Source organism: Oreochromis niloticus, unplaced genomic scaffold (genome assembly GCF_001858045.2).
Source record: "Oreochromis niloticus isolate F11D_XX unplaced genomic scaffold, O_niloticus_UMD_NMBU tig00002964_pilon, whole genome shotgun sequence".
NCBI classification, from domain to species: Eukaryota; Metazoa; Chordata; class Actinopteri; order Cichliformes; family Cichlidae; genus Oreochromis; species Oreochromis niloticus.
Window position 1 is genome coordinate 114,062 of NW_020327749.1, and position 144,179 is coordinate 258,240.

General features: G+C 41.3%; 2 protein-coding genes and 2 long non-coding RNA genes across 10 annotated transcripts; 2 read left to right on the forward strand and 2 right to left on the reverse strand.

Annotated features, from left to right (window-relative positions):
- Nucleotides 1-39,934: 39,934 nt before the first annotated feature.
- On the forward strand, nt 39,935-43,021 carry LOC109199974 (uncharacterized). Of its 2 annotated transcripts, none has more exons than XM_019355340.1 (2): nt 39,935-40,350; nt 41,377-43,021. In XM_019355340.1, exon 2 carries the CDS (start codon nt 41,787-41,789, stop codon nt 42,453-42,455), a length of 669 nt encoding a protein of 222 aa, XP_019210885.1. In that variant the 5' UTR covers nt 39,935-40,350; nt 41,377-41,786; the 3' UTR covers nt 42,456-43,021. The 2 variants fall into 2 exon arrangements, with proteins under 2 accessions (XP_019210885.1, XP_019210886.1); XM_019355341.2 differs by having other exon boundaries at nt 42,181-43,021.
- A 5,730-nt stretch (nt 43,022-48,751) lies between these two features.
- LOC109199975 (uncharacterized) lies at nt 48,752-51,877 on the forward strand. Its single transcript, XR_002060210.2, has 3 exons — nt 48,752-49,474; nt 49,563-49,698; nt 51,731-51,877. It is a non-coding gene; the product is annotated as an uncharacterized LOC109199975 (long non-coding RNA).
- Nucleotides 51,878-64,748: 12,871 nt separating this feature from the next.
- Nucleotides 64,749-68,975, reverse strand: LOC109199972 (uncharacterized). Its single transcript, XR_002060208.2, has 4 exons — nt 68,745-68,975; nt 67,507-67,569; nt 65,933-66,030; nt 64,749-64,986 (listed from the first exon to the last, which is right to left on the reverse strand). It is a non-coding gene; the product is annotated as an uncharacterized LOC109199972 (long non-coding RNA).
- Nucleotides 68,976-113,630: 44,655 nt separating this feature from the next.
- LOC100708134 (CMP-N-acetylneuraminate-beta-galactosamide-alpha-2,3-sialyltransferase 1-like) lies at nt 113,631-142,402 on the reverse strand. Of its 6 annotated transcripts, XM_019355338.1 has the most exons (8): nt 142,319-142,402; nt 135,873-135,915; nt 135,633-135,766; nt 127,159-127,355; nt 126,782-126,949; nt 126,200-126,245; nt 114,817-114,936; nt 113,631-114,251 (listed from the first exon to the last, which is right to left on the reverse strand). In XM_019355338.1, the coding sequence occupies exons 3-8, from the start codon at nt 135,678-135,680 to the stop codon at nt 114,084-114,086; spliced, it is 747 nt and encodes a 248-aa protein (XP_019210883.1). In that variant the 5' UTR covers nt 135,681-135,766; nt 135,873-135,915; nt 142,319-142,402; the 3' UTR covers nt 113,631-114,083. The 6 variants fall into 6 exon arrangements, with proteins under 6 accessions (XP_019210883.1, XP_019210880.1, XP_019210879.1 ...); XM_019355335.1 differs by having other exon boundaries at nt 127,159-127,292; nt 135,633-135,915; XM_019355334.1 differs by having other exon boundaries at nt 135,633-135,915.
- Nucleotides 142,403-144,179: the final 1,777 nt, after the last annotated feature.

Genomic DNA, 144,179 nt, shown 5'->3' on the forward strand with positions numbered 1-144,179 from the left:
ATCCAGAATTGATTTCAAAATCCTGCTCCTCACATACAAGGTCTTAAATAATCAGGCCCCATCTTATCTTAATGACCTTGTAGTACCATATCACCCTATTAGAGCACTTCGCTCTTGCACTGCAGGCCTACTTGTTGTTCCTAGAGTATTTAAAAGTAGAATGGGAGGCAGAGCCTTCAGTTTTCAGGCCCCTCTTCTGTGGAACCAACTTCCAGTTTGGAGTCGGGAGACAGACACTATCTCTACTTTCAAGATTAGGCTTAAAACTTTCCTTTTTGCTAAAGCATATAGTTAGGGCTGGACCAGGTGACCCTGAATCCTCCCTTAGTTATGCTGCAATAGACGTAGGCTGCCGGGGATTCCCATGATGCATTGAGTTTTTCCCTTCCAGTCACCTTTCTCACTCACTATGTGCTAATAGACCTCTCTGCATCGAATCATATCTGTTATTAATCTCTGTCTCTCTTCCACAGCATGTCTTTCATCCTGTTTTCCTTCTTTCACCCCAACCGGTCGCAGCAGATGGCCGCCCCTCCCTGAGCCTGGTTCTGCCGGAGGTTTCTTCCTGTTAAAAGGGAGTTTTTCCTTCCCACTGTCGCCAAAGTGCTTGCTCATAGGGGGTCATATGATTGTTGGGTTTTTCTCTGTATTTATTATTGTGCTATCTACTGTACAATATAAAGCGCCTTGAGGCGACTTTTGTTGTGATTTGGCGCTATATAAATAAAATTGAATTGAATTGAATTGAGTATAGAGTGTTGGGAGAAGGTACACAGCTGAAGTATATTGTAGTTGAAACCTGGACAAAAAATGGAAGTAGTAAATTTTTATAACCCATGTAAAAGACTGTCATCGGAAGTAATGGAAGAACTTGGGGAGCACTTAGGAGGGAAAGTAATTTGGTGTGGGGATTTCAATGCTCATAGCACACTACGGGGAGATTACAATGACAAAAATGGAGCAGTAATTGAGGAATTAATGGATGTTAAAAACTTGGTGTGCCTAAATGATGGCAGGTAGTTAAAGAGACAATGGTGGGAAGTGACCTTTATCCGGTACAGACTGAGATAGACCTGGATATAGAGAGGTATGATACAGGGGGTGCGCACAAATGGTGTTTTGGATCTGCAGATTGGAAGACGTGAATGTGTTAGTGATTTTGAGATGCAGCAAACTGATATGAATGTTAATGTTGATGATCTAAATTCATCGGTGTGTGATGGAATTCTGGTAGCAGCAAACCATACTATAAAACTGAAAGGAGTCAGAAACAGGAAATACCCTGGTGGATAAAGGAGTGTGATGCAGCAATTAGGTGCGGGAATAAATCTTTTAGGATGTTAAAAAAGAAATCAGACTTATCAGATTTTGTTGAATATAAAAAAATCACAAGGTATTGTGAGAAGAACCATTAAAACTGCAAAGAGGGACAGTTGGAGGAGCTTTTGTAATTCTGTGGGGAGAGAGACAGACATTGGTAAGGTGTGGTCAAAGATCAGAAGGATGAATGGCATTACAAGTAAATATGGGTTTCCAGTATTAAGTGATGGGGAAATCACCACAGTGAAAAAAGGACCGATATGACGGCAAAACATTTGTTAAAATCCCTAGCTCAAGTAATATTAGTGTAGAATGTCAAATGAGAAGAGAAATTACACTAGCAGAGAACAGGGAGATACTGCAGCAAGTTGACAACACAAATGATTCATTGAATATGCCATTTACAAAGACAGAATTGAACTGGTCACTTAGAAAAATGAACCTTTCAGCACCTGAGAAGGATCAGATTTGGTACACAATGATAAGTCACTTGCGAGACTCAGCCAAAGACATTTTATTAGAACTATATAATAGAGTTTGGGAGGGAGGGAAGTTGCCACAATGCTGGAAGGAGGCAATAATAACACCGATATGTAAACCAGGGAAGGATGATGCAAAACCAGGAAACTACAGACCAATAGCTTTAACATTCAACCTCTGCAAAATAATGGAGAGAATGATAAATGAAAGATTAGTGTTCTATGTAGAAAATAAAGGTTATTTGGCTCAGTATCAGAGTAGTTTTAAAAGAGGGAGAGGAAAATGGATCCAGCTTAATGTATAGAACATGAGATAAGGAAGGCACAAGTGAATAAAGAGAGTGTGCTGGTGTTTTTTTTATATATATATGTGGAGGGAAGGTCTATTAATTAAAATGTGGGAAATTGGTAGAAATATACACACACACACACACACACACACACACACACACACACACATATATGTATATGTAAAGCCAGTCCATTGATAAATGAAATCAACATTCTTTTAACTAATTTTTGATTTCTCACCAATTAGAATAGAATGGTGTATTCTCTGTAGCAGAGCGGCCTTTGCTCTTGTTACTGGACCTTGGGGAGACACTGTTTTTCCAGAAAGACCTTTAAGATATCAAGACAAAGGTTAAGTTCAAACTGTCAATGTCAAAAAGAAACATAGCTGGAACATTTGCTGTACCCAGAAGTGAAAGCATCAGTAATTATGGTACAAATGCCAACACTGGAATTTTCCTGGTCTTTCCTGTTTTGTTTTGTTTCTCTTTTATTCATATGCATGATCTCACAAAGACTCTTCTGACACCTGCCCCTTAACTAAAACTGAAACAATTACCTTCCAGTAAATTTGATTAATGCTTGTCCATGTTAGAACTTACTGCTCTCAGAAATTGTAACTGTCAGCAGATCAAAACATCTGTGCAACTTCCTTGTGGGAAAGGAACGCACACAGGTGAATTGTGCAAGAACATTTGTTTGCATGTGGTGAAATTGTACATTGCAAATGTACTCATGGACATCAACCCTATTATATTATCTTCTAGGTTGCCTGGAGGACTCTGTTGGTGTCCTGTTGTGTGGTGGAAATACTAGATAATACTTATAATGTCTTTTAAATCGAATTTACACTGGAATACAAGATTAACATGTCAGGTTTAAACGGGAGATGAAGAAATACATTAACTAGTACACTAAGTATATTTAAGTACTGCATAATTTAAAGTAGCATGTAATTTCATGGACATTCTGTGAAAACAACAATTTCCCCATCTGGCATAGTAACACATGGGAATTACACCTTTAGTTATAGGCCATTCATAAAATGTTACCAAACATGATTATCCCTTGGACCCAAGCAGGCACCCTCTATACTCACAGACTGTCAAAGTACAACTCTGGGTTAACAGAGCTGCAAACCAAACACGATATATTCTTGGTCAATCAAACATAGCTGAACAGCACTTGCACCTGTGCTGTAATTTTGCACTGCTGGCAGCTGACTCTGGACTCATCTGCATCCTAATTCTCCTTGACCTTACAGCAGCTTTTGACACTATCTCCCACTGCATCTTTCTTCACAAATTAGCATCTATTGGCATCAATGGTACAGTACTTGCCTGGTTTACCTGTTATCTTTCTGGCTGCTCACTGATTGTTCAATTACTCCCTCACAGATCAGTATCTATTCCAGTTAATTCTGGTGTACACCAAGGCTCTCTCCTGGGTTCTTTACTTTTTATCATCTATCTCCTACCCCTGGGTTATATTTTCAGGAAGCCTAACATCCAGTTTCACTGCTACGCAGATGACACCCAGCTCTACCTATCCTCCAAACCTACAGCTACTCTCCCACCCACATCAATTTCTGACTGTTTAAGTGAAATCAACGTCTGGTTCACTCACAACTTTCTTAAACTTATTGGCAATAAAACAGAATTCATTTTAATAGGCACCAGATCAAAACTGACTAAAGTCCCAACCAGAAGTCTTTCATTATCCATCGAATACTCTGTTGTGACACCCTCCCCTCAGGTTAAGAGTCTTGGTGTCATCCTCGATAGCACTCTGGCCTTCACAGCACATATAAATAATATCACTCAGTCTTCCTACTTTCATCTCCGTAATATTAACATATATAAGATGTAAGGGCAGTGGCCAAAACTCAGAGATGGTCCTAGTGTTTCACTGCGATGCTCTGCCCACATTGCAATGTGTTTATTAAACCCACTTCAAATCAAGCTCACTGGGTGTGTTGCAGGTTATTGTTAAATTTTCCACAACTTCTGCATGAACCTGTATAAAACATCTTGGTATGGTGAAGTATTAAGAGTTCTTTGAAATGAAAACCCCTCACCATAATCCACTCTTAAGCACTCGTCCATCAGATTGCCATATCAATGACTCACAATCAACTTTTCAGTTAAAAACTATGTTCATTAATAACTTAGTCACCATTGCACTTTGGCTGAATTCTTTTCCCCCATTGGCAGAAATCCTAAACTCATCCAGAACATAAAAGTTTGCCTACTTTCAGTGCCAACATAAACACAGAATATAAAAGCCAACCTGTCACCTTGACAGGCATTCATTAAGTAAATAATAGACATTCACAAAACAAGCACGCTTGTTTTCCTTTCTTTTTTCTTTTTCTTTACTTGTTTGATTGTATAATGCTAGAGACACACGTATGTCAACCAGGTGACAATATCTACTGGAATCTCTACAGATAAGACTTTTGTAAGTTGCCTTGCAAAATGGATAGTTTCTTTTTTTGAAGTAAGTGTTGAAGTTAGACAAAAACACCATCAGTTGGATCTAAATGTCACGTCTTTTGTGTCTGTTGTAAACATAGTTACTGATCAATTAATACACATTAACCCAATTTAGAAACTGTCAGTTTGCACACAAAGAAGAATGTTTTCATATCTGATTTTCTTTGGACTATCTGAATGTGTAACTGCCTCAAACCATGCATGCACATACAGGATGAAGGCTTGACTGTCTAAAAGAATTCCAAACCCTGTTGAAACATCCCATGAGAGAGACTACACCAAAGTTTACAAATGCCTGTAGACACAAATTGAAAGTTTGAAATTTGGATTAATTCAAGTTTAAATGAAATTCAGTTCAGTTTTATTTATACAGTGCCAAATCATAAAAAACAACAATGACTACAACTGCCTCAAATCACTTTATACTGTTAGGTAAAGACTCAACAGTAATACAGAGGAAACCCCAAGGGTCATATGGCCCTTATTAGCAAGTGCTTTGGAAACAGTGAGAAGGAAAAACTCCAATTTAACAGGAAGAAACCTTCATTAAACTAGGCTAATCGAGGTGCACCCACAGGACATATTGTGGAAGAGAGGCAAACATTTGTAATAACTTAGTATAACTAATGTGTATATATATATATTGAGAAGGGATATTTTACTGTTATTTTATCATTGCATCAGAATCATATAATAACCATGGCATTAAAGCATTTATTGAAGCTATTGACATTACATTAACGTTTGTATTACAGTGATTGTTATAACCTCATGTTAATCTTCTATTTACAGGTGTTGGTATAATCATATAATCTTTCATTGCAGGTGTAACCATGATCATCTTTATACATATTGCCGCTTGGTGCTTATTATGGAGTTGTGCTCACGTCAGTAAGGGTTAAAAGCTACAGTCAGCGGGATGTCTGGCTGATCTATTGAGGGAAGTGACGTAGAGCGTAGAAGGCCGCACATGCTTACAAAACACATATACCATGTTATTCATCATGATCCTTTATTCATTTATATTCTTTTATTAAGCTTTGAATAGTGGCATTTGATTAGAACATTTATTCAACAGACTACAGGTATGGTTTCAGTTAGGTTATTGCACACATGAAGAGTTGGCCTCTGTCCTTATAGACAGAGTGAAGGCTGAGGTCGAGGCACACACACACACACACAAGCAGTAGTTAAACTCATGTGTAGGGGAGAGTTCAAATATTTAAATAACAATCTGCAAAGCCTTGTAGCTGTTTGATTATGCTTGCAGGAGAGACTGTTTGTTCCAGGGGATAAGCAGAGTTAGAAGATTACTGGGAAGGATCTGGCCTCGGGAAGAAGAAGATGTTCTTTTAATGTGTTAAAAGTTGTGAACATTGATTGTATTGTACCTACTTTACGCATGAGGGGGCGTTCCAATACCCTGATTTTCATAAAAACTATTGTTGTGTGGTTTTCGGAGAGAGATCTGGTGCTGTCTGCGTACAGTGTCCCATCTCCCACACGTGTGCATTAAAATCATCGTTTGACTTGACCCGGCCGGACCAGTGTTGTTATTTTGGTTTTCCTCCTGTATCCATCCCCAATATTTTGAACCCGTGACAATATATATATATATATATATATATATATATATATATATATATATATATATATATATGTATATGTAAAGCCAGTCCATGGATAAATTAAATTAACATTCTTTTAACTGATTTTTGATTTCTCACTAGTTAGAATAGAATGGTGTATTCTCTGTAGCAGAGCGGCCTTTGCTCTTGTTACTGGATCTTGGGGAGACACTGTTTTTCCAGAAAGACCTTTAAGATATCAAGACAAAGGTTAAGTTCAAACTGTCAATGTCAAAAAGAAACATAGCTGGAACATTTGCTGTACCCAGAAGTGAAAGCATCAGTAATTATGGTACAAATGCCAACACTGGATTTTTCCTGGTCTTTCCTGTTTTGTTTTGTTTCTCTTTTATTCATATGCATGATCTCACAAAGACTCTTCTGACACCTGCCCCTTAACTAAAACTGAAACAATTACCTTCCAGTAAATTTGATTAATGCTTGTCCTTGTTAGAACTTACTGCTCTCAGAAATTGTAACTGTCAGCAGATCAAAACATCTGTGCAACTTCCTTGTGGGAAAGGAACGCACACAGGTGAATTGTGCAAGAACATTTGTTTGCATGTGGTGAAATTGTACATTGCAAATGTACTCATGGACATCAACCCTATTATATTATCTTCTAGGTTGCCTGGAGGACTCTGTTGGTGTCCTGTTGTGTGGTGGAAATACTAGATAATACTTATAATGTCTTTTAAATCGAATTTACACTGGAATACAAGATTAACATGTCAGGTTTAAACGGGAGATGAAGAAATACATTAACTAGTACACTAAGTATATTTAAGTACTGCATAATTTAAAGTAGCATGTAATTTCATGGACATTCTGTGAAAACAACAATTTCCCCATCTGGCATAGTAACACATGGGAATTACACCTTTAGTTATAGGCCATTCATAAAATGTTACCAAACATGATTATCCCTTGGACCCAAGCAGGCACCCTCTATACTCACAGACTGTCAAAGTACAACTCTGGGTTAACAGAGCTGCAAACCAAACACGATATATTCTTGGTCAATCAAACATAGCTGAACAGCACTTGCACCTGTGCTGTAATTTTGCACTGCTGGCAGCTGACTCTGGACTCATCTGCATCCTAATTCTCCTTGACCTTACAGCAGCTTTTGACACTATCTCCCACTGCATCTTTCTTCACAAATTAGCATCTATTGGCATCAATGGTACAGTACTTGCCTGGTTTACCTGTTATCTTTCTGGCTGCTCACTGATTGTTCAATTACTCCCTCACAGATCAGTATCTATTCCAGTTAATTCTGGTGTACACCAAGGCTCTCTCCTGGGTTCTTTACTTTTTATCATCTATCTCCTACCCCTGGGTTATATTTTCAGGAAGCCTAACATCCAGTTTCACTGCTACGCAGATGACACCCAGCTCTACCTATCCTCCAAACCTACAGCTACTCTCCCACCCACATCAATTTCTGACTGTTTAAGTGAAATCAACGTCTGGTTCACTCACAACTTTCTTAAACTTATTGGCAATAAAACAGAATTCATTTTAATAGGCACCAGATCAAAACTGACTAAAGTCCCAACCAGAAGTCTTTCATTATCCATCGAATACTCTGTTGTGACACCCTCCCCTCAGGTTAAGAGTCTTGGTGTCATCCTCGATAGCACTCTGGCCTTCACAGCACATATAAATAATATCACTCAGTCTTCCTACTTTCATCTCCGTAATATTAACATATATAAGATGTAAGGGCAGTGGCCAAAACTCAGAGATGGTCCTAGTGTTTCACTGCGATGCTCTGCCCACATTGCAATGTGTTTATTAAACCCACTTCAAATCAAGCTCACTGGGTGTGTTGCAGGTTATTGTTAAATTTTCCACAACTTCTGCATGAACCTGTATAAAACATCTTGGTATGGTGAAGTATTAAGAGTTCTTTGAAATGAAAACCCCTCACCATAATCCACTCTTAAGCACTCGTCCATCAGATTGCCATATCAATGACTCACAATCAACTTTTCAGTTAAAAACTATGTTCATTAATAACTTAGTCACCATTGCACTTTGGCTGAATTCTTTTCCCCCATTGGCAGAAATCCTAAACTCATCCAGAACATAAAAGTTTGCCTACTTTCAGTGCCAACATAAACACAGAATATAAAGCCAACCTGTCACCTTGACAGGCATTCATTAAGTAAATAATAGACATTCACAAAACAAGCACGCTTGTTTTCCTTTCTTTTTTCTTTTTCTTTACTTGTTTGATTGTATAATGCTAGAGACACACGTATGTCAACCAGGTGACAATATCTACTGGAATCTCTACAGATAAGACTTTTGTAAGTTGCCTTGCAAAATGGATAGTTTCTTTTTTTGAAGTAAGTGTTGAAGTTAGACAAAAACACCATCAGTTGGATCTAAATGTCACGTCTTTTGTGTCTGTTGTAAACATAGTTACTGATCAATTAATACACATTAACCCAATTTAGAAACTGTCAGTTTGCACACAAAGAAGAATGTTTTCATATCTGATTTTCTTTGGACTATCTGAATGTGTAACTGCCTCAAACCATGCATCCACATACAGGATGAAGGCTTGACTGTCTAAAAGAATTCCAAACCCTGTTGAAACATCCCATGAGAGAGACTACACCAAAGTTTACAAATGCCTGTAGACACAAATTGAAAGTTTGAAATTTGGATTAATTCAAGTTTAAATGAAATTCAGTTCAGTTTTATTTATACAGTGCCAAATCATAAAAAACAACAATGACTACAACTGCCTCAAATCACTTTATACTGTTAGGTAAAGACTCAACAGTAATACAGAGGAAACCCCAAGGGTCATATGGCCCTTATTAGCAAGTGCTTTGGAAACAGTGAGAAGGAAAAACTCCAATTTAACAGGAAGAAACCTTCATTAAACTAGGCTAATCGAGGTGCACCCACAGGACATATTGTGGAAGAGAGGCAAACATTTGTAATAACTTAGTATAACTAATGTGTATATATATATATTGAGAAGGGATATTTTACTGTTATTTTATCATTGCATCAGAATCATATAATAACCATGGCATTAAAGCATTTATTGAAGCTATTGACATTACATTAACGTTTGTATTACAGTGATTGTTATAACCTCATGTTAATCTTCTATTTACAGGTGTTGGTATAATCATATAATCTTTCATTGCAGGTGTAACCATGATCATCTTTATACATATTGCCGCTTGGTGCTTATTATGGAGTTGTGCTCACGTCAGTAAGGGTTAAAAGCTACAGTCAGCGGGATGTCTGGCTGATCTATTGAGGGAAGTGACGTAGAGCGTAGAAGGCCGCACATGCTTACAAAACACATATACCATGTTATTCATCATGATCCTTTATTCATTTATATTCTTTTATTAAGCTTTGAATAGTGGCATTTGATTAGAACATTTATTCAACAGACTACAGGTATGGTTTCAGTTAGGTTATTGCACACATGAAGAGTTGGCCTCTGTCCTTATAGACAGAGTGAAGGCTGAGGTCGAGGCACACACACACACACACAAGCAGTAGTTAAACTCATGTGTAGGGGAGAGTTCAAATATTTAAATAACAATCTGCAAAGCCTTGTAGCTGTTTGATTATGCTTGCAGGAGAGACTGTTTGTTCCAGGGGATAAGCAGAGTTAGAAGATTACTGGGAAGGATCTGGCCTCGGGAAGAAGAAGATGTTCTTTTAATGTGTTAAAAGTTGTCAACATTGATTGTATTGTACCTACTTTACGCATGAGGGGGCGTTCCAATACCCTGATTTTCATAAAAACTATTGTTGTGTGGTTTTCGGAGAGAGATCTGGTGCTGTCTGCGTACAGTGTCCCATCTCCCACACGTGTGCATTAAAATCATCGTTTGACTTGACCCGGCCGGACCACTGTTGTTATTTTGGTTTTCCTCCTGTATCCATCCCCAATATTTTGAACCCGTGACAATATATATATATATATATATATATATATATATATATATGTAAAGCCAGTCCATGGATAAATTAAATTAACATTCTTTTAACTGATTTTTGATTTCTCACTAATTAGAATAGAATGGTGTATTCTCTGTAGCAGAGCGGCCTTTGCTCTTGTTACTGGATCTTGGGGAGACACTGTTTTTCCAGAAAGACCTTTAAGATATCAAGACAAAGGTTAAGTTCAAACTGTCAATGTCAAAAAGAAACATAGCTGGAACATTTGCTGTACCCAGAAGTGAAAGCATCAGTAATTATGGTACAAATGCCAACACTGGATTTTTCCTGGTCTTTCCTGTTTTGTTTTGTTTCTCTTTTATTCATATGCATGATCTCACAAAGACTCTTCTGACACCTGCCCTTAACTAAAACTGAAACAATTACCTTCCAGTAAATTTGATTAATGCTTGTCCTTGTTAGAACTTACTGCTCTCAGAAATTGTAACTGTCAGCAGATCAAAACATCTGTGCAACTTCCTTGTGGGAAAGGAACGCACACAGGTGAATTGTGCAAGAACATTTGTTTGCATGTGGTGAAATTGTACATTGCAAATGTACTCATGGACATCAACCCTATTATATTATCTTCTAGGTTGCCTGGAGGACTCTGTTGGTGTCCTGTTGTGTGGTGGAAATACTAGATAATACTTATAATGTCTTTTAAATCGAATTTACACTGGAATACAAGATTAACATGTCAGGTTTAAACGGGAGATGAAGAAATACATTAACTAGTACACTAAGTATATTTAAGTACTGCATAATTTAAAGTAGCATGTAATTTCATGGACATTCTGTGAAAACAACAATTTCCCCATCTGGCATAGTAACACATGGGAATTACACCTTTAGTTATAGGCCATTCATAAAATGTTACCAAACATGATTATCCCTTGGACCCAAGCAGGCACCCTCTATACTCACAGACTGTCAAAGTACAACTCTGGGTTAACAGAGCTGCAAACCAAACACGATATATTCTTGGTCAATCAAACATAGCTGAACAGCACTTGCACCTGTGCTGTAATTTTGCACTGCTGGCAGCTGACTCTGGACTCATCTGCATCCTAATTCTCCTTGACCTTACAGCAGCTTTTGACACTATCTCCCACTGCATCTTTCTTCACAAATTAGCATCTATTGGCATCAATGGTACAGTACTTGCCTGGTTTACCTGTTATCTTTCTGGCTGCTCACTGATTGTTCAATTACTCCCTCACAGATCAGTATCTATTCCAGTTAATTCTGGTGTACACCAAGGCTCTCTCCTGGGTTCTTTACTTTTTATCATCTATCTCCTACCCCTGGGTTATATTTTCAGGAAGCCTAACATCCAGTTTCACTGCTACGCAGATGACACCCAGCTCTACCTATCCTCCAAACCTACAGCTACTCTCCCACCCACATCAATTTCTGACTGTTTAAGTGAAATCAACGTCTGGTTCACTCACAACTTTCTTAAACTTATTGGCAATAAAACAGAATTCATTTTAATAGGCACCAGATCAAAACTGACTAAAGTCCCAACCAGAAGTCTTTCATTATCCATCGAATACTCTGTTGTGACACCCTCCCCTCAGGTTAAGAGTCTTGGTGTCATCCTCGATAGCACTCTGGCCTTCACAGCACATATAAATAATATCACTCAGTCTTCCTACTTTCATCTCCGTAATATTAACATATATAAGATGTAAGGGCAGTGGCCAAAACTCAGAGATGGTCCTAGTGTTTCACTGCGATGCTCTGCCCACATTGCAATGTGTTTATTAAACCCACTTCAAATCAAGCTCACTGGGTGTGTTGCAGGTTATTGTTAAATTTTCCACAACTTCTGCATGAACCTGTATAAAACGTCTTGGTATGGTGAAGTATTAAGAGTTCTTTGAAATGAAAACCCCTCACCATAATCCACTCTTAAGCACTCGTCCATCAGATTGCCATATCAATGACTCACAATCAACTTTTCAGTTAAAAACTATGTTCATTAATAACTTAGTCACCATTGCACTTTGGCTGAATTCTTTTCCCCCATTGGCAGAAATCCTAAACTCATCCAGAACATAAAAGTTTGCCTACTTTCAGTGCCAACATAAACACAGAATATAAAAGCCAACCTGTCACCTTGACAGGCATTCATTAAGTAAATAATAGACATTCACAAAACAAGCACGCTTGTTTTCCTTTCTTTTTTCTTTTTCTTTACTTGTTTGATTGTATAATGCTAGAGACACACGTATGTCAACCAGGTGACAATATCTACTGGAATCTCTACAGATAAGACTTTTGTAAGTTGCCTTGCAAAGTGGATAGTTTCTTTTTTTGAAGTAAGTGTTGAAGTTAGACAAAAACACAATCAATTGGATCTAAATGTCACGTCTTTTGTGTCTGTTGTAAACATAGTTACTGATCAATTAATACACATTAACCCAATTTAGAAACTGTCAGTTTGCACACAAAGAAGAATGTTTTCATATCTGATTTTCTTTGGACTATCACAACTGCCTCAGACCTTGCATGCACATACAGGATGAAGGCTTGACTGTCTAAAAGAATTCCAAACCCTGTTGAAACATCCCATGAGAGAGACTACACCAAAGTTTACAAATGCCTGTAGACACAAATTGAAAGTTTGAAATTTGGATTAATTCAATTTTAAATGAAATTCAGTTCAGTTTTATTTATACAGTGCCAAATCATAAAAAACAACAATGACTACAACTGCCTCAAATCACTTTATACTGTTAGGTAAAGACTCAACAGTAATACAGAGGAAACCCCAAGGGTCATATGGCCCCTATTAGCAAGTGCTTTGGAAACAGTGAGAAGGAAAAACTCCAATTTAACAGGAAGAAACCTTCATTAAACTAGGCTAATCGAGGTGCACCCAAAGGACATATTGTGGAAGAGAGGCAAACATTTGTAATAACTTAGTATAACTAATGTACACACACATATATATATATATGTATATATATATATATATATAGAGAGAGAGAGAGACACACACTATATGTTTTTGTACATATATATATATATATATATATATATAGCACAGAGGCACTAATCATGGCAGCACAAGAAGAAGCTCTGAGTACACGATCTATAGAGGCTGGGGTCTATCACACCAGGCAAGACCCCAGGTGCAGGCTGTGTAAAGATGCCCCTGAGACAATACAGCACATAACAGCAGGGTGCAAGATGCTAGCAGGCAGGGCATACATGGAGCGCCATAACCAAGTGGCCGGCATAGTATACAGAAACATCTGTGCCGAGTATGGCCTGGAAGCTCCCAGGTCAAAATGGGAGACGCCCCCAAGGGTGGTGGAGAATGACTGGGCTAAGATCCTGTGGGACTTCCAGATACAGACAGACAAAATGGTGGTGGCTAGCCAACCGGGCATAGTGGTGGCAGATAAACAGAAGAAGACTGCCGTAGTGATCGATGTAGCGGTTCTGAATGACAGCAACATCAGGAAGAAGGAACACGAGAAGCTCGAGAAATACCAAGCGCTCAGAGAAGAGCTCGAGAGGATGTGGAGGGTGAAGGTGACGGTGGTCACAGTGGTAATCGGAGCACTAGGTGCAGTGACTCCCAAGCTATGTGAGTGGCTCCAGCAGATCCCGGGAACAATATCGGAGATCTCTCTCCAGAAGAGCCCAGTCCTAGGAACAGCTTAGACACTGCGCAGGACCCTCAAGCTCCCAGGCCTCTGGTAGAGGACCCAAGCTTGAAGGATAAAACCTCACGGACTCGCGCTTTGTCACCGTCTGCATCCTTTATTTATACAAGCCTACGTGTGTACAAAGTCACTCAGAGCTGCGGGTTTTTCAATTTTCTACATCTGTATGTTCTCATAAAACAGGAAGCGGTTAGTAGCTGAATAAGTTCATCATCACAAGAGTTATTAGGTGAAAAGTCACGTAGACATGTGGTTTGCTTAGTGATCCAAAAAAGAGCACATTTCATGTAGCTGATCACATCATGTACAATTTTCTTTTAACAATATATATATGTATATATATATGTATATATATATATATATATATATGTATATATATACCAATATTTTTCAATACACATGTCCATATTTATGTTTCCAGATTGTTTGTATAGTGCACTTTCTATACTGTACTCTTTGTACAGTTTTTATTTTTGCTTTGTTTACTCAGATCCAAGGCAGGCTAAACCTCTGTGTTACAACCTTCAGAAATTCCTGCTGTATCGATACAAAAGACACATTCACAATATATGGGTACGCAAGTCTGTTTTATTTCAAAGTGTTTCAAACTTTACAGCGTTTGCAGACCTAGTGTCCATCATCCCTGCATTTGGCACAGGTGAATTTGTGACATGTTGCACAGGTAAACAGGCCACTTCTAAGCACTGAAGTGGAGAATACCTCTCGCTGTGCAGTGTCTTTTGCAAGTTGAGGAAGTTCAAGCCGGAGTTCACCGTGCCCAGTAATGTTGTTTTGCGCTGCAGCAGTCCGTGCGACAGTGAAGTAAAGAAATTGTCCATTGTGATGTTTCTCCCATCATCCAAAAACGGCTCCATCAATTTCATGACCACTCTCTCTGCCAGCCTCTCTCCCTTCGGACGACTGGGGTCCTTTCCCAAGTAAGGAGATGCGTTGCAGACAAATCTGGTCTCCAAATCCGTGGCAATCCAAAACTTGCTTCCAAATCTCTCTGGCTTGGTTGCGATATACTGTGTGAATGGACAACTAACCTTGGTAGGGAACGTTTATCTATGGTCATGTGTTCTCCTGGAGTCAAACTCTTAGCACAGTTCTTGTTGAAGCATGTCCAGATGTCGGAGATCGCCGCAAATTTGTCTGTTTTCACCAGTTCTACCCACGTGTCCTTGTCATCAAATCGAAGGTGTGGCATAATTGAAATGAATCTATCTCGGGGCATTTTCTCTTTGATTACTGGCACCAGAAATCCTACTGACCAGCAATCCACAATGGCACCGACGGGACACATGATTGCTCTAACAAACAGAATTGAAATGAATGCCATCAGTTCAACAATTGACAAATTCCAGTCCCGCTCTGTTCTGCGGGCTTGATGCTATAAAAGCCTTACACACATAAATCAGAATGCAAGAAAAACTGCTGCCCATCTAAGTGTGAGGAAGAAACTGAACTCAATTCAATTCAATTCAATTCAATTTTATTTATATAGCGCCAAATCACAACAAAAGTCGCCTCAAGGCGCTTCATAGGCACAGAGAAAAACCCAACAATCATATGACCCCCTATGTGCAAGCACTTTGGCAACAGTGGGAAGGAAAAACTCCCTTTTAACAGGAAGGAAGTTATCCGGCAGAACCAGGTTCAGGTAGGGGCGGCCATCTGCTGCGACCGGTTGGGGTGATAGAAGGAAAACGGGATGAAAGACATGCTGTGGAAGAGAGACAGAGGTTAATAACAGATATGATTCAATGCAGAGAGGTCTATTAACACATAGTGAGTGAGAAAGGTGACTGGAAAGGAAAAACTCAATGTATCATGGGAATCCAGCATATTGAAGCATAACTAAGGGAGGATTCAGGGTCACCTGGTCCAGCCCTAACTATATGCTTTAGCAAAAAGGAATGTTTAAACCTAATCTTGAAAACAGAGATAGTGTCTGTCTCCTGAATCCAAACTGGAAGCTGGCTCCACAGAAGAGGGGCCTGAAAACTGAAGGCTCTCCCTCCCATTCTACTTTTAAATACTCTAGGAACAACAAGTAAGCCTGCAGTGCGAGAGTGAAGTTCTCTAATAGGGTGATATGGTACTACAAGGTCATTAAGATAAGATGGGCCCTGATTATTTAAGACCTTGTATGTGAGGAGCAGGATTTGAATTCAATTCTGGATTTAACAGGAAGCCAACGAAGGGAAGCCAAAACAGGAAAAATATGCTCTCGCTTTCTAGTACCTGTCAGTACTCTTGCTGCAGCATTTTGGATTAGCTGAAGACTTTTCAGTGAGTTTTTAGAACATCCTGATAATAATGACTTACAGTAGTCCAGCCTGGAAGTAATAAATGCATGAACTAGTTTTTCAGCATCACTAAGAGACAGGATATTTCTAACTTTAGAGATGTTGCGCAAGTGGAAGAAAGCAGTCTTACATATTTGTTTAATATGTGCATTGAAGGACATGTCCTGGTCAAAAATGTCTCCAAGGTTCCTCACAGTGTTACTGGAGGCCAAGGTAATGCCATCCAGAGTAAGAATCTGGTTAGATACCATATTTCTAAGATTTTCAGGGCCGAGTACAATAACCTCAGTTTTATCTGAATTAAGAAGCAGAAAGTTAGCGGCCATCAGGTCTTTATGTGTTTAAGACATTCCTGCACTTTAACTAATTGGTGTGTGTTACCTGGCTTCATGGATAGATAGAGCTGCGTGTCATCTGCATAGCAGTGAAAATTTCTGCTATGTCTTCTAATGATGCTGCCTAGGGGGTTCCGTTACCTGTTTTGCCTGCCTGATAGTTCATTTTCCCCGAGTATAGTTAGTCTTCTGTTTGGTCTGTTTTGAGTTCACCGTTGCCTCAGTGAGTCCTGCATTTTTGGTCCTTCCTCTCTGCCTGCCTGCACAAAGCCATGACAGAATGACACAACCACAAAATGGACTCAGAGGAGTCACACTTTCCCTCAGAGGAGGAATGGTTACATCAGCTGTGGAATTACTAGAGATGGCACGATACCACTTTTTTTATGTCCGATACTGATACCGATATCTGCATTCTTTACAGACTGAAGGCGATCCAGAGCTGATTTGTTGAGACACGTAAAAAGACCGTTACAATAATCCAAACGAGAAGAGATAAAAGCATGAATAATCATCTCAAGTTCTGTCTTTGACACCAGTAGTCTGAGTTTAGAAATGTTTCTTAAATGATAAAAACAGTTCCGGACAAGTTGTTTAGAGTGTTTCTCAAGAGACATTGAACTGTCAAATATAACACCTAAGTTTCTGAGACTCGACTGAAATGAAGGGTCTAAAAAACTGATATGCTGCTGAATTTCTGAGAGCATGTGATCAGGTGCAATAATCAAGGTTTCTGTTTTATCTGCATTTAACTGGAGGAAATTGTCATTTAACCATTGTTTGATTTCTGACAGACAATTATTTAAACAAGACAATTTATAAAACTCAGAAGCTTTGAAAGAACAGTATAACTGAATGTCATCAGCATAGAGATGATAAGAAATATTACTGTAACGTTTGATAATTTGGCCTAGAGGGAGTATATACAGCAAAAAGAGAATAGGACCTAAAACAGATCCTTGAGGTACCCCAGAAGGCAGAACTGACGTTTCAGACAACACATGATTAATACAGACAGTAAAGGATCTCTCAGACAGATACGACATAAACCATTTTAAAACAACACCAGTAATCCCGAACAAGTCCTTCAGCCTATTTATCATGATGCTGTGATCAACAGTATCAAAAGCAGAGCTGAGATCCAACAGAACCAGAACGGTGTACTCTCCAGAGTCTGCTGCCATCAAAATGTCACTAGATACTTTAAGCAAAGCGGTTTCAGTTGAGTGCAATTTGCAGAAACCAGACTGGAAAATGTCCAGAACATTGTTCTTCTCCAAAAAGTTGTTAAGTTGTTCTGCAACTGTTTTTTCTAAGATCTTTGACACCAATGGTAATTTTGATATTGGCCTGTAACTGCTTGGAAGAGATGGGTCCAAATTTGGTTTCTTTAATGTTGGTTCAACAATAGCTTGTTTAAAATAGCTGGGAACTGAGCCAGTATAAAGAGAAGTATTAATTATTTCCAGAATACAGGGGCCAATAGAGTCAAACACACTAATGAAAAATGATGAAGTACATCAAGGTGTACTTCCTCCAGGTAATAGTTACTATATACAGTAATGGACTTCTATACATTTTACATCAGATTAAAACTTTGGGTGTAAGATTCAGATAATTATTTATTAAAAGCTAGACATTTTAAATGAGAATAAGAAAGAAAAGTATGTCTTTGTGCCCCCTTTTCCCTGTTAATGCCCTATCAGCCCCCCTGGCTAAACTTTGCTAGATCCGCCCCTGCACAGTTACCAGCCATCAGGTACGTAGAAAAGGATCCTGGTCTAGAAAGTAATACTAAATAAATTCTAACAACAGCTTATCAAGCTTAAACGTGCTGCTGTTGTTCAGCCGCTGGTTTCCTCTTTCTGGTGAAAAGTGGGCCAAAAACAAGGAGAGAGATGGACTCGCGACAGAAAAGCCGATCAGCTGATCATTAATCAGTTTCACGATTGAAGTAGCAGCAGGAGAGGGAGGGAGAGAGAATGAGAGGCAGTCATATGCTTAATGTGGGAATGCTTTACAAACATTAAGAGATGAACTTACACACTTGCTTTACTTCTCTCTGGGATAACTTTCTCGGAGATGAAATGCTGGATTGCTAGCGAGGCTACAAATACACACAGCCACTCTATCACATGAGCACACTGCTCCAACGTGCTACGGTTATGAGCCGAGTTACGCCGTGTTACAAGTTTTGTGAGGTGCTTTTTTGATATTTAATGGATCGGATTACATTTTTTATTTCTCTCCGATATCCGATCCAGTAATTTACGTCAGTATCGGACCGATACCGATACGTAACCAATCGGATCGGTCCATCTCTAGGAATTCCCACATAGCAAGACGACATTGAATCTATGTTGATTTTTCATCCGAACCGTCGTATATGGTCGGGGTTGAAATGCCAATGTTGTAACAACATTGAAATACTGTGGTAAACCGACGGTCTTACTATAGAGACGTTGTAACGATGTTGATTCACCGTTGTTTTTTTGTCATTGATATTTGATCTATTTATAGTCGACCAAGTGACAACAACAACGTCGAGAAAACGTCTATTTATAGTTGACGATCATTCGGCTCCGGTCACCATCAAAAACCATCGATTTGTAGTTGAGCATTAAATTGCATTGCAACTGATCGGGTATAAAGTACCAGAGAAAGTAGATTTATTGTTCATTTGTTATCAATGACTTGGTCTAGTTCACCAGCTTTAAAAAATCGTGTCTACGTGCAATTTATGTATAGTTGACCGAAATTTAAGCAGCGATCACTTGGACTATTGCGCAGCACCCCTCTCACATTGGTACATCCCCCCAGGTATTCATTGTCTTCTACAGTAGAGCGGGACATTTGATTTACTCTCAGCGGAATTGACCGGAGAAGGCATCAGGTCATCCACTGCACTGGCCTGCACCACGATTAGTATAAGGTAAGAATGAATGATTTTTTTTTCCTACTTGTTATTTCCATGTTTGCATTTGAATAACAGTGAAAAACTCGTTAATGTTGTACATTAACGAGTTTTTTTTACTGTTATTTACGTTGCTCCCACAAAATGTGGGAGCCCGAAATTGTGTCTACTTCTTACAATCCGGCAAAAAATTCTAAATCTGTGATATATGATTGATAAACGTAAAGTTAACTGTATAAACGTGTTCAATGACTTTGTTACTTTTGATGATTGGAGAGCACTCGCTTCAATTCGCACACAAAAACTTTAGACTCAGTTTGAATGCTCATGCAGCATGCCCACGTGACTGTACGTTGCACGCGTACATGACTTTCCGTTTGTGCCTTGAATAATGAATAAGGCTACATCCACACGTACCAGCGTATTTTTGAAACCGCTGATTTTTCTATGCGTTTGCACCTTTTGTCCACACGTAATGTATGTCTGGCCGTACATTGTGTTTGTATTTCCAGGCACATTTCACGAAGCAGAACGCAGTCTTCAGAGATATCCACGTGAACGCTGTGATACGTCTGACCTTCAGTCCGAAGAAGAAACCCAGACCAGTCTTAAAAGAAAGCACAAGTAAAACCTTTTTATTCACAAACATATCTTTGATTGTTAAGAATTTATGATCTTGTCTTTTATACATATCTGTGGTGCATGCATACTGCAATATCACCACATAATATAGTCCAAAAAGTGGAAGTTTGTAAACTTTTTAAAAATGCAAAGCCGTGTACACTTGTGCACTTCAAAAATTCATTGTATACTGTACCTTCTTGCACGTCTCTGTTTCCTGTGTGTGTTGTTAGAAATCAAACTAACTTTAGGAAACAATATGCCAAAAGCATATTTACAATTACTTAAGACCGTTTTTAATTTCTTTTCTATAGACCAAATCCCCTGTACACATATACGGACTCAGAGGATGAGCAGCCTACAAAAAAACGGTTTCCCCAGGCCCCTCGAGTGAAAATACCAGGTAATAAAATACTGTCTAGTGTCTGTGTACATATCTGTGTCTGACACGAGGAAACTTTTTTGACAAGTTGTCTGTATTCTTAAATACTTAAAAAAATTATCTTTTTCTAAACAGCCCTCATCACTCCGCAGTCTGCCCCCCAGCCCACTGATAGCAACCATCATAATGCCCCACCCAGCTTCCGGCACCTTTCGCCACTCCGGCACAAACCGACACAGCTTTGCGATCTCGCCAGCATGCAGAGTCTGATGTCTTCCCTATAGATGGTATGCTTTTAAAAAAGCTTTAAAGCTGCATCACAATTTCATTGTACTCTTATCTAAAAAAACCCCAATTTATACTCCTGAATGTCATCTTGTTGTGATTTTTTTTTTCTGCAGATTCCAGAGACTCTGTGAGGCCACTATTACAAGGCAAGTTTGAAAATCTTGGAATTTCACAGTTTACATGGTATAACAAATATATGTGACAGGCAAAAACTAGTAAACACTTTTAGCAGTTACAAGAACTAACAAATGAATATCCAACAAAAGGGAATAGAAATACATTGTACTGCCAATACTTTGGTTTATTCGTTGTATGACTTGAAAATCAGGCTTTAGGGAAAACTAAATGACATGTTTCTATCATCAATTACATGAAGTAAACACACAAGCACTTGCATACACATTTAAGACATGAGACACGCTAATTCCATCTCATAAAATGTGTCTATAGGTGAGACGCTTTGCGTTGATTGGTGCTGCTGGACCACACTGGAGGTGCCAGTCCGCCGTGTAATGGTTTATGCCATTACAAAGGAGCTGGCCTCTGTACTCAACTGGGCAGGGGAAAAAAAACCAAGGACCAGACAAAGCAAAAAAGGGCATTTAAAGAGACAGCGCTGTGCAGATGCATATTTGGTAAGTTTTAACATTTATTGTAGTTTTATGAGCCTAAAGTGAACAATAAAGGGATCAATTGATGTGCTGGGTGCGTTTCACATTTCCTATGTCTGTTTTTTGCTATATTACTTTGTCTTTCTTAATAACAAGACTTTCATGTCCGGTTAATCTGGAGATGGAGTCTTTGGTCTTCGGCTTGTTTTGTCCTCGGGTTGTACACTTTGTACAGCCCGAGGACCCCATGTTTTCTTTTTTTTTTAAAGGATACACGGCACACCATGCTAAGACATATCACATTTTCAGCTTATAGCTCTTTGGGAATCAAATGCGGCAGTTTGCTGATTTCCGCCTGGTGACTTTCATGTTTATCAGCCTAGGAGTTTACATACTTTCTCCCTGCTGAAGACAATTAACAAGAGCTTATTCATGTGCTCTAATTCCCTTTTTTTTGTCTTTGTTTTTTTGTGTGTGTGTCTATTTTTGTCCTAGATGGCCTGGCGCAGCAGGTAGGGGCGAACTCTATGTCTGAGTTGGTCTTTGCTCAAGCAGTCCAGAAATGGCTCAGATATGCTCCAGATCGTACGGGTGGCACGCAGGACGCACATCATCCATCCCCATCCCGGAGTAAATAATAAAAAGTGACGTGAAACATAGAAATGTAAATAGGAAACTTTGTCTTTTAATAAAGTATTTTGCAAATGATACATGTCTATTGACCTTTTTTGTTTTTTTTCAATAAAAAGCAACTGTGCGAAAGAGGTGGAAAATCAATACCATAGCTCAACAGTGTTTCAATATCAGAATCTTTCAATGTCAACAGTGTTAGAAAATATAACGTCGAATCAATGTCAGGTTTCAACATTGATTCAACATCAAAACCTGACGTTGTTTCAACGTTAAAAATGGGTGCAAGAGTGATGTTGGGTCAACGTCACACTTCAACGTTGCTTCAATGACGTCGCCTGATATTGACTCAACATTGTTTCAATGTTTCCTTGCTATCTGGGTTACTACTGGAGGATAATCCATGCTGCAGAGATTGGCGGGTCGTCCCCTCCAAAGACAAAGAGGAGTTGAAAAGGGTGCAGAGAGAGCTGAGGGGACTGAAAAGGAATGGGAAGGATAGCTACAGGCAAAAGATGGAGAACCAGCTTCAGCAAAACAACGTTGGTGAAGTCTGGAGAGGCCTCAGAACCATCTCAGGCCACAAACATCAGAACTCTCTGCCTGGGAGGGATGTGAGGTGGGCAAATGAACTGAACCATTTCTTCAACAGATTTGATTCAGCCATGAGGCAGTCTCCAACATCGGCTGCTGACTCACCCACCCCCACTGCTGCTGTTCCACCTCTTACACCTCAGACACTTCACACCTCCTCTATTCACCCTGCTCACGCCTCCCCACCCCCCAAAACAGCATCCAACACACACTCAACACAAGGCTCCAGCCTGTCTCTCTCAACCACCCAGGTTAGGAGGGAACTGAGGAGGATTAAAGCCAAGAAGGCAGCAGGCCCAGATGGCATCAGCTCGAGGGTCATCAGGTCCTGCGCAGACCAACTGTGTGGGGTGATGGAGCACCTCTTCAACCTGAGCCTGAGGCTGGGTAGAGTCCCACTGCTCTGGAAAACCTCCTGTTTTGTACCAGTGCCAAAGACTTCACGCCCCAAGGACCTCAACAGCTACAGGCCGGTGGCTCTGACATCCCACCTGATGAAGACCCTGGAGCGGTTGGTCCTGGCTCAGCTTCGGCGCCTGGTGAGCTCATCACTGGACCCACTTCAGTTTGCCTACCAGCCTGGCATTGGAGCGGATGATGCCATCATTCACCTCCTACATCGTTCCCTCGCTCACCTGGAGACCGCTGGAAGCACTGTGAGAATCATGTTCTTTGATTTCTCCAGTGCCTTCAACACTATTCTTCCCTCGGTTCTGAAGGACAAGCTGGAGAACTCTGGAGTGGACCATCACCTCACTACCTAGATTTTGGACTACCTCAACGACCGACCACAGTATGTGAGGACCCAGGGCTGTGTGTCAGACAGGATTATCTGCAGTACGGGGGCCTCGCAGGGAACGGTTCTGGCTCCGTTCCTCTTCACCATCTACACTGCACACTTCTCCCACAATTCCACCCAGTGCTTCCTGGAGAAGTTCTCTGATGACTCTGCAATAGTCGGCCTCATCACTGATGGGGACGACAAGGAGTACAGAGGACTGACTCAAGACTTTGTGGACTGGTGCCAGCTGAACTACCTCCAGATCAATGCCAGTAAAACCAAGAAGCTGGTGGTAGACTTCCGCAGGCACAAGCATTCTCCACTGCAACCACTGAACATCCAAGGTATGGACATTGAGGCTGTGGACAGCTACAGGTACCTTGGTGTTCATCTGAACAACAAACTGGACTGGACTCATAACTCAGACGCCCTCTACAGGAAAGGGCAGAGCAGGCTGTACCTGCTGCGGAGACTCAGGTTGTTTGGAGTGGAGGGCCCACTCCTGAAGACCTTCTATGACTCTGTGGTGGCCTCTGCCATCTTTTATGGTGTACGTATGGGCGGCAGCATCTCTGCTGGGGACAGGAAGAGACTGAACAGGCTGATACGAAGGGCCAGCTCTGTTCTAGGATGCCCTCTGGACCCAGTGGAGGTGGTGAGTGACAGGAGAATGGCGGCTAAGCTGTCATCACTGTTGGACAACATCTCCCACCCCATGCAGGAGACTCTGACAGCACTGAGCAGCTCCTTCAGTGGCAGGCTGCGGCACCCACGGTGTGGGACGGAAAGATTTCGCAGGTCTTTCCTCCCCACTGCTGTCAGACTCCACAACAAAGACTTTAACTGATCAAACACACACATCCACACATGTGCAATAACACTAGGTGCAATAATCTTTTCTGGCATTGTTGTATTTTTACTCAGTTGTATATAGCATTTGTATTCTATTTTTATCTTATTGTATATTTTATTCTATTTTATTCTACTGTATATAGTATTTTATTTTATTCTATTCTGTACAGTTGTGTACTGTATTTATTCTTATTGTATTCTAATTTTTGCTTCATAACTTTTGCACTGTCCACTTCCTGCTGTGACAAAACAAATTTCCCACGTGTGGTACTAATACAGGTTATCTTATCTTATCTTATCTTTATCCCCAGAGTGGGATTAAGGAGGTCTTCAAAGTATCCCTTCCCCCGCCTGACAATTTTCCCAGTCGAAGTCAGCAGCACTCCACCTGCACTATACATAGTGCAGGTAGAAGACCGTTTACTTCTCCTGATTCGCCTGACGTTTTGTCAGAATCTCTTCGAGGCAGTCCAAAAGGCCTCTCCGAACTCCTCCCACACCCGAGTTTTGCTTCAGCCACCGCCTGTGCCGCATTCTTCTTGGGTTGTTCGTACCTGTCTCTGGAGTCCCACAGGCTAACAGGCAAAGCCCGGTAGGACGCCTTCTTCAGCTTGGTGACTCCCCTGAACTCTGGTGTCCACCATTTGGTTCGGGGGATACCACCATGACAGGCAACAACTACCTTGCAGCTGCAGCTCAGTGCTGCAGCTTCGGCAATGGAAATGCTGAAAATGGTCCATTAGGACTCGGCTAGGCGTTCCCAGCACACCCTCATTATACATTTAGGTGCGCCAGGTCTGTCCAGCGCCCTTTCCCCGCCACCTGATCCAACTCACCACCAGGTGGTGATCAGTTGACAGCTCAGCCCCCTCTTTAACCGATTGTCCAAAACATATAGCCTCTGGTGGTACGATTACAAAATTGATCATTGACCTGTGGCCTAGTGTCCTGGTGCAACGTGCACTTATGGACACTCTTATGTTCGAACATGGTGTTTGTTATGGCGAAACTGTGGCTGCACAGAAGTCCAATAACAAAACACCGCTTGGGTTCAGATCCTAGAGGCCACTTCTCTGAGTCATGCCCTTCCAGGTCTCGCTGTCATTGCCCATGTGAGCATTGAATAATCAGCAACAAGCTCATTATAAACTGGGTGTGTGTCTCTTCTGCGTGAGTGTCACAGTTCACTCAATAGACTTTCCACAGTACGAAGCACAGGTCCCCAACAACCATTTCTAACACTTGTTCAAAGGCTGAGCGTAGTGTGAAATTTCTCATGGGGGGCATTACTGGAGCCAACGGGACCACATTGTTCAGTGCTGCACAGCAGAGTGTGGTAGGCCAGCTGCAACATAAAAAAAAACAACAAAAAAACACACCATGGCACTTTGAACTTCTTCACACACATCCCCCTGGACTTTCGGACGGTTTATTTTAAGGACTTTTTACAGACTCTATACATCCAACGAACAGGAAGGGAAGTGGGTGTGGGCGGTTGGATCTATTTTTCCTGCTCAATGGTTGTTGCAATTTGTTAACAAAGTCTATGAAGTAGCAAATGAATGTTGCCATTGGTAATTGAGTTTGTGGTTCATTTTGAACGTGAACTTTGTACATTTAGAAGGGTGCACCCAGGGAAGGATTTTTTGAAAAAGTGATTACTGTGATTGTACCACAGGGTTGTCACTGAGAAAATACTGGTACCACATTAGGAGCAAAAAAAAACGACACGCAGCTCACTGGCTGCAACCGGTAACATGGCTTTATGGCACCAGAGCTCAAGTTTCTCTTGCCTTAAATACCTTTAATTGCTGATGGGAGTCAGTTGTACAAAAGAAAAAGTTGGCACCTAAGACAGGAGAGATGACAGGACATGCCCACACAGGCAACTTCAGTAGAAGGCCCTGTCTTCTCGAAGTCTGGAGAAAGTTGAATGCAAATAAGACATTATACTCCTGCTACCCTGCCACACATAACTGCTATTCTAGGACTGACTTTTTTCTAATTTCAGCATTTCTTATCCATAAAATTAAATATTGTTTTTATGATAGTATTTTAATTTCAGACCAATCCTCCTCTGTCCTTAATTTACTTTGATTCTGAGTTTGTTTCGGACAGACCACGATGGCGTTTTGCTGTAAAATGGTTTGAAAATTCTACTTTTGTAGACTTTATTAATACCCAGATCGATGTATACTTTGATACTAACACCTCAGAAACAAGTTCTTCTTTTAGGTGGGAAGTCTTTAAAGCCTTTATACGTGGACAAATAATAAGTTCACCACCACTAAATCAAAGCATATTAATCAAACAATTAAAGAGCTTGAGACCAAAATTAAACTTCTGGAAATCCAAGTTTTTGTTTATAAGTCTATATGCTCTGAACAAGAATGACTCCTCTGTAGGGCTCAATACAACGAAATTACTGCAGAAAAAGCATCAGAAAGCTTGAAGAAAGTTAAACAGGCCTTTTACCATCAAGGGGAGAAACCTGGGAGGCTATTAGCCTGGCATCTTAAACAACTGCAAACAGAAAGGGCAATTAATTCAATTAGGAATATTCAAGATGAATTAGTAGTACAACCACAGGAAATTAATACAGTCTTTAGGCAACTTTATTTAAGTTTATACAGTTCTGAATGCCGAATATAGGTCATTTACAGGCTACCTTTCTAAATGATCTTGAGTTTCCTTCTATTACGGATGACCTTTGGCTTACTCTTGATGCTAATTCAACAGTTAAAGAAATTCAGGAGGCAGTTGACATTTTGAAATCAGGGAAAGCTGCTGGGCCTGCTGGGCTGCCTATGGATTTTTATTAAAAACATCAATATAAACTCTTAAAACCGCTGCTAGATATGTATTCTGAATCCTTTGAAAATGGTCTGCTTCCACCTTCTCTAAGAGCTGCTTTGATTACAGTAATCCCTAAATCTGTAAAACCCAGAGATGCTTGTCAGTCCTATCGACCAATCTCTTTACTGAATGCGGACATGAAAATTCTTACCAAGATTTTGGCCCTGCGATTGGAGAAACGTCTCCCATTAGTGATTAATACAGATCAGAATGGTTTTGTTAAAGGAAGACAAGGCTCTCAATATGTGAGGAGATTAATAAATGTCCTCTACAAAAACAGAGACGCTTGTGATACTACAGTTCTATCGCTAGATGCTGAGTTGATTGGCCTTACTTATTTGATGTATTGGCTCGATTTGGATGTGGTAATAAGTTTGTAAATGGGTAAAACTTCTTTACTCCCAGCACACTGCTGAAATTCTCACTAATAATATCTCCCTCGCCTTTAATATCTCTCGGGGAACTGTCAAGGGTGCCCTCTATCACCACTTCTCTTTACAATGGCCATAGAACCATTTGCTATGGCTGTCAGAAAGCACGTAGATATTACTGGTATTGAACTGGGCAACCAAGACAAGCGGATGGCACTTTATGTTGATGACGTTGTGCTCTTCTTGAAACAACTAGGTAGATCAATTCCAACTTTATTAAGCATAATTAGCTCCTTTGGACGCTTTTCTGGATACAAAGTAAACAACTCGAAATCCTCTTTTATTTTGCTTAATGAAATGGAGCAAGCTAATTATCCCAGCTCTCCTCGGACATTTAAACCATCGGAATGCTTGACTTACTTGGGAATTCCTATAGTACCAGATGTTAACAAGATAGCCGAGGTTAACTATGACCCTACTGTTCAATCTATTACTGAATCAATAGATAGGTGGGCACACCTACCGATATCAACTATAGGGCGGATTAATATTGTGAAGATGAGTGTACTCCCTAAATTCCTCTACTTCTTTCAGAATATCCCTATACTGGTACCTGTAGATCTCTTTCTTAAATTAAACAAAATTATTACCAATTTTAGTTGGCAAAATTGGCGACACCAGCTTTGGTTAACTCTACTATATCTGCCATTTGACAGGGATCCCAACTTTCAGTGGTACTACTGGGCTGCACAATTGCACATGGTGCTGTACTGTTTTTCATCTGATCCACCTCCGGCATGGGTTTACATGGAATCGTTCTTACTCAATTCAGAACTACCTTTGTATGGCACAAAGTACATGATGTTTTGGGGAGTAAGGAAACCCCTATCTCGTTTTAGTCTAATTCAGGGAAATTAATATTTTAAACCTGGTTTGATCGATACAGGATTTCGAATTTGGACTAGGTAAGGGCTGAATAAGATAGAAGACCTTTTTCTGTGATGGTGTAATGATGTCATTTGAACAGCTGAGAGTTAAATTTAACTTACCTAAAACACATTTCTTTAAATATTTACAAGTAAGAAGCTTTGTGGCTAAAATGTATGATTTCAAATGGAATACTAACAAATTGACATATCTTGGAGGCATCATACCAAAGGATTTGACGGAAATTTATAATTTAAATTATAATGCCATCACACAAAATATAACAGTGGACTTGGGAAGATGGGCACCTTTGACAATTGGTCTGTATGGTAGAATAGAAATTGTGAAAATGAATGTTTTACCCCGTTTGTTGTTTCTTGTTCAATTCCCGCGAATTGAAATTCCCAGAAAACAATTTAATGAGTGGAAAAGAATGATTTCACAATTTATTTGGCAGAGTAAAAAACCCAGGGTACGACTTAAAATGCTACAGTTGCCAAAAGACTAAGGTGGATTATCCTTACCCAGCCTGGAGGACTATTACAATGCGGCACAGCTTCAGTATTTGGTTAGACTATGTGATAACAGATATGACACAAAATGGAAAGATTTGGAACTTGCTCAATTGGATATACCTCTACAGTCTTTACTGGGTGATATAAGTCTACAGAAAAAACGCGTGTAAATTGCATGAGTGCACCAAAGTAGCCTTAAATACATGGGCTAAACAAAGTAAAAAATTCAATTTAGAAAGGAAAATGCGAATACTAAGGTGGGTAGGATATGATACAGATTTCACACCAGCACATTTGGATGGGGTGTTTAGAGAATGGACTTGGAAGGGTATTACAGCATACTGTAAAATCTCAACCAAAACAGACATGGGCAGCTTCTTACAACTCAGTGAAACTTATGGATGAAATAAAACAGACTTTTACAGATATTTACAATTGAGACACCATTTTAATAAAAATATTAAAGTTGCAAGGGAGGACTGTGAGGAGGGAGGGCTCATTGATATGTTTGTCGACACATATAAAGGTAAAGTACATAAAATTTGATCTCGAAAGTGTACTCATGTTTACAATCATACAGGACCCTCTCCACCCAGTATGTTAAGAACAGATGGGAGAATGAAGCAGATATTACACTTACGTATGAAGATTGGTTGAATATTTGTAAAATAAACATAACTACCTCTAGCTCCCCTCTTTGGAGGGAATTTTCCTGGAAGAACAGTATGAGATTTTTCATTACACCTAAGTATAAATCACTTCAGAATGGCAAACCTGAATCCGGTAACTGCTGGAGGCAATGTGGTAAGACTATGGCTGGCCACTACCATATATTCTGGGATTGCCCAGCTATTAAAGCTTATTGGGCTGAAATACTAATGAGGATAAAAAAAGTAATGGGCTTTGAGATTGAGTTTTGCTTTACTACAATATATTTGGGAAATGTACCAGTTGAGATGAATATGAAAGACAAATACCTTTTTAAAATATTCCTGGCAGCAGGTAAAAAAGCAATAACTAGAAGATGGCTGGACAAGGACCCACCAACGTTTGGAGAGTGGTCAGCCATAGTAAAAGAGATTTGTGAAATGGAAAAGATGACCTTTTCTTTAAGACTCTGTAAAGACAAATTTCAAAGATATTGGTCAAAATGGTTTTTGAGTATGGAAAAGGGTTGTGAATAATGTAGGGAAATGATCTTATTCATTACCTTCCCATTCTGTTTTCATTTAACCTGATTTTCCGGTGCTTGACTGGTCTTAATACTTTATGATGCTGAACGGACACTTGTATAGACATGTACAAAAATATGTCAAAGGGTATACATGCGTGAGTATGCATGCGTGCACAGGTAGATATGTATTATGTATGTATATTTAGATGTGTATGTAGACACTTGAAGGTGTGTGTGAGTATGGACATAGACGTAGGTATGGGGGTGTATACAAACAAGCAAGATGCACGGTGTGTCTCCAAGTGGAAAAACTACTTTTTAGTAACTTCCAATAGCCCTGGGTGAACCCCTCCCCTCCATTTTTTTTGTTTATTTATCTTACTTATTTATATTATTATTATTGTTATTATTTCTACTTCTACTTATTTTGTTTAGCTTTTTCCTTTGCCGTGTCTGTGTAAATGTTAATGTTCCTGTTCCTAAAAATAAATAAAAATAAAGTTAAAAAAAAAAGCTTTGTGGCAACTTCAAAAAATAACAATTTGACCCTACCTGACTTATAACTAATAGAAAAGGCGGTTTCTGACTATCCTTACACCAAGCGGCAGATCTCATATCTGTACGATATGTTTATTTCCAATTCTACTGAATCCTCCGCTGGTCCGGATGAACGTGTTGAAGAATGATATAGGAAGAGATATATCTTTAGAAGAGTGGAAATCAGTGTGCTTAAAAGCTCATACTCAAACAAACACAAGATTGCAGCTTTTACAGGTTAATTGGTCCATGCAAACTTATCTAACCCCTGTTAAGCTACATTCATTTGATAATAATTATATCCCAGATACATGTGTGAAATATGGTATAGAAAAGGGAACTCTTTTCCACTGCTTATGGAAATGTTAGGAGATACAGAAGTTTTGGAAGGAGGTAACCTTAGCAATAAATAGCGTAGTAAATATATCTCTAAACCCAGACCCCAAATTGTTTTTATTGGGACTTTATCCACCAACTCCTACAATTCGAAAAGAGATCAGGACCCTCATTAATATGTGCTTCTTGCATGCTAAACGCCTAATTGCATTGTATTGGAGAAAAATTGATAGACCGAAAGTGGGGCATTGGTTACGGGACATGTCCTTACTTCTGGCTATGGAAAAGATAACCCATATTTTGAAAGGGAAGAAGGAGCTGTTTGAAACTGTCTGCAAACCGTTTATATTATACCTGGAAGGAGTGGACCTTTCACAAGTGTTGGTGGAATTGAGGGAACCCGGAATCACATAATTTGGAGAGACTGTTACGGTATAAATATATATTCTTAATGCTTATTTTCTGTTTATATTGTTTTATAGAGCCCAGTGTAAGAAAACGCCCTTGTGAGTTAGAATGTCGGCCAAAAGTCACAGAGTAGACTGGACGTCTTGTGCAAAAAGCAGGAAGTATAGAAAAAGCGGAACTAAGTTAGCTGTGTCTGTGTGTGTGACGTGCAGCAGAACTATATAACCATGCTGGGTTTTAATGCTTTCAGACTTGAGCGTGTGTGTTCGTGTGTTCGGGTCTCCATTTCCAGAAATGTAAAATAAAGATTATTCTATGAGCTTGACCACTCTAAGTCCAGTCTTTCTCTGTCGCCAAAAGAATTCAAAAGAACAGAATGTAATAAGACATAACAAGATAGAGGGATATAACCATGAGCGATATGGTGGAATGACACCATATCGGGGGGAGTTCTTTTTTCTCCTCGTCTTTCCTCATGTTGTGTTTTCTATGGTTTCGGTTTGGGTCACTACTCGTGTGGTCGACCAGCCAGTGCTACCTAGCCTGACCTGTCTACCCAATGTGATGTTTGTGTATTGTATGTATGGTTGGCAAGGTATCATCTGTCTTAATTGCCTCTTGGGGATAAATAAAGTTTTTTTCACTTTGACTTTGACTTGACTTATACATCGGGAAACCAAACAACCTCTGGTGAAGAGGATGGTACAACACAGAAGAGCCACCTCGTCAGACCAGGACTCTGCAGTCTTTTTACACCTACAGGCGAGGGGACACTCTTTCAATGAGAGAGTTAGGCTGGTTTGAGCGTGGAGTCAAGGAGGCCATTTATGTGAAAAGGGGAAGACCATATCTGAATTGAGGAGGGGGCCTAAGGGTACATCTTATGCCATCTTACAATGGTGTGATTGTAGCCATTCCCCAACTCTCTGTGAACGGTACTCATGGCCATTGATCAGTGGGCTTTAACCATTGGCTTTGATCAGTGTTTGTTAATCAATGGCCATGAGAATTTGCATAAGCAGGATAAAGGAACTGACCTCCCAGCCCATTGTTCCTTCAGTGGACTGGTTTCAGTCATTATGCAAATGTACTGTTTATAAGATTGGGGAAACCTGCAGTCAGATGAGACTGATAAAGTCACTTGGATGAGTGATAAAACGTTTCTTGCACTGAAAATGCTACATCCAGATGAACAGAATTAACTTTTGGAGATGCACCCAAAATATTTCATAGTTCAGCAATACTGATCAATCTAATAAACGTAAACGTACACCATCCTTCCCATTCTGGTATTTTAAAGAGTACTTAGCAGAAATATTAAGTAACCTAACTAATAGGGTTGCCAACTCCTGGCAAAAAAAAAAAAAAAAAAAAAAAAAAAAAATAGGGTACCAGTCACCACTCTCCACACTGTAAAATGTAATTCTAGATGTTTATTTCAACATATTATTCTATATCAGCTTGACGATAGATGACTGAAGTTGTTGTTATAACATAGAATTACAAGTTAAAAACGTCCCAATTACACCAAAAAAAGCTAACTTGAAAACTCATGTCCAGCTAAATCAGCAACTTATGTGAACTTGACAATGTGGGTAAGTTGAGCACAGCAGGATTCAAAACTGTCCCACGTGACTGCTATCGAGGTGCATCATGGGGAATTGGTGGTTAACGACATGCTCACTTTACTTGGACGTTTTCTAATCGTCTTCTTGGGAACATGCTTTCAAGGTGAGTAACATTTGTTATAACTATAAGGAAAGAGAGCTACAAAAGGTGGAACATGTTTTGAATTTACGGCATCATGTGTGTTTTTCTCTTTTACCGAAATGTTTGCTTTAGCTAATGTAACTTTAGCCGACAAGGTCCAGCTTGTGTGTCATGACCAAACTTGACCTAATAAACTGACATATGGCCTTTTTTATGGGTTTAATGTGGCACTGACCAAATCACAAGTATTGTGCTGCTACCTTTAAGGTTGTGCACTCAACCACTGTTGCGATATTAGCAAGCTAACTCAGCTAATTAATAAAGCTTATTTCATATTGTCTCTGTACTTGTAAATTTCTTTCAAGTTCACAGGCTGTTGTATTTTGGTGGAAGTTCATTTTGGCAATATTTCCAATAACTGACTGGGTTCAAAAAGAACTTTTTGGCAGGACTCCGATGCTTGTTGTCATCTGTTTACCCCTATGTAATCACTTAAGTTGTTATTAACTGCTGCATGCTAAGCTGCAAGAGTGCACTGAGAATTGAGAAAAAATATGGTCTACAAACCAGCATTATATTAGTTTTTATCAGATAGTCCTCCAGTGTGTTTATTTTTTGCTTTAATTATATTGTGCAGTTATTTGTTACCCTGAAATGCTTTATGCTTAACAACAGCTCACTATTTTAACTTATTTTTGAACTCTTGTGATCAGTATGACTAGATTGTGTGAGTTTCCATACTAAAAGAGCTGTAGTGATAAAATAATTGGCATAAGAGACAATGATTTTTGGCATGGTATACTGCAGAAGTTGTTTTGTCTTTTTTTTGCATAATTTACCTTTTAATTAAACTGCATTCCTTGTATTGTAACAAAACTAACATTGTTTATATGTCAGAAAATTAGCAAACATGAATAAATGGCGAAAACAATATAATTATAACATATATTTTTATTTTACTTATTTTAGGTCTGTGAAGCCAAACTTGATGCTGGGGATTTATTTTTGTCAGTGGAGTCAAATGGTAAGTTACAATTTGTGCATTTTGTCATACACCACAGATTTGTTAGGTGTAGGCTGTGTGCAGGCAGGAGTGGTGGTAAGGAGGACCCAAAGTGCAGACTCTCGGAGGCAAAAAGGTGAACTCAAAAACAGCTTTAATGCTGAACTCAAAGTAACAAACTTCCAAAGTGCAAAATAAACTCAGGCAAGCAGACAGAAACACACAGCATAGTAAACGGTAGAACGCGACAGAGAGCACAGGAAAACACAGGGCTTAAATACGCAGAGGGAGTAATCAGGGAATGGGCAACAGGAGGGAAACACAGCTGGGGCAAATCAGGACTAACGAGACAAAGAAGCGTAAACTGAACACACTGAGAAAAGACAGAGACCTTCAAAGTAAAACAGGAAACACAACACAGACTGAACTTACAGACACAGACTGACTGGACACGGGGATATAGCAACTAAGGATACACAGAGACGCGAACTAGACAAGGGGATACAGCTGACAGGGGAGACAGAGCAACTAGAGACGACAGAGACATAAACCATAAGACAGAACTCAAAGAAACCAAAGACTAGAAATTATAAATAATATAACAAACTCAAAAACCCTGGGTCAACGACCCAGGCCTCCTAACAAGATTATATTGTAACTTAATAGCTCTGTAGAACAAATGATCAAATCAAATCAAATCACTTTTATTGTCATGTCACATGTGCAGGTACACTGGTACAGTACATGCGAGTGAAATTCTTGTGTGCGACCTTCACAAGCAACAGAGTTGTGCAAAACAACAATTCTGACGGCTAAAGAACCAAATGGGACAGGCAAAAAAAAAAAAAAAAAAGAGTTGTGCAAAAATACAATAACGTAAAACAAGCAAAATATAAGAATGGCTAAATCTGAAAGTAATAAATATATGTACAATATATAAGAGTATATGCATTACTGGATGTGTATACTAAATATGTTTTTCTACGTGTGTGTGTGTGTGTGTATGTATACATATTTTACAAATTAAATAGAGTAAACAATAAAATAAAATATATAAAATATACAGAGGTTGGTAGTTGGACATGTGCAAAACAGTGGCATTAATGTACAGTGTGGAGTGCATAATGTTGAAGTTCAAGTAGTGAAGGTGAGGTGTCTATGACGTGTTCAGCAGTCTGATGGCCTGGTGGAAAAAGCTGTCTCTCAGTCTGCTGGTACGGGACCGGATACTGCAGAACCTCCTTCCCGATGGAAGTAGTCTGAACAGTTTATGGCTGGGGTGACTGGAGTCCTTGATGATCCTCCCCGCTTTCCTCAGGCACCGCTTCCTGTAGATGTCTTGGAGGGAGGGAAGCTCACCTCCAATTATCCGTTCAGAGCACCGCACTACTCTCTGGAGAGCTTTGCGGTTGTAAGCGGTGCTGTTGCCATACCAGGTGGTGATGCATCCAATGAGGATGCTCTCAATGGCACAGCGATAGAAGGTCCTGAGGATGCGGGGGCTCATGCCAAATCTTTTCAGTCTCCTGAGAAAGAAGAGGCGCTGCTGCGCCTTCTTCACTGTTTTGTTTATGTTTCCTGACCATGTAAGATCCTCAGCCAGATGTACACCAAGGAAGCGGAAGCTGCTCACTCTCTCCACAGCAGCGCCGTTGATGGTGATGGGGGTGTGTACTTCTCTGCACCTCCGGAAGTCCACTATCAACTCCTTTGTCTTTGTGACGTTGAGGGTGAGATGGTTGTCTTGACACCAGTGGGTCAGGGCGCTGACCTCCTCCCTGTAGGCCGTCTCATCACCGTTGGTGATAAGACCCACCACTGTAGTGTCGTCCGCGAACTTCACAATGATGTTGAAGTTGCTAGTGGCTGTGCAGTCATAGGTGTAGAGTGAGTACAGGAGAGGGCTCAGTACACACCCCTGTGGAGCACCAGTGTTCAGTGTGATGGGGGATGAGGTGGTGCTGCCCAGTCTGACCACTTGGCGTCTGTCAGACAGGAAGCTAAGGATCCAGCTGCAGAGGGAGCTACTCAGTCCTAGATCCTGCAGTTTCCTGTCGGGAACGATGGCATTGAATGCTGAGCTGTAATCTACAAACAGCATTCTCACATACGTGTCTCTCTTCTCCAGGTGTGACAGGGCAGCATGGAGTGTCAGGGCTATGGCATCATCAGTGGACCTGTTGTGGCGGTATGCGAACTGTAGGGGGTCCAGTGAGTCGGGTAGTGAAGAGCAAACGAAGTCCCTGACCAGCTTCTCGAAGCATTTGCTCACGATGGGGGTCAGGGCTACAGGTCGCCAGTCGTTCAATGAGGAGATGGTGGAGGATTTGGGTACAGGGACGATGGTGGCCATTTTGAAGCAGGCTGGGACTACAGACAGAGAGAGGGAAAGGTTGAAGATGTGTGTTAACACTCCAGCCAGCTGAGCCGCGCATGACTTGAGGACGCGGCCGGGAATCCCGTCCGGACCAGTAGCTTTGCGTGTGTTCACCCTCCTGAAGCCCTTCCGCACATCCTCTTCAGACACAGTGTGCGCACTGACGTCATCCGCGGTGCGCACACTGTCCGGTCTCCTGGTGTTCGCTGTATCGAATCTAGCGTAGAATACGTTTAGATCCTCACACAGAGAGGCCGTGGTCTGCGGTGTGCTGGTTTTCCCTCTAAAGTCTGCGATCGTGTTTAGTCCCTGCCACATACTCCGAGGGTTGTCAAACTGTTGCTCCACTCTGTCCCTGTACTCACGTTTGGCTGCTTTGATCGTCTTCCGGGGTTGGTAATGTGCATGTTTGTAGTCCGATGTGTTTGCGGAGGCAAAAGTGGTGCTCCGTGCCACCAGTTCTGTGCGAACATCTCTGTTAATCCAGGGTTTTTGATTTGGGAAGGATTTAACTGTTCTGGATGGGACGACATCTTCCATGCATTTCCTGATAAATCCGCAGACTGAGTCTGTGTACTCATCAATGTCATTAGCAGCCACGTGAAACATTTCCCACTCCGCGTGATCAAAACAGTCCCGCAGCGTAGACTCCGACTGGTCCGACCAACGGTGCACCGCCCTCAGGGTTGGAGCTTCCTGTTTCAGCTTCTGCCTGTAGGCGGGCAGGAGCAGGATGGAGCGGTGATCTGATTGGCTGAATGGGGCGCGGGGGAGGGCTTTGTACGCATCCCGGAAAGAGGTGTAGCAGTGGTCAAGAAGCCGGTCTCCACGAGTGTTGAAATGGATGTGTTGGTGGAGTTTTGGTGAAACTTTCTTCAGGTTTCCTTTGTTAAAGTCCCCGGTCGTGATAAACGCCGCCTCTGGGTGTGCGGTTTCCTCACTGCTGATCGTGCTGCACAGTTCCCTGAGTGCTCGGTCAGTGTTGGCTTGTGGGGGAATGTAAACAGCCGTAATAATCACTGCTGTAAATTCCCTCGGTAGCCAGAATGGCCGGCACTTAATCATCAGGTACTCCAGGTCCGGTGAGCAGAAGGATTTGACCGGGTGCACGTTCGCATAATCACACCAGCTGTTGTTGATCATGAAACACACACCACCACCTCTGCTTTTCCCAGTAAGATCCTGTGACCTGTCCGCGCGGTGCACAGAGAACCCCGGTAGTTGTATTGCGGAGTCCGGTACCTTGTCCGATAGCCAGGTTTCTGTGAGGCAGATCACGCAGCAGTCCCGCATCTCTCGCTGGAATGAGATCCGTGCCCGAAGCTCGCACAGCTTGTTCTCCAGAGACTGCACATTAGCCAGTAATAAACTGGGTAACGGTGGTCTGTTAGTGTGCCGTCTCAGTCGAACCAGAACGCCAGATCTTCTCCCTCTGTGTCGGCGTTTGCGGCCTCCAGGGCCAGAGAACAAAGGCATCTCAGGTAAGATGAATGGGGGGTCTGCAAACGGAGGGTCCGTGTTGCAAAACCTGAACTCCGGAAAGTGATGAGAAAGTCCATCTTTTATGTCCAGTAAGGTTTGTTGGTCTTACACAAGGAGACATGTGCTACTCGTGAAAAAATAAAGGAAAAGTAAAATTAAACACAAAAAACATCTGTTGCTTGGCGGAGCTCACGACGAGGCTGCCATACTCGGCGCCATCTTGCTTGTTGCTGATATAAAGATTGTAGTGTCAGGGTACTTCTTAAGAAGTAATATTGCACTATTGATGATCGCATGCAGGTGGCATAAACTAAATATTCAGATGTGCTACCAACAAATGATTCATTAACAAAAGCAATGGAGCAGACTGTTTAGGTTCTTGTGGTTGTAATAACATCCATAACTGCAGGTTTGTCATTAATTTATTTTCACAGGTCTAGATGATCACATCTGACTTTGTCATTTAAGTGAGGTGGACTTGCAAACTTCGCACTCTTTTGGGTAAATTGCTGTCCACTACATATACACAGAATGTGCACAGTATTTCAGATCTAAAAAGGGAGTATGTAATGGACTTGCTGGCTTTAATGTAAAAAGCCTGTTGTGTAACTTTAATGAGGCAGTTGGACTAAAACAGTATTGCTCATCAAGGTAAACATCTGAGGAATGAGGAAATTGTTACTTGCCCTTTTACTCAGTGTTCATTTAATCGCACGTTTACTAAAGTTTTACATCACATAAGTCATTTTCACAATCATTCTACTTTAAAAGATTTCAAGACAGAGCTTATTGTTCTCTGAACTTCCTTGTTCGCTGAACGGCAGGTAAAGTGCATCTTTTTGTTTGTTTGCTTTTGTGTGTCTGTGTTTTAATCTTCACCCAAACTGGGCTCAAGACCAAGTTCAAATTTATTGTTTCACAGGGAGCAACCTTTGAGTTTTGATGGATTGTGAGCCTGATGAGCTACGTCACTGATTTTTCTGTTTCTCAGATGACTAAGATGGCACAATAAATGGTGAATGTTGGGTGCTCATGAGTAATAGTCTTCTCATGTTCTTAAAACAAACTTTCTGCCTGAAATGATCAGATACACTTTAATGGAATCTGTGGGTTTTTATTTTTTTTTCTGTAAACAACAGAAAATTAATTTAAAGGAATGTAGATATTTAAACCTGAGATCTAAGATAAACCTAACAGGTAGTTTTGCTGAAATGAATGTTAGAAAGCTAAAAAAAAAAAACAACAAAAAAAAAAACTTAAGATGTTCAATACACATTTTTCTTTACATCCAGTCAACTCTGATAATTAAAATGAAACTGATTTACAAGTTCACTCAGCTACCTCAAGGAGCTCAGTTAATTAATAAACTTAAATCAACTTAGCTAACAGATTATGTTAGTTAAGCTAAAATAGATTCCTAAGTTAAAAGAACTACTAAAGTATTTGAATTAACTAAAAAACCCAAGTCAACTGAACTAGGACAAGAGTTTAAACAATAGATTATTTTAATTTAGCTGAAAGGGTTTTCACAAGTAAAAATGACAATTAAAGGAGTTGAACTGACTAACAAATCTCAGTCAACTAAACTAAGACGAAGGTTTAGACAACGTGATTTTTCATCAACATTTGGTTGTGTTACAAGAACAAACTCTATTTCTTGACTTAACTTAAAATTTTAAGGCAGCCCTTTACCTGATATTTTTAAGTTGAAACAACAAGTTATATTTTACAGTGCACCCCTTAATGCTTAGTTGATTTAACTGACTTTAATTTAATGCATGTGTAAAAAAATTGCACAGAAATCAATAATTTCAATAATTAAATAGATTAAATAGAGGTGCTGGGTTGTTGACCCACCGTTTTGTGTTTAATATGATTATTGTCTTCTGTTCTAGTTTATTCTGATTTTAGTATCCATCCCCCCTTGTGCCCTGTCCGTGTCCCTGAGTTCGTGTTGTGGATTTCCTGTTTTATTTTGAAGGTCTATGTCTGTTGTCACTGCGTTCAGCTTGTATCCTTCGGTCGTCTTGTGTATTAGGATCAGTTGTGCTTCCCACCTGTGTGTCATTACCTGGTCTCCTTCTGCATACCCACCCATATAGTGGGTGTCGGTATGCGTTCCTTGTCGGCTCGTCTGCGTTTCATGGTGTTTTGGTACTCTGGTCTGCGTCTCTCTGCCCTTCAACCCATTTTGTCATTATTATCAGGTTTTCAGGTTTGCTATTAGTTTGACCAGTTTAGGTTTCTTCAGTTATTTGTCATGCCTCATTGCCTGTTCTGTCACTCCACCACTTTGTAAATAAACGTCACTCATATCATCAGTCTATTGCATGCATTTTGGGTCCTCATTCTCACAACACCTCACGGCTCGCCTCGGCAGCTGTAACATGAGGAATTGCTAGGAAGGCGTTTCCCCACACCTGACCCACATGAAGACTGAAAAGAAAGAAAGTAAGTATGAACAAATGACTTAATCTGTAAAATAATAAAATTTCAAGAAACATGTAAGTGAGTATTTGCCTTATTTTGCAGAGTGTTTGATTTGCTGGCAACAGAACGCTTACACAAACAAACCCGGGACAGTGAGTGCAGCAATGTTACTTGACGAATAGTAAATCATAGCAAATAAATAGAAACCGAGTAATGTGCAAAATGTGCAAACAAAAAAAAAGGTCAAAACAAAGGGGACAACTGCTCATCCACTTTTTCACATGCTGTATGATTTTCTTTAAATGACTCTTATCTGTTTTATATAATTAATAACGTGAGTCAATTTCTAAATGTATTATTGTGTTTATTTTTATTATGAGATAATTACTGTTGAGTTGATAGCTAAATTGAGTCTTATTTTGTATTTGATTAATTTCTTGTCAAGTATTAATGCTGAGTTTTTTTAAAACTCATTCCTGAGTTGTATTTTGACATTGTTGATCTCATCTTTTATTAGATTAGTAGAATGTGTATATTTTTAAATTAATTACGAGCTGGGTTGAATAGCTATGATGTTGCTTGCTTTAAATGAAGACCATTAAGTTTGCAGTTTTATTTCAAAATTAAAATAAAATAGAAATCTGCAGTTTCGGGAAAAGAAAAAGCATTCTTTTGTCTTTTTCAAAGTAGAGATTGATTGGCAAATTCTTAGTAATTAGTAAGTTGAATTTCATTTCCAGTCCCAAACAATAGGAGAAAAAAATGTAAGTAGACCTGGAAGCATTGTAGTCCTTATTCCTAGAAGAAAAACAAAATTACATAACACAACATAAAAACTTAACAGTAAAAAGGGATCATAATTTTAACATAAACAATAAATAGAGAATTTAAATAAAGGTGTAATGGTGGGCATTTTAAGAAATGCCAATTACCAGATACTGGATGGTATAGAAGATAAGAAAGCAAGATCTGCAATGGAAAAGAAATTAAACAAGAGATGGGATAAGTGGAATAAAAGAAGGCTATGTATTATCTTGTCTTGGGGAGACCAATGCCCAGGAGTGCAACCATATTCCAAATAAAGAAACAAGCTAATGAAGAATACGAGCAAATACACTCAGAATGGAAGGAAGGAGGGAAGAACTCAGGAGCCTCCAAGAGGAAGGAAACGGACAAAAACGACACTACGAGATGATATGTGCTATTGGATCCTAAGAGAAAAAGGAAGACAAGTAAGAGTTCAAGTGAGAGGTAAGTGACGGAAGTGAGAGGAGGTAAGTGACGGGAAAAGGTAGAATTTAACAAAGTTTCTTTAAACTTCAGTATTGCCAAATAAATGAATCAGTTGTCATATAACTAACAACATCTGTTCTATCATCTCTAACACCCTGGAGGACAACGGGGAGAGTTTAGACGCTCTCCAAGATTACATCGACTGGTGCTTCCAAGATTTAATAATGAAGAAGGCCCAGAGTGCATCTTCCCCGGCCAAAATTGAGACACCGTCATCGAAGAGATATCGCCCGGCAGACTCCCCCAGCACAACATCGCCTGCCGGAAAAGACATTGCAGACATGGAATCAATCGACAAGCGATTGTCCAGTTTCGATGCGAGGCTGTCCCTGGTGGAGATTTTACACCGGGAATTTAAATCTCTGAGAGAATCTCTGGAGTTCAGCCAACAGCAGGTGGAAACACTTGCTGCTGAAAATGCCACCCTATGGGAGTCGGTCAAATCTCTCACCGATAACGTGACCCAGTTAAACATAGAAAATAAAAAAATAAAAGAGTCCGTTATCGATCTACAAGCCCGTAGCATGCGAGACAACCTTGTGTTTTCTGGTATTCCAGAATCTGCCAGAGAAGACGTGGAGGCAACGGTGAAAATCTTCATTAAAATCCACCTGAAGCTGCTGGAGGACACCGTAAAGAGTGCATCGCTTGGGGGCCGCGAGGTCGCCGACCGGAAGACCACGTCCAATTGTGGCCAAATTCGGCCAATTCAAACAGAAGGAACAGGTGAAGAGTCACGGCAGGGAGCTGAAAGGAACGGACTTCAGCGTGAACGACCAGTTCCCCAAAGAGATCCTGGAACGACGCAAGGTCCTGTTCCCAATTCGACGTAGCTTCATCCAGAGAGGCTCCCGCGCTGTCATCGCCGTGGACCGGCTCTACGTGGACGGACAGCTCTACCGCGACCCCGGCACCACTCAGTGGTTATATTGACTGCACTCCAGATAAGAACCCACTACACTCTTTTCTTATTCATTCACACTCTCTCCTTTAACATGTGTTTAACCTAGTAATATCAGTATGATGTCATAGCAGATATAACACGGTCACCCTCCGTCATTGCTTTAATTGGAATGTTTCCGTTTCTTTTCTCTTTTTTTTGGCTCACCATTCTCCTGGTTTCTTTCTTTCTCTTTTCTTTCACTGCTGTGATCACCTACTTCCCCACTCACCTACAAACAACACCCTCTATTTCTGCATATTCACACACCACGATCACCCAAACACATGCGCTCAACGGCAGCACACTTACAACAACCTCACAGCGCACACAGTCTTATAGGACACACACGCAAGCCACGCTTGTTCATATTAGTTAATATACACACACATAGTCAGACTTATGGAGCCTCTAACCACACATTTTGTTTTCTCTTTCTATTTACAGGGAGTGCAGAATTATTAGGCAAGTTGTATTTTTGAGGAATAATTTTATTATTGAACAACAACCATGTTCTCAATGAACCCAAAAAACTCATTAATATCAAAGCTGAATGTTTTTGGAAGTAGTTTTTAGTTTGTTTTTAGTTTTAGCTATTTTAGGGAGACATCTGTGTGTGCAGGTGACTATTACTGTGCATAATTATTAGGCAACTTAACAAAAAACAAATATATACCCATTTCAATTATTTATTTTTACCAGTGAAACCAATATAACATCTCCACATTCACAAATATACATTTCTGACATTCAAAAACAAAACAAAAACAAATCAGCGACCAATATAGCCACCTTTCTTTGCAAGGACACTCACAAGCCTGCCATCCATGGATTCTGTCAGTGTTTTGATCTGTTCACCATCAACATTGCGTGCAGCAGCAACCACAGCCTCCCAGACACTGTTCAGAGAGGTGTACTGTTTTCCCTCCTTGTAAATCTCACATTTGATGATGGACCACAGGTTCTCAATGGGGTTCAGATCAGGTGAACAAGAAGGCCATGTCATTAGTTTTTCTTCTTTTATACCCTTTCTTGCCAGCCACGCTGTGGAGTACTTGGACGCGTGTGATGGAGCATTGTCCTGCATGAAAATCATGTTTTTCTTGAAGGATGCAGACTTCTTCCTGTACCACTGCTTGAAGAAGGTGTCTTCCAGAAACTGGCAGTAGGACCAGGAGTTGAGCTTGACTCCATCCTCAACCCGAAAAGGCCCCACAAGCTCATCTTTGATGATACCAGCCCAAACCAGTACTCCACCTCCACCTTGCTGGCGTCTGAGTCGGACTGCAGCTCTCTGCCCTTTACCAATCCAGCCACGGGCCCATCCATCTGGCCCATCAAGACTCACTCTCATTATATCAGTCCATAAAACCTTAGAAAAATCAGTCTTGAGATATTTCTTGGCCCAGTCTTGACGTTTCAGCTTGTGTGTCTTGTTCAGTGGTGGTCGTCTTTCAGCCTTTCTTACCTTGGCCATGTCTCTGAGTATTGCACACCTTGTGCTTTTGGGCACTCCAGTGATGTTGCAGCTCTGAAATATGGCCAAACTGGTGGCAAGTGGCATCTTGGCAGCTGCACGCTTGACTTTTCTCAGTTCATGGGCAGTTATTTTGCACCTTGGTTTTTCCACACGCTTCTTGCGACCCTGTTGACTATTTTGAATGAAACGCTTGATTGTTCGATGATCACGCTTCAGAAGCTTTGCAATTTTAAGACTGCTGCATCCCTCTGCAAGATAGCTCACTATTTTGGACTTTTCTGAGCCTGTCAAGTCCTTCTTTTGACCCATTTTGCCAAAGGAAAGGAAGTTGCCTAATAATTATGCACACCTGATATAGGGTGTTGATGTCATTAGACCACACCCCTTCTCATTACAGAGATGCACATCACCTAATATGCTTAATTGGTAGTGGGCTTTCGAGCCTATACAGCTTGGAGTAAGACAACATGCATGAAGAGGATGATGTGGACAAAATACTCATTTGCCTAATAATTCTGCACTCCCTGTATGTATCACTTTTACATAAGTAGATTTAAGGGATAACTATTGCCAAAACGCAACCTGGGCTGTTTTTTTTTTTTTTTACTGTATCGATTTTGATGTGCTCAAATTTATGCCCCGCCCCCCTAGTATTCCCATTCACTGGCTATTGACCACAAAACAAAATCACGGTCAATCTCAAAAACGGCTCGTTTGTCGTAATTATGCTTATAGATATATGTTTGTCTCGTTTACAGTTAAAAAAAAAACAAAAAACAGCCAAGGTTGCATTTTGACAATAGCTATCCTTTAAGAACTGTATATTTTACACTTAAGAAATCATTTATCATTAGATCTGTTTTTGGCAGCACGTTTTGTTCATTTCTGTGCATTTTGCTCAAGCACTGATCAAACTTTGTCCATTTTTTGCTGCAGAGGGGATCCTGCCAGTCCAAAGTGAACTCCTGATGGACATTGAAGTACTCCTGCAGAGCTTGTATCTTCGACACCATGCGCATTAGAAACTCCACTGAGTCCTTTCCTTCAACAAGGCAGGACCCAGTGACTCATTACTGTTGATAGGTCAGGGGCAGGTAATATTTTGTTTCATGTTTATTCATTCCTCCATGGATTACCAGCCATATATATGGACACATGCTGTATTCTCAAGATCTATGCTGTTTTGTAGGAATAGAGAAAATGATATGTTTAGTCTGTTTTCAGATGGTATGTCAAATTTTCTCATTGTTTATCAGTAATATTCACTACCTTGGTTATATATGAGCATCTTTAGATTTTTCTATATTTAGCGGTTGCAAATGTAAAATGTACGGTAAACCATTTATGTTCCTCATATTGTACTGTATTTTTAGCGGTAAAATACCGGCAGCTGTGGTTGCCAGGAATTTACCGTAAAATGTATCTGGTCAAAATAAAATGCTGTAATTTGTTATACAATTTCACTGTGTTTTTTACTGTCAAAGGTTTTAATAAGGTTTAACATATTTCTGTTATTTTTACAGTTATTTACAATAATAGGGTCTATCCTATTACTGTTAAATTAACAACAAATTACTTTTCTCATCCTGGCTGGGGATTTCAATCATGCAGACTTAAAGTGCGTGTTTCCAAAAATACAACAACACATAGACTTTCCAACAAGGGGAAATAACACACTGGACCTTGTTTACACCACCCGGAGAGGAGCTTACAAAGCTTTTCCCCTCCCCCACCTCGGCGCCTCAGACCATATCACTGTCATGCTAATCACAATCCTGTGTTGTAACAGAAAAGTTAAGGTGAAGAAAAAAAAAAACTAGATGTAAACAGCGGGATTTTTTCTTGTTGACTTGTTGCATATGAAACAAACACTGAGGTAGTGCCAGTGTATAAGGTGTTTACTTCTCCCATGTGCAAACAAACGTGTGTAATTAACTTTAAACCTTTGTTGTTTAAATATTCTAATGCCTGCCTACAGACCGCTCGTTAAAGTCTCCAAACCGGTTCGTAAGCAGATACAAGTGTGGCCAGAAGGGTCTTCAGAGGCTTTACAGGACTGTTTTACCATCACAGACTGGAACATGTTTAAGCAGGCTGCCACCTATAACAACACCACTGACCTCCAGGAGTACGCAGAGACTGTTACTGCCTACATCAACAAGTGTATTGAGGATGTAACAGTCACAAAAACCATAACTGTCCGGGCAAATCAAAAACCATGGATGACAGGAGAGGTCTACAGGCTGCTGAAAGCTCGGAATGTTGCCTTCAGAGAAGGAGACGAGGCGAGCCTGAGGACAGCTAGGGCCAACCTTTCCCGTGGCATCAGAGAGGCTAAGAGACAGTACTCCAGGAAAATATCTCATCACTTCAAAGACAGCAGAGACTCACGGAGCCTGTGGCGGGGCATTCAGACCATCACAGATTACAAGCCCCCACCACAGACCTGTGATAGCACTACCCCCCTGCTGAACGAGCTGAACACTTTCTTTGCTCGCTTTGAAGTCCAAAACAGCACCACTGCACAGAAGACCCCACCCCCTCCTGGCGACCAGGTGTTGACTCTGTCCCCGGACAGCGTGAGGAGATCCCTCAGCAGGATCAATGCACGTAAAGCTCCGGGTCCTGACAACATTCCTGGTCGTGTACTGAGAGACTGTGTGGTGGAACTCACTGATGTCTTCACAGACATCTTCAATATATCACTTATCCAGGCTGTCGTCCCCACATGTTTTAAAGCCACCACAATCATTCCGGTTCCAAAAAAGTCATCTCCCTCCTGCTTTAATGACTACCGTCCGGTTGCACTCACTCCCATCCTGATGAAGTGCTTCGAACGACTAGTCATGCAACACATCAAGACTGTCCTGCCCCCCTCCCTGGATCCCTTCCAGTTTGCGTATCGGCCCAACCGCTCAACCGATGATGCTATCTCCACTGCTCTCCACTCAGCACTCACACACCTGGACAAAAAAGACTCATATGTTCGAATGCTGTTCATTGATTTCAGTTCAGCATTCAACACTATAATCCCCCAACAGCTCACTCAAAAACTGGTCCAGTTGGGGCTCAACACCTCTCTGTGCAACTGGCTGTTGGATTTCCTCACCGGAAGACCTCAAGCAGTACGGGTCGGCAGTAATACATCCAGCACCATCATTTTAAACACAGGGGCCCCGCAGGGATGTGTGCTGAGCCCCCTCCTCTTCACTCTGCTGACCCATGACTGTACTCCATCATACAGCTCCAACCTCTTCATCAAGTTTGCGGACGACACAACGGTGGTGGGTCTCATTAGCAACAGGGATGAGACCAACTACAGAAGTGAGGTGAGACGCCTGGCCACGTGGTGTGTTGACAACAATCTCTCTCTGAATGTGGAGAAGACGAAGGAGATTGTTGTGGACTTCAGGAGAATGCACACCCAACATGCTCCTCTGACCATTGACGGAGCGTCTGTGGAGAGAGTGAGCAGCACTAAGTTCTTGGGTGTGCACATCACAGAGGATCTCTCCTGGACGTACAACACCACAGCACTGGCCAAGAAATCACAGCAGCGTCTCTTCTTTCTCCGCAAACTAAGAAGAGCAGGAGCACCAGCCCCCATCATGTACACTTTCTACAGAGGCACCATAGAGAGCATCCTGTTGAGCTGCATCACTGTGTGGTTTGGAGCCTGCAATGCGTCCTGTCATAGAACCCTCCAACGCATAGTGAGAGCTGCAGAGAGGATCATTGGTGTCTCTCTCCCCTCCCTCCAGGACATTTACAGCACCCGTCTCACTAAAAAAGCCCTTTGCATAGCGGCTGATCCCACGCACCCAATGCAAAGCTTCTTCAAGCTGCTGCCGTCAGAGAGGCGACTGAGGAGTCTCCAAGCCAGGACCAGCAGACTGAAGGACAGCTTCATCCATCAGGCTGTCAGGAAGCTTAACTCCCTCCCGATTCTGCCCCCTCTCCCCTCTCTCCTCCACGGTCTCACTGAACTCTGTCACACACACACACACACACACACACTCTCTGACTCACTCACTGGCCTGCACCAGTTATTAGCCACCTGTGGAGCATTGGACTGCCATTACCTCATAAGACTTTGTTCTGTTACACTACCTCCTACCGTACATTACCAAATCTCCATTTGCACTATTTGCCTATTTGCACTACCCTGCCTGGTCTACACTGAATGTCATCTACCGTTACCGTTACCTGAATATTGTATATTGTATATTGTATAGCTTGTACTGTATTTATTCAAATTTTACTTTTTAATTATTTTACTTGCATTTTTAATCTCTCTCTTATATTTAAATGTTCATTGCTACTTCTTCTAGGGTTTGAGAGTAACGGAATTTCTATTCTCTGTATGTCCTGTACATATGGCAGAATTGACAAATAAAGTTGACTTTGACTTTGACTTTGACTGTAAATATTATTATATTATAACTTTTTTTTTTCACTGCAAATATCCGTAAAAAGCTATGGAAAGTTGCATTTTTTACATTAAATTGCTGTATAATTGACAAATATATTTGTTTTTTTCTATCATGATTTTGGTAAAATAATATGTTGACTTACCTTAAAATTTAGGGTTACAAAACCAGTATACCGTATTGTCTTTTACAGATCCCACATTTTTTTCACGGTATATTCCTGGCAACCACAGCTGCCGGTATTTTACCGTAAATTTGACAGTTTTTTTTTTACAGTGCAGGCCCGTGCCGCTGCAGCCGTGGCAGGCTGGCGGAGCTGCAGTGCCACCACCACTGGACACGTGGCAGGCCACCACAACCATTTCGCCGCTGCTGCCTGACCCATGGCTGCCTGCCGGTGCTGCAACGCCGCCACCACTGGGCCTGTGGTTGGCCACCTGAACTTTCTCACTGTTGGACTTGTGTCGGGCCGCCAACATCACCGCCTGCCGGCTTGGCCAACTGGACTGTTTCAAACCCCCGCCAGGAGCGCGGCCAGGTATTTGAACTATTAAACTGGGACTTGTTTTTTGTTTTTTGGCTGGAGTGTTTCTGGCCCTCCATCCTGTACCTCCCACCACCCGACCCGGGTTGGTTGGCCTTGCTGCTGGTTTTGTTTTCGGGTTGTTGTTGTTTTTTTGGGGCCTCAGGAGCCAGCCCTTAGAGGGGGGGTACTGTCATGGCCTGGGTCTGGTGACCCAGAGCTCATGTATTACTTGTATATGTTTTTCCGTATGTTATGTTTTTGGTGGTTTTCTCTCCCTTTGTCCTTTCTCCCTGTGTTCTCCCGGATGTTTTGGGGTCGCTGAGGGGACTGCGACCCGGAAGTGTTCCCGCACTGGAGGCTGCCGCACCTGCCGCTCATTAGCCTTCCCCAGCTGCAGCTGATAGCCTCATGAGGAGCGTCTTATTTAAGAAGGTGGCGGAGCTCCAGTTGACGCGGGATTATACTAAGTCGAACCTGTAAAGTATCTCCGTTGATTAGTGTGTTTGTGAACAGCTTTGCTACTAAAGGCTGCCTGCTGAGCTGTGTCTGTTTTTGTGTCACCAGGAGTCAGGAACGTTGTCACAAGGGGAATCATGGAGTGGAATCGGGTTTTAGGAGTTGTCACCTTTTCACTGTTATGGACACGTGCACTGTGTGGGCTTCATAGAGGAATCGACACAGGAGTCACAGTGCTGGAATTGTATGTAGTTGTTGTTTCTGTCCACTTACCATAAATAAATCCACTGTCCTTCACTAGAGTCTCGCGTTTGGGCCCTACTTTCTCTGCAACTCCACGGTCTGCCGTCGCAGCCCGTGACACAGAGGATCAAAATGAATTGAAGTGTATGCAAGTGTTGTATATGAAACACATGGCTGATAACTGTTCTGAGGTTGTGTTTCCTAAAGCACCGAACTCGACGACACCGCCTGTTTTCCTCCCAAAGGATGGTAACTGTACATGTTTGATGCGGAGCCATATCGATTCATTAAAATCCTTTTAAATGCACAATGCAGTAACTCCAGCAACACTTAAGGGAAGATGAACAACTTTAATACATTGCCCATGCAAGAATAATTTAACTGATAAAATTAGAATAAAAACATAAAAAATAACAAAAGGGTTAAGTTCACAAAAACTCATTGATAGAAAAATCCTCATTCATACCTCTGGGGTGCAGACTCTTAAAACGAATATCCAAAATGCTTCTCTTTTTCCCGGATAAAATTAATATTACCACCTCTTTGGTTTAGTTAATGGCTTCAATGCCTAGAAAAAAGAATGGTGAATTTGGATGTTCGAGTTTTAAATCGCCAGAATCTCAGGTTTAACCCCACAAAACTATTTCAACAATAATAATGGATTGGATTTCATATAGCGCTTTTCAAGGCACCCAAAGCGCTTTACAATGCCACTATTCATTCACTCTCACATTCATACACTGGTGGAGGCAAGCTACTGTTGTAGCCACAGCTGCCCTGGGGCAGACTGACAGAGGCGAGGCTGCCATATCGCGCCATCGGCCCCTCTGGCCAACACCAGTAGGCGGTAGGGTAAAGTGTCTTGCCCAAGGACACAACGACCAGGACAGAGAGCCCGGGCATCGAACCGGGGATCGAACCGGCGACCTTCCGGTTGCAGATACGCTTCCCAACCCCCCTGAGCCAGGGTCGCCCCACAACAACCACCAAAAAGATAAATTAGCAAACGAGAGCAGGTAAATGGATTTCGTAAAAAGACTTGAACACAAAGCGCGGATCCGACGCTTCAGAATGAGTAAGATGGTGGCTATCTAACCCAACAGCACGTACACGGAAAGCTGTGGCTGAAAGTTGACAGCTCATCGTGCTTTGTGTTTACGTCTATTTTTTTGCACTACATTTTCAAGCTGCAGGTTTCATCACTCTCCAACCAAAATTGCCTGAATCATCAGCAAAAAAAAGATCCAAACTAAGCTTCACATTTCGCTTCACATAAACATCGTCATGAATGCCCTCTAACTTATGCTGGTTTGCTTCCACTGCGATAAAATGACACTTTTCCTGCAGAGTTCTCTCTCCCTCTCTCTGTGTACTGTTTTTTTTAATGACTTCTAACAAGAATGCCTCATTTCTGCTGTTCAAAACTGAAGAAATGTAAACTATTTAAAATTACGAAAAAATACAAAACACTGCACAATAAAACCTCTGTAACTTTGCTCTGCTTCACTTAAACAGCATAAGGTAATGCTCAAATGTTGAGGTTTTCTTCCACTTTTTTTTCTACTGCAGAATATTTTTTAGGTTATCTGCTATAAAAAGCCAGGCCAGGAAAATCTCCTTCATGTTTTTCTGTTTTATCCTCAATTACTGTGACAGGAAGGCATCTGCTGTGATGCATACTGTCAGGTCTGACGGTGCCCCGACCGGCGCCCTGTGTGTATGTGTGTGTTTGTTCTCCTCTCTCTCACTCTGTTTCTCTCTCCGGCTCCGCTACAATTGTTACGCGGTTGCGTAGCAACGGGAGATCTCCGACCCGGAAGTGCTGCCACTCTGAGCTGTCCCACCTGCGACTGATTCCTTGCCAGCTGCTGCCAATCATCCACCATCGTTGGCAGAGCTATTTAATGGTGTGGCTGAGTGACAGACAGCGCTGGAGTATTGCACCAAGCCTTGTAGTGACTCGAGCTCAGCGAGTATAAAACAAGTGTTTGATAGCGGAGGAAGGCTAATCGCGTCTGTTTGCCTTTTCCCAGGAAACGAACGACACGGAGAGATGGAAGGAGAGACGTCACTAGTTCACGAGAGCTGTGTGGACACACGAGGGGAGCACTGAAGGGACTTTGCACTGTGGATAACTGTGGATTGGCTTCACTGTAAATAAAGACACTGTTCAACTTTAACGAGAGGTCCGCGTCTGGGTTCACTAACTCACCACCCTTAACACATACACCTCTGATGAAGTCTCACAAGTGTCAGTACTGAAAAAATGATCAGTATTATAATATTTCTGACTGTTCAAGCCAAAATTTCCCAAATCAAATCAATTAGAATCAAAATGAATAGAATCGAATCGGGACCATGTGAATCGGAAACAAATCGATTCTAGAAATCAGTGACATATCCAGCCCTTGTCAAATTCCTCTGAATTTCTGCCACCAAGGGCACATGCATTTTTGATTGGTGGAGGAGAGAAACTGTTGAATTCCCTGCCCAGTACCAGGTCAGGTATTGGTGGAGGAGAAAGATGTTGAATTCCCTGCCCAGTACCAGGTCAGGTATTCGGGTTTGAATCAATTGTATCCATGGTGTGGATGAGGTCCATCCTGAGTTCCTGAAGGCTCTGTACGTTTTAGGGCTGTCTTGGTTGACACACCTCTACAATGTTGCATGGATATCAGGGGCAGTACCCCTGGACTGGCAGAGCGGATATTCGAGGGTGCATGGGAGTTTTGCTGAAACAGTCTACATGTGATTTGTGGACTCGGAGAAGGCATTCGACCGTGTCCCTCAGGGTGTCCTGTGGGAGGAGCTGCAGGGGTATAGGGTGTCTGCCGTCCATTCGGTTTGCATTGCTGGCAATAAGTCGGACACGTTTCCAGTGGGTGATGGGCTCCTCCAGGGCTGCCCTTTGTCACCAATTCTGTTCATAATTTTTATGGACAGGATTTTAAGGCGCAGCCAAGTGACACAGGGCTTTCACTTCGGTGGCCTCAGAATCTCGTCTCTGCTTTTCGCAGCACTCACTGGAACGGTTCGCTGCCGAGTGTGAAGCAGCGGGAATGAGGCTCAGCACCTCCAAATCTGAGGCCATGGTTCTCAGCCGGAAAAGGGTGGAGTGCCCACTCCGGGTCGGGGATGAGTTCCTGCCCCAAGTGGAGAAGTTCAAGCATCTCGGGGTCTTGTTCGCGAATGATGGGAGAAGGGAGCCAGAGATCGACAGATGAATTGGTGCTGCGGCCGCAGTGATGCGGACGCTCCACCGGTCCGTCGTGGTGAAGAGGGAGCTGAGTGTAAAAGCAAAACTCTCAATTTACCGGTCGATCTACGTCCCTACCCTAACCTTTGGTCACGAGCTGTGGGTAGTGACCGAAAGAACGAGATCGCGGATACAAGCGGCGGAAATGAGCTTCCTCCGAAGGGTGGCTGGCCTCTCCCTTAGAGATAGTGTGGGGCTCAGAGTAGGGCCGCTGCTCCTCCGCATCGAAAGGAGCCAGTTGAGGTGGTTAGGGCATCTGACAAGGATGCCTCCTGGGCGCCTCCTGGGAGAGGTGTTCCGGGCATGTTCCTCTGAACGGAGGCCCCAGGGCAAACCCAGGACACACTGGAGAGATTATATATCTCGGCTGGCCTGGGAACGCTTTGGTGTTCCCATCCATCCATCCATTCGCTTCCGCTTATCCTTTTCAGGGTCGCGGGGGGCGCTGGAGCCTATCCCAGCTGTCATAGGGCGAGAGGCGGGGTACGCCCTGGACAGGTCGCCAGTCTGTCGCAGGGCTAACATACAGGGACAGACAACCATTCGCACTCACATTCACTCGCACATTTACACCTAGTGGCAATTTGGATTATCCAATTAACCTATCCCCACAAGCTGCATGTCTTTGGACGGTGGGAGGAAGCCGGAGTACCCGGAGAGAACCCACGCAAACACGGGGAGAACATGCAAACTCCACACAGAAAGACCCCGGCCTGATGGTGGAATTGAACTCAGGACCTTCTTGCTGTGCGGCAACAGTGCTAACCACCGTGCCACCGTGCTGCCCGCTTTGGTGTTCCCCTGACATTAAAGTCACTTATAGCACTTATAACTTAAAATGTCTGTGTTCGTTTTGTTCTCATGAGGGGGCAGGTTGACAGTCTGGAAGATGACCAAGTAACTGACTGAATGGGGATGACAGCTGATTTAGCACTGATTTGACTTGTGGAAGCTAGCCATAATAATCTATCTTCTTGTCACAATACAAAAACTTTACAGCCCAATTCAGGGTAATTGTTGGAGTCACATTGTTAAATATTGTCATTGTGTTACTTAAATTTGTAAGTCTTAGTTCAAGCAGCATGATGAAAGAGATTTTGAAAAGAAAAGTGTCTGGAATTCTGTAAATTGCTTGAAGATGTTTCACCTCTCATCCGAGAAGCTTCTTCAGTTCTAAGGTCAAATGGTGGACGCATCTTGTTAGGGAAGATGCTTCAGCATTTAGGGGGAAGTTTGGGTGTTTTTTGTTTTTTATGTTGTACTGTTGTACTGTACACTGACTTTGTTTTTTCTGTGTTTTTCATCGGTCAGCTTTGGTTTTTTTCAATCTATGTTCTAACATGGTATCGCAATTAAATATTAATAATCAACAAGCAGGTCACTCGTTAAAGTTCTGTAGCTGGAATTGTAAAGGTCTGAACCAACCTATTAAAAGGAGCAAGGTCTTCCACCATTTGCAATTTTTGGGCGCCCAGGTTGTGTTTTTACAAGAAACACACTGAGAGGAGTAGGAATATTTTACTGCTATTATTTGCTGCTATTTTTATAATCATCATTAACATTTCAGTATTAATAGTGATGTTGCATTTAGATGCATTCAGATGTTCAAATATATGGTTATAGTCTTTATTACAGGTCCAAGAAGAACCACCTTAAACGGTTGAGTTGAATCTATAATTTTAAATGTTTTTAATGCTTCTATGATCTCAGTGTTTCTGTGTAGAGGGCAGAGGCAGGAAGTTATAGGCTTTTGAAGTTGCAGGCTTTTGCAGAAGTGAAACTGAAAGCAAAGAGAGCATTTAAGGGCGAGACACACATACAGACACATATAGTACGAGAGGTCATGACACGTACGCAGTACACAGCATGCACGCGCCCTCGCACGTGCACGCACACACAAATTAGAGAGACTCATTTAGTAGGCAAGAGTTGAAATACGTTTTGCTATGGCTGCAAAGTCGAGGCGTACGTGGTAGTCTGTTACAGGAAGTGCACCTGATGTTCCAGGAAGATAAGCCTGGGCAGGATGGAGACAGGAAGCATCTGCCGTTGACCCGAAGAAGATGTTCTGTTTTAGACTATGTTAAGAGTCATTGTGGTTTTGGAGTGACGTATGCTTTGTTTAAATCTGCCTAGCAACAGAAAAGGGGGCTGTACTATCTTAACCCTATAAAACCGTTGTTTGAATATGGTAAAGCAGTTCAATACTGATTGGGTTGTTGGACTCACACATGTGTTCATTAAAATGTCGTCTAATTGCACACTGGACCGGATCTGTGATTATTTATGGATTCCTCTCTCAACATTGAACCCTAACAACACCTAAAAATTTCAGATCATTTTAGACTTCGTAAGGGGTGGGTGGGCCAACTCTATCATTCTACATTTAAATCCAAAGCTCGTGGTGCTGCTATTTTAATACACAAATCAGTGCCATTTGTTTCTTCTAATGTTATAGCGGACCAGAATGGCAGATTCATTATTGTAAGTGGTAGTATTTTGAACACTAAATTTATTTTTGCCAACGTCTATGCTCCCAGTTGGGATGATCCAAATTTTTTCAGCACTTTTTTCACTAAAATTCCTGACTTGTCTTCCCACTATTTGGTTCTTGGTGGCGATTTTAATTGTTGGCTCGAGCCGCTGGATCGATCCTCAAATAAGCCTGGTAGGCAATCCAAGTCTTCCAAAATTATTAATATGTTCCTTGAAGAATTTTCTGTTATTGATGCCTGGCGTTTTCTCAATCCCACACGTAGAGAGTACACCTTTTTCTCCCCTGTTCATCATACATACACTCGTATTGATTACTTTCTACTGAACAGTCGACTTACTTCACAGATTCACTCTTGCTCTCATAGTGCTATTGTCATTTCAGACCATGCTCCGTTGACTCTAAATTTAGCAGTGGCCCAAAGTTCTCCACCAGCTCCATGGCGTTTGAACACACGCTTGCTGTCAGACGATAAATTCATCACATTTGTGAATTCCAAGATAGACTTATTTATAGAGACAAACATTACACCAGGAATATCACCCTCCATTTTGTGGGAAACGTTTAAGGCTTTTATCAGGGGACATATTATATCTTATGCTGGTTTTGAGGCAAATCAAATAAAAGCAAAGTTTGCTGAGCTCATAATACGCATATCGCAATTAGATGAGTTGAATGCTGTCTGCCCAGCACCAGAGGTCTATAATGACAGGCTGTTTTTGCAGACTGAATTTGATCACCTGTCCTCTGCTCGGACTGAAGAGATGTTGTTGAAGTGTCAGCACTCCCAGTATGAGTATGGGGAAAAGGCCAGTAAACTGCTCTCCCATCAGCTTCGTAGTGCAGCAGCTGCACATTCCATTCCTTGGATTCAGACATCAAGCGGTGTTTCTACGGACCCTAAAATAATTAATGACCAATTTCGAGACTTTTATTCATCTCTTTATGCGTCTGAGTGCGCATTTAGCACTGAGGCTTTGGACTCCTTTTTCAATCATCTTAAGTTGCCATCAATTGATCAGACACATAGCCTTCAGCTGGAGGGACCAGTAACTGTAGAAGAGATCCTGCAAGCTATCAGCAAATTGCAGTGTTCTAAGTGTCCCGGACAGGACGGGTTTCCTGTTGAGTTCTATCGTAAATTTATGCCTAAACTGGCCCCGCTCATGACAAATATGTATAAGCATTCACTGGAAGTTGGATCCCTCCCACCCTCTCTACTGCAGGCATCTATATCATTGATCCTAAAAAAGGATAAGGACCCATTACAATGTGGCTCATACCATCCCATTTCTTTGTTAAATGTGGACTATAAGATCCTTGCTAAACTTTTAGCGATGCGTGTGGAAGCAGTCTTGCCATCTGTAATTAACCCGGATCAAACAGGCTTTATTAAAGGGAGATATGCCTTTTCTAACCTTAGACGTTTGTTTAATGTTCTTTACAATCCCTCAGACTCCAACAGCCCTGAGTTTGGGATCAGTCTAGATGCTGAGAAGGCTTTTGACAGGGTCGAGTGGGGATACCTTTTTTATGTTTTGGAGAAATTCGGCTTTGGTAAAATAATCATCTCCTGGTGGAAACTTCTTTATACTTCCCCGCTTGCCGCTGTCAAAACAAATGGCACATGTTCTGACTTTTTTCCTCTGTTTAGGGGGACTAGGCAGGGCTGTCCCATGTCGCCGTTGCTCTTTGCACTTGCAATTGAGCCCCTGGCCATATCGCTGAGATCAAACCCAGATATCACCGGGGTTACTAGATATGGTATAGAACAAAGGGTCTCCTTATACGCAGATGATTTGCTTCTTTATATCTCAGAACCAGCATCCTCATTTCCTATGGTGCTCTCAATATTTGAACAGTTTAGCCTTATTTCTGGCTATAAGCTGAATCTCACCAAGAGTGAACTGTTCCCCCTGAATGCTGCTGCACAGAAATATCAGTGTACAACACTGCCTTTTCGAGCTGTATCGGACAACTTTACATATTTAGGGGTTAAAATTACAAATCAATTTCATGCTCTTTTCAAGCTTAATTTTGACCCACTTGTGAAGAAAGTTAGGCAGGATTTGGACAGATGGTCTCTACTCCATCTGTCTGTAGCAGGGCGCATAAATACAATTAAAATGAACATCCTCCCAAGATTTTCTTTTCTTTTTCAGTGTGTCCCTGTATTTATCCCAATTTCCTTTTTTGTTAAATTAGACAAGATTCTCTCTGGGTTCATTTGGAACAAAAAAAACCCTAGAATACGCAAGACATATCTTCAAAGACCGAAAAAGATGGGAGGGATGGCTTTACCAAACCTTATGTTCTATTATTGGGCATGTAATATTCGTATTCTCAGGTACTGGCTACAGGGGGAAGGCATGAATAATGCCCCGGCGTGGCTGAGCTTGGAGATTTCCTCTTGTGCCTTATCCTCTTTACCAGCCCTGATTTATGCCCAAAAGCAGCCTCCGAGTGCAGGTTTTTATAATAACTCTATTGTCAAAGTTACCTTGAAAATATGGTATCAATTTCGTCGTTATTTTAAGTTGACCCTTTTTTCCCTTCAGTCACCTATTTTGAAAAATCCCTCTTTCCAGCCTTCGTTAGTTGATGGTGCTTTTTATTTGTGGGCCTCTTTGGGTATCAGGTCTTTTTCTGATCTGTATATTCAGAATACATTTGCCTCCTTTGAACAGCTTTCATTGAAATTTGGCCTTCCAAAGAGTCACTTTTTTCGCTACTTACAAATCCGGAGTTTTGTTAAAGAGAAATCCTCTCAGTTCCCATCTAGATCTCCTTGTCATGACTTTGATAACCTTCTGTCACCTCCCCCTCCATCACAGGGCCTGATTTCCTGTCTGTATGGGAGAATATGTTCCTTTCGCAACTTCTCAACCTCAGCTATTAAAAAGGCATGGGAGCAGGATTTGGGGTGTGTGATTCAGGATGACTCTTGGGATAAAATTCTTTACCGGGTCCATGGCTCCTCACTATGTGCCAAACACGGGTTGATTCAATGTAAGATTTTGCACCGCGTACACTGGACTAAAGCCAGATTAGCTCAAATATACCCCAACCTTAGCCCTGATTGCGACCGTTGTCATCAAACACCTGCCTCTCTAATACATGTGTTTTGGTCATGTCGATCCCTCAAACAATACTGGATTAATATTTTTCTGACTTTATCAAAGATCATCCAGCTAACCCTCCAACCTGTGCCCTTAACTGCTTTGTTTGGGGTTCTTCCTGATACAGTTGTCTTGCCGACGCCCCAAGCGGATTTGGTAGCATTTCTCACCTTATTGGCAAGACGCAGATTATTGTTATGTTGGAAATCCCCTTCTCCCCCATCCTGGGAAATCTGGATCAGAGACGCTTTGCATTTTAGCAAACTCGAAAAGATTAAATTCACCCTGCGTGGGTCTATGGCCAAATTTTTTAAGATCTGGCAACCCTTTTTTGACCATGTTCAGACTTTGCGGTCTCGCAACGCTCCCAATTAGCCAGCTCAGACTTTACTCTATTTTATTTCATCTTATGTTTAAGTATATGGACTCTATTGTGCCTGCGCCTTATGATGGTATCTACTTACCTACTTTATACATATTTCTTTTCTCTTACAGATTTGACCTATCTTTACAACTAAGCTGACCACTCACTATGTTTTTTTTTGTTTTGTTTTTGTTTTTTGTTGTTTTTTTGTTGTTTGTTTTGTTTTTTTGTGCCCATCTCCATTCAAATGACATATGTAAATGTTCCATCTTTTTTTTGTGTCTGTGTGAGGGTGTGGGCTCTGAAACTCTCCACATCTCTCTGTACACTCAGGAACTGTTATCTTGTACTCCAGGGTTTACTATTCGTATTATTAGACTGGACCCTTTCTTTTTTCATTTTGTATACCCACTGGTCCTCCTATAATTATGAGGTGGGAGTGTATGTTTCATATTGTTTTATGTTCTTCAAAAGGAAAACGGCATATTGTTCAATTTGTCTTTTGCAAAAATGGATGCAGAAAATTTAATAAAAATATATATTAAAAAAAAAAAACTTTCTTTCTTCATAGTATAATCTTCACGTGCTTCATCTGAAGCACACTTTCTGTGTACTCACTACCTAGTTTATAGCCAAAGTATTCACTCACTGTCTCTGTACTGTTTCGCTAGCTTAGCTTAGCTCGTAGCCGACTCGTTAGCACCATGGCTACTTCACCTGTCCCTCCTGCACTTTCCTGCTCATTGTGTCAGATGTTTAGCTACTCCTCTGCCTCCTTTAGCAGTAATGATACCTGTAACAAGTGTAGCTTATTTGCAGCTCTGGAGGCTAGGATTACTGAATTGGAGACTCGGCTTCGCACCCTTCATTCACCCGTAGCTAGCCAGGCCCCTGTAGCTGGTGCAGCCGAAGAAAGCGTAGGCCCCGCTAGCTGTTCCCTGGCAGACCCCAAGCAGCTGGGGAAAGAGGGCGGCTGGGTGACGGTGAGGAGGAAGCATAGTCCTAAACAGAAGCCCCAGGTACACCACCAATCTGTTCATGTGTCTAACCATTTTTCCCCACTCGGCGACACACCCGCCGGGGGTCAAACTCTGGTAATTGGTGATTCTGTTCTCAGACATGTCAAGCTAGAGACACCGGCAACCATAGTCAATTGTCTTCCAGGGGCCAGAGGAGGCGACATTGAAGGAAATTTAAAACTGCTGGCTAAGGGTAAACGTAAATTCAGTAAAATCATAATTCATGTCGGCAGTAATGACACCCGGTTACGCCAATCGGAGGTCACTAAAATCAATATTAAATCGGTGTGTAACTTTGCCAAAACAATGTCGGACTCTGTAGTTTTCTCTGGTTCCCTCCCCAATCAGACCAGGAGTGACATGTTTAGCCACATGTTCTCCTTAAATTGCTGGCTGTTTGAGTGGTGTCCCAGAAACGATGTGGGCTTCATAGATAATTGGCAAACCTTCTGGAGGAAATCTGGTCTTGTTAGGAGAGATGGCATCCATCCCACTTTGGATGGAGCAGCTTTCATTTCTAGAAATATGGACAAATGTATTAAACCCCCCAAAATATGACTATCCAGAGTTGGGACCAGGAAGCAGAGTTGCAGTCTTACACGCGTCTCTGCAGCTTCTCTCCTCCTGCTAACCCCCCCAAAACCCATCTCCATTGAGACCGTGTCAGCTCCCAAAAAGACAAAAAAAAAAAGAAAAACCAGCAATAAACAACTTAAACATAAAAAATCACAAAGAAAGAACAGTACGGTATCCACATCTGAACCAAAGAGTAAAACAGTGAAATGTGGATTATTAAATATTAAGTCTCTCTCCTCCAAGTCTCTGTTAGTACATGACTTAATAATTGATCAACAAATCAATTTACTCTGCCTTACAGAAACCTGGTTGCAGCAGGATGATTATGTTAGTTTAAATGAATCAACACCCCTGAGTCATTCTAACTACCAGAAATCTCGAAGCACAGGCCGAGGGGGCGGTGTGGCAGAAATTTTTCACACCAGACTGTTAATTAACGAAAGACCAAGACAGACTTTTAATTCTTTTGAAAGCCTGATGCTTAACCTTGTCCACCCCAGCTGTAAAACTCAGAAACCAGTCTTACTTGTTATCATATATCGTCCACCTGGGCCTTACACACTCTAAGAAATAAAACGTTGGATTTAATTGACAAAGTTAAGGCAATCTTTTCCACAAAACCTGGTCAATTAAACATAAATCAATATGGTTGTTATCTGCAATTTCAATGGTGATGTATATCAGAAGTGAAATTGTTCTATAAAAGCAACAGCTTTCCTTTCATTGTTACTATTTAACACTATTAATTAGAATTTAAGCACTTTGTTCATTTTATTAACTGTATTGCTTTAGATTCAATTGACAATATTAATTTGAATTTAATGGCACCATTTAGATTGTGTTTTGGACCTAATTAATTTGACTAATAATGATTTAATGAATAGTTTCATCTATATGCTAAATGTTTAGGTATGATTTTTTTGTAAATATAGGGCCAAAATTGGCTGCGGAAATAAAGGTTGATATGATAGAAAGGGACACTGGAGGAAACATTGAAAGGAATGCAAGTTCAATGTTTTTAAGAGCAGTGGAAGAGAAGGAGATATATGATATTGTCAGTGGACTTAAGAACAAAACAAGTACTGACTGTCATGATATTGATATGGTAACGGTAAAGAGAGTAATTGATGGTATTGTAAAACCGCTACAATATATTTTTAATTTGTCTTTCCAGGAAGGGGTTTTTCCACAAAAAATGAAAGTTGCAAAAATTATTCCCATTTATAAATCAGGTGAAAAGCATTGTTTTACAAATTATAGACCAGTGTCGGTACTCTCTCAGTTTTCTAAGATACTGGAAAAACTATTTCTAAAGAGATTTGATAACTTTGTGGATAAACATGAATTGTTGGCAAATTGCCAGTATGGGTTTAGAAATAACAGATCAACAGTTTTGGCATTGATGGATTTAATGGAAGAAATAACTGAATGTATGGATAAGAAGAAGTATGCACTTGGAGTCTTTCTAGATCTAAAAAAAGCATTTGATACTGTTGACCACAAAATTCTAATAATCAAACTGGAAAAATATGGGTTTAGGGGTGTGGTATTAGATTGGATAAAAAGCTATGTGATGAATCGACAGCAATATGTACAAATAAATGACTTTAAATCTAAACTGATGGATATTGAATGTGGAGTACCTCAAGGATCAGTATTGGGACCAAAAATGTTTATTATGTATATAAATGATATTTGTGAAGTATCGAAGATACTAAAGTTTGTAATTTTTGCAGACGATACCAATATACTTTGTTCAGGTGTGGAATTTCAACAGGTTTTGGAGGTGATCACACAGGAGTTAAAGATGTTAAAGAAGTGGTTTGATAGAAACAAATTGTCCTTAAATTTAAATAAAACAAAATTTATGTTATTCGGAAACTATAAGAAAAACATTAATATTGAAATTTGTGTTGATAATGTATATCTAGAAAGGGTTAATACCATAAAATTTCTTGGTGTGATCATTGATCATAAGGCCTGTTGGAAATCACACATCACTTATGTGAGGGGAAAGTTAGCACGGGGCATTGCTGTCTTGGGGAAAGTAAAACAATTTTTGGATAGGAAAACATTGTATATGCTATATTGTGCTTTACTATTACCATACATGAGTTATTGTGTAGAGGTTTGGGGAAATACATATAAAAGTAATATTCAGACTATAATTATAATGCAGAAAAGGGCTATTAGACTAATAAATCAGGAGGGGTATAGGGCTCACACAAACCCGCTCTTTATTAAGACGCAAGCTATAAAATTCCAGGATCTGGTGAAGTTTAAAACAGTGCAAATAATATATAAGGCAAGGAAAGGGATGCTCCCAATCGAAATAAGTAAATGGTTCTTAGAAAGAGAAGGGAGGTATAATTTTAGAGGGAAGTGGAATTTAAAATTACAAAAAGTAAGAACAACATTGAAAAGGATGTCTATTTCAATAGCGGGAGTTAAATTTTGGAATGAGTTAAAAGAAGAAATAAAGGTCAGTAGTGATATAAACCAGTTTAAAATAAAACTCAAAAAAGAAATTTTAAATAAGTATAAGAATGAAGAAAATGCAATTAACCCAAGACAGCAGTCAAACTGATGTTTATTTTCTTGATTTTCTTGTTGAACATGACAATTTTTTTTATTTTTTTGTGATGATTATTATGTTCTAAGTTGAAGGCATTGTAAACATTTTGTTGTTCAAATTTAGATGATGAGGATGTAAACCTAAGGGGTAGGGCTAAATAAGTATATACTTCTGCCTACTCCTTTTCAAACAACTGCATGGAATGATTTTATGAAATGTTGGTGAATGTATATGTTTGAAATAAAAATGAACTGAACTGAACTGAACTGAAGGTATCAACAAAACAAGTCTAGAAAGGTTCCTGAGTTATTATCTATACATTGTAATTAGGTGTTTGGACCTTTCAGAGGTCTTCAGCAAAGGTCTAACACTTAACTACAGAGTACAGGTGACAACTCAAGAACCTTTTTGCACTTGCTCACACGTTAACATTTGTAACATTCAAGATCCTTGCATTTCAATAGAAAACTCTTACACTAAAGCTTACATAAAGTGTAAATGCAAAAAAGGGTGCTGCATCAACAACTTTATTTACGGTAAGCCTTAACAAGGCAAAGCTTCTACAGGGAACAACACCGCGTAAGGCAATATTAAATGCTTAAAGTGCATGACCAAAATTTAAACATTGGAAACAACTTTCGAGTTTCAACAAAGTGACATTGTAGTGTGCCGTAAGATGTCAAATTCAATACAACAACTTGTGATTCTAGTCAGATCTGCAGATTTACCACAGCAACTTAAAAATCATTGTATAATGCAATTAGCAACACAAAAAGGTAAATCTGGACAATTTAGTTCCCAGTTCCAAAAATCTGATTCAGAATTATAAGTTTTCTATTATATAATAAATTTTATAATAAAAATAATAATTTTACAATAAAAAAAATGCATATAGCAAATCTCAAAATATTCTTAATTAAATGCTAAGACCAAAAATCCAGCACTTAACTTGAGTACAGGTGACAACCTTAGAACCTTTTCACATTTGTTTGCACATACACTTTAACATTTATAACACTCAAGATCCTTGACCTACAATGGAAACCTGGTACACCAGAGCTAATATGAAGTGTAAATACAAAAAAAAATTGTGTTGCTTTAACAACTTGAACAAAAGCCTTTAATGAGGCAAAGCTTAAACAGGGAAACAAAACTGCATAATGCAACATTAAATGAAGTGTGTAAAACAAAATGTAAACATCTGAAACAACTTTCCAGTTTCAACTAAGTGACAGTGTAGTGAGGAGTAGGATGTCAAACCTGCCAGAATGATTTCAGGATCTACAGTTGTAGGTCTGCAATGGCTACAGTCTGCAGAATTACCACAGCAACTCAAACTGAAGAAAATGTTGTGAAACAAGAAAATATATCCATCTGGGTAATTTTGTCCCCAGTTCAAAAAACTCTGTTTCTGAATTACGTTTTCTTTTCCACAATCAAAAGAAAAATAGCATTCAGTAAATCTCTTAAATATTAAAAGCTATGACAAAATATTTACAAACAAGGATCAGCAAGAAAACAGAGCACTTATTTTGGGGGACATTTCGATCTGGAAGAGTCAATGCGTCTCCTTTTGGCAGAGTTTGTTCTTCAGCACTTGTATTTTGTTAGACAGTTTTTTGTCTTCCAGTCCCATGAGTACCTTCTGGAGGAACTCAAATGTGTAGCGAAGTGGCTTTGGGTAACTCAGATTGAGGCAGTTAATTAGCCCAAACAAAAGTGCACACCTGCTCGCCACATCGTGAAGATCCTGCAAGACGGTGCATCTCTCGATAAAGATGCCAACATCTTCAAGGGAGTCATCAGGCTGTGCTCCTTCGTGGATTATTTTATAAACACCCCAAATCCATCCTTTCGAGCTCTTCAGCGTCCATCACGTTGAAATCCTGAAAAGGACAGAAATATTTTAAATCCGTTGTATTTTGGTCATCCCATCATCTGTCTATTGACTCCATTTTAGTTAAATGGTCCACACTACCATAATTACACAGATCCCTGAATGAGACTGAGGAGAACAGACCAAAGAAAAGTGCGGATTTAAGACTATCACCAAATAAAGACCAAGAAGAAGAGAAATGAAACATGGACTGGGCAGAAGGAGCATGCAGCGGTGCACATCGTTAAGCCCGGTTCACACGGCAGGAGTTTCAAACGGCCGAGAGAGTTCCAGACCGCACACGTATCGAATGACAAAAACAAAACTAAAAAACTGACACTTGTGGGTGACCCCACCATGTGTGGTGTACAGCCGCACGATGCTAATGAAACACCCTATGAGCACATTTTTCACGCGAACATTCCCAGGGCAAACGGCAAATCTCAAACCCTCTTGAGATAAAATGTGACTTTGGAGTAAATAACCAAGTTGGCCAAGGAGGGGGCATTTTCAATAGTTGTGTGAGTTGTAACGGAAAGGATAACAAAAACAATAAAATGGCTGTAAGATGAAGGGTTGGATCCAGCAGCAGCTGGATGCTACCTGCTACACAACAGGTGGTGAGTACTTTGCCCTCTACACTGACTGAAGAGTTAATTTACACCTCACTCAGATGGACCTGTGCCAAAGTAATTATATTATTAATAATAATATTAATATTGTGCTGACCAGGGTTATTTTCTTTAGTTTAGCATAAAACAATGTAAGTGAATGGAAACAAAATCCTAGTAGTTCCCATGCACTTTATTGTTGTAAGCTAATTTAAAGAAAAATGATTGCTGCCAGATCAGGAGAATGCCTGATCTGGCAGCATTTTTCAACTTATAAAACTCTGGGAAATATGACAGTCAAAATTTTACCGAGGGGTGAAAATATCTCTTTAAAAATAAACTTACCATGTACTCTTTGATGATATTTTGAGGGTTCTCATTCAGGTATATAATCACAGCTTGAAGGATGCATTCACACTTCACTTCACTTCGATTCGGGAACTCTAAACAAAATAACACATGCAGGGCAATTACTGTTTTGATGTTAGTAGAGACCCCCACAAACATAAAAAGACAATTTTTATTGTTGTTTAACCAATTCATAATTGTAAGTAATTTTAAACATGCTTTTTCCCCATAAAGATGAATTTATAACCCTCATTTCACAACTTGCAGGGAGAAACAATGTCACAGTAATGTAACGTAGCCTGCTAGTTGACAATCTAGATGTATGGTCTTTAACTGGATGCACAGCAGACACCTACTTTCACAAATGTCTGCTTTTCCAAAATATACTAAAGGGCAAAGCAGATTTTATTCTAATATTTAAAGTGATAGTGTGTAGTTTTCTGCCATTAGGGGGCAACACGTTGCAAGCAAGCACTATTTTGTGTTAGAGAATGAGAAGCTTACAAATTCATTCCCATAAAGATTATATGTCAACTAGCTTTCCAACAATATCTTCACATTGAAGTAACTGCTCCAATAACTTTAGCAGTGGAATATATTGAAAGGTTTTTTTTGTTTTTTCCTCTAGAACATATTCCTCTGGCTCAACAACATTAAACTTCTCATAGTAAAACTTCTTGCGCTTAAATGTTGTTTCAAGTGATCCTCCTTTTGCAATACTTTTAAGTAGTGGATTTCCAGTGTATAATGCAGTGCACAACTCATTCACTAGCAATGCACTAACCTCAATATTATTATACTCCTTGAGAACAGCCAAAGTTAAACTATTTGTTAAGGGTAAAGCAGAAGTAGTGAATAGAAAATGTAGCCCCTCGATTAAATTGTCGATTGCTGATGTTGGTACATGTGAAAAGACCTCCAACGTCAATAAAACCAAGGCAAGGTTTTTAACTACAGCTTCCTCCAAATTTTCACTAACTACACCAGCTTCACAATGCAAGTCAGAGGACCGTTCATCTGCAGACTCCTCAGAAAGATCATTTTTACTTGTAAATTCGGTTCTTTTCACTATTTCATTTTTGAAATCTCTTAGCATGCATGAATGAATGTTTTCTACTCTTGTGTCTGGAAAGTACCATATACATTAGTTTTGAAAGAACAATTTTGATAAACACAATCTACTGTCTCAAACCTCTTGAGATGTTTATTAATATGGAGGAAGCATTCTCTGCTTGTTGATATGTGGCTTTCAGAACAAGAAGGACAAGTCAAAATAACATGTTCTACAGTGTGAGAGGGCTTAGCAACATGTGCACGACTTAGATGAGTCCTAAGACCACCCCATGTTTTGAAAGTACAAAGACAATGACTGTAAATGCACGGATATGAGCGTCTCAGACCAAGAATTGAGTGTTTAAGTCTCAAGTGTTTTAGAATTTGGTACCTTTTAGATACACTTAAAGAGCAAAGCTTACAACACCACATTTATAACCTAAAAGACCAAATAAGAGAATTCAAAATGTAAAATTGCATATTAAGGAGAAAGTAAATAATATGAAAGCATTTTGTACCTTTACATGCACTTTTGGAGCACAGCTCAAATCTCCACAGCTCCAAATTCCACAAGCAGCAACCTGAGAGAAAAAGAAAACCACAAAAAATTGTGTACAGTGAGACACATGCAAGGGGTTGCACGGAGATGGTCTAAACTTAAGAACACCCCTGTTTCTTTTAAAATGTATTAATAATACAAGTTAAATTTCAAATGCTCCAACATTTCTGTAACTCATTTCATAAATCATGCCTTCTATCTCCAATCGATTGTCTTCTGTTCATGTGACCACGTTTACCATTATATACCGGAGCAGCCCAGTCTGAACGTGACCCCCTTGCCCCCAAAAATAAAATCAAGTATACTAGGTGGTTAGTGCTCCGTTTGTGTCGGTTTGTGCTGGTAAAATCATCGTTTGTATTGCTACGGTGTCAAGGATATTACACTTTTATTTAATAGGTCATTCAGAGTTCACGAGCCCCCCCAAGCAACACGAAAATGGCCCAAAATAGGTCAAAACATGCCACAAAATGCTCGGGTGCGAGCGAGCGTTCCCTACGACGTCTACATCACCCGGACGCTCACTCGCGCCCGTAAGCACGGGGAGCGTGCTCGACGCCCGTTACGTCATCGCGAAAAACTAAAACATTAATAACTGCAAAACCGTAGCAGCACAAATGTTAATTTTACCGGCACAAACAAGCACTAACCAAGCAGAGCATTTTGTGGCATGTTTTTTTTGTCCTATTTTGGGCCGTTTTTGTGTTGCTTGGACTGGTGAACTCTGAATGACCTATGAAATAAAAGTGTAATCACTTTGACACCATAGTGATACAAATGATGATTATAACAGCACAAACCGACACAAACGGAGCATTAACCACCCAGTATACTTGATTTTATTTTTGGGGGTAAGTGGGGGTCACCTTCAGAGGTCGCCTGCGTGACACACTCACACAGGCCAAGCTAAGCAAGCAGTGGACAGCTAACATTCTCCTAACTTGATACTGCAATAAAACAAATAAAATAAGTGTGCTATTCGGAGTGCGAATGAAATTTTAAACGCAGATGGGGCAATATTCAAATGTGCAGTAACATCGAATATGCAAATCAATGTTTCCAATGCTAGCTAAATGCTACAAAATGCTAAAACCTACAGAACACACACGGCCCATATATTTACCGGAAAAATATACGCCATATATTATCACAAAGTACTAGTTAAATTATATTCTATTAAAAATACGAAGAAATTACCTTAACTCCAGCGGATGAATTGTGATTAATCCCTCTTTCCAGACACGTGGCCAAAGCACACTGTGGCGTAGATGAAGAAGGCGAATGCGTATGCGCGAAGATTTTTTTCATTCTCTGCGCATGCTCAGAAAGGATGTGGAAAGGGCTCTTTGGATTTAATTAAATGTGTTCAATAAATTGAAAATATCACTATTATTTAACATTAAAACGGTTTAGAATTAATTAAATCAAATTTAAAAATATTAATTATACACATAAGATTAACAATTTTAAGTATATTGAACATAAAACTATGAATTAATTTTTAAAAAGCCCATGTTTCATTTTTTAGAGTGCACAGAGTTTCTTTCAGATTTCTTAGACTTTTTATCTGATTTAGTGCTCAGCTCAGATAAAATAATTATTGTGGGTGATTTTAACATTCATGTAGATGCTAAAAATGACAGCCTCGACATGGCATTCAATCTGTTATTAGACTCAATTGGCTTCTCTCAAAATGTAAAAGAACCCACCCACCACTTTAATCACACTCTAGATCAGGGGAGGGCAATCTCAGTCCACGAGGGCCGGTGACCCTGAAGGTTTTAGATCTCACCTTGGGTCAACACACCTGAATCACATGATTAGTTCATTACCAGGCCTCTGGAGAACTTCAGGACATGTTGAGGAGCTAATTTAGCCATTTAAATAAGCTGTGTTGGTTCGAGGACACATCTAAAACCTGCAGGGACACCGGCCCTCGTGGACTGAGATTGGCATTACCTTGGCCTCCAGTAATGCTGTGAGGAACCTTGGAGTCATTTTTGACCAGGACATGTCCTTCAACACACATATTAAACAAATATGTAAGACTGCTTTCTTCCACTTGCGCAACATCTCTAAAGTTAGAAATATCCTGTCTCTTAGTGACGTTGAAAAACTAGTTCATGCATTTATTACTTCCAGGCTAGACTACTGTAATTCATTATTATCAGGATGTCCTAAAAACTCACTGAAAAGTCTTCAGCTAATCCAAAATGCTGCAGGAAGAGTACTGACAGGTACTAGAAAGCGAGAGCATATTTTTCCTGTTTTGGCTTCCCTTCGTTGGCTTCCTGTTAAATCCAGAATTGAATTCAAAATCCTGCTCCTCACATACAAGGTCTTAAATAATCAGGCCCCATCTTAGCTTAATGACCTTGTAGTACCATATCACCCTATTAGAGAACTTCGCTCTCGCACTGCAGGCCTACTTGTTGTTCCTAGAGTATTTAAAAGTAGAATGGGAGGGAGAGCCTTCAGTTTTCAGGCCCCTCTTTTGTGGAACCAGCTTGCAGTTTGGATTTGGGAGACAGACACTATCTCTGTTTTCAAGATTAGGCTTAAAACATTCCTTTTTGCTAAAGCATATAGTTAGGGCTGGACCAGGTGACCTTGAATCCTCCCTTAGTTATGCTTCAATATGCTGGATTCCCATGATGCACTGAGTTTTTCCTTTCCAGTCACCTTTCTCACTCACTATGTGTTAATAGACCTCTCTGCATTGAATCATATCTGTTATTAACCTCTGTCTCTCTTCCACAGCATGTCTTTCATCCCTTTTTCCTTCTATCACCCCAACCGGTCGCAGCAGATGGCCGCCCCTACCTGAACCTGGTTCTGCCGGAGAACTTCCTTCCTGTTAAAAGGGAGTTTTTCCTTCCCACTGTCGCCAAAGTGCTTGCGCATAGGGGGTCATATGATTGTTGGGTTTTTCTCTGTGCCTATGAAGCGCCTTGAGGTGACTTTTGTTGTGATTTGGTGCTATATAAATAAAATTGAATTGAATTGAATTGAGTTCAGTTTCTTCCTCACACTTAGATGGGCAGCAGTTTTTCTTGCATTCTGATTTATGTGTGTAAGGCTTTTATAGCATCAGCATCATATTTGTTTTGTCGAAAAGAAAAGCAGGTGAATGTGTCTGATATCACGATGTGTGTGTGTGAAGCGGTCTCCAGCTGGGGCAGACATGATTCTGCAGGCCGCCTTCTGCCCAGTGGACACAAAAGAAATAAAATAGTTGTGTTGATGAAAAAAAAAGAAAAGCAATGACAGTATGAAGAGTGTTTGGTGTTTCTCAGCCTGAAAGGACTGCAATCCGTCTTTCTGTTTTTAAGAAAGGAGAGATCAAAAAACAGAGAGAAACATGTGTGTTGTTTGAAGCAGTGATGAGAATAATGAAAATGTAATGAGAGAGGTGCACGAAAGCACACACAAACAGAAAATGCATTAACCATAATAACCCTACATACACATACAATGAAACTCATGAAGACCAGACAGCGTCTAAGCATGCGATTCTGTTTGTCATCTTGTCCAAGTCATTAGTAAGATGAAAAGCGATACATAGACTAGTGTCTAATATTATTTTGGAGGAACGAGCATTGCATCATAGGGAGAAAACAGAATGCTGATGAGGGATCTTGAATGAGTGAGCTGTGTGAGCTGATTGTTGAATATCGGATTTGTGAAGAAGTTCTAACATGGCACAATTTGATTACATGAGAAGAAACTCATTATGTGATAAGGAGCGTGGGAGCCGCAGGTGGTGGCGCTGCAGGCGATGGTGATAGCTGGACGGGCTCCTCGTTACCCCCAGCGAAATCAGCAGGCTGAAGCGGTCCCTGAGCCCCCTGATGACGGTGACAGCTGGACGGGCTCCTCGGTCCCCCCAGCGAAAGCTGCAGGCGCTGGTGATGGCGGGATGAGGTCACAGAAAACAGTCTGTCTCAGAGGCTTCTGTTCCGAGTGAAGAGATAAACAACAGTCTTTTGCAGGTTGGCTGAGCTCACCTGGGCTCACAGCAGAAACAGGAGGCAGAGGCGGCTCAGTTAAGCTGCCAGCGGAGAGAGGAGCGGGTTGCACTAGCTCAGTAGTCCCTGGAAATGCAAGCCCAGCCGGCTGCTCAGAAGTCCCAGAATCTGGCTGAGTTATGGGGTGCCGGTGGCGTGACCAACATTTCCTCCCTGATGAGGTAACAGAGGAGACGGAGGAAACTGGTGATGGTGGAGCAATGAAGGCTGGCTCCTCCTCCTCTGACCACATTGCTGCCAGGAAGGAGGCCAATGAGTTAGGCACAGAATGGCACGAGGAGGAATTCCGCAGCAGCTGCGTAGAGATTCCCCTCTCTAATGGCGGTCGCCGGTGTGTGGTGGAAAGCTCCGTGCCCCGCTGCTGCTGCTGTGGGGGCTTTTTGACGGAATACCGGGAGCGGGCGAAAGCTGCGAGCTCCCGAGCTTGTAGCACCTCCTGGGCTTCGTGCAGCTGGTCTATGAAGCCCATGAATCCCTTTAGTGGCCGCAGATGAGGATTTCCCTCCAGGATCACTATGATGGCGTTAATCCCAACTGCCATTGTCTTAACGTCCTTAGAGTGGGAAATCCGCTTGACCAGGCTGTGGATGCGGGAGAAGATCATACTCCTGGGATGAAACCGCTGGGTCCAGGAAATGGTCGCATCGTTCTTTCATGGCTGCGTACCCGCAGGCAAGGAGAGAAGGACCCAAAATACAGGTTTCAGTGAGGCGAAGATGAACTCAAATTAAACAGCTTTATTTGCAGGTTGCCGATGAACAGCAGACTAACTACACTGGGAAAATATAAACTAAGAGGCAGATACACAGGGACCGGAACACAGAGCATAGACTGAGGGTGAGTAGACATTAACGATGCGACAGAGAACAAAGGAAACACAGGGCTAATATACACACGGCAGTAATCAAGGGATGAGAGACAGGAGGGGAACACACCTGGGAGAAATCACAGCTGACGAGACAGGGGAAACGTAAACCGAACATACTGACACCAGACACGAACCTCCAAAGTAAAACAGGAAACAAGAAACAATTTACAAGGAGGCAGACAGACACTGAACTTAATCTAGAATAATAATCAATACTATAGAAATATACCAAAATACAAAAAACTGAAGAAGCTGGGTCAAAATGACCCAGAACTGTGACAGTTAACTTTATGGGTCTTTTACAGCACCTCTGGAATCTGGGTGAACTAGGCCTGACCTAGGATGCTACTGCCAATGTTTCTTTAAGAATGCTTGTAAAGGATTCAGCACACACAGAAAAGTGACAATTGACGTTCCTACCCAACACAATCCTAAATGACTACATCACAAAAATGAGGAAATATGGGAACCGTTTGGACTCAATCTACACATGTTTGCTCTTTTTCTTAAAATACCTTGGGAAAACTCTATTTCATATCAGTAAAGTGCTGGTTACCGTTAGGAATAAGGTTACGGTTATGGTTAGGGATAAGGTTAGGTTTAGTGCTGGAATACAGGGCCGGAATGTCTTTTACCGTGGGACTGTCATTGCACTCGATTTCATCCATAACCCGGCATGTACCATAAGAACGAGGACGGTCACCTGTCACATTCCTCAGGAACGCCATGGGACGTGACAAAACGTTGAGATGTTGTGCCTCGGGAGTGAGAACGGGCTGGGAGTTGACACATGGCGAGAGCCGTGTGGCAAAAGAGTGGTCAATTTTTAATTTGCAGGTTTCGTGAGGTGCCATGAGAAGGAATGACTGAGGAGATTGTTAAGGTTCAGATATTGAGGGGAATCCAAAAATAACCACTGATCCGGGCTGGTGCAATTAGACGACATTTTAATGAATTACACATGTGTGAATCCAACAGCCCAAGCAGTCTTGAACTATCTTACAATAGTCAGACAAAGGTTTTATAGGGTTGGGGGTGATACTGCTCCCCCCCCCTTCTGTTGCCAAGCAGACTCAATACAGCATACGTCAATGCAAAACCACAAACGTTCAGTTAACTTTGTCATAGTTTTAAAAGAACATCGTCTTCGGCTCGACCCCAGGTGCTTCCTGTCACCATCCTGCCCAGGCTTATCTTCTGGAACATCAGGTCCACGTTCTGCACAAACTGTCACTCATGCACAACTTTGCAGTCGCAAGCAAAACATAATTAAACTCTTACCTATATAAATGAGTCTAACTAATATGTGTGTATGTATGTGTCAGCTTCTGCTGCCCTTTGTTTCACCTCTCAGCTCCCCAGCTAGACCTTGTAACCTTTCCACTAGACAGAAGGCCAGCACAACTGAAACTATGTGTGTGTGTATGTGTGCAATAATCTTGACTGATATATAAAATATATAAAACAAATGTTTCAATCTAATACAACTACTTGAAGCATAATCAAAGCTTAATCAAAGATAAATGCATAATAAAATAACCTGCTCAAACTTCTTGCACTCAGACTCTGCTTTCGGTTTCACTTCTGCAGAAGCATGCCTTGCAGAAGTGTTTCCTGTCTCATTTTGGCACAGAGTTACTTTACGTGGGGGCCTTTTCTTTCACCATGCAGTCTGCATATAAACATTTAAGATTATAAATTCAACTCAACAGTTTAAAGTGGTTCTTCTTGGACCTGTAATAAAGACTAATATAATACCAATATATTTGAACATCTGAATGCATCTGCATGCAACATCACTATTAATAATGAAATGGTAATGATGATTATACTAATAGCAGCAAATAATAGCAGTAAAATATTTCTCCTCTTGACAATTCCCTCTCTTGTGGTGGCCCTCGAAGAGGGTCACCACACCACTTATATCATTACTCTGACCCTCTCTAGAAATGCCAGCTCCCCCCTAAGAACCCTCCATGGGTAAAGTTAGGTTCTTCCTTGGTCCCTCTCTCGTGGAAATCTGGCCTCCTGCAAAGGATAGAAAACACCTTCTCCTCCTACGGCTCTAACTTACTCTGTTCCTCAATTGCTCTCTTTATTCAAACCTGATTCAACCTAATGTTACTCAAAACATGAACCTAATTACGTATTTGGTTTTTGACTTTTATTTCTATATATTATTCAACCTTACTCATCATTTTGTAAAACTCTTAAAGCGCTGCTTGCGCGTCTCTGCATGTGCTTCCTGTTGCTCCTGTGCACAAAACTGTCGCTGCTGCAAGTGCCTTAACTCTCATCTAAAGTCACCTATCACAAGAAAATGTATCAAGAAAATCACTATAACTGCTTATTCTACTAAAGGATCAAAGAAAAAACAACCACTTTAATCACTACGTGTAAGCACATTATCAATAGCTCCTAAATAAATTTCATCATAGCTAAAAGCTGAACTCTAACTGTATTTTAGAACTCACATTTCCTGTTATAACCTGTTCTTGGTATAACATTTTATTTCATTTTTGCTGCTCTTAATGTTATGATACATTCTAATTTATACTCTATCAGGCTTAAGCAAAATATATAAGCTTTCTCCATCCACAAGATGGAAGCTGAGGCCAGGAGAGAGGCTTTGGGAGGATCAGTGAGGAGCAGAGATCACCTTAGGTGTTTCACTTTGCCATGCAGTTTTTAGGATTGTCTAATTATTGTCGTTCCTGGCTGCTCAACTTTGCCGAAGTAACTCAACCACTGTTAGACATAATGTATAGCGAGTCTTTAGCAATGTCAGATAGTCTATTCTGGACTCCAGAGGGAGAGCAGGCATTTTGCATGTTGAAACAACGGTTGACAAGTGCGACTGTGTTAGAATTGCCTAATTATAATAAGCCGTTTGTCTAAACAGATGACTGCAAACCTCATTTCATGACCTCAATGTTAGCACGAGACAGCGAGGAAAGAATGAAGCCAGTAGCTTACTAAAAGCTTACTACTCTAAAAGATCAGATCCAGTTGTTTGCACTTTAGTAGTGCAACACCAGCAGACAATTCCTATTACATGAGATGTATTGGCAGAAATGCAGGTCCACTCACCTACGACTGAAAAACAGTTGTGGCTCACAAAAGGAGCGAGCCTCCAAGATGTTGTTTATTATTTATTATTTATGTAATAAACCAATACTGGCTAAGAATTTATATAGTACTGCTGCGATTTTAAACCATGAGCCGTGCCATGTCTCAACTGGGGGGATGATGGCAGCGGTAGAGCAACATTTTCATATTCTAGGAAATTACGATGAACCATTCTACCTGGATGTTTCTGAAACAATTGACATTGTAAATGGTGTATTGTTTCAGAAAAAAGGGGGGAGTAGAGATGTGCTCATGTATGTTAGCATAAAACTGGGCCCAATAGAAGCAAGACATCCAACATGCACACGACACGCAGCAGGGGTCGCAAAAATCATCCAGAAAACAGCACACATAGTAAGGGAACATCCACTGAAAGTGCTCACCACACACAGTGTAGTGGCTTATGTGAACTCACAGGCGTTCACAATGACCCCACTGAAACAACAGAGGTTGAGCAAAGTTTTAGATGCACCTAACCTGACATTCACACATGAAGGCATTAATATGGCAGATTTAATGGGGTCAGGGGAACCACATGATTGCGTGAAGAAAGCCCAGGTTGAAGAGAAAGTGAGAAAGGATCTAAAAGCGGAACCCATAGCAGGAGCAGAGGAGTGGTTCACAGATGGATGCTGCCACAGAGATGAAGAAGGACTTAAAGCAGGGTATGCTGTAGTTCGCAGAGTAGGACAGGAGTATCAGGTAATAGAGGCAGGAAGGATTGAGGGACAGCAGTCAGCCCAGAGAGCTGAAGTGATAGCCCTGATCCGAGCGCTGCGGTTGGCCAAGAACCTGAAAGTGAACATTTACACTGACTCAGCATATGCGTTTGGAGCCGCACAGGTGGAGCTGGCTCAGTGGAAGAGAGCTGGATACAGAACTGCAACCAACGCACCGATCTGCCACAAGAAGGAAATGGAGGAACTGGAGAAAGCCCTAGAGGATCCAGATGAGGTGAGTATTGTAAAATGCAAAGGACATTCACAGGGAGACAATCCGGTGGCAAGAGGAAACCGGACAGCGGATGAAGCTGCAAAAAAGGCCGCAGGCTACAAAGGACAGAGACAAATGGTGCAGGTAACGGCAGAAGAAGAGGGGAGCACCAACACCTTGGAGGAGGTCAGACAGGCTCAGAAGGAAGCATCCCCAGAGGAAAAGGGGGTGTGGAGATGTTCAGGCTAGAGGAGCCTGGCAGGAGGAAGGCCTGTGGAGGAGCCCGGACGGGCGTCCAGTTTTGACGACTAAAATGGCAAAGCAGAAGGTAAGTGAAGCTCATGGACTGGGCCACGTGGGTATAAAACAGATGGAGAAAAACTTGTGTCGATGGTGGCACCCGGAATTAAGGAACATGGTACAGGAGAAGGCCAGAACATGTCTAATCTGTGGAGCACACAATCCCAAACCAGCAGTGAAACCAGAGCCGGGTAAGTTTTTGATCCCTGAGAGACCAGGAGAGGAGATTGTTATTGATTTCACTGACATGATTGAGACAGGTCCCGGTGGTGTGAGGTATTTGTTGGTGTGTGTTGATGCCTTGACCGGCTGGCCCGAGGCTTGGCCAACCCGGAAGGAAGACGCAAAGAGTGTAATAAAGTATTTGATTAACCATTACATTCCGCGACACGGGTTTCCCCGAAGGATTAGATCAGATAATGGCACACACTTTAAAAACCAGGATCTGCAAGAAGTAGAGAGAATGTTGGGAGTGCAGCATAAATTTGGGACAGTGTATCATCCCCAGTCTCAGGGAAAAGTAGAAAGAATGAATCTGAACTTAAAAAATAAGATGGCTAAAATATGCGCACAAACAGGGTTAAGTTGGGTAGCTGCACTCCCCATTGCTTTGATGACCATACGATGTTCTGTGAATCAGTCAACAGGCTTTACCCCGTTCGAGCTGCTGACCGGGAGACAGTTTCCGGCCCCTTGGACAGTGGTCTCGGCGGAGCAGCCCCAGAAAAGGAACAGGTCTCATGCTGAATATTTTAACGAGTTGAAAGCCCTTGTGTCCAGTTTCACAAAACAGGTGACGTGTGAGAACCCCAGAGAGAAAGGAGAGGTCCCTGACGCCAAGGCGGTGTGGCTAAAGGTCATCAAACGCAAGTGGAAGGAACCCAGGTGGACAGGTCCATACGAGGTGACAGGGCGGACGGCTACAGCGGTCCAGCTGAAAGGGAAAGGCGACACCTGGTTCCATTGGACGCAGTGTGCGGCAGCAGACGAGAGCCTAGTAGACGAGGACCCGGCTCCACCGGACACGGGGAGCAACAAATCTAAGAGGCAAAATAAATCCTCTCCCCCGTGCAACGGGCCGATCGGTAGTCTACCCGAAAGGCCGAAGCAAGAAGAACCGCTGAGGAGGAGGTCGCCGCGCCTACAGAAAGGAGCAACCACAAACTGAGTGGCCGGAGAAGGGTAGCTGAAAAAGAGAAAAAGCAAGCAGCAAAGAGACTCAGAAAAATCACGCTTTGTATTCTTTTATTTTTAATCATTAAATATACGCTGAAAAATGCCACGCCGTGAATTAGACCCTCATGAAGATAGGGCACAAATTAAAATATTACTTGTTATTGTGAGTTTGATGTCTGTGATGATATTAATTATGGCCGTATGTTTGCTCGTTTATACTTTGCAGAAAAACCCAAGCGAACTGTCCGGACCCGGAGGCCAGCCCACTCCAGCACCACAAGAGGGATCGTTCGCCGGAACGGGGCCAAGGGTGAGAACAAAGCGTGAAATCTCGGGTATAAAGGATGGGTGTCTCAGCAGATATAAGGGGCTAGAGCTGGACTACGTTAAAGGGTCCACAAGTGCGTATACGTTTGACTTATGTGAAGTGATAGATTGCGAAGGGGTAAATAGCAGCTGGAGGGGATATGATGTGTGGATTTGTAGTCACCCTGCCATATGCACACGGGGAGGGAGCCCTCACTCCAGTCGGGGAAGTCACGCTGTCCTGGGGTCTTATACTGCAGGCCAGTGGTGTATTCCTGGTTGGGGAAATGTGGTAGGATGGACCGGAGTGGGGTGGCAGCCGCAAGTGCCTGAAGGGTTAAAAGGGATAGCAATACAGAGGGATTTTTCCACTTCTCAGAACCCCATTACTCTTTCCCTGGGTCCTTGGAATGCTCTCCCTAGGTCAGAAAGTCCGGGAGGTGTGTTTTACCTGGTAATCGGGATAGATATGGTGGGAACAGATCCGACAGGGGTAATTAGGATAAATCTTGTCAACCCAAAACCCAAGCCAGTAGGAAACAAGTCGTCCACCGCAGCACCAGAGGAACGGGAACCAAAAGCCAGGCGAGTCCTCACGGTAGATTATACGAGGTTAAAACCAAAGGATTTGATAGAACGCGCCACCGGGTTCAGTGACAGCAACCTGTGGCTGGACTGGATGGCATTAAATGCCGAGGAGCAGCAGGTGTCAAATTGTGTGGCTTGTGCGTCGGCTAGACCACGTTTGTTCACAGAACCAGCACCACTACATCCAGAGGATCAGTGGGGCTATGACTGTATGCTGCAACTGACCAGAGGAGTGGTGAGCACTGGAAACTGCACGGTGTTGTCCAGTTTATTTCCCCCAACCGATAAACATACCAAGGCGGGACCATTTATGCCGAAAAAAGATAATTATACGTGTTTTAAGTTCTCCACAGATCAAGTGAAATATGAGGTGGGAGAAATTGACCCAAGTTGGTGTTCGGTTACCAAAACGGGGAGAACCACAAACAATGTAAGTGATGCAAACACTTTGATTGGGACCTGGGCTAGAAGTGGGCTTTATTATTACTGTGGACACAAAACTCTTTTGGCTCGTGTTCCTCTGGGAAGCGTGGGGACGTGCGCAATGGTGAGGCTAGGTGCGCCACTTATGTTAATAGGAAACCGGGTGAAGGCATTCCCAAAGCACGACACACGCACACTGACAGCTAGGCGCAAGAGACACGTTCTGGGAAAAAGAGGGGCTGAGGGAACACATGCTTATGATCCTAGGATGGACTCGCCGACCTGGATAGACTCAATAGGAGTGCCCAGGGGAGTTCCAAATGAGTATAAGCTTGCAGATCAAATAGCTGCCGGGTTTGAAAATATTCCAATACTCGCTGCTCTCTTTCCTGTGACCCCTAACAAGAATGTGGATAGAATTAATTATGTTCACTATAATCTGCTGAGACTCTCTAACCTTACTCGAGATGGGATGGAAGGGCTAGTGGAGCAAGTGGGTCCGACCTCGTTGATGGGGGTGCAGAATAGAATGGCTTTAGACATGCTGTTAGCAGAACGAGGCGGTGTATGTGCGATGTTCGGTGATCAATGCTGTACTTTTATTCCTAATAACACGGCTCCAGACGGGTCAGTCACTCGAGCTTTAGAGGGGCTGAAAACGCTCTCTAAGACCATGCACGAACATTCGGGAATTGAGAATCCGCTGGAGGGCTGGATGACCTCGGTCTTCGGACAGTGGAAAGGGTTTGTACTTCCCATTATGCTTTCATTAGCTGTGATGGTGGGTATTTTGGTGACCTGTGGCTGTTGTCTCATTCCTTGTGCCCGAGCTCTGTTAGAAAAGGTGATCACGAAGGCAGTGGATCCAGGAGCAGAAGCCCACATACCCATGATGCCTTTGATGGACATGGGAGTCGCTGTGTGGGACGAGGAGTGAAGCACCTGAAAGTATGGTGACCTCTGGTCAGTCAGAGGTCAAAAGGGGGAGTGAGAGGTCTGGAAAATGCTTTTGCCATGATGTAATCTGTAATTTCCACAAAGTATGCTGATCAGTGTAATTTTCAATGATTGAACTGTAGTAGAGACGAGCAAACATATTGGTACATCTGAGAAGAGAGAACTTTTGGTATGAAAATGATTTTAATCTTTTACACATGGTTGCATTTGAGCTTATTAAAGAGCTGTGGCTCCTGGTCAGGTGAAGGTCAGAAACTCTTGGCAGGCGGTAAGGATCAGCCAATACACGGTGAGGAGGACAGGAGCTCTGAAAGAAATGGCAACACACCTGCTTACATACGCCTGGAGTGATTTTTTATCTTTTATTACTTATATTCTTTAAAGTTAAGATTTAAGTTTTTATCATTTATACCTTATATCTGTTGAGTAAGTTTTAAGTTTCAGTTCAGTTTGAGTAAGTTTCCTTCATGGTTCGAGTGTGACATTTACCCTAGAAATTACACAGAGTTCAGCTGTGTAGGTGCACAGGCCTGATGTCTGGCTAAGACGAGCAGTGTGAGGTTAGCAAAGGTGCAGACGGGGGTCATGACACATACATAGCCTACACAGCAGGCACCCACACATACACACACTCTCACATACACACACACACACCATAACAGATCTATTTTGGTAGGTAAGAAGTCAAGATGTGTTTTTGCTGCAATTGCAAATTGTGCCGGCAGATTGTCAGATGCTTACAGGAAGTATACCTGATCTACGGGAAGATAAGGAAGCGTACGTGGGGCGACACCGGGATGGAGATGAGACGTGATGTTCTGTAAAACTATGTTAAAGTTAGCAGGAACATTTTGTGGTTTAAGTGATGTAAGCTGTACTTTGTCCATTTTTGCAAAAGAGGGGGGCTTTGTTATTGTACCCATATAAAACCTTTGTTTAATCATTGTGGGTTCAGTTCGATTGCTGACTTTGCCCAGCTTCGGACTCCACGCGTGTAATCAATAAATCTTTGCTTTGATCACATCTTCCGGACCAGAGTTGTTATTTGCTTGTGAGCCCTCCGTACTCCTTTTCTCCAACTTTTGAACCTTAACACTCACAAAAGGAGCGAGCCTCCAAGATGTTGTTTATTATTTATTATTTATGTAATAAACCAATACTGGCTAAGAATTTATATAGTACTGCTGCGATTTTAAACCATGAGCCGTGCCATGTCTCAACTGGGGGGATGATGGCAGCGGTAGAGCAACATTTTCATATTCTAGGATTGAGTGCTTTTTCAAAAAGATTCTGCAGGTCTTGTATGATATGTTGCAAGAACAATTCTCAGGGTAATTTGAGACTTACAAGAGGTCTGTGAAGGTTCTCAGTCATCCAGGTCATCGTAGTCAAAGGAGTTTGCAAAGAAAAGCGTTTGGACTTCTTTAAGTTGCTTGAAGACGCTTCACCTCTCATCCGAGAAGTTTCTTCAGTTCTAAGGTCAAATGGCCGAGAGTCCCAGATTTAAACCCAGTGGGAGTATCCCCCCAAGGAGGGACAAAGGACCCCCTGGTGATCCTCTAATCACATGCGCCCAGGTGTGAAAGCGGGTGTGGGACCTAATCAGCCAGGGTTTCGGGTGAGCCCATTGTGAAACCTGGCCCCACCTTGTCATGTGAATTGACCTTAGAACTGAAGAAGCTTCTCGGATGAGAGGTGAAACGTCTTCAAGCAACTTAAAGAAGTCCAGACGCTTTTCTTTGCAAACTCCTTTGACGACTTACAAGAGGGAAATTCCCCAGACCCAGTCACACATTTTAAGTTATTCACATGGACTTTATAGAGCTGTCCAACTGTAATAACTATAAGTACTGTCTAGCGATAGTGTGCCCTTTTTCAAAGTATCTAGAAATCATCCCAACTAGGAAAGCAGATGGTATTTCGGTTGCCAAAGCAATATGTAAGATTATCATCATGGAACATGGGATTCCAGAGACTATTTATAGTGATAATGGCCCACACTTTGTAAATGAAGTGATTGGGTTAATGCCACAGTATCTAGGGATAACACTAAAACATCACTGTTCATATCACCCACAAAGTGCAGGGTTCGTAGAAAGAACTAATGGGACAGTAAAGCTAAGACTTAGGAAATCAATGGAAGAGACAGGCAGGACATGGGAAAACTGTAGAATTAGTTAAGATGTACATGAGAATTACTCCAACAGAGAACGGTCTGACACCCTTTGAGATTATATATGGTAGACCATTTTGAGTTCCAGTATTCTGTAGTGATGATAGAAAATGATAGAAAAGCAGAAGAGGAGTATGTGTGTGCACTTACACGTGCACACACATACACACATAGTGCCTTGTCTTATTTGACGCAAAATGTCGAGGAAAAGCGCCACGTTTTTTAAATGGACTATTTTATTATGTAATCAGGTTTAACATTAGATTTACTAAACCTGCACAAATTTGCATAATTTCCCTCAACCCAACACTTACTAGAATTACTGGCTTTTTTTATTCTCTGGTGCAAGTCTCGAGGTGTTAATCACCCCTGCTGAGATTTTCACAGGTCATCAGCTGGTTTCTCGTCCAGCTTTTGTTGTGCAAACCACCCATTATCCTTGAGGCCTGGCACATTTGCATTTGCTCACTCACAGTTGCTCAGATCCAAGTCAGGCCAAACCTCTGTGTTACAGCTTTCAGAAATGCCTGCCGTATCTATACAAAATATCCCACACACTGACTGACCTGCAAATATGAAAGACACACATTAACACCTTCCTTGACTCTCAGTACAGATCTTCCATTGTTCCATTGTCACTGTGTATGTGAGGAAGTGGCATTGCTTGACTACAGCACAGTGCTGTGCATAAAAGCAGACCGACCCAGGTGGGAGAATCATTTCTTGTTCGCATTTCTGAGAACACACATCAGGATGGCCTCCGTATCACTGCCACGCAGGAAGAACCTCTCCGCGCAACAGGCTTTGGCCTTGCTTCAGGAAATGGACGAAGCAGATTCTGATGGAGGAGAGGTTTCATTTGTCCAGCAGGCCACTGATACCTCCTCAGAAGAATAGGAAAATCAGATGGAACAAGAAACCTACATGCCTCCACGGAAGAGGCACCGTTATACTGGAAAGCCCAGCCAGAGCCATATGGCAAAAGGCGGCACTGTGTGGGTAGAGGAGGACATTGGAATGCCCAGTGCAGTAGCAAATAACTTGTGCTTCACTGCGCAAGCTGGACCCACAGAGTCTGCTAAGGTTTGTCACTGCCATAGTAGATATGATATTTATATCAAGCCTTTTAGAGTGAGGTTCATGTAAATTTACCATTCTCTATTTGTTTATCTTCCGACATCGTAAAATTACAAGTGTGCTCCAAAGCTTCCTTTGCCTGTTAGACCTGGGAATGCTGCAGACCATCAGGGAGTGTACGGTCCATCAAGCCCACAGAACAGAGCGGGACTGGAATTTGTCAATTGTTGAACTGATGGCATTCATTTCAATTCTGTTTGTTAGAGCAATCATGTGTCCCGTCGGTGCCATTGTGGATTGCTGGTCAGTAGGATTTCTGGTGCCAGTAATCAAAGAGACAATGCCCCGAGATAGATTCATTTCAATTATGCCACACCTTCGATTTGATGACAAGGACGTGGGCAGAACGGGTGAAAACAGACAAATTTGCGGCGATCTCCGACATCTGGGCATGCTTCAACAAGAACTGTGCTAAGAGTTTTACTCCAGGAGAACACATGACCATAGATAAACGTTCCCTACCAAGGTTCGTTGTCCATTCACACAGTATATCGCAACCAAGCCAGAGAGATTTGGAAGCAAGTTTTGGATGGCCACGGATTTGGAGACCAAATATGTCTGCAACGCATCTCCTCACTTGGGAAAGGACCCCAGTTGTCCGAAGGGAGAGAGGCTGGCAGAGAGCGTGGTCATGAAATTGATGGAGCCGTTTTTGGATGATGGGAGAAACATCACAACGGACAATTTCTTTACTTCACTGTCACTGTCGCACAGACTGCTGCAGAGCAAAACAACATTACTGGGCACGGTGAATAAAGTCCGGCTTGAACTTCCTCAACTTGCAAAAGACACTGCACAGCGAGAGGTATTCTCCACTTCAGTGCTTAGAAGTGGCCTGTTTACCTGTGCAACATGTCACAAATTCACCTGTGCCAAATGCAGGGATGATGGACACTAGGTCTGCAAACGCTGTAAAGTTTGAAACACTTTGAAATAAAACAGACTTGCGTACCCATATATTGTGAATGTGTCTTTTGTATCGATACAGCAGGAATTTCTGAAGGTTGTAACACAGAGGTTTAGCCTGCCTTGGATCTGAGTAAACAAAGCAAAAATAAAAACTGTACAAAGAGTACAGTATAGAAAGTGCACTATACAAACAATCTGGAAACATAAATATGGACATGTGTATTGAAAAATATTGGTATATATATATATATATATATATTGTTAAAAGAAAATTGTACATGATGTGATCAGCTACATGAAATGTGCTCTTTTTTGGATCACTAAGCAAACCACATGTCTACGTGACTTTTCACCTAATAACTCTTGTGATGATGAACTTATTCAGCTACTAACCGCTTCCTGTTTTATGAGAACATACAGATGTAGAAAATTGAAAAACCCGCAGCTCTGAGTGACTTTGTACACACGTAAGCTTGTATAAATAAAGGATGCAGATGGTGACAAAGCGCGAGTCCGTGAGTGTCTCCTGGTACGAGCGCTCTGTGACCGTCCTCGCGAGTAAAGACAACTGCACTGTTTGTGTTTTCTAACTCAGGTGTCTCAGCTGAAGAACTGCAGGGTGATTTTTTGAAATCCCCTGTCATACATATATATATATATACAATAATAATAATAAAAGAAACACCCAGCACGCCCCTGTGGGCGGTTTTATCCTTCAAGCTTGGGTCCTCTACCAGAGGCCTGGGAGCTTGAGGGTCCTGCGCAGTGTCTAAGCTGTTCCTAGGACTGGGCTCTTCTGGAGAGAGATCTCCGATATTGTTCCCGGGATCTGCTGGAGCCACTCACATAGCTTGGGAGTCACTGCACCTAGTGCTCCGATTACCACTGTGACCACCGTCACCTTCACCCTCCACATCCTCTCAAGCTCTTCTCTGAGCGCTTGGTATTTCTCGAGCTTCTCGTGTTCCTTCTTCCTGATGTTGCTGTCATTCGGAACCGCTACATCGATCACTACGGCCGTCTTCTTCTGTTTATCTGCCACCACTATGTCCGGTTGGCTAGCCACCACCATTTTGTCTGTCTGTATCTGGAAGTCCCACAGGATCTTAGCCCAGTCATTCTCCACCACCCTTGGGGGCGTCTCCCATTTTGACCTGGGAGCTTCCAGGCCATACTCGGCACAGATGTTTCTGTATACTGTGCCGGCCACTTGGTTATGGCGCTCCATGTATGCCCTGCCTGCTAGCATCTTGCACCCTGCTGTTATGTGCTGGATTGTCTCAGGGGCATCTTTACACAGCCTGCACCTGGGGTCTTGCCTGGTGTGATAGACCCCAGCCTCTATAGATCGTGTACTCAGAGCTTGTTCTTGTGCTGCCATGATTAGTGCCTCTGTGCTATCTATCTATCTATCTATATATATATATATATATATATATATGTACAAAAATATATAGTGTGTGTGTGTCTCTCTCTCTCTCTCTATATATATATATACATATATATATATATGTGTGTGTACATTAGTTATACTAAGTTATTACAAATGTTTGCCAAATTTCAAACTTTCAATTTGTGTCTACAGGCATTTGTAAACTTTGGTGTAGTCTCTCTCATGGGATGTTTCAACGGGGTTTGGAATTCTTTTAGACAGTCAAGCCTTCATCCTGTATGTGCATGCAAGGTCTGAGGCAGTTACATATTCAGATAGTCCAAAGAAAATCAGATATGAAAACATTCTTCTTTGTGTGCAAACTGTCAGTTTCTAAATTGGGTTAATGTGTATTAATGGATCAGTAACTATGTTTACAACAGACACAAAAGACGTGACATTTAGATCCAATTGGTTGTGTTTTTGTCTAACTTCAACACTTACTTCAAAAAAAGAAACTATCCATTTTGCAAGGCAACTTACAAAAGTCTTATCTGTAGAGATTCCAGTAGATATTGTCACCTGGTTGACATACGTGTGTCTCTAGTATTATACAATCAAACAAGTAAAGAAAAAGAAAAAAAGAAAGGAAAACAAGCGTGCTTGTTTTGTGAATGTCTATTATTTACTTAATGAATGCCTGTCAAGGTGACAGGTTGGCTTTTATATTCTGTGTTTATGTTGGCACTGAAAGTAGGCAAACTTTTATGTTCTGGATGAGTTTAGGATTTCTGCCAATGGGGGGAAAAGAATTCAGCCAAAGTGCAATGGTGACTAAGTTATTAATGAACATAGTTTTTGATTGAAAAGTTGATTGTGAGTCATTGATATGGCAATCTGATGGACGAGTGCTTAAGAGTGGATTATGGTGAGGGGTTTTCATTTCAAAGAACTCTTAATACTTCACCATACCAAGACGTTTTATACAGGTTCATGCAGAAGTTGTGGAAAATTTAACAATAACCTGCAACACACCCAGTGAGCTTGATTTTGAAGTGGGTTTAATAAACACATTGCAATGTGGGCAGAGCATCGCAGTGAAACACTAGGACCATCTCTGAGTTTTGGCCACTGCCCTTACATCTTATATATGTTAATATTACGGAGATGAAAGTAGGAAGACTGAGTGATATTATTTATATGTGCTGTGAAGGCCAGAGTGCTATCGAGGATGACACCAAGACTCTTAACCTGAGGGGAGGGTGTCACAACAGAGTATTCGATGGATAATGAAAGACTTCTGGTTGGGACTTTAGTCAGTTTTGATCTGGTGCCTATTAAAATGAATTCTGTTTTATTGCCAATAAGTTTAAGAAAGTTGTGAGTGAACCAGACGTTGATTTCACTTAAACAGTCAGAAATTGATGTGGGTGGGAGAGTAGCTGTAGGTTTGGAGGATAGGTAGAGCTGGGTGTCATCTGCGTAGCAGTGAAACTGGATGTTAGGCTTCCTGAAAATATAACCCAGGGGTAGGAGATAGATGATAAAAAGTAAAGAACCCAGGAGAGAGCCTTGGTGTACACCAGAATTAACTGGAATAGATACTGATCTGTGAGGGAGTAATTGAACAATCAGTGAGCAGCCAGAAAGATAACAGGTAAACCAGGCAAGTACTGTACCATTGATGCCAATAGATGCTAATTTGTGAAGAAAGATGCAGTGGGAGATAGTGTCAAAAGCTGCTGTAAGGTCAAGGAGAATTAGGATGCAGATGAGTCCAGAGTCAGCTGCCAGCAGTGCAAAATTACAGCACAGGTGCAAGTGCTGTTCAGCTATGTTTGATTGACCAAGAATATATCGTGTTTGGTTTGCAGCTCTGTTAACTCAGTGTTGTACTTTGACAGTCTGTGAGTATAGAGGGTGCCTGCTCGGGTCCAAGGGATATTCATGTTTGGTAACATTTTATGAATGGCCTATAACTAAAGGTGTAATTCCCATGTGTTACTATGCCAGATGGGGAAATTGTTGTTTTCACAGAATGTCCATGAAATTACATGCTACTTTAAATTATGCAGTACTTAAATATACTTAGTGTACTAGTTAATGTATTTCTTCATCTCCCGTTTAAACCTGACATGTTAATCTTGTATTCCAGTGTAAATTCGATTTAAAAGACATTATAAGTATTATCTAGTATTTCCATCACACAACAGGACACCAACAGAGTCCTCCAGGCAACCTAGAAGATAATATAATAGGGTTGATGTCCATGAGTACATTTGCAATCTACAATTTCACCACATGCAAACAAATGTTCTTGCACAATTCACCTGTGTGCGTTCCTTTCCCACAAGGAAGTTGCACAGATGTTTCGATCTGCTGACAGTTAAAATTTCTGAGAGCAGTAAGTTCTAACATGGACAAGCATGAATCAAATTTACTGGAAGATAATTGTTTCAGTTTTAGTTAAGGGGCAGGTGTCAGAAGAGTCTTTGTGAGATCATGCATATGAATAAAAGAGAAACAAAACAAAACAGGAAAGACCAGGAAAAATCCAGTGTTGGCATTTGTACCATAATTACTGATGCTTTCACTTCTGGGTACAGCAAATGTTCCAGCTATGTTTCTTTTTGACATTGACAGTTTGAACTTAACCTTTGTCTTGATATCTTAAAGGTCTTTCTGGAAAAACAATGTCTCCTGTTGCGAAATCAGTTTTACCCCGGTTCTTTTTTATTCCTCGGGCCTCCAGAGATGGCACCGGACCCAGTAGTCATTTTTACAAAAACTTTATTCATCTTTATTCATCTTCATTTAAGCATGCACTTCTAGAAGGGAAGACGAGGCTGGTGTACCTCTGTAACAATCTTCACCCCTTTGTTAGTTCCAGGCAGCTTTATAGGAGCGACCCCATCATAAAACCCCCACAGTGTGCTGCAAACTCTGTGTCTGTGTCTATGTACACCAGCACGTGAGTGCCTGTGTGTGCGCGTACCCATGTGTATGTGTGAGTGCACGTGAGTGAGTGTGCATGTGGATGTGTGAGTGTAACAGTTAAAACACTGTGGGTGTGTGTCTCTTCCTAGGGGCCATAAAAACCATCTCCCTTCCAGACCACAGTTATCAAGTTACAAATGTTGAGACCCCCACCTAGGTATGCCCTGAGGAATTTCCACTTAACATTAAATCCTTTCTGTCTTAGCTTCACAGTTCAAACTGGGGGGGGGATCTCCTAAGATCTACTCCTAAGTTCATGACACAGTCAGGCCTTTATTTATATCCAGGGCAGTGTCAGTGAATCTACCATAATTCTACATTCTATCTTAACACATTTCTAAACTCTAAAACAAACTAAACATTCCTACATATCTAAACTCTAAAATAAGCAAAACATTTCTACACTCCCCAAGGTCCAGTAACAAGAGCAAAGGCCGCTCTGCTACAGAGAATACACCATTCTATTCTAATTAGTGAGAAATAAAAAATTAGTTAAAAGAATGTTAATTTCATTTATCAATGGACTGGCTTTACATATATATAAATATATATATACACACACATTAGTTATACTAAGTTATTACAAATGTTTGCCTCTCTTCCACAATATGTCCTTTGGGTGCACCTCGATTAGGCTAGTTTAATGAAGGTTTCTTCCTGTTAAATTGGAGTTTTTCCTTCTCACTGTTTCCAAAGCGCTTGCTAATAGGGGCCATATGACCCTTGGGGTTTCCTCTGTATTACTGTTGAGTCTTTACCTAACAGTATAAAGTGATTTGAGGCAGTTGTAGTCATTGTTGTTTTTTATGATTTGGCACTGTATAAATAAAACTGAACTGAATTTCATTTAAAATTGAATTAATCCAAATTTCAAACTTTCAATTTGTGTCTACAGGCATTTGTAAACTTTGGTGTAGTCTCTCTCATGGGATGTTTCAACGGGGTTTGGAATTCTTTTAGACAGTCAAGCCTTCATCCTGTATGTGCATGCAAGGTCTGAGGCAGTTACATATTCAGATAGTCCAAAGAAAATCAGATATGAAAACATTCTTCTTTGTGTGCAAACTGTCAGTTTCTAAATTGGGTTAATGTGTATTAATGGATCAGTAACTATGTTTACAACAGACACAAAAGACGTGACATTTAGATCCAACTGATGGTGTTTTTGTCTAACTTCAACACTTACTTCAAAAAAAGAAACTATCCATTTTGCAAGGCAACTTACAAAAGTCTTATCTGTAGAGATTCCAGTAGATATTGTCACATGGTTGACATACGTGTGTCTCTAGCATTATACAATCAAACAAGTAAAGAAAAAGAAAAAAAGAAAGGAAAACAAGCGTGCTTGTTTTGTGAATGTCTATTATTTACTTAATGAATGCCTGTCAAGGTGACAGGTTGGCTTTTATATTCTGTGTTTATGTTGGCACTGAAAGTAGGCAAACTTTTATGTTCTGGATGAGTTTAGGATTTCTGCCAATGGGGGGAAAAGAATTCAGCCAAAGTGCAATGGTGACTAAGTTATTAATGAACATAGTTTTTGATTGAAAAGTTGATTGTGAGTCATTGATATGGCAATCTGATGGACGAGTGCTTAAGAGTGGATTATGGTGAGGGGTTTTCATTTCAAAGAACTCTTAATACTTCACCATACCAAGACGTTTTATACAGGTTCATGCAGAAGTTGTGGAAAATTTATCAATAACCTGCAACACACCCAGTGAGCTTGATTTTGAAGTGGGTTTAATAAACACATTGCAATGTGGGCAGAGCATCGCAGTGAAACACTAGGACCATCTCTGAGTTTTGGCCACTGCCCTTACATCTTATATATGTTAATATTACGGAGATGAAAGTAGGAAGACTGAGTGATATTATTTATATGTGCTGTGAAGGCCAGAGTGCTATCGAGGATGACACCAAGACTCTTAACCTGAGGGGAGGGTGTCACAACAGAGTATTCGATGGATAATGAAAGACTTCTGGTTGGGACTTTAGTCAGTTTTGATCTGGTGCCTATTAAAATGAATTCTGTTTTATTGCCAATAAGTTTAAGAAAGTTGTGAGTGAACCAGACGTTGATTTCACTTAAACAGTCAGAAATTGATGTGGGTGGGAGAGTAGCTGTAGGTTTGGAGGATAGGTAGAGCTGGGTGTCATCTGCGTAGCAGTGAAACTGGATGTTAGGCTTCCTGAAAATATAACCCAGGGGTAGGAGATAGATGATAAAAAGTAAAGAACCCAGGAGAGAGCCTTGGTGTACACCAGAATTAACTGGAATAGATACTGATCTGTGAGGGAGTAATTGAACAATCAGTGAGCAGCCAGAAAGATAACAGGTAAACCAGGCAAGTACTGTACCATTGATGCCAATAGATGCTAATTTGTGAAGAAAGATGCAGTGGGAGATAGTGTCAAAAGCTGCTGTAAGGTCAAGGAGAATTAGGATGCAGATGAGTCCAGAGTCAGCTGCCAGCAGTGCAAAATTACAGCACAGGTGCAAGTGCTGTTCAGCTATGTTTGATTGACCAAGAATATATCGTGTTTGGTTTGCAGCTCTGTTAACCCAGTGTTGTACTTTGACAGTCTGTGAGTATAGAGGGTGCCTGCTCGGGTCCAAGGGATATTCATGTTTGGTAACATTTTATGAATGGCCTATAACTAAAGGTGTAATTCCCATGTGTTACTATGCCAGATGGGGAAATTGTTGTTTTCACAGAATGTCCATGAAATTACATGCTACTTTAAATTATGCAGTACTTAAATATACTTAGTGTACTAGTTAATGTATTTCTTCATCTCCCGTTTAAACCTGACATGTTAATCTTGTATTCCAGTGTAAATTCGATTTAAAAGACATTATAAGTATTATCTAGTATTTCCATCACACAACAGGACACCAACAGAGTCCTCCAGGCAACCTAGAAGATAATATAATAGGGTTGATGTCCATGAGTACATTTGCAATCTACAATTTCACCACATGCAAACAAATGTTCTTGCACAATTCACCTGTGTGCGTTCCTTTCCCACAAGGAAGTTGCACAGATGTTTCGATCTGCTGACAGTTAAAATTTCTGAGAGCAGTAAGTTCTAACATGGACAAGCATGAATCAAATTTACTGGAAGATAATTGTTTCAGTTTTAGTTAAGGGGCAGGTGTCAGAAGAGTCTTTGTGAGATCATGCATATGAATAAAAGAGAAACAAAACAAAACAGGAAAGACCAGGAAAAATCCAGTGTTGGCATTTGTACCATAATTACTGATGCTTTCACTTCTGGGTACAGCAAATGTTCCAGCTATGTTTCTTTTTGACATTGACAGTTTGAACTTAACCTTTGTCTTGATATCTTAAAGGTCTTTCTGGAAAAACAATGTCTCCTGTTGCGAAATCAGTTTTACCCCGGTTCTTTTTTATTCCTCGGGCCTCCAGAGATGGCACCGGACCCAGTAGTCATTTTTACAAAAACTTTATTCATCTTTATTCATCTTCATTTAAGCATGCACTTCTAGAAGGGAAGACGAGGCTGGTGTACCTCTGTAACAATCTTCACCCCTTTGTTAGTTCCAGGCAGCTTTATAGGAGCGACCCCATCATAAAACCCCCACAGTGTGCTGCAAACTCTGTGTCTGTGTCTATGTACACCAGCACGTGAGTGCCTGTGTGTGCGCGTACCCATGTGTATGTGTGAGTGCACGTGAGTGAGTGTGCATGTGGATGTGTGAGTGTAACAGTTAAAACACTGTGGGTGTGTGTCTCTTCCTAGGGGCCATAAAAACCATCTCCCTTCCAGACCACAGTTATCAAGTTACAAATGTTGAGACCCCCACCTAGGTATGCCCTGAGGAATTTCCACTTAACATTAAATCCTTTCTGTCTTAGCTTCACAGTTCAAACTGGGGGGGGGATCTCCTAAGATCTACTCCTAAGTTCATGACACAGTCAGGCCTTTATTTATATCCAGGGCAGTGTCAGTGAATCTACCATAATTCTACATTCTATCTTAACACATTTCTAAACTCTAAAACAAACTAAACATTCCTACATATCTAAACTCTAAAATAAGCAAAACATTTCTACACTCCCCAAGGTCCAGTAACAAGAGCAAAGGCCGCTCTGCTACAGAGAATACACCATTCTATTCTAATTAGTGAGAAATAAAAAATTAGTTAAAAGAATGTTAATTTCATTTATCAATGGACTGGCTTTACATATATATAAATATATATATACACACACATTAGTTATACTAAGTTATTACAAATGTTTGCCTCTCTTCCACAATATGTCCTTTGGGTGCACCTCGATTAGGCTAGTTTAATGAAGGTTTCTTCCTGTTAAATTGGAGTTTTTCCTTCTCACTGTTTCCAAAGCGCTTGCTAATAGGGGCCATATGACCCTTGGGGTTTCCTCTGTATTACTGTTGAGTCTTTACCTAACAGTATAAAGTGATTTGAGGCAGTTGTAGTCATTGTTGTTTTTTATGATTTGGCACTGTATAAATAAAACTGAACTGAATTTCATTTAAAATTGAATTAATCCAAATTTCAAACTTTCAATTTGTGTCTACAGGCATTTGTAAACTTTGGTGTAGTCTCTCTCATGGGATGTTTCAACGGGGTTTGGAATTCTTTTAGACAGTCAAGCCTTCATCCTGTATGTGCATGCAAGGTCTGAGGCAGTTACATATTCAGATAGTCCAAAGAAAATCAGATATGAAAACATTCTTCTTTGTGTGCAAACTGTCAGTTTCTAAATTGGGTTAATGTGTATTAATGGATCAGTAACTATGTTTACAACAGACACAAAAGACGTGACATTTAGATCCAACTGATGGTGTTTTTGTCTAACTTCAACACTTACTTCAAAAAAAGAAACTATCCATTTTGCAAGGCAACTTACAAAAGTCTTATCTGTAGAGATTCCAGTAGATATTGTCACATGGTTGACATACGTGTGTCTCTAGCATTATACAATCAAACAAGTAAAGAAAAAGAAAAAAAGAAAGGAAAACAAGCGTGCTTGTTTTGTGAATGTCTATTATTTACTTAATGAATGCCTGTCAAGGTGACAGGTTGGCTTTTATATTCTGTGTTTATGTTGGCACTGAAAGTAGGCATACTTTTATGTTCTTTATGAGTTTAGGATTTCTGCCAATGGGGGGAAAAGAATTCAGCCAAAGTGCAATGGTGACTAAGTTATTAATGAACATAGTTTTTAATTGAAAAGTTGATTGTGAGTCATGGATATGGCAATCTGATGGACGAGTGCTTAAGAGTGGATTATGGTGAGGGGTTTTCATTTCAAAGAACTCTTAATACTTCACCATACTGTAACGTTGGGTTGTGTTGCGTGGTTGAGAGGAGGCGGTAGAAACCTTAGCAGGATAGTAGGAAGAATACACGATCACACTGGTACTAGGAATTCCACAGCGTATCCTTTAATGCACATTCTCTTCTTCAACCATATAAGCCCGGTTGAACGGCTGCAGCTTAACAAACATAATGCGCAGTGTTCGTACAACCCATACATTGCAAACAAAAAGAAAAACAAAAGAAAGGTCTCTCCTCATGCACTAGCGTGCAAGCACATGTCCAGGGAATCACAGAGAGAGAGAGAGCAGTGGCACAAACTGATGACACCATCAACCCTCGACTTGAGTGTCTTAAAGGGACACCACACCATTGTGACTGTTACATATTCCCCCCGGGTTAAACAAAGGCTGTCCCCAGCCGAACACAGCAAAGGCACAGTCCAAACTTAACCAGCCTCCATACATGGTCAGCAGGATAAGAAGATGAAACCAAAACAGGGAAATGTACAGTGCAATATCGACAAACTGGCATACATGACAGTGTCCCACATGGTGAATGCCCATTTAAATAAATGTTTAAGAAAGAAAATAAACTCAGGACAGCCAGGACAATTACAGAATGAAATTCCCTCTTTTTCTTACATTGCGTTTCTCCTTTACCCCCAAAAACTGTAACAGTAAGCATGAACATCGTACCAAAACATGAAAACATTATCAACATGTATTGCAGAAAACTCAAACAACGGTCCTGTCACAACAGTAGACCACATAAAACACATCAAAAAGCAAATAAGGTCACTTTAGGTCAAATCTGTCAGTATGAAAAGGGTTGGTCCACCTATTGACTGACCAGTCAGTGGTGACTCTAGGAACTCGTCTTGGTCTGAGGTCATAAGAACCTCTAACAGCACACCCATTGTCAGCAGGAGGTGAACCGTTAACCTCTGTCTCCAGAGCATTGTCAGCAGTCTCTTGGAAAGAGTTCTGGTCCACGAAAAGCGGGACAGTGTCAGTACAGTCAAAGTCAGTCTCAGCAGGGGCGTTGCTAAAGACCGTGGGAGTTGTGTCAACAGCGTCACAGTCAATGCAGCCTGGGGTTGAAAGAGCAGGAGGCAAGCTGCTGTCCGGGACACTAAGATCCAAAGCTGCTGCAGCCTTTAGTTTTGCTTGCCAGATAAAGCTGAGGCCCAGGTGTAGAATGCTTGCAGGTTTGCAACATGAAAAACTCCAACTTTCTCCCCAGTGTCCACTGTGGTGAGACAGTAATTCACATCAGACATCCTCTTGGAGATGCGGTAGGGACCAGTGTAAAGGGGGGCCAACTTTGCAGAAAAGTTGGACGATGCATCTGATTTTGGGTGCGACTTTACTCTGACGAGGTCTCCAACTTCATGAGAGACTGTGCGACGTCTCAGATCATAGTAGTGCTTTTGCCTTTTATGACTCTCTTCGAGCACCAAGCGAGCATGTTCATGAGCATCCCGAAGTGAAGCTCTCAGGTCATCTGAGTAAGACGTTTCAGGGTCGCTCAGTCCTTCCCAGGAGGGTTGAGTGACAAGGTCCAAGGGCGTGTCCAACTCTCGCCCATACAGCATCATGGTCGGGCTCAGGCCTGTGCTCTCGTGAGGCGCAGTGCGCAGTGCAAAACAGATCTGGGGAAGATATTTGTCCCAGGAAGTGTGCTTATCCCCAACATATGCTCGAATAGCTGTTTTCAAAGTGCGATTGACACGCTCAGTTGCATTCGTTTGAGGATGGTATGCGGTCGTTAGTCTGTGTTCAGTCCCAAGAGTCAACAAAACATGCTCAAAGAGTTCACTGACGAAAGGCGTTCCCCTATCAGAAATAAGGTAGGAGGGGGCACCATGTCGGGCAAAAATGTCAGTAATGAACTTGTTCCCAGCAACTTGAGCAGTGGCTTCTCTCACAGCACTCACCTCGATCCATTTTGAGAAATAGTCCACAAAAACAAGGATATAAGCATTCCCTCTTTGTGTGCGGGGCAGTGGGCCAACATAGTCCACCCCAGCGTACTCCCATGGTCTTTGTGGCTGGATAGGGACCATAAGGCCTGCTGTTTTCCTTTGGCTTGGCTTAGTGGCTTGACATGAACAACATGAGACCACATACTTTTTCACGTCAGAGTTCATGTGTGGCCAGAAGAATCTGAGACGCAAGCGTGCCAGCGTTTTTGCAATGCCCAGATGTCCGGCTGTAGGGTGATCGTGGTAATACTTGAGCAGATAACCACGGAGTGCAGTAGGAGCAAACAGTTTAAGCTGCTTGAGCGGGTGGAGACCACATTTCGATTTTGGGTCGAGGAAGTAGAGGAGACCATCATGGACAACGTACTTTCCAGATCTCGATTATCCTCCCCAGTCTGTTGGTCACTCTCCAGCTGATTGAGCAGTGAGCCTGTGACTGGGTCTTCAAGCTGCAATTGACGAACCTGCGGGCGGTCCGAAACAATTACAGAAGGCAGAGCACGAAGGTCCATGCTCCCAATCATGGCATAGGGAGGGAGAAGATCAATAGGGGCATCCACATCTGGTAGAGGATTACGTGAAAGGGCATCGGGCACCTTATTACGTTCTCCAGGTTTGTGGATAATGCTGAAGTCAAAGTCTTGAAGGCGAAGAGACCACCGAGCAAGCCTGCCAGAGGGATTTGGTCGAGACATCAACCACTTGAGGCTGCTGTGGTCAGTGTAAATGGTTACGTGCAAGCCTTCGACATAGGGTCGGAAATGTTCCAAGGCCCAGATCACGGCCAGACACTCCTTCTCTGGAGTCGAGTAGGGCTTTTCCGATTTGTGCATAGCACGGCTAGCAAATGCTACAGCAACGTCTTTGCCATCCTCATCTTTCTGCATTAATGCTGCTCCAAGACCAGCATCGCATGCATCAGTGTGAATGAAGAATGGACGCGAAAAATCTGGGAACCTGAGGACTGGTGCTGAGGTTATAGAATGTTTCAGAAAGTCCACAGCTGCCTGGCACTTGTCATCCCAGTGAAACTGCACATCCTTTTTAGTGAGGGCAAAGAGTGGCTCTGCATGGCGGGCATAGTCCTGTACAAAGCGGCGATAGTAGCCAGTTAGGCCAAGGAACTGTCGCACCTGCTTTGTTGTGGTCGGCACTTTGAACTCAGTCACGGCTCTCACCTTGTCAGGGTCAGGATGAATGCCAGCCGGCGTAACACGATAACCAAGGAAGGTGAGTTCGGAAAGGCAGAATTGGCATTTGCTCAGCTTTAAAGAGAGGCCAGCGGACTGAAGCCTACCAAGTACCTCTTTTAAGTCAAGCAGGTGTTGCTCAAAGGTCGGTGATGCGACAACAATGTCATCTAGATACACCGCGCAGGACTTATAAATCAGGCCAGCTAGAACATTGTTCATAAGCCGCTGAAAAGTCGCAGGGGCGTTACACAGGCCGAAAGGAAGGACTCTGAACTGAAACAGGCCACAGTGTGTGATAAAAGCAGTCTTTGGTTTAGCTTCTTCAGCAATGGGGACCTGCCAGTAACCTCTAGCAAGGTCTAGTGTTGTGAGAAACTTCCCTCTCGACAGAAAGTCCAGTGATTCATCCACTCGCGGGAGTGGGTAAGAATCCTTCACGGTCAGCTGATTTAGACCACGGAAGTCAACACAGAACCGCGGTTCGCGGGGGGGTTTGTTCACAATGACCACCGGGGCTGCCCATGGTCCCGATGCAGGTTCGATGATGTTATCCTGTAACATTTTTTTCACTTGCTCTTCTATGATTTGCTTTTTAGCTGGTGAGGTGCGGTATGGTGGCAAGTTAACAGGCTTTGCATCTCCAGTTACAATGACATGCTCTGTCAGAGAAGTGCGACCAAGGTGGCCATCAAACAGGTCACCAAAACTACTTAACAACTCTAACAGGTTTTCCTTCCCCTCAGAATCCAAGTTAGCTTCTCCAGCCTTATCCTGGAGGGAGAGCTGCGGGGTGCCCTGCAGAGTCATTGTTCCACACTTGAGATCAGCTTCCACAAAGCCATTTTCAAAGAGTTCATAAAGACATGGGGGGTTATCATCCATAATCACAGTTCTTGTTGGAACATGTAATGTTAGTGAAGTGCGAGTCATAAAGTCCATCCCAAGAACAAAGGGGGATGACAGGTCCTGCACTATCACGAACCGCTGATAGACTCGCTTACCCATAAATCCAATGGTTAACCAGGTTATTCCCAATGGACTGCAGTTAGTGCCATTGGCCAGTCTTATGGGTGGAGAATCCCACGGATTCTTCAATGACTGATTTTGGTTTTTCTCAGGTAACAGGTCTGCATTTACTGCTGAAAGAGATGCCCCTGTATCTAGTGTGGCATCCAGAGCTGCCCCATTAAAGTTCACTTTAATTCTGAGAGGGGTGTTCCACGATGACTGCGAAGTTCCATCCTCAACATGATTGAGCACAGGTGGCACACTTGGATCTGGCATAGGCAATGAGGGCTGAGTTATTGGCTGGGGGGAGGGTTGCCCCTGTGAAACACTCTCCCCCCCCTGAAGTTTCCCTGCCTCCTGCCAGGTGGTCTCGTCTCCCTGACAATGCCAGTTTCATCTGGATCTGCAGGCTGAGTTACTGGATGGTGGTCAGGAGGCAGCGATTGAGGAAGTTCCGGAGCCGTCCTGGGAGAGTGTCGAGCTCCCTGAAAATCAGTGGAACAGTTAGGGCACGTACGAGATGTAACACCAGGCATGGCGCATTTGAAACAGCGGGGTCCTCCCTCAGCTCTGTTTTTCAGTTGAGCTCGGGAAGGCTGTGAAAGGCTGGTGCCAAGAACAGAATGCAGCTCATGGGCATGAAGCACTAGATCAATTACTGACCTTACAGGCGTTCCATACAGTGCTACTCTGTACTTCTCCACTGCGTGTTTACAGATGAGCTCAATTTGCTCCTGTTCAGATGGTGGGTTCCTCAGTCTCCTAAATTCACTGAGCATATGGGCAACAAATGTTGGCAGAGGCTCTTCGGGGTGCTGGAAACGGTCCAGGATGCCTCTCAAAATCTGCTCCTGGTTATCAGCAGGCAAGAAGACAGTTCTGAAAAGTTCACAAAACTTAGCCCATGTAGATACATGAGGAATGAGCACATTAAACCACTTTCTTGGCTCCTTAGCTAGGAAGTGTGGTAGCTCTCTGAGGATTTGGGCGTCTGTTAAGTCTAAGGAGGTTTTATAAGCATTAACAGACTGTAGCCATTCTTCTGGGTGAAGACTGCCATCATTAGCGAACACAACTGGCTCTAATTTAGCTTGGTGCAATGCTGCAGCAAGGACTCTGGTTGTATTAATTAGCTCCAGCGAATCTGATTGGGATTGGGACAGAACCCTGGCGGGCTGCGTGGGGCCAGGTGCTGAGATAGATTGCCCTGTTTCCCTGGTTGGCAGGCCTGGCACATATGGAGTAGAGGAGGCCTGAGGAAAAGGGTGAGTAATCTGGGCAGCTGGTACTTTTGGGACTGGTCTTTTTTGTTGAGTCCACTGCTCCAAAATATTCCTCTGGAGGTCCAAAGATTCATGAAGGCACTGCTGAAGCATATCAACCTCTGCTTGTAGACTTTGCACTTTATGCCCAAGGTCAGCAGCACTATGTCTAGCAGGAACTCGGTTGGGGTGTAACATAAAGTCTATATCATCACACATGTCAGTCAAGTCAGGATGAGTAGCCATAATACACACTTATCAAAATCAACTTCAGTTCCGATCACACAAAAATATCCAAACCATGTGAATTCTTAATTTAAGCAGCAAATGTATTATCTGACTTTGAAACGTGGAGGCAGAAGAAGTAAACACCCTGAATCAAAAGCGTTTTGCTGCAAAACTGATCCAAACTTATGAGTAACTGTGTATGAGTAACACCTTTTCAAGTCAAATGCACATAAAACAGCATCTCAATAAGAACAGTTAAGTCAGTGAGAATCAATAGTCAATCAGTTTGAAATATAGACAGCGTTTTTTTTTTTCTTTTTTCAAATATATACACTCACAACATCAGTTCGGTGATTTTCCAGCCGACTCCAAACTTGTCCAGTCCTGACACGGCATAGAGGTTTGTCCCGGGGAAAAGTTCCCACTTGCAGAGACCGTACGGATGAAGCAAAGTCTGCAGCGTGAGCTTGGCTGGTGAAGGGGAGAGAAAAAAACAATCCGGTGCGCTTCACCTCGCATACATGCACCTCAGAAACTATGAAGAAGCGGCATCCGTCTTGTGTCCAGGTAGCGTGAATCCACGTTAATCCAAAAACGTCGCGGTAAAGGTGTTCAGCAGATAACGATATTATATCCCGAAAACAGCGTTGCGGCGGCTTCACCCGTTGCCGTGGAAACACACCTCCGTGATCCGGTGAATCGGTGATCTTCCCGACGTCCGCGTCGAGGCCAGCCTGGTCTGTTTCCGCGAAGTATGGCAGACATCTACTTTGCCGCGATGTACCTTGTAATGTATCAATCATCAGCTGCTCGAAGATACTGTATACTGAGGTCCAAGAGAAGATATTCGGGCGCCATTTTGTAACGTTGGGTTGTGTTGCGTGGTTGAGAGGAGGCGGTAGAAACCTTAGCAGGATAGTAGGAAGAATACACGATCACACTGGTACTAGGAATTCCACAGCGTATCCTTTAATGCACATTCTCTTCTTCAACCATATAAGCCCGGTTGAACGGCTGCAGCTTAACAAACATAATGCGCAGTGTTCGTACAACCCATACGTTGCAAACAAAAAGAAAAACAAAAGAAAGGTCTCTCCTCATGCACTAGCGTGCAAGCACATGTCCAGGGAATCACAGAGAGAGAGAGAGCAGTGGCACAAACTGATGACACCATCAACCCTCGACTTGAGTGTCTTAAAGGGACACCACACCATTGTGACTGTTACAATACCAAGACTTTTTATACAGGTTCATGCAGAAGTTGTGGAAAATTTAACAATAACCTGCAACACACCCAGTGAGCTTGATTTGAAGTGGGTTGAATAAACACATTGCAATGTGGAGTGAGCATTCCAGTGCAACACTAGGACCATTTTTGAATTCTGGCCACCGCCCTTACATCTTATATATGCAGACACAGACACTCTTAAACAAAGAACATTCCACAGCAGATAGATTATTAGCAGATCCTTAACTGTTAAATGGTAAATGGGCTGTATTTGTATAGTGCTTGAATTAGTCCCTATGGACCCCAAAGGGCTTTACACTATTCAGTCATCCGCCCATTCACACACTGGTGATGGCAAGCTACATTGTAGCCTCAGCTGCCCTGGGGCACACTGAAAGCCTAAGAAAAGCTCCAAACAACTGTCACCTCCTTCACAACTTCAAGAGGAAAATGAATCTGCTGTGAAGGTGCAATAAAACTTGTGCCCCACTTGTGATCACATTCCACATCCATACAAATATGTTACAGGAGTACTCTTACTATACTAAAGTGATATGGTTAAAATATGTGATTAATACATGAGAAAAGAAATCTGCCACAACACAGAGAAGTTACACATTTCACAGAATAGTTTGGGGATGGCCCCTTCCGGTTCCAGCATGACTCTATGAAAGTTGCTTTGTGGATTGGTTCAAAGGCATGGATGAGTGAGTTTGGTGTAGAAAAACCGTACTGACTTGCACAGTCCTGCCCTTAACCAGATAGAACATCCTTGGGAGTATGTAAAGTGGAGACTGTGAGCAGGACCTTCTCTTTCTGACTTCACAAATACGGTTCTGGAGAATGGTCAAAATTTAAAAAAAAGTATTTGAGCCCATTTCCTTAATACGGACTGTGCTCATGTAAAGAGGAAAATATTTGTCAAAATAAGAGAAAACAAAATACAGAATGCAGGTAAGGTTTGGTGAGTTGGGTCCATGAGAGTAAAATTTCCAGCTCAATAGGATCCAACTGATAACCATTGTCTTCTCTTCACTGGTTCTCTGCTAAATACAGATTGAAATTTAAAATCCTTCTTCTCACATATAACATCTTGAATAATTAGGCCCTATCTTGTCTTAAACATCTTATAGTACCATATCACCAGAATAAAGTAATTCAAATGTTACCCCAACACAGGACCTCTGACCTTACCTGAAACTGTCCCTGAAGTTTAATAGACCATTTATGTGTGATTTATTTTGGACGCGTATCAACTCCTAACATAGCTAAATGTCAGTGATGTCTTTATGCAGTTTTTTGTATTACCCCTTTTTTGTGTATTTCAGAAGCAGACAAAATTATGAAAGTGTTATTTTGTGAGTGAATATTAGTCCTATCATAAACACTTAAGCAATAATAAAAACTAAAAGAACCAGAGTTGTGAGTGGACAATCTGTGCTTTATTAAAACCAGTGAGTTTAATTAGTTTGATTATTTGATGAATATAATGTGTTTTAAAATTAAATATACATTTTGCAAAAAAAACAAACAAACAAACAAAACAAAACAAAAAGACTTATTGCAAAATACATAAATATTCCCAGCAAAAGATAGAATGGAAGGACTTTTTAGTGCAGAGGTTTGCCACTCCAGGCCTCAAATGCCGGTGTCCTGCAGGCTTTAGATGTGTCCTTGATCCAACACAGCTGACTCAGATGGCTAAATTACCTCCTTAACATGTCCTGAAGTTCTCCAGGGGCCTGGTAATGAACTAATTATTTGATTCAGGTGTGTTGACCCAGGATGATATCTAAAACCTACAGGACACTGGCTCTCGAGATCTGGAGGTAAATCCAGACCTTGAGGAATGTTGCCAAAAAGGGACATATTGCAAAATACATAAGTATTCCTAGCAAGAGGTACAATGGAAGGACTTTTTAAAGTAATATTTTAAGAAATTTTCATTTGATTTTTTTTTAAAGTCCACCTCTGTTTCTGTAACATGTCAATATTTACATGTATTATAGTCTGGTCTGAATATGTAAATCCCAACTAAACTATGATGAGGTTTTCTGCTTTTTACCATGGAAAAAAAATTCTCTTTGTTTCTAACATTAGTCACATTAAAAGATGTGGTTTTTCACATGCTATAGCCATGTGAGAGCCCCAAATTAATTGTTGTCCTCTTTAGAGTGAGTACAGTAATTTCGTTAAGGCTTGAAGAAATTGAGGATTTCACTAGTTAATTTATGTTACAGTAAATTGGATTGTGTGTGAAGAGGCTCAACAGTCTGAATCATTAAACAGTGATCTGATTCATTGTTTCCTTTCTCTAGACTGCTGATATGATCATCTCAATTCTGGTAATTCAGTAAAGGTTTGTCTGAGGTACAGTGCTGGGAAATGTTTCTCAATATATTGGAGACTCAGTTTAGTGCAGTGAGTCAGCACAGCCCTTGGTGATAATCAAGATGTTTTTAGTCAAATGTGAGAAAGGGTTTCTCACATTAAGGAGTTCTTTTTGGCCAGTCACTGTTTTTGGTCTTTTCACCTACAACTTCTGTGAGGGGTTGTGTTTACAGGAGTCCACAAATCCTTAGAAAGGTCTGTATAAACCTTTCCAGACCTACAGATGTCCCTGACTTTGTTCGTTGTTTGTTGTTTCACATTAGAGTGGCTCAAGATCAGCAGTTTAAGGACAATTAATTCTTCACGTAGGGTCTTTTGGATTTCAAAAACCTCTTTGCCTTCATCAAATTAAGTCACTTTCTGAAAACTGCGCTTCAAATCAAGGTCCTAATTAAAGTTTTTTTTGATGACTGAAAAACACCACAGATACAGCACTCATTTCAGTTTTTATCATTAAATGATCTACAAAGAAGTTATCACCATACTACATTTTTTAATTAGGCCTTAATATTGGCTGCAATAAATTTATCATATATTTTTTTAAAGTCCTCTCCGTGAATCGCTACCTTATCGTGGTGGAGGGGTTTGCGTGTCCCAGGGATCCCAGGGGCTATGTTGTCTGGGGGTTTTTTCCCCCTGGTAGGGTTTCCCATGGCAAATTGGTCTTGGGTGAGGGACCAGACAAAGAGCAATTCAGAAGACCCTTATCAAGAGAATATCGAGGGAACAGTTTACCCTGCCCAGGATAGGGTTACCGGGGCCCCGCCCTGGAGCCAGGCCCGGGGAGGGCGCCCGAGGGCGAGCGTCTGGTGGCCGGGCCTTAGTCCATGGGGCCCAGCCGGGCACAGCCCGAAGAGGAGACATGGGCCCATCCTCCCGCAGGCCCACCACCCGCAGGAGGCGCCATAGGGGTCGGGTGCATTGTGTGCTGGGCGGCGGCCAGGAGCAGAGGTCTGAGCAGGTCCGGAGGACGACCACGCCGGCAACGAGGTCCAGTCAGCGGCCTGAAAGGTGGCCGCTAACAATGAATCCGGTGTGGATAAGGAGACTGCGGCGGAGCAGCAGCTGAGGACGACACTTTGGGAGCCTGCGGAGGAGCAGCTACAGGCAACAGCGTGGAAGCCGGTGGTGACGGAGGAGCAGCTGCAGGTGCTGGAACCTCTGGCTGAAGACAGGCAGGGCCAGCAGGTGCGGGAACCTCTGGCTGAAGACAGGCAGGGCCAGCGGGTGCGGAAACCCCTGGCTGAAGACAGTCGGGGCCAGCAGGTGGTGAAACCCCTGGCTGCGGAGTGGCCGGGCCAGTGGGTGTGGAAACCCCTGGCTGCGGAGTGGCCAGGCAAGCGGGTGCGGAAACCCCTGGCTGAGGAGCGGACTGACTGGACCGGAAGCTGAACAGCAGGTGAGTGAACTGACCAGAATGGAAGCTGAACAGCAGGCGAGTGAACTGACTGGACTGGAGAAGCTAATGGATGAGCATAGGTTGGCAGAGCTAATGGCTGAGCTGAGGCTGGCGGAGATACTGGCAGAGCTAAAGATGGTGACAGTGCCACAGCCTGGGCTAGCAAATCTGGTGCTTGAGCTGGAATCAGATCAGCCTAACTAGGGATTGAGCTAGGGAGTGGATAAGGAGGGGGTAGAAGTGGTGAACTGGCGGGTGGACAGGGTAGATCTTCCGAGCCTTCAGACCGTGAGGACATTGGCTGGAGAGCCTCAACTGAGCCTCTAGGGGGGTCAGGTTGGACCCTGGCCGCCCTCAGCCTGGGCGCTGGGACAGGCACGGGAGGTGGCTGGACACCCAAGGAACAAGAACGGGTGCAGGAGTGGACTGAGTCAGAGCTGCCCTTGTCCTCGGAGCTGGCACAGGTGTGGGTGTTGGCTAACTGATAGGGGTGGAAATAACTTAAATACATGCTGGATGATGAGTGAGTGCGTACACAGCTGAACTTAATCTGACTAATGACACATGGAAATAGCTGGAACACAATACACAGGCAATGTGCTGGCACAGAAAACAGGTAGTGAGAAACATGAACGTGGGAAATAAACTGAACCTGACAAAATTGAAAATACTGGGTCAATCACCTAGGAACCCTGACACTTTTCCTAATCAGCTGCAAAAGAACAAATTACTCAAAACATCAAACTGTAGCTCAACAGTTTCTAATTAGTAAATTTGTTCATATGTGTGATGAATAGGGATGGGTACCGGTATCCGGTGCCATTATGGCACTGGTTCTGACATAAATGGTAGTAACCAGACCGAAAAGCAGCGTACATTTGATGCTTTATTTCGGTGCTTTGTTTTTCTTGGGATGTCATACACTTTTGGATTCTAGCCAATCATTTTACCTTTGCAAGGATAGTAGGCAGGCCCAGGTACATACATTCTTTTAGAGCAGAACTGCCGATTAAAAATGCCCAAGGCGAAGCGGTCAAAAGTCTGGCTGTACTTCACAGCAAAAGATGCAAACTCAGCAGCCTGCAACAAGTGCTTTAAGGTGATACTGTGATACTGTGCAAAGGAAGTAACACCTCGAATTTGACGACGAACCTGGCGACACATAGCATTTTTTTTAAAAGCCGAGAAATGCACCGTATTTGATAGCTTGCTGCGAGACCTCACATCGAGCACATCTACTGCGGGTGTGGTGCTTGTTATCGGACCCGGATTTAGCAACATCCCTTAAGAACCCGAAGAGTAGAGTCCTGGCCCCTAGCCCTGCCAGTGTAGCAGAAATGATGACGGATGATGATGGCAGCAGCAGCCGTACTTCTCTGGGCGAGTAGCTTAATGTTGTTCGTGTGTAATTTACGTTGAGTAGGCTAACCACGTTGTTAAATTAATGCATGTAGGTGAACTAGCAAACACCATCCCAGTTACAGGCGGTCTTCTTGTTTGATGGCAGATACTCCCTTCTCCCTGGCCAAAAAGGCTAGAATGACCAAAGGAAAAGTGGAAAACAGCTAAACATGAAAGGTTTTTTGACAAAGTTTGTGTATTATCCATTGTTTAAGCACTGCTTCCAGCCAAGAGTGATACCGTATATGCCCTATAGCTGCAAAAAAGGCTAACATTGATATCGTTTTACAAAAAAAAGGTAAACATGAGAGGTTTTTGGACAAAGTTTGTGTTTTCCATTCTTTAAGCACCGGTTCGAGCACCATTTAAGCACCGGCACCATTTCACATGTACCGGTTTGGCACCGGTACCGAATAAAACCTAAACGATACCCATCCCTAGTGATGAAGCATGTAATGATTTCCTGTTGAGAGAAAAAAGGAGTATATCTGTCACTCGTGTTACAGTTCCCTCAAAAGTGGACAAATGCCAAGGCTTACTGCTATCATTGGTTTAGAACTGCAGAATATTCCAGCTAAACTGCATGATCTGAACATTCTGGAGAGACAGCTGATCCCAAAATGCATACCATTTGCAAATATTATTCCACTTTCAAAGGGCAGACAAAGACTCATACGTGGTAATGTGGTGTGTGTCCCATCTAAGGTCCAACAAACAGTTGAATGCTTACCCAGACTCAAAAACCAATCACTTTTAATGAGGGTGAAATTGAAAAGACATCTGTTCTGCAAACAGTTTAGCTTCTACGACTCATTTCAGAAGACCGTTCATCTTCTTCGCCTGTTTTCAGCAGAAAGTACAACATTTTCTCTTCTTTTCAGCAGACAGTACAACTTCTTCACCTCTTTTCAGCAAATTTTTCAGCTGCTTCTGCACTCTGCAAGTTTTTTCTCTTATCATATCTCTTTTTGGGATGCGAAGCAGTTTGGCTCACTGAGGTTACCAGCTACCCTGAGACCAGGTGGGGCAGGTTCGAATCTCACCCCTGGCTGTTGCATTCTTCCCTTCTCACTTTCCCTGTGCTTTTGTGAAACACTTCAGTGTAGCCTTTATAATAACACAATTTTCAACAGAATGTTTAGCTTCTTTACTTGTTTTCTGCAGAAAGTTCAGCTTCACCTCTTTTCAGCACACAGTACACCTTCTTCAGCACCACTGTAGTTTTTCTGCTGACTGTTTAGTTTAGTTTATCTACTGCTTTCCTGCTTGTCTACATGTTCTGCCACTTTCTCACCATTCAACAAATAGTACTTTTAAAGGAACTTCAGCCTGTTCAGCTTTTTTAAACTGACTGTTTTCATTGTTTAACATTTCTGCTCATTTATTACAATTCTGCAAAGTTTTTATGATTTCAGCTTCACCTGTTTTCAGCAGACAGTTCAGCTTCTTCTGCACCCTGCATGTTTTTTCCTCTCATCATATCTCTTCTTGCAATTCGAAATGGTTTGACCCACTGAGATGGGCAGCAGTTCTTGACATTCTTCACTGTACGCTCTCAAATCAATCCATTTTTTGCAAGCTTTAGCTTCTACAACCTCTTTTCAGCAGATTAGTTGGTTCGTCTGCTGTTTTTGGAAGACAATTTCCGCTAAACAGCATTCACAATGCAATTTTTACACAAATATACACCCCCCCCCCAAAAAAAACAAAACTATTCTAGGCTCCTCTACCAATGAAACGTGACAACCTTACATGTTATTTGGTTATCGTTATGTCATGACATACACTTAAAGTACAGATAAATGCAATAGAGTTAAAGCTAAACATTACATCAATACTCCCTGAATTATCTTTATTTGAACAATAAGTTCTGATACTTTTAGAACTCATAGATACAACCAGTGCTTTGCTACTAATTCAATTCAATTCAATTCAATTTTATTTATATAGCACCAAATCACAACAAAAGTCGCCTCAAGGTGCTTTATATTGTACAGTAGATCGCACAATAATAAATACAGAGAAAAACCCAACAATCATATGACCCCCTATGAGCAAGCACTTTGGCGACAGTGGGAAGGAAAAACTCCCTTTTAACAGGAAGAAACCTCCGGCAGAACCAGGCTCAGGGAGGGGCGGCCATCTGCTGCGACCGGTTGGGGTGACAGAAGGAAAACAGGATAAAGACATGCTGTGGAAGAGAGACAGAGATTAATAACAGATATGATTCGATGCAGAGAGGTCTATTAACACATAGTGAGTGAGAAAGGTGACTGGAAAGGAAAAACTCAATGCATCATGGGAATCCCCGGCAGCCTATGTCTATTGCAGCATAACTAAGGGAGGATTCAGGGTCACCTGGTCCAGCCCTAACTATATGCTTTAGCAAAAAGGAAAGTTTGAAGCCTAATCTTGAAAGTAGAGATAGTGTCTGTCTCCTGAATCCAAACTGGAAGCTGGTTCCACAGAAGTGGGGCCTGAAAACTGAAGGCTCTCCCTCCCATTTTACTTTTAAATACTCTAGGAACAGCAAGTAGGCCTGCAGAGCGAGAGCGAAGTGCTCTAATAGGGTGATATGGCACTACAAGGTCATTAAGATAAGATGGGGCCTGATTATTTAAGACCTTGTATGTGAGGAGCAGGATTTTGAATTCAATTCTGGATTTAACAGGAAGCCAATGAAGGGAAGCCAAAACAGGAGAAATATGCTCTCTCTTTCTAGACCCTGTCACTACTCTTGCTGCAGCATTTTGGATTAACTGAAGACTTTTCAAGGAGTTTTTAGGACATCCTGATAATAGAGAATTACAGTAGTCCAGCCTGGAAGTAATAAATGCATGAACTAGTTTTTCAGCATCACTCTGAGACAGGATATTTCTAATTTTAGAGATGTTGCGCAAATGGAAGAAAGCAGTCTTACATATTTGTTTAATATGTGCATTGAAGGACATGTCCTGGTCAAAAATGACTCCAAGGTTCCTCACAGCGTTACTGGAGGCCAAGGTAATGCCATCCAGAGTAAGAATCTGGTTAGATACCATATTTCTAAGATTTTCAGGGCCGAGTACAATAACCTCAGTTTTATCTGAATTAAGAAGCAGAAAGTTAGCGGCCATCCAGGTCTTTATGTCTTTAAGACATTCCTGCAGTTTAACTAATTGGTGTGTCTTACCTGGCTTCATGGATAGATAGAGCTGCGTTTCATCTGCATAGCAGTGAAAATTTATGCTATGTCTTCTAATGATGCTGCCTAGTGGAAGCATGTATAATGTAAATAGAATTGGTCCTAGCACTGAACCCAGTGGAACTCCATAATTGACCTTAGTGGGTGAAGAGGACTCTCCATTTACATGTACAAATTGGAGTCTATTAGATAGATATGATACAAACCACTGAAGTGCAGTACCTGTAATACCTACAGCATGTTCTAATCGCGCTAATAGGATATTATGGTCAACAGTATCGAACGCTGCACTAAGGTCTAGCAGGACAAGCACAGAGATGAGTCCACTGTCATAGGCCATAAGAAGATCATTTGTAACCTTCACTAAAGCTGTTTCTGTGCTGTGATGAGCTCTGAAACCTGACTGAAACTCTTCAAATAAGCCATTCCTCTGCAGATGATCTGTTAGCTGTTTGACAATTACTCTTTCAAGGATTTTTGATATGAAAGGAAGGTTGGAGATTGGCTATAATTAGCTAAGACAGCTGGGTCTAGAGATGGCTTTTTGAGTAAAGGTTTGACTACAGCCAGCTTGAAGGCCTGTGGTACATAGCCGATTATTAGAGATAGGTTGGTCATATTTAAGATTGAAGAATTAATTAATGACAGGACTTCTTTGAGCAGTTTAGTAGGAATGGGGTCTAAAAGACACGTTGATGGTTTGGAGGAATTAATTATTGAAGTTAACTCAGAAAGATCAATTGGAAAAAAAGAGTCTAACTTAACATTGATGGTACTAAAAGTAGCTGTACATAATATGAAAGGTTTTTCATCTGTGGGATGATTATTGGTAATTTTTTCTCTAATGATAAAAATTTTATTTGTGAAGAAGTTCATGAAGTCATTACTAGTTAACGTTAAAGGGATTGTTGGCTCAACAGTGCTCTGAGTTTTTGTCAGCCTGGCTACAGTGCTGAAGAGAAACCTGAGGTTGTTCTTATTTTCTTCAATCAGTGACGAATAGTAAGATGTTCTGGCTTTGCGGAGGGCTTTCTTATAAAGCAGCAAACTATTTCTCCAGCCTAAATGATGATCCTCTAAATTTGTGACACGCCATTTCCTCTCCAGCTTACGAGTTATCTGCTTTAGGCTACGTGTTTGAGAATTATACCACGGAGTCAGGTACTTCGGATTTGAGACCTTAGTTTTCACAGGAGCTACAGTATCCAGAGTCGTACGTAGTGAGGAGGTAAAATTATTAACAAGATAATCGACCTCTGTTGGAGTAGTGTTCAGGTAGCTGCTCAGCTCTATGTTGGTACAGGGCATTGAAGATGATAACAGTGGGTGGATTATATTCTTAAACTTAGTTACAGCACTTTCAGAAAGACATCTACTTTGATGAAGTCTACTCTCCACTGCTGTGTAATCAATTATTGTAAATGTAAATGTTATCAGGAAATGATCAGACAGCAGAGGGTTTTCAGGAAACACTGTTAAATGTTCAGTTTCTATGCCATATGTTAAAACAAGATCTAGAGTGTGATTAAAGTGGTGGGTGGGTTCTTTTACATTTTGAGAGAAGCCAATTGAGTCTAATAACAGATTAAATGCCATGTTGAGGCTGTCATTTTTAGCATCTACATGGATGTTAAAATCACCCACAATAATTATTTTATCTGAGCTGAGCACTAAATCAGATAAAAAGTCTGAGAAATCAGAGAGAAACTCTGTGTAAGGCCCAGGTGGACGATAGATGGTAACAAGTAAGACTGGTTTCTGAGTTTTACAGCTGGGGTGGACAAGGCTAAGCATCAGGCTTTCAAATGCATTAAAAGTCTGTCTGGGTCTTTGGTTGATTAATAGGCTGGTGTGAAAAATTGCTGCCACACCGCCCCCTCGGCCTGTGCTTGGGGTTTCTGGTAGTTAGAATGACTCGGGGGTGTTGATTCATTTAAACTAACATAATTATCCGGCTGCAACCAGGTTTCTGTAAGGCAGAGTAAATCGATTTGTTGATCAATTATTAAGTCATGTACTAACAGAGACTTGGAGGAGAGAGACCTAATATTTAATAATCCACATTGTTTTACTCTTTGGTTCAGATGTGGATACTGTATTGTTCTTTCTTTTTGATTTTTTATGTTTAAATTGTTTATTGCTGGTTTTTAGTTTGTTTTTTGTCCGTTTGGGAGCAGACACGGTCTCAATGGAGATGGATTTTTGGGGGGGTAGCAGGAGGAGAGAAGCTGCAGAGAGGCGTGTAAGACTCCAACTCTGGATAGTCATATTTTAGGGGGTTTAATAAATTGGTCCATATTTCTAGAAATGAGAGCTGCTCCATCCAAAGTGGGATGGATGCCGTCTCTCCTAACAAGACCAGGTTTCCTCCAGAAGGTTTGCCAATTATCTATGAAGCCCACATCGTTTCTGGGACACCACTCAGACAGACAGCAATTTAAGGAGAACATGCGGATAAATATGTCACTCCTGGTCTGATTGGGGAGGGGACCAGAGAAAACTACAGAGTCCGACATTGTTTTGGCAAAGTTGCACACCGATTCAATATTGATTTTAGTGACCTCCGATTGGCGTAACCGGGTGTCATTACTGCCGACGTGAATTATGACCTTACTGTATTTACGTTTACCCTTAGCCAGCAGTTTTAAATTTCCTTCAATGTCGCCTCCTCTGGCCCCTGGAAGACAATTGACTATGGTTGCCGGTGTCTCTAGCTTCACATGTCTGAGAACAGAATCACCAATTACCAGAGTTTGACCCCCGGCGGGTGTGTCGCCGAGTGGGGAAAAACGGTTAGACACATGAACAGGTTGGTGGTGTACCTGGGGCTTCTGTTTAAGACTATGCTTCCTCCTCACTGTCACCCAGCCGCCCTCTTTCCCTAGCTGCTTGGGGTCTGCCGGGGAACAGCTAGCGGGGCCTACGCTATCTTTGGCTGCACCAGCTACAGGGGCCTGGCTAGCTACGGGTGAATGAAGGGTGCGAAGCCAAGTCTCCAATTCAGTAATCCTGGCCTCCAGAGCTGCAAATATGCTACATTTGTTACAGGTATCATTACTGCTAAAGGAGGCCGAGGAGTAGCTAAATATCTGACACAATGAGCAGGAAAGTGCAGGAGGGACAGGTGAAGTAGCCATGGTGCTAACGAGTCGGCTACGAGCTAAGCTAAGCTAGCGAAACAGTACAGAGACAGTGAGTGAATACTTTGGCTATAAACTAGGTAGTGAGTACACAGAAAGGGTGCTTCAAGCACATGAAGATTATACTATGAAGAAGGAATGTATCTAAAAGTTTTTAATTAAATTGCTAAGCAGAAAAGCTACTCAGAAACACCACTGTGTTTGAGCAGGAACAGGAAGTGATACTCTACCACAAAGTGAGCGAACACCACGTGACAGCACCACCAAGAGTACTACATACTGTTTTTTCCTGATAAATCTCTTGACACTAATTTCATCAGTGAGTTGGACAAATATGTTGCCTATTAAGGCAATCATTTTTACCTCTATGAGAATGAAAATGTTATGATGACCCTAGAAATGTATCAGAGGATCATGATTTAAAATGTTGGGGCTGAGGCTGCAGACAAGAATGTTATAAAAACATTTATGAATGAATTTGTTTTCTATTTGTTTGTTTGTTTGCTGTGGTGGCTGCCATCACTGGAATAAAATGCCTTGCTTAATGTTTGAATAATTGTTGTTGTGTGATGTTACCATGGCATCCCGTCCACACCCAGTCCAGTATTCACACTGTAGAGGTGTGATTAACATGTGACAACTTCTAGGTTCTCAGGCAAGACACATTAGACACTTTCTAATGTTGCCAGTTTCCACAACCTTTGAACCTTATATACACACAGAAAACCTGGGTATAGAAACCATCCTATCAAATCATCCTTTTGTTAGTGAAATCCGACCAACTTTGATGCCTCTAACAGAGCTGTTGAACATTTGGACTGTTGCTGACTTGGTGCTTTGAAACATGAATGAAGATAAACGAGAAGAAAATGTGACTGAAAATCCCACTGTGCACGGATATGTTCGAAACTTGTCAATCACATGCTAGCCCCACACATATATAATACATGCATCCTTTTGTAATTTGATTTTTAAACTAATGACTGAGACTTTAAATTCATTAGTAAATTTTTTATTGAATCTGTTAAAATTTTGACATTGAATTTGTCTGCTGGTGTGTGACTGTATTATACATAAACACACAAGTGTATCCTATCAAAAGTTAATAAGCAAAATAAGCAAAACTGGAACACCCAAAAAGAACACAGGTCAAAAGCACTGTTCTCAGGCACATCTGGTTATAGAAAGACTTCCAAACTTATCTTTGGAAAGGAAGCATGCAATCTGACTGAAGAATATATCCAATAACCCTTTAGCAACAAGCATCAATTCTTTCTTTCTTGGTCTAAGACTTCGTCACTGACAACCATAACCCTTGCTCTGAATAAAAGCCCTAACCCTAGATTTTGGAGGCAAACAAAAAGTAGTTTGAGTTTGGAAAATATGTAAATAGTTGCTGATGCGGTCAGTTGAAATACCTGACTGCCATGACTTGGGAGAAAATAATACATTTTATATATTCTTATTTATTAATGATATAAAGAGAAATGCAAACAAAAAAACCATTACCATCCTTTAAAAAAATATATTTTCTTGCGTTTGTGCAGTTTATCAATCATTTTATATTCTTCTTGTCCAGGATGGCCTCCAGTTTTTATTTTTTTGTTTCGGAGGATTTCAAAGTAATGGCTCCAGTTTCCGTCACTGTCTGCTCCAAACCCAAAGACGCTGACCTGTGGAAACAAAATTTTTCATATCAAAGCCTTTAATGTTAAAGTAATGTCCCACTAAATGCATTATTACAGTATTTTTTAAATAACTAAATTGGTTCTGTGTGTGATCATCACTCCTCTGTGGAGTTTCTGGGGTGGGTCATACACTCCATACCTGTTGGCAATTATTTCTTCTAGTAGACAAGTTAAACAAGGATAGGTGGTATCTCAGTTCTCTGCCAGACTGCCTCCTCCATCATCTTGACATTCAGCCCTTTTCTGTCTGTCCTTCGCTTACTTGCCTTTTCTTTTCCTCTCGCAGTTGTCTATCTAGAAGCCTTGTTATGTTGGGAAATTACTTTTGAAGGTCTTGAGGATATCTCCAGTAAATCAGCTCAGCAAGCAGAGGTGTGCTATCAAAGATTCAAGTAATAACCATAGAGTCTGTCCTTGTGAGAGATTGTTTGAAGCTAGCTACTTAGATGTGGACATTTGTAACATCTCATTCTTAATTTTACTGTTTTGATGTTTCTTGGAGTCTGACCACAACCTCTGTCAGTCAGATGCATAATGTATAAATACATACCTCATCACACATTAGTAAGCTGAGAACGACCGTAAGAAAGCCAGTGGATGGATAAGCACCCTTCCTTCTCAGCCAAACTTCATGAACATATTTCATGAAAGCTGGATGAAGGATCATCATCTGTTTTGAATCAGACATAGCATTAAATCAAAGTTTTATTAATCATTGCTTTCTGCAATTAATGTGCAATAAAAAAATATAGTACTCAAAAAGTAATGGAAGAATATGAAAACTCCAGTTTTAAGTCCACCCTCAAAACCCACCTGTTCAAGAAAGCCTGCTCCATATAACTTCCCAATGCTCTTAAACTTTATTTTATTATTGTGTTTATTTCCTGTTTTTATGCCTGTCTTATTTGCTCTGTACGGTGTCCTTGGGTTTTTTGAAAGGAGCTTTTAAATAAAATGTATTATTATTATTATTATTATTATTATTGTTAAGCATATTAAGGCAAGTTGTGTAAAGTATTAAGTGCTCCAGTAGAGCAAAAAAGTGTGATATGTCCATTTACCAGTAATGACACTGACCCTACCTAAATACAAAAGTAGTGAAAAAACTCTCATGAAAGATAAGAAAGTAAATACAATGTAATCTACGTGTATAATCACTCCACTATTGGTGGTTGTCTCATTGTTACCAATTTAGTGCACCTGTTGTTAATTTCATTAATGGCCGAACATGATTAACATTTTCCCATGTGTAACTGACCAGATGCGTGTCTCAGACATTTAACTGACTTGCTACTATTATTTGAGAAGCCAGTATTTATTTTTGGTGTCATGGCTCTTTTCACAAATCTACATGGCCTTCCACACCCATAGTATGAGCAACCCAACTAAAAACAGAGCACGCAACAAATACTCCAACAAAGGAAAAGCTGAGAAAGAGGTGGTTTCCAAAATGTATTGCACATCTGTAGCAATGGTGGGTAGACTAAGCCAAATTAACCCTAAGATTGGCCATTTTTGACTATTTGTGAATTGATCTCTGTATTTCACCTTTAAAAACTGTTCATCTTGCCTTGTTAGGTATCATTATTTTCAGCACAACCTCGAATATCTGAATACCCTACTGCATTAACACAATCCATCTAAATTCAGAAAAAATCATAAAAGCTGCACTGTAAACCCGAACAAGTTGACTGAACTTAAATCTTTTGAGGTAATCAGTTTCCACAAAAGTTTTAAGTACACAAACTCATCTCTTCTAAGTATGGGGGTACTCAAAATTTGTATTTATTGTTAACCTAAAAATTTAAAATTATATTTTATATTTTATTAATTGAGCTTTAGTCAAAGACTGTATTCTTTAATTTCAATATTTTTGTGTTTCTTGTAGTTTATTATTTTGATGCAACACAATGCAATTATATTACAACCTAAACTCAAATTATATGATTATTAATTAAAAGATATTTATGTTTCAATGTTTGAGTGTAGACTACTAAAAAAAGCACAGAAATTTTGTTACTTTACATTTTGTTTATTTAACATTTTTTCATGTAAATTTAAAAACATCACAAATGTTTTTATAAAACCACTAACATGGACATGGGCACCATAAAGTGAGCATTATAAATTCAGTGTAGAGCATTCATCTTTTTATAAAATCACAAAGGACGACATCAGTCCTAATTGTATCTTTCCCAAAATACACAAAAATGCAAAACAAAAAGTCAAATACTAATCACTTTTTTTTTTTAAATAGAAATGAAAAACAATTTTTTTAAAAATGGGTACAAAGAAAGACGATCAGCTTCCAAATAACCAGAACAGGAAGTCAAGTATAGGAAAATTAGATAAACTGATGGAGTTAAATCCACCCAAAGCCTGTAGTAAACTTAAAGTGCTTTAAATAAAGTGCTTCAAACAAAGTGCTCAGTAACAGAGTGCATGTCCTAACAAACATTGCCTTATATTCCTTAAGAGCATGTAGGCAGGGGTTTCAGGGGTTTGCCGTCATCAAGCCCCATGAAGATATTTTGGACAAAGGTAAATGTGTGAACGAGCTTCCTGGGGTAGTCTAAATGCAGAGCATAGATCAAGCCAAACAATAAAGCAAATGCATCTGCAAATCTGGGAATATCACGCATCACCTAGTCGCCTTTCACCACAAGGCGACTAGGTGATGCCGTTTCACTTCCTCAGCCCATTTTACTGAGGAAGTAAAACGGGCTGGCCTGGGAAGCGCCGTCTTTAACCACTGTGAGAAGGGCAACTGGAGCGTCAATGAGGGTCGACTCATCCAATGCGTCCTCCTGGAATAGACACAGTATCAATGGTAAATGGCCTGTATTTGTATAGGGCTTTACACATTCAGTCATCCACCCATTCACACACACATTCATACACTGGTGATGGCAAGCTACATTGTAGCCACAGCCACCCTGGGGCGCACTGACAGAGGCGAGGCTGCCGGACACTGGCGCCACCGGGCCCTGTGACCACCACCAGTAGGCAACGGGTGAAGTGTCTTGCCCTAGGACACAACGACCGAGACTGTCCAAGCCGGGGCTCGAACCGGCAACCTTCCAATTACAAGACAAACTGCCAACTCTGCCAATTAAATAAGTAAGGTTGGTTTGAGAGAATGTGACAAGCATGACCTGTAATCTAGCAAAACATTCAGCGGTGTAGTGGGTTACTTTGTAATGAGTTAGGGTACTCTACTTTATAATATATACTCTAATATATAATATACAACACCTTGCTATATTTCAATCTGGTTATTACTTTTAATTGTTTTAGACAGAAGTTGCCACTGCTAGCTAAGTCACTTTTGAACGATGCTAATGAGAAGAAAAAAAAATCTGCCGAACAATGAGGCTGCTGTTGTAAAAACGCGAAATTTCTTGCGTTGGCAAGGGGTCATTAAAATATCACTAAGACCCTTTCTTTATGTGTGATTCTTATTAAAACTGTGTTTTAATCGGTTAAAACTGTAAAACTGACGACATAATCTATGTTTGAAAAATAGCGCGAACAACTATTCACCACCTGGGTCTGTGCTTTTTAACACAACAGCGCATTCGAAAAGAAGTTCTTGGCTGCAACATATTAATATACTTGCTTTTTTATGGAAAAAATAAACATAACAAAGGATCCGTTTTACTTACAAGTTTCTCCAAATGTGCTCTCCAGTCGCTCAAGAAGGGCAGCCATATTGAACAGAATTTTCTGTCAACGTCGTTCAGGTTAAAGAGAAAACGTCATGACGTAGTTGATGTACACATGCGGAGCTCGGAAAAAAAACATTTACTCAAAAATCATAATTAAGAAAGCAGTATTTACTCTTAACTTCTAAGCCATGTACAATTATAACTGTTTGAATCGTTAACAGAACAGAAAAGTTTTAAGTTGTTTCAACTTTGTGAGAAATTTCGATTGTTATGTCCACAAACTTTATAAGTCAGGTAGACTGTTGGGGTTTACAGTGTGAATAAAAAAAAAAGTTTTATATTTTTTTAAAAATAAAAAAAAAACAAGTTTAGTTTATTTTAAGTTTTTTTCACAACTTTAAATGCAAATAGAAATTATACATTTCTAAAAATTATTTTTGTAATTTGTTTTGCATACAACAAGGTGTTAAGGGATTTTATTAGGATTTTAGGATTTTTATTATGTTATGCTTAAAAGTACATTTCATTATCTAGATGTGTTTGCTCTTTTAGTATTCAGCTTAAATAGAGAAGTTACGCTCTGTTCAATAGGAAGCCTGCACGCAGCACAGTTCTATTTTATCTCTTCCTGTATGTCTCTGAAAATGCTATAAATAAAGGCTGACAACTATTGCAGGGTGTAAGTCTCCGTTGAGTCTCACCCGTGTACACGTTAACCTGTCTGAGTGTCATTTATTCCGACCTGAGTTGCACTGCAGGAAAACTCCTGACACAAGGTTATATGGTACTATTTACCTAAAAATGCAGTCAAGGTCTCAAGTATTTTATATATAACCATTTAAAACTATTTATAGAACAGTCAGCTGTTCTCCAAAAGTTGATTCTGTTCATCTGGACATAGTGTTTTGTGGGAGAAACGTTTCTGAGACTGAAGAAGTCACTTGGATGAGTGACGAAACGTTTCTCCCACAAAACACTATGTCCAGATGAACAGAATCAACTTTTGGAGATTTACTTTCCTGGATGATGAGAATGCATCAAGACAAATCAGCTGTTCTGTATCAAATAAGTAACTATAAGACAATGGAGAACACCACAGGCCTAAACCTTTGCAGGTCTGACAGCAGAAGGTGTATCACTCGTCCCATTTTCTTGCTGGAGTTAGGGTTTACATTGCAGTCTTTCTTTGGTGGCTTTTTGCACTAACTGTGACATTCAGCAGTATAACTGACACACAAAACAAATCAATGACTACACTAGACACTAACTATAGCCCCCAAACCCTCTAAACGTCACATCCCGAGGGAGTTTACAGTAGTTATTGTGATAGCTGTTTATATACCGCCGGATGCTAACGTTGGCATGGCTCTCAGCCTCTTACTCAACACCATAAACAAACAACAGCTTGCCCACCCCGATGGGGTTTTTATTGTCGCCAGCGACTTTAACAAAGTGTGCCTATAGACTGTGCTTCCTAAATTTGTCCAGTTTGTAGACTTTGCTACGAGAGGAGAACACACTTTAGACCATGTCTACTCAAACATCAGGCATGCTTTCAGAGCGACACCCCTCCCCCACCTGGCTGGATCTGACCACCTCTGCATGTCCCTCACCCCCACCTACACCCCCCTGCTGAGAAAAACAAAGCCCCAGACAAAGACAATAAAAACCTGGCCTGAAGGAGCCCTCTCTCAACTGCAGGACTGCTTCTCAACTACTGTATGGGATTTATTCTCCAGCCACAACCTCCAGGAGTACACAGACACTGTACTCTCGTACATCAGGAACTGTGTTGATAATGTCACCGTCAACAAAAGGGTCAGGGTGTTTCCAAATCAAAAACCCTGGATGAATAGCGAAGTGCAATCCCTCCTAAAAAGCCGCAACACTGCCTTCAAGTCAGGGGACAGGGCTGCGTATAGGGCGGCCAGGGTAGACCTAAGTAGAGGCATCAGGAAAGCTAAGGCTGCCTATAGGAGAAAGATTGAAGATCACTTTGCTGACAACGACCCCAGAAAAATGTGGCAGGGGATCAATCACATTACCAACTACAGAAGCAATAACCAGGCGACATCTAGGATTGATGCCTCGCTGGCTGAGGATCTAAATCATTTCTTCGCCCGCTTTGAGACGACTAGGCCCTCAGCTGTCACACCACTTCCACCCGCCCCCAGCACCGGCACACTAACACTTAGGGAGCATCAAGTGAGGTGTGTTCTAAGGTCAGTGAATCCCAGGAAGGCGGCAGGTCCTGATGGAATACATGGAAAGGTTCTCAGAGCATGTGCTGACGAACTGACCGGAGTCTTCACTAAAATCTTCAACCTTTCCTTGTCATTAAACACCGTCCCGCCCTGCCTCAAAACCTCCACCATCATCCCCATCGCCAAGAAGACAGCTGTGGTCAGCCCAAATGATTACAGGCCTGTTGCACTTACGCCTGTAGTGATGAAGTGCTTTGAGAGACTGGTCTGTGTAATGGAATTTCTTTCACTTATGTATTAATCACGTTATTGTAATGCCTTGGTGATTTTAACATGTCTGACACTCATACTTAAGACAAATGGTAGGGGGTGTAGTAAGGATGTTGGGGGAAACAGGAACTCCAGAGGACCAGTCTTTTGTCTCTTCAAGGACTCTGGGAGGTAGCAAGGGAGTGTGAATCTTAAGGTGTGAAACAGCTGTGTACTGCCTTTTGTTCCTGGAGAAGGTATTTAACTGAGAGCCACACTAGGCTCAGTGAGACTCTGCTGACCCTGCCCCGTGGTCATGCAGGCTCTCCACCAAGCTTGGTTTTCTGTTCTGTGTGTTTTGATTAAAGAATGTTGGCTACCGCTCACCGCTCATCTGCAGGCTTTATTTAAGTGGAAAAACTTCCACAACAGAATGGCGCTGCGAGCAGGGTGGTCCGTGTGGTCGCTGAACAACGGTTCCGTGGATGGGCTGATCACCCCTGAGGGAAAAGGTACCTTTGTCCTACCGGCTGTTGAAGCAGAGGAAATGGAGGAGTCACGGAGCCGTGTGTTTCAGTCACCACCGAGACCATCGATTTTGAGGGGACTCCTGCAGATGGGTGAGTTCTAACTAACTTTGTATATAGTCAGGGAGAGTTTTTTGCCTGGCCGAGCGGTGAAGTGCTTGCTGCTCCGGAGTTCGAGTCTCCGGAGGGAAAATCCTGGGGTTCGAGTCCCCAGGCTTGTGTTCGGTTCCGGTGTTGTGCAAAAGAAAAGCAGTTGTCTGCCAGAGTAATTGCAGAAACACCGGTCCATCACAGGGAACGGTGGTTCGAGTCCACCGTTGATATTCACGTCTGCACAATACAGTGTGTGGAGTGACGGTATTTTAGCACTTTTCTGCCGGTAAGGGAAGAAGGCCATTGCAGAGGACGCTCTGAATGTAAATATGGGATCTAGATCCAGTAGCAGCGGACGTTGCGCCGAGCGGCCATGGACAAAACTCAATGTGTGACTGTATGTTAAGAACTGTGGGTAAAAGTATGTTGTGAGATTGCAGAGAATGGTTGTGTGGGAAAAGTTGATGTGTGTAAAAAAACAGTGAAAAATGGGGTTCAAAATGTTGAAAATAGGGAACAAAAACAAGAAAAAAAAAAAAAGAGAGGAGTGTAGAAATGTGCGTAAAAGTTGTTTCCAACTAGCGGGAGACGGTGGTACTGCAGGCCACCAGCTCCCCTAGGGTGGACACACTCACAAAATTAGCAGAATTGTTGATGAAAATAAGTAAAAAAAATAGGAAGAGGGTTTGGTGATTTTCAGTGTAGAACAACTACAATCTCTTTGGGTTTTTAAGAAAGGGGACTTCAGAACCAGAGAGGGGAGACGTGTTTCTTTAAGCAGTGATAAGAATGATCAAAATGTCTCAGCGTGTCACTTGCAGGTGAAGAGCAGACCCTGATCAAATTTCCATGTGCAGCAGTCGGAAGAAAATTGTAGGTTAACATCATTTAGAAACACTCAAGCCAAGTTTTGGCTGAATTGTTTTACAGCTTAACTTCCATGTGTTTGTCACCCTGAGAGCTCCAAGAATCTCTCCCTGAAGACAAGAAATGCAGTTCCAGAACAACGAGATGGATATCAAGAGCTCACAGCAGTGTCCTGAGCAGTGAAGAAAAATTGCAGCAGCAGCTGTGCAAGACAGCGACAGCCAGGAGAAAAATGGCATCATCATGACTGGATGGATGGATGTGCATTTCCGACGAGCTGCAACTTCACTGTGTGTGAATGGACCTTTGAAAAGACTGTCTGAGTTGGACATTTGCCACTTTTGGAGCAAAATGGCAAGATGAGACAGTAGAAAACACAGGACAACTGACTCTCACTGGACTGCTGCAAGGGGGAGAGATGCGATGAGACCACAGTGGAAGGAGCAGGGGAGAACATGGCTGTTTTAGTGTGGGAAATGAAATTTGGGTTTAGGAAACTGGGAAGAAAAACGACTGCCTTGCGTGGAGAATTGAAAAGTGTCTGGAGCACCGCAAAGAGGAGAGGTACACAAAAATTACACAAACAGAAAAATGCATTAATCCTACTAACACATACACACATGCAATGAAGCTCATGAAGACCAAATAGCATTTTAAGCATGCATTGCTGTTACCATCATCTTGTCCGGTTCACTTAGTGGGTTAAGAAGTGATACATAGGCTAGTGAACTAGTATTATTTTGGGGAAGGATGATTGAATCATTGCAGGGGTGAACAGAATGCTGCAGGGGGGTCAGATGAGTGGAGACTAATAGATTATTGAGTTTCTTGTTTCTGATGTGTGGGGGAGGTCTTATCATGACACACATCTGGGTACATGGTGGAAAACAAAACTCATTATCTAATAGAATATTGTTGTTGTGTGAGGTGTGTGACTGGTGGATGAAAGTTTGGGAGATTTACTGATGCATTTTCTTTTGGTACCACTTTGAACCTGCCAATTAGTTTTGTTTTGATCTATCATTCTGAGAGAGTATGCTTAGACAACTCCTAAAAAGAGGCCTTCATATTGTTTTGATTTTTAACAGTGCACTTAGATTTTTTTTGTTTAGCAATTTTCTCTTTTCAAGCAGGCCTGCAAGATCGGGATCGAAAGCGCTACACAACATGTTGAACAATCGCAAGTGAGTTTCTCCAAAAAATTAAAATGGGCTCGGAAGAAAGCCACTTATTTGGGACAATCAGAAAACAAGTCCCTGACAAAAAGGATTCCGCGAGGTAATCCAGTCTAAATTCTTTTTTTCTTTTTTTTGAAATGACGTCATTGCTGGCAGTAGAAACTTATTGCGTCACGAAAGGTTCTACTGTCAGCAAATAAAAAATGGGGACTGATTGGACTGACAAAAGCTATTACTGACTTGACACCAGTATGCAAGATTGCACCTCCACCTTGACCTGACAAAAGGGTGGATGTATGTATGTGCTTCGAAAGGATTGTCACGAGGAGATTTTGAACAGCAAAATCTTAAAATGAAAGAGTTTCGCCGTTGACGTTGAGGAAGACAACTAAGGTGTACGACGTGCTCTGCCTTAAATCTACAGCTGCGTTGGAACAGAAATCGAGGGATGGAGAGAGCATGCCAAGCTCCAAAAGTGACAGCACAGAGGAAGATCAGCGTTGGAATTATGACTCTGTAAATGGCACAGACACCAGGAGCCATGACTGTGACTGGGAATGACCATCCAATGCTTTTTCACTTTGCCATGCAAAGTACTTTGACACTCTGGAGAAGACCTTTCCTCTGTATCATTGTTGTTGCCATTTGCATGTGAGAGCTTAGATTGGGGGGAAGATTAAAGATGAACAAAGGGTGGTGAGAGAACAGTGAAGTGAGGATACACAGTGTGAAACTCCTTTAAGTGTACAATAATGTTGATGTGATGTACAGAGTGTCGGGAAAGAAATTCTGGTATTATTGTGATTCTTGATTTAAGAATCAAAGGGTGGGATTGTAATGGAATTTCTTTCACTTATGTATTAATCACGTTATTGTAATGCCTTGGTGATTTTAACATGTCTGACACTCATACTTAAGACAAATGGTAGGGGGTGTAGTAAGGATGTTGGGGGAAACAGGAACTCCAGAGGACCAGTCTTTTGTCTCTTCAAGGACTCTGGGAGGTAGCAAGGGAGTGTGAATCTTAAGGTGTGAAACAGCTGTGTACTGCCTTTTGTTCCTGGAGAAGGTATTTAACTGAGAGCCACACTAGGCTCAGTGAGACTCTGCTGACCCTGCCCCGTGGTCATGCAGGCTCTCCACCAAGCTTGGTTTTCTGTTCTGTGTGTTTTGATTAAAGAATGTTGGCTACCGCTCACCGCTCATCTGCAGGCTTTATTTAAGTGGAAAACTTCCACAACATCTGTCAGCACATCAGGGCCAGTCTGCCTCCCACTTTGGACCCCCACCAATTTGCCTACAGGACAAATCGATCCACCAAGGACGCTATCACCATAGCGCTCCACACTGCGCTGAGTCACCTGGAGCACCGAGGAAGCTATGTGAGAATGCTCTTCCTGGACTTCAGCTCAGCATTTAATCATATCATCCCAGAGATCCTGGTCCAGAAACTGTCTCACCTGGGACTCTCCACCCCCATCTGCCTCTGGATCAAGGACTTCCTGACAAATAGACCACAGTCTGTCAGACTCGGCCCCCACCTGTCCAGCACCATCACACTCAGCACCGGGTCTCCACAAGGATGTGTTCTGAGTCCCCTCCTGTTTACGCTCTACACATCCGACTGCTCCCCTACCCATCTCTCAAACACCATCATAAAGTTCGCGGATGACACCACAGTGGTTGGACTCATCTCAAGGGGGGATGAGTCGGACTACAGAGAGGAGGTCAACAGACTGACTGAGTGGTGTTCAGTTAATAACCTCCAACTGAACACCACGAAAACTAAAGAACTTATCTTGGACTTCAGGAAGAGCAGAGCAGACCCGGCCCCTCTTTACATTCACGGGAACTGTGTGGAGAGGATACACTCCATGAGGTTTCTGGGCGTGCAGATCTCTGATGATCTCTCCTGGACTGCAAATACCACGGCGGTGGCAAAAAAGGCCCAGCAGCGTCTCCACTTTCTGAGAGTGCTCAGGAGGAACAACCTGGAGGAGAGGCTGCTGGTGACATTCTACAGAGCCACCATAGAGAGCATCCTAACGTATGGCATAACAACATGGTATGCAGGGTGCTCAGCTGCAGACAGGAAAGTACTGCAGAGGGTCATCAACACAGCCCAGAAGATCACTGGCTGCTCTCTGCCCAGCCTGGAGGTCATTGCAAACTCTCGGTACCTCAGCAGAGCTGGCAATATCATCAAGGACCATTCTCACCCCAGCAATCATCTGTTTGAACTATTACCGTCAGGCCGACGGTACAGGTCACATAAAACCAGGACAAACAGATTCAGGGATAGCTTCTTTCCCAGAGCTATCACCGTAGTAAATAAGCACAAAAACAATTGAACCTGCTTAGCTATATCATACTGTCACTGTCATTATATTATGCTGCTATTCATACTGTCATTATATTAATGCTGCTATCCTGTATATATATCGTACTTACTATTGTTTGAGTACTTACGATTGTTTTATTGTACCTTTTATATTTTACATTTATATTTATTATTGTATTTTGCACCAAGGGAGTGGCACTCCAATTTCGTTGTACCCTGTACAATGACAATAAAGGCTATTCTATTCTATTCTATTCTAATCTGTCACATTTGAAAAGTCACTCTCTCTCTCTCTTTCTTTCGCTCGCTCGCTTTCCCTTGCCCTGTCACTCCTAAAACTTTTCCCTTTTCCTAAACAACCAAATGCCACATGTTGCAATATTACTCACAAGCTGAGAGGGTTTTTACCATTGATTCCCGCTGTAAATACTACTGTTTTATTCAGAAAAAAAACATTTAGTGTATTTTTGATTATAACTCTTGTTTCATGTGGCCTATCAATATGTTTTAAAAACTGGTATATAGCTTGAAGTCCAGGCGTTCGACATAAGATGAAACAGAGACTCTCGGTTGTTGCATCTTCTTGCTGTGCCATCTTAAATAGGTCATGTGATTTTGACATGTTGGCGTGTCCATTGACCCCAGAGGGTTAATAGTACAAGCTACTGTATATGAGCTTAGCCAGTGTGGAAAAAGGCATTAGTTTATTTGTAGGCTGCCTGATCTAATGTTAGCTCAAATTTATTGCTGAACTGCTTACAATTCATTACAGCATAGTTTTATTTAGCTAAACTTAAAATACTCACCAAATCCTTGTTAGCTATCATCTTAGAGTTTCGGGTACCATTTTGTCTGTTGAAAAGAAAGTGTATAATTAAGTTTGAAAGAGAACTGATTATTTAGAAAATACATGCTAACAATTACCTAATAATTTTAAATTTAATATATCCAATTAACATTTCACTGTGATTGTTGTGGGTCAGTGCAAAAAATTTGAATTCAAAAGTTGAACTGAGTATTTAATAGCTTTTTGTGAAAAACTAACCCTAACCCTCTCAAACTCTTTTGGAAAAAGAATGACCTGAGACACAAACCTAACAACTCAAAATCAAATACTGAGGTGTCTCAAAAAATGTTTTCAGTATTTCCTGTAATTTAAATTATATGATATACACACCATCTGGTATTGCGCTGAGCCCTTGAGCTTTTAACTAAAGTTTTGTTCGTTGTTTAGTTTGCTTGTTTAATCTGATACAACTAGACTGCACTCTTTCTTATAGTTCAGATTTTGAACTGATCCCCTGAATGGCCCACTGGATGACAAAAAGAAAGACACTAAAGTGATGGGGGTGCACACAACCGAAGGTTAGTGGTCATATTTGGCCTACCTGGGATTTGAGGCCTTGAGAAGCCACAAAAAGTCAGATGTTTTGAATGGAAAAAACAAAAGACTAGTGGTGTTTTCCAATCTAGCTGCACTTTCTGGATACATGACATGATAAGTTGTTTTGCTTCCAACATCTGTTTCATAGCCTTTGGTACGCCCACGATTGATTCTAAAAGGTACAGAGGGATACATAATTAGTATACACACTTAACATTTAAGAGATATAATAATTTAAATCGCATTAAACATTATTTACATTCCACTTGCCTGTGTAATGTTAATCTACATTTTTCTTTAGATTTTGTCATTGTGTCAACAACATTCTTAAAATTAGATTTTTTTTCTAAAGTGCTTATAATGCTTTTAAATAATGACTACCTTATTACGATATCATGGGCATCTATCATTGGCCCATAATGTGATCCTCTCAAATTTCCAGAATTTCCCACCACAGCACAACTCCTGCAGCGATCCGGGCGAGGTTCTTCAACATCTGCAATTGGTGTTATCGTCTGAAACACACTTTCTAGTGTTTTATTGTAGACAGTGAAGTTTTGTTTGTCCCGCTGCAAGAGCTGACAAAGAAGAAGAAAGTTCTAGAGGCTGACATGACATCTCCAGTTCAAGGCACATTTTAGTCCCCTTCTACTTCAAATTTATGGTGCATATATACGTATGTATATATTATACAGTATGCATATTTGTGTATGTGTGTAGTATTTTTCTTTCTTCTTTTTTGTAGAATTTTAGCAACTGTGGAACATCCATGCTCATTTAGGACTTGAACAAAATGAAAATAAAAAAAATAGTTGTTTTTTTTTCAACGAAACCTTGGCGATTTAGCATAAATAGTAAAATGGCCTGTATTTGTATAGTGCTTTACTTAGTCCCTAAGGACCCCAAAGCGCTTTACATATTCAGTCATCCACCCATTCACACACACATTCACACACTGGTGATGGCAAGCTATATTGTAGCCATACCCGCTCCGGGACGCACTGACAGCATATCCCAGGGTATCCCACCAGTTTGCATGCCTGAAACACCTCACCTAGAAGGAGCCTATGAGGTGTAGTCATTCATGTTTCAGAGCTCATCACAGTAAAGAAACAGCTTTTAGTGAAGGTTACAAATGATCTTCTTATGGCCTCTGGCAATGGACTCATCTCTGTGCTTGTCCTACTGGACCTCAGTTCAGCGTTTGATATGGTAGATGTTGGGATTCAGAGATTCTTTTATTGTTACCGTATAACCTGCCTTATGATAAATGTATTAATAACATGTTTTACAGTATTATTTTATCAGTAATATTTCTTATAGGGTTCATATTGCATTGAATATGTTTGTTATCACATTGACCTTTCTATTCACAGGTTGAGTTCATTCTATACACAATGCATAACTGTGCTTGTTTAGAGTTGATGTTCCATCCAAGAGGGTTTTAAGCTTCACTGGTGAGAGTGTCCAGGTGATACATGTTGAGGGAAGATGAGAACATAGCAGGTTAATTGCATGCATGCTTACAATACACATATTAATTTAGTAGCAGGCCTGAGCAAAGGCCCAAGTGTCTTCTGCTTCTTTTTGAGACCTGCGCCAATTCAGTCTACTTAGTGATTGGTGACGAGGGTCAATTATTAGCTCTTAACGATCCCGAAGCTTGAAGTTTATTATCTTAGAAGGCAGGGGTTATAGAAAAGAGAAGTTATATGACTGTTTATAGTTATTAAGATGTACGAGATGTGCTCATGTCTGTAAACAATGTATTTTTGACTTGTATTGACGTGTATGTGGGGGCGTTAATTTTCTATGCTATAAAACCAGCATTTGATGTATTTTTGTCAGAGGAAGACATATGCTGATGTTTCCTCTCCTGTGTTAATAAACTCATCGTTTGATTGCATTTGTCTGGTGCCTCCGTCGTTTGTTGTCTGGTCTGCAGTTGATCGATCTCGCTTCATAGACCAGGGGTAGGCAACCTTTTTGATGGCGAGTGCCATTTAAAATTTCCTCAGAAGTCAGTGAGCCATATGATTGCATTAGCAATAAATTTAATAACGCTCTATATTAACAGTTACACATTATATAGAACCACTTTATAGAATTATATTTGTTTGCAAATGTTGGCAGCTATCAGCGAATAGTTATCAGCTATTTTGAAACAAAAAAAGACACTTTTTATTCATAACAAGAACTCCATAACAGCAAATGAACTGTACAACAGAAAATACAAATGCTATTTATGGTCTCCTCACAACAATGATAAGAAAAATAAACTGGGCCAATATGGTATGTTTGTTAATACAGAGATACACATGTTAATGTGATCTCTGGTCTCCCACTCAGAGACACAGGTCTCCGAGTGTCCAACATTCAGACAGCTACCTGAGGACACTCATGTGAGAGAAAATCTGCTCACACAGATATGTAGAGCCAAATACTGTCAATAAGGCCTCTGCAATGTTCTGAAGACAGTTCAACTTGTCAGGTAGTGATGTCCAGCAGGTGAAAATGCAAGCTCCATGAACACGCACAGCTGTAGATTCCAGCTGCTTCGATGTCGCATTAACTGGCATTAACTTGGCCAGTTAATGCGAGACAAATCTAGCTGCTCATTAAAGATTTCTAGTTTGATCAGAAAATAAAACATTGGTCCATACACCTGGAAGTCCCAAAAATGCATTGTGTCTCGAGTCTATGGATGCATTTTGACTAAAGACCGGCCCCCCAGATATTAAAGCCATAAAGCCTTTGAATGAAAACAAACGCTGTTGTGACAGTGATGTACACTGTCTTGTTGGTAAATGTATGATTTCTATTCATTTTACGTCAGATAAAAACTTTGGTTGTAAGCTTTAGATAATTATTTAATAACAGCCAGACATTTTAAATGAGAATAAGAAAGTATTTCTTTGTGCCCCCCTTTCCCTGTTAATGCCCTACCTGGCCCCCTGGCAACACTTTGCTAGACCCGCCCCTGCACAGTTACCAGCTGTCAGCTACGTAGAAAAGGATCCTGGTGTTATTTGTCTCTCAGAAACAGTTCATAACTTCCCTTCAACTCATTCATGTCACCTAAAAGGTAAACCTGTTTCTCCATCACCTGTTCAGCTCTGATGATTTAGTAAGGACATCTCCTGGTTTCATCTTCATGTTTCCCTCTCACCAGATATACAAACCGATATCATGACCAGCAGTTTTTACAGCTGTGGCTCCAGCAAACATCAGCTGATACTAGAAATTAATATTAAATACATTCTAACAACAGCTGACCAAGCTTAAATGTGCTGCTGTTGTTTAGTGCGACATCCGGCAGTTTCCTCTTTCTGGCGCAAAGTGAGCGATAAACAAACAAGAGAGAAAAGCTGATCAGCTGATCATTGATCAGTTTCATGATTGAAGTAGCAACAGGAGAAAGAGGGGAGAGAATGAGAGGAGAAGAAGATGCAGCTGTGCAGCAAAGACACAATAACTCCAGCTTTGTGTCTTTTTCCATCCTGGCTGAAGTACGGGACAAACTGTGTTCCTTCTCAGCTCAACACGAAACGCGTAATAATTTCTCTGAATGCGGGACGATTCCGTTTGTACGGGACAGTTGGCAACTCTACTAACTAACCTTATGAATAAAATAAAGTTCACTATCAATAAAATCATAGCACCCGCCCAGCAGTATATAAATTCCGTCATGCTAGCTAGTACGCAGTACGAGTTATTGTAACTGACTGTAAAAAGTCAGCACAACGAAAATAAACTCCACCTAAACTTGGTTTATATCTGACCCAGATAGACTGCAGGTCATTAACTTCTTACCTGAAGTTCAGTTCACCTGACGCTCCGACCGGCAGCTGCCTCGGGTCTCTCCTCCTCCTGCCTCCCCTTCCCTCATCCACCTGCTGGCCTCCACCACTTGTTAATTTTACTGAATCTGTGGAAGCTCCGCCATAGCCACCACCAAACAACTGAGTTATTTTTACACACCGACCAGCGTCTGGTCAGTCCACCACCAAAAAAAATAATAATAATAATAATCGGGCCACCGAGCAAATGCCCTTATGCCCGATGGCCAGTCCAGCTATGGTCGTGCGTGCCATCAGTTAACCCTTCGCGTGCCAATGGTGGCACGCGTGCCTAGGGTTGCCGACCCCTGTGGTAGACCATAATATGCCATTAGCGCGATTAGAGCATGCTATATGTATTACAGGTATTGCACTGCAGTGGTTTGTGTTATATCTAATAGACTCTAATTTGTTCATGTAAATGGAGGGTGCGCTTCACACACTAAGGTTAATTATGGATTCCCACAGGGTTCTGTGCTTTGACCACTTATGGTGTACAACTGGATAACATTTTCACTGCTATGCAGATGACACCCAACACTATCCATGAAGCCAGATAACAGACACCAATTAGTTAAACTGCAGAAATGTCCTAAAGACCGACCTGGATGGGCTCTAACTTTCTGCTTCTTAATTCAGATAAAACTGAGGTTATTATACTCTGAAAATCTTAGGAATATAAAATCTAACCAGATTCTTACTCTGGATGGCATTACCTTGGCCTCCAGTAACACTGTGAGGAACCCTGGAGACATTTTTGACCAAGACATGTCCTTCAATGCACATTTTAAAGGTAAATTTGTAGGACTGCTTCATCCCACTTGCGCAGTATCTCTAAACTCATAAATATCCTGTCTCAGAGGGACACTGCAAAACTAGTTAATGTATTTATTACTTCTAGACTGAACAAATGTAATTTATTATGATCAGGATGTCCTAAAAAAAAAACCCTGAAAAGCCTTGAGTTAATCCAAAGTGCACCAGCATTGGCTTCCCTTCATTGGCTTTCCTGTATAGAATTCAAAATCCTGCTCTTCACATTCAAGGTCTTAAATGTTCAGTCTACCATCTTATCTTAATGACGTTATAGTAACATATTAGAGCACTGCAGCCGCACTTGTTGTTCCTAGTGTTTTTAAAAGTAGAATGGGAGGGAGAGCCATCAGTTTTCAGGCCCATTCTTCAATGGAAACATCTTCCATTTTAGATTTGGGAGACAGGCACTATCACTAATTTTAAGATTAGCCTTAAAACTTTCCTTTTTGTAAAAGCATATAGTTAGGGCTGGACCTGTGACCCTGAATCCTCCCTTAGTTATGTTGCAATAGATGGAGGCTGCTGGGGGATTTCCATAATTACTTGAGTATTGCTTCTTCATTGAACTTTCTCACTCAGTATGGGTTAATAGACCCCTTGCATTGAATCATACTTGTTATTAATCTCTGTCTCTCTTCCACAGCATGTGTTTTATCCTGTCTTCCTTCTCTCACCATCACTAGTTGTGGCAGATGGCTGCCCCTCCCTGAGCCTGGTTCTGCTGGAGGTTTCATCCTGTTAAAAGGGAGTTTTTCCTTCTCACTGTCCCCAAAGTGCTTGTTCATATGAAGTCATATGATTGTTGTGTTTTATTCCTCTGTATGTATTGTGGTAGCGTGTACCTTACAACATAAAGTGCATTGAGGCGATTGTTGTTGTGATTTTACTGAATTGAATCGCCATCAAATACACAAACCACATAAACGGGTTCTTTTTGATCAGGAAGACTAGCAGCTCTGCTCTCAGTCCCTCCTAAATGCGCATCTGTGTATCTGTGATGTCATTCATTCAGTTACTATCCAGAGCTTGTGAATATAGTTGGGGGCAGGGTCTTGCCGCTCCACTCTGCCCTTACTAGTGAACAAGACCGTGAGATGTTTGAACTCTTCCACTTGTGATTGCTACCTCAACTGGAGTTCCCAATCAGCAGTGCATGCCAGGTTTTTTTTTGCCAATGCCCTCAAATCTGGATGCGGTGATTTTCATCCCAGCAATTCCACATTCAACTCCAAAATGACCCAGTGTGAGGTGGCCCAATCCGGATATCCTGAGAGAACAAAACCTGACACCTTTCAACTCTTTGCTCCACCTAGAAACTAATTACCGAAAAATTACAAACAGAATAACTGACAATAAATGTAATCCTTGGAAAAGTCTAACATTCTCTAGGACTTGATGCGATTTGGTGTCAACAATGCAAACCAGGATCTCACAACTGTTGTAACTGTAGTAGTAACTCGTGTGTCTAATCAATCAGCCATCTGCGTTTTCCAGGTAAATTCCTGCTGCTGATCTTTAGCATCCTAGTCTCCCTTTTTGCCATTAGAATTTATGTTAAGATCGTTTTCTTTAATTTTTTTTTTAACCTCTTGAAAATTTCACACATTGACAGATGCAATTACTAAAATGTGCATGGATGTGTTACCTTTTACCTAAATTTAGACTGTAGCTTCTCAAGTTACAATGGCAACAATCAAAATACTGCCATGTTTGGAAAAGTCATGGAGGACTTTTACACTATTATGAACTAGGAATATGAATATAAATAAAAGTACTGTGTCTCATTTTATCAGTGTTACAGGGATGTTTGTTTTTTCCCTACCCTCTTGTATGAAGTCTTCTCTCTATGTTTGTTACGCTTTCTGTCATTGTGTCAAGTATGTGTTTCTGTTCTTATGTTCTGTTACTTCTCTTGTTATTTTGCCAGTCTCTTGTCTTGTGTGCTTTATCTTCACGCGCCTCTGTCAGTGCGCCCCAGGGTGGCAGCGGCTACAATATAGCTTGCCATCACTAGTGTGTGAATGTGTGTGTGAATGGGTGGATGACTGAATATGTAAGGCGCTTTGGGGTCCTTAGGGACTAAGTAAAGCACTATACAAATACAGGCCATTTACCATTTACCATTTATGCTTCCCTTTGTGTTGTTAGTTATATTCTGTTCACCTGTATCCTCTCTCCTGAACTAATTAATGTGCGTATTTAAGCCCTCGGTTTTCCCTGGTTCCTTGTCACATTCTTCCAATTGCTATGTGTTCCCCTGTTTTTGTGTTTTCCCTTTAATCTCCAAGTTTTGCATCTCTACCCCAGCTCAATTTTGTTTTGTATTTTTCTATGAGCTCAAGCAATAACACTGTCTTTTAAGTTTACTTGTTGTCTCTGGAGTCCTGCATATTGTGACCTAAATCTCCTGGCTGCAGAGCATATTGTTACAAAACGTTGTGAAATAAACCATGATAAACTTAAGAATATATTGCAATATTTACAACACCTGATTGGGATTACAATTTTTCTGTTAAATTGAGTATTTATTAGTTTCTGTACTAAGAAAGACAATCTATTTGTAACACCATTATTTTCTTATCCCTCTCAGGCTCAAATTAAGTTTTAGTTGCTAATGCATAACCAAGTCCTGCAGTGGTACTTCTGAGTAAAAAAACTCATAAAATATGTATGTGGGGTAATCAGGTTGGTGGTTTTTAACTGCTGCAAATCGGCACTGCCTGCCTCAAGAGGGTTAAAAAAAAAATCACAGTAGACAATTAACCATGTTGCATTTAGGCCTTTAACTCAGCTATAATTTTATTAATTCTAATATAACTCAAGGTGTAGACCTGCTTTTGTGAGCTCATTATAACGTGTTTTGTTTTTTTCTTTTTTTTCCTGGAGATGCATGGTCCTCACATGAAAGCTTCAATAACGAGATTGTATAGATCATGATGATCTGGAGATTAAGTAGAAAATGAAATATTTCAGTCCAGGTTCAACCTTAAACATGCACCGCAGTCATACTGGTCAATATTACGTTGATGGGGAAACGTTTTTTTTGCAGAATAATTACTTTTGATACTTAACCCCCTAAGACCCAAACTCTACGATGGTATACACTTTAAATTTCTCTTTGCTTTTTGGGCTGATTAGGACCTGATGATTGTGAAAACAAAGAATTACCTGATTCTTTTTGTTTGTTTTTTCAAAAAATATTAAAATCTAATAACGCTTGAGTCATAAAAAGAATTACCTGATTTTTTTTATACCAGTTTTTTGTTGGGTCTTTTTTGAGAAAAATGAGATCCATACATGAGGACATTCGTTACAAATTTCAATAGAACAGTGGCAGTATGATGTTCTTGTAAGTGGATATCAGGCCCTTGTAGAGCAAAATTTGTTGCTTTTTTTGGTCTAGACAACTGAAAATGTCTTGTCCACATATGTGGGAGCCAGGTCCAAGGAGGGTAAATATTTTAAAATTCACCAACATTAATCTCTGTCTCTCTCTTACACAGCATGTCTTTCATCCTGTCTTCCTTCTCTCATCCCAAGGTCGTAGCAGATGGCCCCTCCCCTCCCTGAGCCTGGTTCTGTTGGAGGTTTCTTCCTGTTAAAAGGGAGTTTTTCCTTCCCACTGTCGCCAAAGTGCTTTTTCTCTGTATCTATTATTATACGATCTACTGTACAATATAAAATGCCTTGAGGTGACTTTTGTTGTGATTTGGCGCTATATAAATAAAATTCAATTCAATTCAATAATGCAGTTTTACGTGTAGTTGGATTTTTTATTGTGTGATATTACTACTAAGAAACTGTTCTAAAATTTCATTCAGAACATGCCATTGTCAGTAAATGTTAAGTACATTGATGAAGTATAGAAATAATATTATTTTACAATTCTTCAGCCAGTAAGGAGTGAAAATCCAGTCACAACACAAGGTGCCTTAGGGTTGTACAGAATGTTTTGTTAAACAGTGAAGGAATATTTTGAATATTTTGGTTTTGGGGTGCGGCAAGGCCATATAACTTAATAGCAGTATTAAACTGTGTAATTATATGACAGACTGTATTGTACTGCTCCTCCTCTGCCAGTAATCAGACATGTCACAAAATTAATATTACAGCAATAAAGTAGTGCCTTTAATAACTTTAATATGGCCAAAGTAGCCCAAAAAGTTCATTATGACATGTAGTTTATTTTTCATTGCTTACCTTCCACCAGTTGAAATCTTCCTCTGAGGGTTTATGTTTCAGTGACATAAAGGGTTTAGGTGCTTCATTGATAAGGTAATTAAACCAAGGATCACTGTCTGTTAGACATTTGTGACAGGCACAAAGGCTTGGCTCTTGACGACAGAAGGAAAATCCAGATAAATTCCATAAAAGGATGAAGACCAAAGCAATTGCTGTTATACTCATTAGTTTTAAAAGTTGAAGCCTGCATTTTCTCACTCTGAAAACCATCTTGGCAGCTTTAATGAACAACCGATTCAACCTGTGGATACAATGAATAGTGGACCATTCAAATGAGCAATTACATAAATGTGGAAAATATGGTAAAACCTAAACCAAAAGAGTAACAGAAATGATCACTCCTCAATGAAATGATTTATAGTTTGCAGCATACTAAGAGCATTTTAATAGGGGACACAACAGTATAAATTAAAAGTACATGTATAGATACCATTTACCAGCAAGAAGCTGTTGCTACATTATTAGTTCATGTAAGTAACAATGCCAGTTGCCTCACAGCAAGAAGATGCTCAGTTTGACTCCATTACCAGGTGAGGGCCTTTCTGTGTTGAGTTTGTTTTCCCCATGTTTGCGTGGGTTCTCTCCAGGTGCTACGGCTTACTCCCACAGTCCAAAGACATGCAGTTAGTAGGGTTCGCTTAACTGGTGCCTGTGGCTCAGGTGGTAGTGCAGCTCAGTTAGTGATTGGAAGGTTGGTGCTTTGATTCCTGGCTCCCCCAGTCTGCATGCCAAGTATCCTTGGGCAAGATACTAACCCCAAATTGCCCTCCTGTTTATCGGAGTGTGAATGTTTATTAGTTTGTACTTGTGTGAATGGGTGAATGAGGCATGTTGTATACAGCGCTTTGTATATTCCGGGAGAGTAGAAAAGCACTATATAAGAATCAGTCCGTAACTGATTAATCTAAATTGGTGTGAACGGTTGCCTAATTCAGATTTGCGATCTGTCCACAGTGTACCCCGCCTTTCACCCTTATCAGCTTGATCCTGATAAGGATACACGGAAGAGATTTAATGTCATTAAAGTGTTGGTTAAGGTTAGGAATACGGTTATGGTTAGGGATAAGGTTAAGTTTAGGGCTGGAATACATGGCTGTAACATCTATTACAGCAGGAGGGTCATTCGACTGGATTTCATCCATAACCTGGCACGTACCATAAGAATGCGGAAGGTAGCCTTTCATGTTCCTCAGGAACGGCATGTGACGTGACAAAACTTTGGGATGTTATGCATCGGGAGTGAGAACGGTCTGGCTACACATCAGTAACGTGCTGTCTGAAGGATTTCTTTTGAAAATGAAGTTGGCCAGTTAGTTGTTATTTCTGTGTTGGATGTATTGAGCTCAAAGTCAGAGCTCTGCTGAGCCAACCATACCTTTAACGTTAACTAGTAATGACTTCATGAACTTCTACACAAATACAATTTTAATCATTAGAGAAAAAAATACCCATAATCATCTCACAGATGTAATATTATCTACAGCTACTTTTAGTACCATTGATATTCATTTAGACTCTTTTTCTCCAGTTGATCATTATTATATTATTATATTATATTATTTTAGAGTTAACTAAAATAATTACTTCCTTCAAACCATCAACGTGTCTTTTAGACCCCATTCCTACAAAACTGCTCAAAGAAGTCCTGTCATTAATTAATTCTTCGATCTTAAATATTATCAACCTATCTCTAATAATCGGCTATGTACCACAGGCCTTCAAGCTAGCTGTAGTAAAACCTTTACTCAGAAAGCCATCTCTAGACCCAACTGTCTTAGCTAATTATAGGCCAATCTCCAACCTTCCTTTCATATCAAAAATCCTTGAAAGAGTAGTTGTCAAACAGCTAACAGATCATCTGCAGAGGAATGGCTTACTTGAAGAGTTTCAGTCAGGTTTCAGAGCTCATCACAGCACAGAAACAGCTTTAGTGAAGGTTACAAATGATCTTCTTATGGCCTCTGACAGTGGACTCATCTCTGTGCTTGTCCTGCTAGACCTTAGTGCAGCATTCGATACTGTTGACAATAATATCCTATTAGAGCGATTAAAACATGCTGTAGGTATTACAGGTACTGCACTGCAGTGATTTCTGTCATATGAATCTAATAGACTCCAATTTGTACATGTAAATGGAGAGTCCTCTTCACCCACTAAGGTCAATTATGGAGTTCCACAGGGTTCAGTGCTAGGACCAATTCTATTTACATTATACATGCTTCCCCTAGGCAGCATCATTAGAAGACATAGCATAAATTTTCACTGCTATGCTGATGACACGCAGCTCTATCTATCCATGAAACCAGGTAACACACACCAATTAGTTAAACTGCAGGAATGTCTTAAAGACATAAAGACCTGGATGGCCGCTAACTTTCTGCATCTTAATTCAGATAAAATTGAGGTTATTGTAGTCGGCCCTGAAAATCTCAGAAATATAGTATCTAAGCAGATTCTTACTCTGGATGGCATTACCTTGGCCTCCAGTAACGCTGTGAGGAACCTTGGAGTCATTTTTGACCAGGACATGTCCTTCAACGCGCATTTTAAACAAACATGTGAGACTGCTTTCTTCCATTTGCGCAACATCTCTAAAGTTAGAAATATCCTGTCTCTTAGTGACGCTGAAAAACTAATTCATGCATTTATTACTTCCAGGCTGGACTACTGTAAGTCATTATTATCAGGATGTCTTAAAAACTCGCTGAAAACCCTTCAGCTAATCCAAAATGCTGCAGCAAGAGTACTGACAGGGACTAGAAAGAGAGAGCAGATTTCTCCTGTTTTGGCTTCCCTTCATTGGCTTCCTGTAAAATCCAGAATTGAATTCAAAATCCTGCTCCTCACATACAAGGTCTTAAATAATCAGGCCCCATCTTATCTTAAGCCTTTAAAGCCAGTCAGAACAGGCACGCTCCGTTTTGCATAACTATTTTTAAATCCCTGTAGAACCGGAACCACGTAAGCTGGCACAATTTTTTTTTTTTTTTTTTTTGCCTATGAAACCGGAGGAGTTGTACTTACATCTTATGCTATCAGCTTGTCCTAGGTCACGGTTTCCATCCACATATACAGTGGCTTGCAAAAGTATTCGGCCCCCTTGAACTTTTCCACATTTTGTCACATTACAGCCACAAACATGAATCAATTTTATTGGAATTCCACATGAAAGACCAATACAAAGTGGTGTACACTTGAGAAGTGGAATGAAAATCATACATGATTCCAAACATTTTTTTACAAATAAATGACTGAAAAGTGGGGTGTGCGTAATTATTCAGCCCCGAGTCAATACTTTGTAGAACCACCTTTTGCTGCAATTACAGCTTCCAGTCTTTTAGGGTATGTCTCTACCAGCTTTGCACATCGAGAGATTGAAATCCTTGCCCATTCTTCTTTGCAAAACAGCTCCAGCTCAGTCAGATTAGATGGACAGCGTTTGTGAACAGCAGTTTTCAGATCTTGCCACAGATTCTCGATTGGATTTAGATCTGGACTTTGACTGGGCCATTCTAACACATGGATATGTTTTGTTTTAAGACATTCCTTTGTTGCCCTGGGTTTATGTTTAGGGTCGTTGTCCTGCTGGAAGGTGAACCTCGGCCCCAGTCTCAAGTCTTTTGCAGACTCCAAGAGGTTTTCTTCCTTGCCCTGTATTTGGATCCATCCATCTTCGCATCAACTCTGACCAGCTTCCCTGTCCCTGCTGAAGAGAAGCACCCCCAGAGCATGATGCTGCCACCACCATATTTGACAGTGGGGATGGTGTGTTCAGAGTGATGTGCAGTGTTAGTTTTCCGCCACACAGAGCGTTTTGCATTTTGGCCAAAAAGTTCCATTTTGGTCTCTTCTGACCAGAGCACCTTCTTCCACATGTTTGCTTTGTCCCCCACATGGCTTGTGGCAAACTGCAAACGGGACTTCTTATGGTTTTCTGTTAACAATGGATTTCTTCTTGCCACTCTTCCATAAAGGCCAACTTTGTGCAGTGCACGACTAATAGTTGTCCTATGGACAGATTCCCCCACCTGAGCTGTAGATCTCTGCAGCTCGTCCAGAGTCACCATGGGCCTCTTGGCTGCATTTCTGATCAGCGCTCTCCTTGTTCGGCCTGTGAGTTTAGGTGGACGGCCTTGTCTTGGTAGGTTTACAGTTGTGCCATTCTCCTTCCATTTCTGAATGATCGCTTAAACAATGCTCCGTGGGATGTCCAAGGCTTGGGAAATCTTTTTGTAGCCTAAGCCTGCTTTAAATTTCTCAATAACTTTATCCCTGACCTGTCTGGTGTCTAAATCCAATCGAAAATCTGTGGCAAGATCTGAAAACTGCTGTTCACAAACGCTGTCCATCTAATCTGACTGAGCTGGAGCTGTTTTGCAAAGAAGAATGGGCAAGGATTTCAATCTCTCGATGTGCAAAGCTGGTAGAGACATACCCTAAAAGACTGGAAGCTGTAATTGCAGCAAAAGGTGGTTCTACAAAGTATTGACTCAGGGGGCTGAGTAATTACTCACACCCCACTTTTCAGTTATTTATTTGTAAAAAATGTTTGGAATCATGTATGATTTTCGTTCCACTTCTCACGTGTACACCACTTTGTATTGATCTTTCATGTGGAATTCCAATAACATTGATTCATGTTTGTGGCTGTAATGTGACAAAATGTGAAAAGTTCAAGGGGGCCGGATACTTTTGCAAGCCACTGTAGCTTTGCAAAAATTGCATAAAAGGCGCTTGCAGGAACAAAAACATAATATTCCAGAAACATGCTTTGCCGATCCGATCAGCTGTTCGTAACACTTCCCACATTGAAAAAGATGTCAGCGGAATGATCGCATGAACGCCATTACCTGCCCGAAACCGGAAGTGATGTCATTTTTGCGGAAATTGTAGTTTTTTACTTGTAGGCCTTAAAAGCCTATACTGGTGTTTTTATAAGTCATGTTTGACTTATAAAATGCTTTTCTGAATAGTTTCTGGGATGTTTAGAACTCGAATTGCACTGTGGAAATAGTTTATTGTGATGCACATGCTGTTTTCTTTGCAAATTTGCATCATAGGATTGTTTTTCGTTTTTCCTGCAGTATATAAAAATTGGTGTATCTCAAAAATAAAACTATGAAGACACTCAAAATAAATTTCCTGTTGTTGTAAACTACTTTTTTGCAATTTTTTTGTATTTAAAGTTTTGAGGGATAAACCTCTTAAATTTCTCCAAGTAGAATTATATGTAAAAAAAACAAAAAGGATTTTCAATTTTTTTGTAGTTTATTGCACTCTTTTGCAATTAATGTAGTTACTATGGACTTAATGCATACATATTATTAAAATATGGGCGATAACACTTGTATTGATTTATAGCAACTTGAAATGCTCCCAAAAATGGCACTACAGCATGTAAAAATATAAAGTAAGCTCTGGCGGACTTGGTTCTATGGTAGGCCTTAAAGGGTTAATTACCTTGTAGTACCATATCACCCTATTAGAGCACTTCGCTCTCGCACTGCAGGCCTACTTGTTGTTCCTGGTGTTTTTAAAAGTAGAATGGGAGGGAGAGCCTTCAGTTTTCAGGCCCCTCTTCTGTGGAACCAGCTTCCAGTTTGGATTCGGGAGACAGACACTATCTCTACTTTCAAGATTAGGCTTCAAACTTTCCTTTTTGCTAAAGCATATAGTTAGGGCTGGACCAGGTGACTCTGAATCCTCCCTTAGTTATGCTGCAATAGACGTAGGCTCCCGGGAGTTTTTCCTTTCCAGTCACCTTTCTCACTCACTATGTGTTAATAGACCTCTCTGCATTGAATCATATCTGTTATTAACCTCTGTTTTTCTTCCACAGAATTTCTTTCCTGTTTTTCTTCTCCCGCCCAACCGGTTGTAGCAGATGGCCGCCCCTCCCTGAGCCTGGTTCTGCCAGAGGTTTTTTCCTGTTAAAAGAGAGTTTTTTCTTCCCACTGTTGCCATAGTGCTTGCTCATAGGGGGTCATATGATTGTTGGGTTTTTCTCTGTACCTATGAAGCGCTTTGAGGCGACTTTTGTTGTGATTTGGTGCTATATAAATAAAATTGAATTGAATTGAATTGAATCAGTTAACCCAACCCCAATAACTGCATGTGTTTGGACTGTGGGAGGAATCGGGGTACCTGGAGAGATCCCACACAGTTACAGGGAAACTCCACACAGAAAAGCTCTTAGCCAAGTCATGGAGTGAAACTCAATAACTCATTTATGCTGTTAGGCAATAGTGCTAACCACTGCTCCACTGTGCTACCCTGGCAATAGAAATCAATAAACAAACACACATTAAGCCAGCTCCCCAAATCTTTTTTTTTCTTTGTACATATAACAATGAACACATTGAATCATTAATGACACTCTATTTACATTATGCAGAATCATATGAGTGATCATTCAATCATATGAAAATTACATCAATCAATCTTCTCAAGGCCTTTCATAACATCTAGGATTGAAAAAGTGTGTCTTTATTATATTTACTTTATCTACACTTGAGACACAGTTAAAAAAAATAAAGAAATAATACTAATAACAAAAATAATAATAGATTTTCAACGTTACGATATTAGCACAAACACAGGTTTTATGTCTTTATAAATGTGTTGAGATCAGAAAACATACTAACCTGTTTCAAAGAAAGAAACTGGAGACAGTAGATGTGATCGGTCTGCAAGCTCTTTCTTGTCTGTCGAAATGGGAGAATTGCAGCAGCCTTCCTCACTCAGATTTACTTCCTCTTTGTGGAAAAGCCTGCAGCTATATGCAAATGCTGAAAGTGCAGGAGATTGATTACAAAACGACTATCTTACTTTACCATAATGCATTCTGACCCTCTTGATTTATGCACAGCATATGAAGTACAACAACTAGTGAAATACAACAATAAAAAGTTTAGAATTGCACATACAGGAACAGATTTACTAACATGGAAGCCTAATACTGTTTGTTGACATTAGAAAGCTGCAGGACATAAATTTTATGACTGAAAAATGTCAGTTGGATTTTTTAATTTTTTTCTTCACAGCTGTGAGCACAAAACTTTCAGTATGTCCGAAAAACTCTTCAGTCAATCCTCACACCCAGTGTTTAGAGCCAAGCCACACCTTTTTTTATGCTAAACACACACTGTGATACTGTTTACATGGGTCTTTACATGTTCAAAATCTTTCTGTCACATGCGCTGGCAAACAGTGGGGATGTGAGGAATGAGGACCCAGATGCAGGACTCTTATTGATGAGTGGTGCGTTTATTTACAGTGATGTAAACAGTTCACACAAAAACACTGTGCTCTCCCTTGACTCCCATGCCATGTCAGCACTCCCAGTGCTTGCTGCTCTCGGGCTTCCAACGCTTCTCCTATGGTTGTCCTACCGATTGTCCTTCTGGGGCTCTTGCGCTTTGGGTGCCTCTGGATTCTGCGGTCTGGATCTCCTCAATGCCTGCTTCATGCCCTGGAGAGCAGGGCTATGGCTCCCCACACCCTCTAGCAAATTGTTACATGGAAAAACCTTTTGAATACAAATGGGCTGATCCACACAGGTATGCACAATGGTGTACACACGGGTGTTCACTGTTCACAAACTACACCTTTCTTGGTTCCTATCTGAAAGCACATTGTGCACTGTCGTTCTTGTACAATAGCATGCAATATTTTGTATTTACTGTTACTTATACTTATATGGGTTATTGCTGTACTGTTGTGTTTATTGTGTTGCTCTCCTTTTTCTTGTTTTCTTTTTTTCCCAACAGGTGATCCAACTGATTTTTTCTAGTGTCTTCTTTCGCTGGCCATCTTTTCCTCATCCCTGTGTTTTTCTTTCCTTTCTTTCTTTCTTTCTGTATTGCATGCTGGTAGTTTGGTGGTGGAGCATGTTGTGAGTAGGATTGAGAGATTGACCCTCCCGTATGAGTAAAGGAGTTGTTCTTTTTGTTAAGCAACATGAGTTACTTTTTTCACTTATTGAAAGTGGGATTTCAATAAACGACAAGTTGCTTCAAGTTTTCCCCATGGTGGTACCATCCACACGGATTACACTGTCTCAAGTTTTGCCATGTATATCTAATGAAGCACTGGCACAGGAGCTTAAACGCTTCGGAAGAACAGCCAGTGGATTCAAGACTGTGAGTTTGGGGTGTAAGGACTCTAAACTTGCATAAGTTCAGTCTCTGCATCGACAGGAGTTTATGTACCTGGACTCGCCAAGTCAGTCATTAGATGTCTCTTTTTGTGTTAAACTTGAGGAGGGATATTATATGGTGTATGTAGGTATGAAATGCTTTGAGTGTAGAGATTTGGGGCAGAAAAAGATCGCTTGCCCCCACAGGCAGCAAGAGGTAGTGGCTGCTGCCATGGTGGTTGCTGGACGTGGAGGTGGAAACAGGCAGGTAATGCTTCCTGGAAACCGCAGAAATAGCAAGCTTCTGAGTTGGAGGCTTTGCCTCAGCCTAGTTGCAGTTCGGATGCAAAGGCCGGGCCAATTTCAGT

What these genes read in the sequence shown, in the direction of transcription:
- LOC109199974 (XM_019355340.1), top strand. Translation starts at nt 41,787, where the DNA reads ATGAAGAAGGCCCAGAGTGCATCTTCCCCGGCCAAAATTGAGACACCG.
- LOC100708134 (XM_019355334.1), bottom strand. Translation starts at nt 135,884, where the DNA reads ATGGTTTTCAGAGTGAGAAAATGCAGGCTTCAACTTTTAAAACTAATG. An exon ending in AAGATTTCAACTGGTGGAAG is followed by an intron (nt 127,356 to 135,632) that starts GTAAGCAATGAA and finishes CTTCTTTGTCAG; the next exon opens with CTCTTGCAGCGGGACAAACA. An exon ending in CTCAAGGCCTCAAATCCCAG is followed by an intron (nt 126,246 to 126,781) that starts GTAGGCCAAATA and finishes TCTTTTCAACAG; the next exon opens with ACAAAATGGTACCCGAAACT.